Raw genomic sequence first — 134,413 nt, 5'->3', positions numbered from 1 at the left:
TCATCCCTGACCTTGTGCTTGACAAGATGGATGGAGTCAAGAATGGGGACCTTGGTGAAGAGGGAAACCACATCAAAACTAGCAAGGATATCGTTATGTTCCAACTTAGTGTCCCGAATGAATTGGACAAAATGGTTGGGATCTTTGATGAAAGATTTTGACTTTCCTAGCAAAGGCGAGATGATCTTTGCAAGGTTGGAGGCCAACAAGTAAGTGCGAGAGCCAATGGTGTCAACAATGGGTCTCAACGGGATACCACTTTTGTGAATTTGTGGAACCCCATAGATGCACAGGGTCACCTCTTTAGAAGGAAACAATTTCTTCTTGGTTGACTCATCAAACAAGGACTTGGCTAGACTGGACTTGACTCTCTTAAGGATCACTGGGCAAGGGTTGCAAGAGAGGATCTTGTAGCTACTTGAATTTGAGAGTAAGTCAAGAACTTTGGACACGTAGTCCTGCCTATTCATCATGACGGTGACATTACCTTTGACATCTTTGGTAATAACAATGTCATTATTACAAAGCAAGTGGCTAAAGGCACGCATCTCGGATTTAGGAATGTTGTGCTTGGGGGGCTTAGCATGCCTCAGGGCAACCGCACAATCTTGCCTAATTTCTTTAGCGACATCTGAGGCGAGGCCACTAATGGAATTCTCAATCTCAATCAAAAATTTAACATGTGGGATGGTGTTAGGGGTGCATGCAAAATTAAGACCACATTTTAGAAAATTAAAGGACAACGGGTCAATGCTAGCACAAGACAAGTTTACCACCAGTTTATTCTCCCAATCATGAACCGATGAGATGGAAGGAGGAATACCAAGGGGGATAGACGAAATGGGGGGTTTTGTCTCATCGGTTCATGATTGGGAGAATAAACTGGTGGTAAACTTGTGTTGTGCTAGCATTGAGCCATTGTGCTTTAATTTTCTAAAACGTGGTCTTAATTTTGCATGCACCCTTAACACCATCCCACATTTTAAATTTCTGATTGAGATTGAGAATGCCATTAGTGGCCTCACCTCAGATGTCACTAAAGAAATTAGGCAAGATTGTGTGGTTGCCCTGAGGCATGCTAAACCCCCCAAGTACAACATTCCTAAATCTAAGATGGGTGCCTTCAGCCACTTGATTCGTAATAATGACATTGTTATTACCAAAGCTGACAAGGCTAATGCCATTGTCATTATGAATAGGCAAGACTACATGTCCAAAGTTCTTGACTTACTCTCGGATTTGAGCAGCTACAAGATCCTCTCTCACAACCCTTGCCTGGTGATCCTTAAGAGAGTCAAGTCCAATCTAGCCAAGTCCTCATTTGACGAGTCAACCAAGAAGAAATTGTTTCCTTCTAAAGAGGTGACCCCGCGCATCTATGAGGTTCCAAAAATTCACAAAAGTGGCATCTCGTTGAGACCATTATTGAAACCATTGGCTTTCCCACTTACTTGTTGGCCTCCCACCTTGCAAAGATCATCTCACCTTTGCTAGGAAAGTCATACCCTTTCATCGAAGATTCCAACCATTCTGTCCAATTCATTCAGGAAACTAAGTTGGAACATAATGATATCCTAGTTAGTTTTGATGTGGTTTCCTTCTTCACCAAGGTCCCCATTCCTGACTCCATCCATCTTGTCAAGCACAAGGTTGAGGATGAGATCATGGAGTTAGTGGAGCTTTGTTTAAGGTCTACCTTCTTCTCTTTCCAAAATGTCTTCTATGAGCAAGTCGATGGCATAGCCATGGGTTTGCCCCTCTCCCTGTTCATTGCCAACCTCTTCATGGAGCATTTTGAGGAGATGGCCATCCATTCCTTCCCCCTCAAACCCAAATGGTGGAAACATTACATTGATGACACTAATTTTTGTTGGCCACATGGGCATGCGAACCTTGAAAAAATTCACTCTCACATCAACAGTTTGGTTTCCAACATCTCCTTTACCAAAGAGCTCGAGTCAGACCATCAGTTGCATTTCCTAGATGTCCTTCTTATATGAAAGATTGATGGCACTTTCGATTGTAAGGTTCATTATAAGGCCACCCACACTGACTTGTACCTCCACGCATCCTCCCACCATCACCCAAGCCAGAAGGTTGGCATCCTTAAGATCCTTGCCCTTAAAGCTTTTAGAATCTGTGATGACAAAAACTTGAATGAAGAGCTCACCCATCTTCATCATGTTTTTATGTTAAATGGATACTTGCACAAGCAGATCTCTAAGGTGACCAACCAAGCTAGGTCCTTCTTTCTTTCTGTGTGTAGCCCCATTCCGGCCCTCAGCCCGCCTCCCCAATTTGTCACCCTTCCTTTTGTTGATGGCATCTCTCAAAAGCTGGCCAAGATCTTATCTAAAAAAGGTCTTCACATTGCTTTCAAACGCCTTTTGCGGTTAAGTAATCAAGTCACTCCCCTTAAAGACTCCAAAGACTCTTTCCTTGGCTCGAGAGTCTACAAGATTGTCTGCTCTTGCGGGGCACTGTACATAGAGGAAACGAGTCGCTCTTTTCGCACCAGAATCCATGAGCATGGTGCCAACATTAGACATGATAGGGTCCACAAATCGGCCCTTGCAGAGCACTCATCTTCCACTAAGCATCACATTTGTCTGGAGAACACCCAAATTCTTTCCAAGGAGGATAACTTCTTCAAAAGAAAGCTTATGGAAGGTATTGAAATCTACCATCATCCCATCAACCTTAATCGGGATGATGAGTGGTCCATTAGCTTGTCGTGGCAACCTCTTATGGGCTCGCTTAATAACCATCATCGCCCTTGATGCTTCTTGTGTTTTTCTACTCCCTTGGTGCATTTCTGGGTCTGTCCTCATCCTTCCCCGTTTCTGGTTTCTTTGGTTTTTGGGGGGCCTTCCTTTGTCTCTTGTTTCTTGGCCCCGCCCTTAGTTTTCGTTCCAGTGCTCCTCTCTCCCCAGGTTCATTGAGTTCTTTCTTTGGTTTGGTTCTTGTTATTTCTCCTTTCTTTGTTTTTTGTTTCTTTTCAGCCCTCCAGGTTGCCCCGACCCTTCGCCTTTCTCCCTCTCTCTTTTAGTCCTTTTGTTGTATCCTTGGTCTCTTTCCTTTGGCATTGTTTTCAGCCTTTGGGGTTCTCCTCTTGACTGCATTTAGCTGAGTGCTTGTGGTGGTGCATTTTTTTCGTCTCCTTTTTCCTACGTATTTTCTTCAAGTTCTTGTCCTTTTCCATCTTAGCCCATCTTTTGATTCATCGATTTTCTTGTCTAGTCTTTTAGATTTTTCTCTTTTTCCTATTCATTGTTTTTGTTTTTTATTTTTGTTTATATATATATATATATATATATATATATATATATATAGGCCTGCTCATATGTACATGGCCTGGCATATTCTTATATGGTTCTTTGACATATATATATATATATATATATATATATATATATATATATATATATATATATATATATATATATATATATATGGTCGTGTATTTTTTAGGTTCTTTTACTTTTTGCAATGCTTTAGTTGGTTTTATGTGTGTGTGTGTGTGTGTGTGTGTGTGTGTGTGCGTGCGTGCGTGCGTGCGTGCGTGCATGTATGTATGTATGTATGTATGTATATATATATGTATATATATGTATATATATGTATATATATGTATATATACATATATATGTGTATATGTATATATATGTATATATACATATATATGTGTATATGTATATATATGTATATATATATATGTATATATGTATATATATATATGTATATATGTATATATATATATATACATATATACATATATATATATATATATGTGTGTGTGTGTGTGTGTGTGTGTGTGTGTGTGTATTCGTATAGTTATATATATATTAGTTGTATTGTAAATATAGATATATTATGTGTGTGTGTGTGTGTATATATATATATATATATATATTCACATATGTGTGTGTGTGTGTGTATTAGTTATACTGTAAATATAGATATATTATGTATATATATATATATATATATATATTCATATATTGTAAATATAGGTATAATATATCTATATTTACAATATATCTAATATATATATAAATATTTATTTAATTATTTATTTATTTATTCACACGGTTATTTTGTTCCTTGGATTATTTTTATTAGTTATTTATTCTTATTTTTAGTTTGTATTTGTAATTTTGTTTTCTCCCCTTTTTCCTTTTTTGTGTTTTTACATTGGTGACACATATATATATATATATATATATATATATATATATATATATAGATATATATATATATATATATATATATATATATATATATATATATATATATATATATATATATAGTTACCATCATATTCTGAATATTTATTTCCATCAATATCCCACTACCTTGTTTATTTAAATTTTATTTTGTTTATATAATTTTTATAATATAATTGATTTATCATTCACTTATGTTTTATTATTGCATATCTAATTTCTTATAAAATTACTTATATTTTATCTTCCTCTTTCTTAGTTTTTTTCTTTTTCTTCTCTTTCTCTCTTTTTAGTATTGTCTTTATTTTTGATCTTCTTAGTTTCTGACATTAATCATTATAATTGAAATCGATGTTTAAATTTCTTTATATCACACTTTATTCAAATCATTTTGTCATCACTTTCTCACTCACCTACTCCTCATTGTCTTTATTTTTGGTCTTCTTGTTTCTGGGCCCCCCCTCTCCCCTCCTTTTATGAGTGCTTGAGGGTTCTTGGTCTACATAATTTTCATTCTGGCATTCTCTCATCCTGATGATGGATCATGTAGTATGATTTGAAACGTTGATGCTCAAAAAACTCAAACAATCTAATCCAGAAACATTGCTCTCCACCAGATATTGTTTTGTGGGTAAAAAAAAATGAGCTAGGTCAATTACTTCCCACTGGAAGACCATGATCACAAATTTCTCTTCGTAGCCCTCTCTCTTGAATAGGGATTTCACTATTTCTCTATTTTTTCAAGCTCAATTGAACATTTTAACAAGTTTTCCCTAAAAATATCCATTAATGGAGGCTTTTTGAACCACATCAGAATAATGAGGACACTGCATTAATTCATGTGAACAGTAAAACCTCAAAATGCATAAAGAAAGTCTAGTACCTCAAAATGCATTTGATAGTCTGCCACTGACTTATGTGGATCATGAGAAAAGTAAGCACATAAAGGTCAACCATAAAAGAAATATTAGGACAAGTATGTGTTAGGTATAAAAGATTGCAAAATGAAATATCAACTAATAAAGAAGTGTTATTAGTATTCAAAACAATACCCAGTTGAAAGAGTGTGGCGGTAGGCTTGGAATCAAGTGTGTCAAACCTTTGAAAGCATGTCACCTTTGTTGATAAATGAAAATCACATGGAAATATTGAACGACCTCAATCCCAAGGAAATAGTGTAGACAGCCAAGATCTCTCATGTCAAAAATCTCCATCAATGTTCACTAAACACTTCGAATCATAGAGTGAGATCTATTTGTAAGGAACAAATCATCTACATATAATACCAAGATAAAATAATACCCCTCTTTTTGTTTCCCTCTTGCTATTGAGTGTAAACTATGGGATTGGAATGACAATAAGTGAAACTAGAAGAGAGAGAAAAAGAGTTCATCTTCTCCTACCAAGCCCCACGGACTTGTTTGAGGTCATATAATGAATGTTGGATACTACAAGAAACATAGAATTCCTTTAAAAATCCCTATAGTTGATCCATATAGATCTCCTCATGAATATTTCTATGCAACAATGCACTCTCTACATCTATTTGGAAAATTCACCATCCCTATGATGTTATTGTAGAATAAGTAAAATGATGTGGAGGCCAATGTTATGGAATATGTATGTAGCTGAATCATTTTTTATAAAGTTGGTTACTCATTTTATTGTAGCTAATCTGATGATAGTTTTACAAGAATTTGTAATCAACCCAACTAATCAGCAACTAGACCAATTTAACTAGGTTATGGCTTGTTTCTTTCTAAAAATATCTGTTATGATATGTTTATGTAAAATTTCTTGCGAACTCTACCCATTTCTTGTGGTCTGCATTTTTTTTGTGCAAGATCTTGAGGTAAGTCACTTAGCACAAGTTGAGTGAGTTTTGTTGTTTTATTATTTGGATTCTAGAATATGTGTGTGACTGGATCATTTTTTGCAAATCTGATTGTTCATCTTACTGTACCTAATCTAATGACAATTCTACATGAATTTGTAATCAACACTGCTAATTAGCAACTAGACCAATTTAACTAGGTTATGGCTTGTTTCTTTTTGAAAATATCTGCTATGATATGTTTTTGTAAAATTTCTTGCGAACTCTACCCATTTTTTGTGTTCTGCATTATATTTGTGCAGGATCTTGAGGTAAGTCACTTAGCACAAGTTGAGTGAGTTTTATTGATTTATTATTTAGATTCTAGAATATGTATGCAATTGGATCATTTTTTGTAAAGTTGATTGTTTGTTTTATTGTACCTAATCTGATGATAGTTCTACAGGAGTTTCTAATCAACCCAACTAATCAGCAACTAAACCAATTTAACTAGGTTAAGGATTGTTTCTTTGTAAAAATATTTGCTATGATATATTTTTGTAAAATTTCTTGTGAACTCTGCCCATTTTTCATGGTCTGCATTATTTTTGTGCAAGATCTTGAGGTAAGTCACTTAGCACGGGTTGAGTGAGTTTTATTGTTTTATTATTTGGATTCTAGAATATGTATGAAATTGGATCATATATGTAATAAGAACCTTGGAAAAGATCTCTCTGAATATATAAAGAGATACATTTTTAGAAGGAAATATAAAGACCTGCATGTTTACAAGGAAAAGAAAAAAAACATTTACATACATACCTCTTTTCGCCCTTGAAGAAAATCACAGAGCAAGGGCACGTAGATCACAAGGGCATAGCACAACAATGAAATCACAAAGCAAGGGCACGACATGACAATCAAATCGTAGGGCTAGGGGACAACAACAAAACGAAGAGATCACAAGGGCATAGCAACCAAATGCACCGATCACAAGGGCTACAACAACATTCACAGCTTTCCACCCTCATAATTTGGAGCTCTCCACCTCTTATACACACAGCTCTACAAAATTAAAACAAATGGAAAATGATTGTCGTGTTTTCTTTTTTTGGTTTTATGATTGGAGGGCACTGCAATTATGATGCCAACATCAGTATTACGACGATGTCGAAGACAATTGCAAAAAAAAATGAAAATGACCATAAATTACACTGTCATCACAATTTGACCCCCAATGTTGTGCCATTATCCAAAAATGTTCATTCTTTTTTATCTAGTGGTTCCTTGAGTAAGGTTTCACTCATTCATTTAGGTTTCAGGACTAAATATATATTTTGTCTCTTGATGTGTCATTCTCATTTATGTCATTTGTCTCTTCATGTGCCCTTCTCATCTATGTCTCTACAGTGATCTTTTTCAATTGAGATGGAAGAAAATGCAAATAAAAAAACTATGGCCGTGGGCCATCCAAACAATCCTTAATAGATCTTAAATCACACATTTTTCACTCTAAACCCTAGTTTTTTCATTCACTTACCTTCTATCATTACTACAAACACACATACAATAGGATTTGTAGCCAAAACGGCTTACTACAAACACTCTAAAATGACTTACTACTAACAAACCAACGTATGCAATTAAAGCCCAACCTCCCACCCGCAATCCACTCAAAATAGAATAAAGTGAGTCTCACTTTTTTTCTTTTTTTGTAATATCCTGACTTCATTGAAATTTCGACAAAAAACTTAGAGTGTCAAAATTTCAACAACAAACTTAAGTGGCATTGAAATTTTGACCTCTTCGAGACATAATTAAAAAAAAAATCACAAGCCAAAATAGCTAATGTTAGAAATGGACGTCAAAAATGAAGGCCAACTGTACTAGTGTTTATGTGCTCCCCTGAGCAAATATTGTGCTTATTTTGAAGAGAAACCCTCTCCACTAGATGATGGTGTATATCCTTCAAATGACTTGACATGTTCTTGTTTTTCTTCTTTCTTTACTCAAGCCTTTTTGGTCTCATTTCTGATATCATCAAGACTTGTAGGATTCTTCATTTTTCCTTACCTATGAACGGTTAGTTGACGATTTCCTGAATCTGCAATCTCTTGCAATGTGACCAACCTTGTTACACCGGAAACAAATCATTGGAAGATAATTTCCAGCATTACCTCTTTGTGCTCTAAATTTGCAATCCTCTATAAGATGTCCAAACATACAACACACCAAACATGTAGGATTGAATTGTCACTCTCTTCTATCAAAGTTCACTAGTTGAACAAGTGACCTAGGAGCTTTCACCTTATACATGCATTCCTCAACTTTGTGTCCATACTTGTTGCATGTGACATAGTATCCATTAAAACTACTATTAATGGATGTACTATTAGGTCTAGATCTATACTCATGTAGCATGACCATATTTATGACAATTATAGCAATGACCTTGAAATGTATATATATATATATATATATATATATGAATTAAACTTATTAATCTGCTTGCTTCACATTTGCAATATTACCAATCTTCCCACAATTAAAACAAGTAGGTTTATTAGACCTCTTACTTGCTTTCTTTGTGGCTCCCTTTTGTCTATGTTGTTGCTTCTTGGATTCACCTTTGGATGACTCACCAATCATTAATGTTCCTTAATTTGTGTAAACCAAGACCAGTTATTATCAAGAGGACCAAACCTCTAACACCAATCATTACGATTCTTAGGTATTGAGAGGGGGAGTGAATCAATACAAATAGGTAATTTAAATCTTCAATCATCAATCTACTAAATTGAAATATTAATCCCTAAGGAGTAAAGCATATAATTGCTAACAGTAAATAAAAGAAATAATATTAAACCAACTCACACTCATCACACATAACACAATGATTTTGGTATCGTGGGAAACCCTTGTTATAGGAGGAGAACCACAGTGGGGATGATACCCACAAGCTCACTACTAGAGTAAATGTGTTTCTTTGTTAGGAGTGCACAATTAGCCTTTTTTAGGTTCATACTATTAGGCATGATTTGTACTGTATTAGAAGTAAAGAAAATATGTCAAGATCTACCTTGTTTGAACATTCAAATTCTCTTTTAAGAGCTTACCTGTTTAAGATTTACAACCAAAATCTATCAGGGTTCACCGAATTCAAGGATTTGTTTATTGTAATTGTTAGAAAATAACTAAATCACCTATCTAGAAATGACACTCCTTGTTTGTCATATCCAATTAGTTCTCTGCTCTTCTACAACTGTTCTCTATTCTCCTCTACTATTTACCTTGATTGCAACCTTCATACATTGCATATTTTCCTTATTACAAACCTTATTTAAGAAATGTTTGTTTAGGCGCAACTTTTGCCTCTTAATCCTAACCATTCATTTAAACTTTAAGCTTCCCTCTCAATCTACTTATGCATTTCACATATCTCAATATGATTTACACTGACCGTGTTGACCTTCAACAAAATCTTTCTTGTCCATCAATTAAGATAGTCAAAATGTATTACCTTTCCCAATGTATCTCTTTAATATTACCTTATAATGATCCAACAATCCCATTGATGTCAACTCATAACCTTCACTCTTTATAATCACATTATCCAATAGAATCGTGTAGGATATACCTTTCAATGATCTTGAATCTTCTAATTGTCCTCAAGTGCTCTTCACTTGCTTGACATCTTGAATAATTCAAAATCCTTACATGTGTGTGTTATGCATTCACTTGTAATGAGCACGTGGGCATGCACGCACCTTTTAAAGATCTTGAATCTTCTAATTGTCCTCAAGTGTTATTCACTTGCTTGAGATTGTGTGTGTGTGTGTGTGTGTGTGTGTGTGTGTGTGTGTGTGTGTGTGAATATAAATAAAATCATGTCATAAAGATAATAACCACCTTTCAATGATCTTGAATCTTCTAATTGTCCTCAAGTGTTATTCAGTTGCTTGAGAGAGAGAGAGAGAGAGAGAGAGACAGAGAGAGAGAATATAAATATGATCATTGTGAAAATAACCATAATCATCAACTAAAAGCATATACTATCACAAACTAACCAATAGCCTATGATATATAAATCAAATCATAAATTAGTTTCATACAATCTTTATCCTCAACTACAAAAGAAATAACCAACATGCACATGAAAACTAACCTCAAGGAGTTTGGCAAAATGAATTGAAAACCAACATATGGGTGGGCACTACATCCACCACCATACAATTAGGCTTACTCTTGGAAGCATACAACAATGATATAAATCTCATAGTCCCCACGTGTCCTACTAAGTCATAGAAGGCTTAATGTGTTGGTCCCATTGGACCCTTTCCCACTCTATGTTGTGAACTTTGAGGGTCATTCCCTGGTGCAAGAGCATGAAATCTAGATGGAGGTCCCCTACTTGTAAACCCACTCATTTTGGCTTGGTACCCAATTGAACAATGATCAATGGTTGTAAATACCTTGTGGGATATGCCAACATCCCAATTGTAGGCTTTGAAGTTGTTGGCCTTTGTCTTGAGAATTGTGTTGCATGTTCAAGACAATTAGTTGCAATTTATCCACAAGAAAAACAACCTCCCTTACTAGCACAAAAAATATATTTTAAATAACTTTTTTAAAAATATATAAAATGTATTGTGGCAAGGAAAACCACCCCCTTGTCACGTCGCAAATACAACCTACAATGGTCACAAGTGTACCATGTGGTATCAGTGCAGGGCTCATGGCCTCAAAAATACATGAATTGCAACATCCTGTCCGTAGGGACCCCTATGGCAACATTGCATGGCCTACATGGTAGGAGGCGGGGGGGTTAGGATGCCCACTACCCATTAGAATGTGCTAGTAAAATATATATTTAGAGTTTAGAAATTACAATAAAACTCATTTTAATTTAAATTAATTTATTTTAAATTTATGTGTTGAATTTAATCTACTTAAAATTTAATTTAATTTAATTTAATTTTAAATTAGTTTATGTTAATAATTTTAAAATATAAAAAAAGTTAGTATTTCTAAATATTTTGTTAATTACTGTTAGTATTAATAAATATTAAATATTAATTTAAAATCATTATTGGAAAAGAAAAGAGTATTGTTTCAAAGTTAATTTTACTTTCTAATTGTAAGTATATTTTAAATGATTCGGATTTTATAAGAATGATGTTTGTAGTTGGAAATATAATATCATTATTAAACACTTAGCTTTTTGTTATGCATGTGATTTTTTCTATATGGACATTTTATAACTAAATTAGACTTTAGTGAAAACTTGAATTGTTGTATACATTTCAAATTGATTACGTGTTTTGTCAGTCAAGTGTGTTTATTGCTTTATATAGTGATGTTTATATGGGAATTGTGTTTGCTTTAGGACATCTGAATTAGAGTTGTCAGAGTTTTATTTCTATAGTGACGTCTGTATCAATGGATATATTTATGATGTGTACTTTTAAAAGTATTTGTAATATTTTAGTTTAAGGACCATTGTGTCTTCCTGCTATACTAAGGAATTGATTTGAGGATTACTGTTATAATTTTGATGTTGATTGTGTTATGAGCTTAGGGTAGATAATGAGTGTATAGATCAGGAGTGGCTTGCCATAGGCATTGGGGCTAGCAAAGGTTGCAAAGGATAAGTTATGCAAGTGACTTAATTAAGTGATAACACTAGATACTAAATGAGGGGGTTTAAAATGAATTAATAAGATAATTGTGTACCTCACCCATGCCTTGAGCGCTTATACAGGCTAGGATGGTATGGAAAGATGTTTGTTGTCCTACAAGTGTTGGATATAGCATAGTTGGTAACCTTGTCTATATTGGAAGTTTACTAAGCCACATATGGTCACTTGGACATCGAGGTCCGAAGAGACTACTAGAACAAATCAAGGGTTAGATGTATGTGACGACACTTCCCTATACGCATCTTGGGTTTCCTATGTGTCGGTTGCCTTTGGGATTAGTTGGCTCACCTTTCCACTCTATGTAGTACTAGTTGAGTTATAGAGCTTTTAGGATTCCCTTGCCTAGGCTTTGTGTTTTTTATTTTGTGGTTTGTTATCTATGTGGGACCTCATGATATCTCTTTAGCATAGTGGGAGTAGACCTTTGGTTCCACATGGTCAAGCACTAGTGATTCTATTACCATTTGAGAATTTGATGGACTTGTGCCAATGATGGATTATTCTATAGCAGTTGTACTTCTTTGTACATCATTGTTGGAGACTTGCTCTTATATTTCAAATGTTCTATTATGTATTATGTATCATTGTATCAGTGGAGATACTTGTGGGATTTGTATTGTGCTTTGTATATGGATTGTTACTACATACCTTGCAACTTGTGTAAAGGATGTTTGTTCATTGTGTATATTCCTTATGGCATCAGTTATATCTATGCATTCACTTATATGATGATAGACATTGATATTCAACTTGGGTTATGAAATTTTGCACTTATGAAATTAGTCTCAATGATAAATTAACATGTATGTGATTCTACATTAAAGAACCCTTTAAAAATGTAATATGTGTTTTGTATTGCTTTCATGTGCATATATTGTGTTTTCATTGCATTATTTATATACAATTATCATTGATGTTGCATAAACTTCTCAAGGAAAAAAAATAATGAACTTAATAACATATTTAGATTAATTTATTTTGGTTTCCCTAGTAGGATATTACACTTTGCAAAAGAATGTGTGTGTGTGTGTGCGCGCATGCACGCACGTGCACTTATATAATGATTATATTTTATTTTTAATATATGTAAAATATTTCATAAAATCTAAAAAATAATGAAATAATTGAAATGAAAAAAGTTGAGATCTTGTCATTAGTTGCTTTAAGTTGTTCTCTAATAAATTGTTAGTATTGGTTTGTAATGTTGACATCTTGTGATTAGTTGCTTTAAGGTGTTCTCTAATAAATTGTTGGTATTGATTTTTAATGTTACATTAAAATCATCTTGTCCTTTGTAGGTCAGCTGTATCATTTGAGAATACGACTTATCCATAATTCCATCTAGGGTTGCACTATAGTTGTTTTGGAAATGTTTTGCAGTAATCCTATTATATATAAAATAGTAAGAGAATCCATCATAAATGACTATAATTATCTGATTCTCTTACAATTCGTCATAACCCAAGATGCCTTCTAACACTTGTCCATCTTTGGGATTTGTCATAACCTATCATAAAAATCTGTCATACAAAAATGACTTACACATTTTTCTAAGATGCCAACAAGTGGCAAAATATCTCTACAAAAGTAGGATGCCTACTCACCTAATAAGGTAAAAAACAAAAACATGATTGTAATCTTCCATGTCACCTCCCAATGTGAAGACAACTCACCATACCATGTCACACTAAATGAAAAAACATGATCAGCAAGAAATTGCATTTAAGGCATTAAAATAAATAAATACAATGTCAGGAATAGCTAACACACCTTAATTCCCAACAATCACGTCGAAATGTCCCTAAGGCAAAATCATCCAACAGATCTAGCAAATATTAACAAAGATATATAGCTACAATGTAATGCATCCCACAGTCATGTCGTGCTAAACAGCGTGGAGATTCGGTTCAGGTTATAACCCATAAAACCTCTTTCAGTATCTGAAAAATCTATTTCTTATTGGTTCTTTTCAGTATGTGATTAAACTTATCTAACTGATAATAACTTAATAGTAAGTAAAAAGGCAATTTCTCATTTGCTGGACTAGAAAGCACACCAAAATGCCAATATAACAGTGTACTACGGAAAGCTTCTTGTAATAAGGATCCAAGTGTTGAAGATTGTAGCTGCGATAGAGATCTTTATCTCTGAAAATATGGACATTATTATTGTTAGTCACCTTCAACTGAAAAGGACACTTATGTTTAAATTGTAAATGTAATGACGTGTCATTCGACATGCATTGAGGCATAGAAATTCGAAGAGTTGTAATTGTAATTTGTAATAAAGAGTCACGTTTTGGGAATTTGGACAGACCTTTGGTTAGAATGTGAAAAGTCTCTCCTTAAGTTATATATATCGCATCAAGCGATAGGGATTGTACACTTGAACTTTTATGATCAATAAAATGATATTTTTTGTTGTGTGGCTGGGTTTTTCCCTTCATTCTAGAAGGGTTTTCCCAAGATATTTCTGGTGTTTATTGTATCAATTTTGGATCTTTCTTATTGCTGTTTATTTTCATTGATTTCTGGGCACTAGTTTTAACACCAAACACAATACTTTCAAGAATATCAGTATATAATTTGAGCATATATGAATTAACCTAATACCACTTGGAACAGCACCACTTTCTTCTTCAAACAAAAGTAACCACAGAATTCATATGATCATTAATGTAGATGTGTGTATGTTGCAAAGACCTGGAGTTCCTCACTGAGATCAGCATCTGAAGAGGATAATGTATGAAAAGGATATGAAGAATACAAGGTAGAAACATTTACAATTAGTAGACATAATAAATGAGCATTTATCATGAACTGTGCAACGTCAAAAAAGTAGCATATCCATTTCCACATTTACAATTATTGGACAACATAAACAAGCAGTAGCAAATATAATGAACTGAGCAACACTGGAGAAGCTGCATATCCCCCAAATCAGATAAATTGCAATCAAACACACCTCTTATGGTACTTACAATAAAAGGTGCAAATATCTTTCCACAATAATCAAAAGAAGAGCAATTACAAGTTATGTCCAGATAAAACACAAACTGCAGGCCCACAAATAAATTAACTGTGGCCCTAAGTGCAGGTCATGTTCAGCATCACCATCTAAATATATTGCAACTACAAGAGAGGTGGAATAGATCACCTCTATTGAGTCAACAAGACGAACAAGTGCCACAAAGCACAGCATGTAGCTCAAGTCTAAGCATTAATCTGATACCCAACCGAATCGGACACTTTGATTGCTTGGTATAACATGTTTGGAGATGCTAACAGAGGTTCAGTCAAGTATTTCAGATATATGGTTCTTAAAGCCATCTTCTTTTAATGCCTCCACCTTCTGTAGAAGATTGTTAATCCTTCTAGTGGGATAAAGCTTGGCTGCCAACATTCTTTCCTTGAAGCCATAAACAGGGATTTGTGCCTTTATGTAAGCTTGCAAAAGAAATTCGTATGATTGTAACTGGTCACTATATCCAATACTAGTCAATGCATCAAATATTTTCTCGGAATTTGCTATATCCCCTCTTTTGGCATACTTCTCTAACACCGTACTGAATGATCTATACCATGGCTTTACTTGTTTCCTTCGACAAACTTTAATCAAAAAAGCACCTGCCTTTTCTATATCACCTGATTTCACAAAGAGTTTAACAAGTGAATCACAAGTAGCGGGATCAACTGTAATTCCTTTGCTAAACATTCGTTTTACCAATTCCACTCCTTTGATTGACAAATTATGGTTGACATAAACATCAAGAAGAGCATTATAGACTCGGGGTGATCCTATCTTCTGCCCAGAATTTAATAATTTCTCAAAAACGGTTTCTGCTTTTTCAATGTTACCCAGCTTTCCCCAGGCCTGTATCCCAGCAATATAATCAGAGAAAAAAATTGTTTGTGAAGATTCAAAAATATTCCAAACTCTTTCTATTTCTTTATCCTTACCAACATCTGCATACAAAGGAAGAAGATTTCTCAGAACATGACGCTCATTCATATAATTATTTTCCAGTTCTTCAATTAGTAACTCCACTTTTTTCATATTTCCAATGTGGGCATAATGTTTTGCAAGTGTTGACAGTATTATATAGTCAGTTTCTATACCGTCTACTTTCATTTTATTGACAATCTGCTCCATTCCAACAATATCACCTGCTCGGCCTTTGCAATCTATAAGAATTTTGTATGTAAATGTATTAGGTTTCACATTTTCATGCTCCATCATATTTAATATACTAAACAACTTTTCCCTGTTTACTTGCTTGTAAAGTTGCAGTAAATTGTTATAGTCAATCACATTAGGGGAAAGCCCTGCATCTTTCATTTTTTTGAAAATCTCTTCAGTTTTTTTAATGTCACCTTTAAATGCACACTTTGATAAGAGAGTTCCGTAGACAATATTTCCTCTCATTTTTAGTGGTATTGACTCAAAATATTCCTGAGCTTTATCAATTCCATGTACCCTGGCAACCAAATCCAAGCAAATTGAATGCTCACTCTCAATTAATGGAAAAGAACCTTTTGCCAAAAACGACTGGCAAACCTGCAAAATAAAGAACACAAATCAATTTACTGAATGCATAAACCCAAACATAAAGTGAGGACATCTGTTTGTATGACATTCTAGATAGTAGAAATAGGATAAAATTTATTTTTTGGGTGACAACCTCGTTTAAGGAATCATGTAGCACATTCCTCAAAGAGACTCATCTTGACTTGTTTGTAATGGTTTTCCGATGACTGAAACATAAATAGAAGTTTGTTACCTACATCATGCACTGTTGCAACCGACTGCAAACGACACATTAGTACATTTGCTTCAAACAAGTATAATACTTACAATGTGATTGTTATCAAATGTACTCGTTAAAAATGGTTTAAATATATATCAGGTAATATTTAGAAGTATTATAAATTATGTAAACACACAGGCTAATCATGGTGAACTTCTGTGCATGGTTCTTTGATTGATTCACCACTGCCCAAGGTGCAAAACGATGCAAGGTTGTGCAGTTTCATTGGGAAGTGTACCAGAGCCAAAATTTAAGTCTATCCATCCAACCACAGCCGTGCATATTGCCTCAGTCTCATATTTTGTGCAGCCTATGCACTTACCTCCATTTAACATGCCCCACATAGTCCTAGCACAACTTCCTGCATCACGATTCAGCAAAATGCAACACTGCACACCAATACTTCGGGTGCAGTTGTGCAAATCTTTGTGGAACATTGTTTGCCTGCATAATGTGGTGCATAACATGAGTGGACTTACATTCACTCAGCTAACATCAATTCAGCTCCATACGCATCCAAAACGTGGCCACATCCATGCCATATGATCATGTGAAACAATCAGTGTAATAAAGGTCTCACAGATTGTACCGTATAGGTTCAACACATGGTACACTCCTATGCACATGGAAAGAGCACTATATGGACATGGAATCTATAACATATTGTTCAAGCCTCGCTGACAGCCACTTATACAAATACCTGTACTGTATGAGGAGCAGACAGGGAAGTTCCAACTAGCAACCTTGATGCACATATACCACTATATTGATCTTCTTTCATGCAATACATTTACATCATAAGATCTTTCACCTATGTTGAATGTCCATGTGCATCCAATCTAAAGTTCCATATGCATATTCTACATATTCTGTAGATTACACATTAATTTGCAATATTGTCCGCTGTCCACCTTGGAACACAGAACACTGGTATCACAGCTTGAAAAATATAGAAGCAAAACTAAAGATAACCAAATGGTGAACTAATACTAAAATGAACAATCAGACATACCCATTTGCTGGTTTTAAATTAAACAGGAATCTAGGCAAAACCCAGCAAACTAGTACACAGAAATCCTAGACGTCTCCATCCAAGCACTTCTCAATGTGGAATAATTTGATGTAGGTTTGATACCACAAGACCAGATGCCAGCAATCAGCAAATAAGATTCTCCCTTAAAATGAAGTCGCTTCACTCAATAAACCCTCATGTCCCTTTCAGCAATTGTACAACTAGCAAGGAATCAGTATGACCAGCTGAAGGAGGATTATTATTAATTAGCTCAAATAGCTACTAAAAACTTACCAATCTGCTCTAAGCAATCTCTCCTGAATTTTCCCTGAGTTCTTTCTGAATCAAAGTGAGAATATCAATTATTGCAAGTTGCAATTATAGTATTAATATAGTATGTTAATGTCAGATATTTTATATTTTTGGTGAACAAAAGTATTCTACTATTAACATGTAAAAGGTTTGAATACTAAAAAAATAGCCATCTCTAAGGATTTTCAATCAGCCATCTAAAGAATCAGTCCAAAATAATACACATCATCCCTACCCCCAAGTTCGACAAAAGAGACAAACCCTATAGTCAGATAGTGTCAATGCCCTTTACATTTTTGACACCCTGTCCTGTGTATCAATACAATATACCAAATTACCAAGTCACACATCTACAGAAATTACATAATAACCAAAAGGTCTTGAGCCAAAAGACAACACCATCGATGCGATGGAGACAGAAACACCAAGGAGAAAAGATATGGTAAAGACAACAAGCTCTTTCCGCAATGCTCTTTTCCTTCCGACCTGCCCACTTGCAGTGCTGGGTCTCTCTCTCTTCCTTCGCCTCGCCATGCTAATAATCTGCAAACTGAAAATTCAAGCGTCATTTCTGTAGCTTCTCCTTCCCTCAACATCAACTTCCCAGTCACAAGCATAGTCCTTGGTTAACCCCCACCCTTGGGCCACCTTAGCACAACAAAAATATTTGTCTGAGAAGACTTTCCATAGCAAGAAGGGCAGAGCAGTGGATGAAAAACTAGTACTTGCATCCAATCTCCACCACAAGGAATGAATATATGGCCTGGTTCACCCACAACCATAAAAGCATTGATGCTGTAGGAGCACCTCAAATATTTAAGCCACAGTTGAAGATTATAAAGATCGCAAAGATCCTCAAAACAAATCAGAAGTAAGGAATGTATAAACAAGGTCATCAAATCAATTGGGCAGTCTTGGAACCTATAATGATGCTAAAATAATATTAGGTCTTCAAGATAGGTTTAGGTATAGAAAAGAGTTTAATGTTTAATAAAACCATTGTATGGTTTTTCAAGTTCAAACATTAAATTAAAAAAAAGGTAACGGCTGGTTTAGAGGGAAGTTTAGTTTGTAATAATTTTAAAATACCCAACTCAACGATGATAGTTGGTTGAAATCAGTTATTTTAGGGTGTCTTATAAATTGGAAAGAGTCTCTGATGTAAAAGGGGAGAGGAAATATTGCAAGACTGGTATGTACGGACTGGTGAACAACAATATTAAAACTTAGATATTCTGCAATTCAAATTCCATATTGTGGTCCGCAAACTGATTGGTTGGCTCTACAAATGCATTAATAAGGTTTCCTTCATCATTCCAAGTACTTTGTTGATAAGTTTCATGATAGGTTTGTTGTTACGCCTGTTGCAAAACTAGTAGATTTCTTTTAATTATTTATTTGTTGTAGTAGGTTTTAAAGAAATTAAGATCTTCCCATGAGGATGAAGGCCTAATACTCATGGAAAGAGTTATTCTAACATGTATGATATATTACTAACCAAGCACGTGCAGAATTAAACAAGATAGAGATTCTACCCAAACAAGGGGTTTATTTGCTGATTGGAGACATTAAACAATGTACATGTGAAGGTGAATTCATTGTTAGTTGGGATTGGACGTGTGTGTAATCAAGTGATTGAGAAAGCCCTAGTTCAAGAGTAAGAAGTGCTAGGAGGAGTCTGCCATAAAGTTCCCTTGTAAATTGTGTCATTTATTATTTTATTTTCATTATTGTGAACTCTCTCCACATCAATTGAGCCCTAGACACCATTCTTCACGAACACAAATTTTCATGACCTTTCAAACTTCATCTCATTGTCCTAGCTCCAAGCACCATGCAAGGAACATGGATGCAACATCTATGTTGGTATGTTGTATGTTGCCATCATATAGTTGTCCCCAGTAAAGCACAAACCAACATAAGAAAAAACAGGTCGCTATGGTGAATATATGCTTCCACTCCTCCATCACCTTGCTCCAAAAAGACATTTGTGGTTTCTTTGTTCATAAACTAAAATTAGGAGATTCCCAGATTGCAGTCAATGTCATTGCCAGTGGCAAGGAACTTGCTTGGAAAATTGATAAGATATTGCAAACTCGCCCCTACACACTGCCCACCAAATGTGCAGATGTATTGTAAACAACCAAAATGATGATGAAATGAATTGGTATCTTGCTCAAATGGAATTTCACACAGATCACCACTCAGAGTTGTACTCAGCAACGAATGCAAAGGTACTTCAAATGCACCAACTGACCACTCCAGCAAACTAGTTTGACAAAGTCAATCCCCTAATGAAATCATATATCCTACCACTAAATTTAGCTTGAAAAGACACTGCCAATTTAGAGACAGTATCCTCAATTTGGTTGCCCTCTCTTAAGATATGTGTGTTTTTTAAATCTTTATATTTCTAAAAGCTTTTCCAAACAATATGCACTATTTTATCAATTTTCCATGCACGTGACTTGCCATTGGCAATGGCATTGACTATGATCTAGGAATCTCCTTCAAGATGTAATTGATCAACATCAATCTTCTCTACCAACACCGTAGCATGAATAGTTGCCTTTACTTTTGCATCATTATTGGTGCCATCCTCTATGAGCTTCCATGGCTAAAATGTTACCATCTTCATCTCATGCCACAAAGCCCATACAAAAAGGGCCAAGATTCTCCTTAGACACCCCATCAAAATTTATTTTAATCCAAACACACTCTGGATTCTACCACTTAACCTTAGTTCTAACATTGGAAGAAGGATGAATCCAAGAAGCCCCATAAACAAGGAGGAATATAATAAACAATATCATTTTACAATTATATTATGCTAATATAGTATAATATTATATTTAAAATATTATACATTATTATATTATTATATTATTATTATTATAGTAAACTATAATTAGAATACAAATTTAAAAAATGATGAAATCTAAACATTGAAAAAATGGAAACTGAAAAAAGTTGGGAGCAGGGTCAATGCCTTATCATATATGCCTATTTGGCAGCTGGTTGTATGAACCTGTGGAAACCAATCCGTTAACTGTTTACAGCTAGTTCATTTGTCTATCGTTGAACTTCAAAATCCACTTCTCAAAGATTTTTGTACTAATTTCTTTATAATCCTATTTACATGAGGAACATCGTTGACCACCAAATGATCAATGATACCTTGAAGATCCACAATTATACACGACTAATCAAAATTTCTCATAGGCTATTACTTATTTGCTTCAAACATAACAATTGAGTTTACATGAGAGTCAAACAATCAATAATTAATTGTTTCCACAGTTCATGTCAACTTGCATATGATATCAAATTGAAAAAGAATAATTACTGCATACATAAAAATGCCCAAAGGCTTCGAGTTTGCACTACAAAGTCACAAATGTCAAAAACTGTAAAACATAGTGATGGAAAGTATGATGGCTGCCTCCAATCAACATCTCTAAATACTACACCAAAATCAGAGTATCACTCTAGGTTATTGCCACTATAAGTATGAAAAGTTGGCTTATCTAATGGAACTCCGAAAATCCCCCCATATCCATTTGTCATGTAGATGTTTTGTAGCTTTACTCAAATAAATGACATCAATATATATATATATATATATATATGAGACATTATATAATTATAAGAGTTTAATTATGATAATGAATAGACATGCCCCATGAGAGGACATGTCTATTCTCTCACTCTCTTATAAATATAAGGGGAGGTTGCAATTTGAAAATACATACCAAATACAATGACAGTGTTAATAACTTGATACATTTGCAACAGATCCTCGGAAACTTAACATGGTATTAGAGCCAAACTACAAATGTATGAAGATAGTGTGTTACTGTGGGATAAGTGAAGAGCACCAAAAAGTAGACATAAGAAATTTGATACCTTGTGAAAGGTCCATTCACCATTCATCAAGCTTTCGAGAACAACTCATTTAAATTGGCGTATCCAGATGGTGAAGTGCTACCTTTCACAAGGTATCAAGCTTTCGAGAACAACTCATTTAAATTGGCGTATCCAGATGGCGAAGTGCTACCCCTGACATACAATGGTCAAGATTTGAAGCTCTACCAGATTTCAAATTGAAAACAAGTAACCCCTGTATTGTCCTATAGTTAGGTTTAGTTCCTTTTCGTGTTCTCCTAGTTAGGTTTCCCTTGCTTTCTTCTTTCCCTTGTTTTTCCTTGCTTTAGTTTTGGTGTGTAGCCACCTTTTAGTTTTGCGAAACCAGAGATTTTAGGTTCCTTGCTTGGGTATGGTTTACCCAAGTCCCCAGACAGAGCCAATTGTTGCCCCACTTTTCATCCTGCACCTGAGTAGTAAAAGTGAGTCCTTGTGTCTTAGTAATTCCTAGGCATGTTCAAGTTTAGGTCTAAGCCCCCTTAGGTGGAAGGAGTCTTCATTAAATTTTTCATTTTCTCCTTCTCTACATTTCATAGCCAGGTGGTTTTTTTTCCTTTTGTGGAGGGATTGTGTAGGTAGCTTAGTGCCTAATCCAATGGAGATTCGCACTGCTTGTGCAAGAATCATCTATAAAGATTCATCTACTTGCGGTCTGTCATTTTTTCATGAAAACTGAAGCCTGTGGAAATCTGGACTTTGTCTTCTCCTCAGCGGGTTTTCAACCCATGAAGACGATTTCCCACGAAGAGCACCAAATGATGCAGTTGGATAAAAATAAGAAGATAACAGGGTGCCCTATGGCAAATTAATGTTCCTCTTACAATTATCTACCTCAGGGAATGTTCAAGATTCGTCATAACTCTTATAATCATTCCAGGCGGAAAACTCAAAACTAACTTCTCCTCGGCGGGTTTTCAACCCATGAAGTCAATTTCCCGCAAAAGGCAATTCTGAAGGAAAGGAAACAAAAGGTGGGTCCCTAATGAATTTTCGCACTCCTTTTGGACATCTCCGAACCCAAAGAAACAATAGTCAAAAGGTAAAGTAAAAGGAAAGCTTGTGCAGAGAAATGGAAATTGTTTTCTCCTCGGCAGGTTTTCAACCCCTGAGGACAATTTTTCGGATTTTAAAGAAAATCAAGTTTGCAAGCAAATTGGACACACAATTTGTGCGTAAAACTTCTCAAGATGATGATAGGAAATATTCTAACTATTGCGAGAAAGGGTTATTAAGCAGAATTCAACTCAGCGGATATTTTCTCACGGAGTACTTTATTTGTAATTTCCCGAAACTTAAAGGGAAACGGGAAAGTATGGGAAGATAGAAGTTACCGTTCGGCCAATGGAACAGTGAAAAGACATCGAGATATCTATTAAAACCATGCATTTACTGTTCCAATGGATCTCTCCTTCAATTCATTCGTGTGGCGCGAATTCTAAAGATCAACAAATGAATTGCAAACTCCTATATAGATGGAAACATGAACAGTTACAAAAACTACTGCTCTTTCTTGAACTGTTACTCTGTTAAGTTGCACAACTTTTTCAAAAAGCCAATATCTGTGCATTTGCTATTTTTTTCCCTTTTCTAGATTCAAAATTCATTCTCAAACAGAAATGGCAACTAGATTTGTGGGTTTCAACGAGTTGAACGGAATTAAGTCTTCACTGCAGAATTTCATGGATACTTCTCTCTATTTCTATGATATGCATGATTTTCAGAAGAGACTGAGGTCGGAGCCAATCCATCCCATTATTGAGAAGCTTTGAGGATGAGGGCTAGTCGAGCCAGCTGGTTTTCCAGTCGCAATCCAAGCTCCAGAATTAATCTATGAATGCATAAACCATTACAACCTGTACACCAGACAAATTGTATTGCCGGATGATACAATGTTGATCTCCATTGATAGGCAAACTGTGGTGAATTGCCTCCGAGTTCCAGAGCGGGAAGAATTTTCAAATTTGACATTGGGAGGAGTCGTTTCCAAGTTCTCCGTGAAGAAGATGACTTGGAGAAAAGAGATTATGCAATCATGGTTCCAGAAACCACGAGACACCAAGAGTAAGGTTCCTAAAACTCTGTTTGGGACTAATCTCAACCCTGAGACTGCCGACATCATGGTCCTCTTACATAGATTGAAAGGTGAGGTTGAAGCTTTAAACTTTGTTGAGCAATATGTCTTTTTGGTGCAAGTCATCTGTTCTGATACCCAATATATTGATTGGGCTCACGAGGTAAGCGAGATTCTATCCAATGCTCTTAGTGCTGCAAAATTCTACAATGCATTCTACATGTCCTCCTTCCTCATTTACATGTTAGCTTCTTTACAATTATGGCCAAGCCTCCTAAGGGTGGAAAATTTTCCTGATGATGTGAAGTCTTATGAATTCTACCCACATTTACAATTGGAAAATAGTTATGCAAAGTATATAAGGGTTAATGATGCATTCACCATGAGAATCTGCAAGGAGCTCCAAGGATGTCCGGAGAGGAGATTCAGCCCTGAAGCCATGGCAGCCATTAGCCAATTTGGGAGTTATTTTATCCAATTCTCATCCTTTTCATATTTGCGTCTTGCAGCTTTTGATGGATTCCCCTTGAAGCTGCCAAGATATCCTAGTGATATGATCGTGTTGATCGAGATAGTGAAGCAAGCAATCCAAGTAAACGTGCTGTGAGGGAATTTGAAGAAGAAAGGGTACAAGTTTCCTATGAAGGTGGGAGCCTTCAATTGTGAGTCTCGTTCTGATGCAAAGAACATGCTAAAGGTGTTCGAATCGAAATATAAATTGGAGATGTATGAGGTCTTAAGACCTATGTTTGATCCAAATGGATATGCAAGGGAGGTGTTGCAGATTGGAAGTGTAATCAAACACATCACCACCATTGAAGACTACTGGGTTGATTGCAAGGATGAGTTTGAGAGCTGTGATCGTGCTTTTGCCAGACTTACAATAGATCAAGTGAGGATGTATAAAGTTGATATCAATATTGAGGGAGTAGAAGATGATGGACAGAATATGTACAGTAAAACCTATCTAACAAAGCTAAGAAATACTCCTATCAGCTCAGAACCTTATGAAGATACTAGAGAAGAGCTAGAGATCATGATGGCCCGAATTATTAAAAGGACAGGGAAGTGGGTTGAATGGACCACAGCCAAAAGGAGTCGAAGTAAAAGTACATCCGCTCAAGCTTCTCCAGTAGTTGCCACGGCCTCTTCTTCTCAAGGAGGCACATCAAGTGTGACCTTGGCTGTCACTCAAGGACTGACTCAAGCATCAGGTGGAGGTGATCAACCTCCCGACAAGAATATTCCTTTGGCTAAAACTTGCCATGATGGCTCCCTCCAATTGATTGGAACTCCAACAGAAGCCGAGAAGAAGAAAGCAAAAGAACCTAAAGATACTGTGGCTACTCCAGTCCCCCACCTCATAGTAGCCCAGTTTCATCTGCAAGTGTTGCACTTCTCCAACCGTGTAGTCCTCAAGTGCAAGTAGTAGATTTAGGAGATGGAGGAAGTAGTGATAGCAAATCCACTGAATCTGATGAGGCAACCAAGAAGACTTCAGAGGCGGAAAAAGGCCAAGATTCTTCGAAGCTTATTTCACAAGCCCAAAAGAATCCCTTCTCTTCGACCGCGAAAGCAATCACTCTGGTCAAAAGGAAAATGTTTAGCATAGATTCTCTTGGGACGGCCTCCAAAGTGATAAGCACAGATTCATGGTTGGAGGATACTCTAAACAGGAAGAGAAAGAGGAAAGATGAAGGTGCCCCCAACAAGGATATCTTATCTCTTGCAGTTCACTCTAGGTCAACATTGAGTAAGGTCAAGAAGTAGAAGACCTTCTCCATCCTCGGACAAGACCCTGAAACACGGCATCTAACAATGGAGATAGCAAAGCCTACCAAGAAGGGAAGGATTGAGGATATGTCTACTGATGATTTTACTCTGCATTCATTGGATCTTGGGGAGGCCATACATGATACCAAAGTTGGCTTATGGAAGTCAACAAATGAGGTGATTGAAGGACAGTTGGAGAGCCTTAAGTTGTCGAAGGTCTAGATGAAAGCGGAAATACAAGAATTGAATGGCTTCATCAGGCAATTGGTCACCCCATTGGCGAGCATATCTAGGATGCCTATTACCAATGAAGCTACTACTGCGAACATTCAAGCACTCATCTCTCAACTCCAAGAAGAAAAAAATTTTGGGCAGATTGGTAGAGAGTGGAGCGGGAAACTCAAGTTGGAGGGACTCTCCATTATAGAGAAAATTGGCAATGCTATATTGAGGCTGGAAACAAAGAAAGACAATATTTCATCAAATAGAGCCACTTTGGCTGTGGAGAGAACAAAGATTGAAGATTGTGTCTCTCTGCTGAAGATGATCATTCATATGAAGACTAAGGAGGTTGTAGAAGCAAAGATTCTGCCTAAAGGAGATGAGCCTTTATTTGAATGGCTTCAGAGCATGCAGTTCAAGTCCGAAATGATCTCAGCAGCAGAAGAAGGGCTCAAAGAAACTGAAGCTAAAGTGAAGAAAGATCAAGACAGAGATTATGAACTCTTGAGAGGCTTGCATACAGACTCACAAACTAGTGGTCAAGGAAAAGGAATAATTGGAATATCCGCCATGCAATCAAACTTCTCCAACTTCATAGAGAGCCTGACAGAAATATCTTCCGATCATCAGAACAGAGTTTCCACACTCTAGAGACTTGGTGGCTATGTACACGTGGCCATGGAGGAAATACAAGATCGTTTGAGTGTTGTCAAGGATTTGGCCAAAGAGCATTCTAAATGGCTCTTGAGATATACTAACGTACATGTCCATAAGCATGAAGAATTAATTCTAATCATTATAGCCACTAAGGCCTATAGGACAAAAGCAAAAAAGGGAAAAAAGGCGAAGTGATTCATATTTTGCCCCTTTCTATATTTTGATGTAATCATTGTAATCAACAAACTGGCTCCTTGTCATTAGTCATTCTTGAGAAGATGAACCGATTAAACTTGTTTTGTAATGGTCATCTTGAAGTCCTATACGTATTGGAATGAAAGATTAATAAAACGTCGGCGAATTTTGGTGTGAAATACTTGATGTTGTAGAGTCAATTGAATGGTATTTTGTGTCAATTATTTTCTGTTCCATTCTGTTAGTTGTTAATTGTTTGTTTCTTCTTCTTTTTTCTCTTTTATTTGAATTAAAACAAGGAACGAATAGAGCTTCATTCCCCTGTTTTGAGGCAGCGAATGGAATATGATAAGTATTGTCATCATAGGTTCAGGAGAGATCCTTTAGATGTTTCCTTCTAGTTAATCTTTCTTCCTCTGTATTTAGTTTCTTGCTGAATTAGTTAGCATTAGTTGTTATGCAATATTGAATCTTTAAGTCTTATGAGTTCATAAGATGTGTGAGTTCATAAACTTAATTTATCTTCTGAAATCTTTTCCTGCCTGAGTTAGATCCTGTATAGGTTCGGCTCGGTTTACCCCTCCTATTCTCGGGTTAAGAACATACCCCTTTTTAGATTTAGACATAATTCATTGCAAATCTGCAATAGGGAGCTGTACCTAATAATTCAGAGGAAAGTTAATCTTCTTAGAAACAACTTTCTAACTGTTGTAACTAGAAATTGTTCATAAAATTTGGGCCCCCAAGGGTTAAATAAAAAAGAACAATTTGTTTAGCAACACCATATTCAGAAGGCTTTTGGAAGAAGAACATTCAATGCAACTATTGTCATAAGTTTGGTCACATGAAGGTTGAATGTTGGAAACGCTTAGCTGCCCAATCTAATCAATCAGGTTTGCAGCTCAAAGCGAATAGTGCAAAGCACACTAAGTAGGCGGAATCTGCCTTTTATGCCTTAATGGCTAAAAGACCTGCAAATCATGTGAAGTCATCTACCTGGTACATTGATTCAGGTGCCTCTCATCATTTCACCCATCACAAAGATTGGTTCATTGACTACCAACCTTATTCAGAGTCTATTATTTTTGGTGGCAAAGAAGAGTACACTATTGTCAGCAAAGGCAACATTCAAATTCAGTCTGTTGGGAGGAATCTCATTTTTCTCAATGTGTACTATGTTCTAGGGATGGAACTAAATCTACTCTTAGTTAGTCAGTTGTTGCGACATTCTCCATAGTTGGATATCACCTTCAGCTTACATCAATGTATCATCACTGATGGGGCGACTCAGTCTATTGTTGCAGTGGGTCTTGAGGATCATGGTCTTTAACGAATTACTGATTCTAGTGATTATTGGGACTTAGCTATGGCTGCTCGGCGGTCTTCTATTAGTTCTAGCCATGGCAGCATACTTTGGCTAGAAGGCCCATCAGATGGATGTCAAGAGTGCTTTCTTGAATGGTGACCTACAAGAAGAGGTCTACATGACGCAACCTCTCGGTTTCAAGGTTATTGATAAATAACATGAAGTTCTTAGATTAGTCAAAGCTCTTTGTAGCTTGAAGCAGGCCCCTAGGGCACGGTACATGAAAATTGATAAATACCTTAATGATCAAGGCTTCCAAAGGCATTCTTCAGACTCAGATTTGTACATCAAGAGTACTGATAGTGACATCATCCTTTTGATTATTTATGTAGATGATTTGATCATCACTGGCAGTTCGCCATCTTTGATGCAAGGAATCAACAGAATTTATGTCAATCTTTTGATATGACTAACCTTGGCCTCATGCACTATTGTTTAGGTGTTAAGATTTGGTAACAATCTTTTGGTATATTTATCTCTTAGTCCAAATATGCCAAGGCTCTATTAGACAAATTCCTATGAAGGATTGCAAGACTGCATCTATACCCATGAGAAAGGTCTCAAGTTATCAGCCAAGTCGGATTCTCCTCCCGTCAATGATACTACGTACAGGCAACTAGTAGGTAGTCTCATCTACCTCTCTGATACTAGGCTTGATAACAGCTACGCAACCAACTACATCTCAAATTTTATAATAGCTCCTAAGGCTGATCATTGGATGGCAGCAAAACGTGTGCTTCATTACGTGAAGGGCACTTCAGATTATGGACTTCTTCACTCTCAGAGTTTTAATCCTAGACTCGGTGGGTTCAGAGATTCATATTGGGCAGGCTCTGTTGACGATAAAAAGTCAACTTCTAGATGTGTTCAGTATGGGATCCGGTGTCGTCAAATGGACCAATAAGAAGCAACAGGTAGTTTCTCTCTCCTCCACGGAGGCTGAATATAGAGGGACAGTTAGGGCAGGTTGTGAAGCTATTTGGCTTTATCGGATGCTTGGGGATATGCAAATGTCACCAACAGGACCAACCACTTTGTTTGTTGTAACGAAAGCATTATCAAATTAGCACGAAATCCAGTCTTCCATGAAAGAACCAAGCATGTGGATGTTCATTGTCACTACATATGACAGCTAGTTGAACACAAGACAATAGGCTTGCAATATGTTCTTACAACGGATCAAATTGCAAACATTCTCACTAAGCCTCTTGGTCATGATAAGTTTGTCAAATTTAGAGGACAGGTTGGTGTTGTAGATAGATTAACCATTAAGGGACGGGATAACAATAATAGATAAGCTTCTATTATTAGTTAATGGTTATCTATTTGTAATATATTATATAATTTAGAATGTTTCTAATATTAGTTACTGCGTAGTTATCCGTTAGCTTTCTTTAGCTTTCTTTTAGTTAAAATAGAATGTTTCTATTCATTACAATCATTTCCTAAGGAAGCGTTGTTTCATTCTTTTGTATATATAGACCTTTCAGTCTCTATTAATAACAAGCAAATATTTACCAATTACTTCGTAATATAATGCACCTTGTATGATCTCCCACATCCTTCATAAAGAGTGTGTTCTTGGAAAAAGCCTCAATGAAATCTCATGTACATAAAGAGTATTATACTAATGACTATAATTCTCTTTGGAACATTGCTGAATTATATGTTTATTTATCTATTGATAACTAACTTGGTTGCAGGCTCTAAATCAAGGTATAATGCAAACCACATTCACAAATTCTAGGGCAAATTAAGTTCTAATAGGGAATATTACTGTTCAGTATGAAGTATAGTTTAGTCAGATAATATATTGGAAATACTTCGATGGAAAATATTTTCAATTATTACTTTTTATTATACTTTGACTTAATATAAGTTAGGTTGACCGACTATATACTTAATCCCACCGTCAGTTGTTTTAGATTCACAAGGATATAACTTCAGTCATACACCAACAAACATGACTCCTCCAAATGCATCATGTCTGTCCAATGTATCATGACTTTTTGGTCATGTATTTAATATTTGTTTGTACCTGCAGTTAAGAGCAATTGAAGAAACACATTATCTTATAAAGTCTTCCGACTTCTACTTAGCACTTGCTTCTTCATTGGTTGAGAGCATATCAATCTGACCTGCCAGATCCAGCACAGCGGCAGAATTTGTGGAATTTGTATTTGGCAGCAAATAAACAGAAAGTTTGGCAATAAATACAAACAGCGTGCACTTCCAAATCAATGTTTGTATACATATCATACTTACTGAAAAGACTATATATCAGATCATATATATACAGAGACTGATCTTAGAACTAGAAATTGGGATCGATTACAGTTTATATTCAACAAATATATATATATATATATATATATATATATATATATATATACAGTGATAAAACTAAGATAAATATCTTGTCAGATTGTAATCTGACATTAAACATTATTATTTTTAGAGATTCAATTGATTGGTTATCCACCTTCAAGAGTATCAAATTTTAGGGCATCTTGGTGTATCTGTATTTGTGCAAATTAGTTAAATCTGATTGAGAAAATCAACATGGTATTAGAGCAGGTCTAAGAAACGATCCTAATCAGATTTATCTATCAAAGTGCACTTAAATATTCTTAAACCCTACATCTGCCAAAATGGTGAATGGTATTATACTAGAAGACAGACTAGAAGGTGACTCAAATTTTGCAGCTTGGGCATTGCGAATAATGTTGATCTTGAAGAAGCATGATTTAAAACAGTTTATAGAAAAATCAGACCCACCACCCAAAGGGAGTGATGAATTGAATAGATGGGAAAAGGACAATACCAGAGCTATGAAATTACTAGTGAATGGGGTGAAGGATCATCTACTTCTCGTCATTACAGAACTAGACACAAACCATGAAATGTTCAAAGCACTTAGAGAAATGTTTGAGGTAAACAATACACCAGAATACTCACATTGAAAGACAAACTCTCCAATATTAAGATGAATCAAGGAGAATCCATTGCTTCATATTTTATGAGGATAACTGAACTAAGGAATCAATTCTCTACAACTGGTCACATCTATGATGAAAAAGAATTGGCCATGATAGCACTGAAAGAACTGCCACCATCATGGAAAACTTTTAGACAAGGAGTATGTTCTCGATCCAAACTTCCTAAACTTGTTCGACTAAAGGCTGACTACATCCAAGAGGAGTGCATGTTAATGTCTCAAGATGATCCTTTACTGGAGGTGATATTGAGGTTCTCACAACCGAAGTCGATAAAAGGAAGAAACTTAAATTCAAAGGGAAAAGGAAACAGAAAGATTACTCTAAAATGCAGTGATTTAGATGTGACAACTATGGTCACTCAGCTTTTCAATGTCTTGATAAATTGAAACATCAAGCATCATTTGCCAAAGTCAGCAATATAAATTCAAAAAGATGTCCATTCTAAAGAACTTCAAATATCCATAACATGTGTGAAATATTGGATTAAGAGGGAGCTCTTTATTTTTCCTATCATCTTCATGGAATTGCAAAATAAATGTAAAATACTTTTAAAGTGAATTTGGCTTGGTAACAATTCTGAATTTGGATTCAAAATACCAACTTATTGTAATATATTTTTTATATAAATCTAACCTTAAAATCAGATTTATTTGTTTGTACATACTATTCAAGAGTTATGTACCTTGATCTTTTCCTCTGAGAATGTTATTGCAGGAAGAGGGAGACTGAGACTCAGAGGGAGCCTGGCATTTCAGTAGAGGCACACTTGAAAGAGAGGGAGCAAATAGAGGATATGATTCAATCAACCTTCGGTGATCTCAATCATATTGATTCAGAGGGAGTAAACCATGTTGAGATGGGTTCTCTAGTGATCAATAAATTGTAGCAGTCAAGAGGACTATAATTCATGAATATATCTCATGACTGTGATTTTAATGGACCTACCCCCTGTGTACATCATGAAGAAGTGACAATTTCCAAATGATCATTACTTGTATTTGCAAAAGTTATTGATGTAAAGTTCCTATTATAAAATAAATCATTAATCAAAATATTGTTAATGGGCTGATGATTTATTATATCTTCGACTCATTTTTATTTTTGTTTCTATAGTTTGTGTCGCCATCGGCTATCTTTGTACACCCTCGAAAAGTTTCCCGATGGGTATTTAAGCAGGGCTTGTCGGTGGTTTTTAGGCATGCATTCTGGATTTTTCTTTGTACTGTGAATTCCAACTGGGATTCTCTGTTGTTTGCCACTTCGGAAGTGAAAAAACTTCCCTACTTGGCTCTTCCGGTTTCGGTGGGATTCAACCCTCACCCTATTCCGTCGCCTATAGCACTTCACTCGGATTTGTCAAATCGGAGCACCATCTTTGTGGCATATATTGAAGGATCATTCGTATTCGAGTTTCTAATATTGTATCTAATCTACTTGTGTTTTGTACGAACGAATTTGCATTCATTGTTGTGGCTCAAACACCAATCGTGTGGCATCTGAACATCCTCGTACAGCCTCTTCATTTCCCATACGGCCTACCATCTTTCCACACCATCGTACTTCCCTCCCATCCTTTGTTTGTCAGTCGTACAGCACACCATACAACCACCTTGGCGCTCACCCTGTACACCAACACTCCACCACAATACGCCCTCATAGACCATCGTACGGCTCTCCTCAAGCCAGCGTACAGACCTCTTGTTTCACACCGTATGGCCTCCCTTTTTTACATCGTACGGCCTCCAAAGCTATTGTACCTTCACTCCCACCCTCAACCTCACTATACTGCATCCCTCCACCTGCTACTGTACAGTCCTCAATCCGTACGGACTCATTTGTCCTTCCATCTGCACATCCCTTCCTTCTCCACCATATGACCCACTTCCAAGGTAGCCTCCCACACCGTACGAACCCATTTTAGGATCACAGAAATTGTCATTTTTGCTAATCGTGTTTAATACACTCTATTGCTAGCACGGAACATTATAGTGGTATCAGAGTAAAAACCTTTCGGGAGCATCTCCGGAACTTTCGGGAACATTATTGAAACCGTTCGGGAGCATCTCCAAGACTTTTGGGAATATTACCGAAACATAACGGAACATTGCAGTGGTATCAAAGCGTTTCGATCCTGTCATCCTGTGAACAGTGAATGAGAGTTCATAGTCGAAAGAGACAAAGAACCCATTCCGTTGATAGAATGGTTGTCGAACCGGAACCAACAGCTGCCGAACTCGTGGCACTACTAAGAGAACTTGCAAAGAATCAGGCACAGATCACTGATACTCAACAACTCATGGAAGAAACTCTCAAGAAGTTAGCAGACAATAAAATATCCGGAGAACAAAATGGTCACAGCACGGACTCGGTATCGGGTAAATCAAACCCTCATTCAGCACGCTCTCAACCTTCTATGTCGTCTTTTCCCCCACGGACGGAGGCACTACACGAAGAGAAACAAGCAACCTTTGAAGGGATGCAAGAACAACTGAGAGAAGACTAGAAGAATGCGAATTTTGAGGAAGATATATCCTACAAAGATTACGCAGATTTGAGAATGAGATATTCGGGAGGCGGAAACCGAGGATACTTTAATGATGATCTCAGAAGAAAGTTGGGTAAAGTAAATCTGTCTCCATTTGACGGATCCGGATCCATCTCTTTGCAAAAGTGGTAATGAAGGTTGATACTTACTTCCAGCTTAATCCCATGCCATAAGAAGCAATTAAATTTGTGGCGCTGCACTCGGAGGGAGTTGCGCATGAATGGTGGCATCACGGCATCATCACATTGGGGCATGATCAAATAAATACTTATGCAAAATTCATTGAGAGATTGATAGATCCATTTGATGGTAAAGATCGGGAACTCAATTTCAAAAATTTGGCACAACTGAGACAAACTCGATCTATCGACCAGTACATTGCAGAATTTCAGAAACTCTTTGTTTTGGTCACAGACATTTTTGAAAGAAGACGAGTAGTGCTCTTCATGGATGGACTAACAGAACCACTGAAAGGTTGGATAAAAGAGTTTAATCCTACCACCCTAATGGAGACCATTAAGAAGGCACGATTCATGGCATCATCATCAACATCATTCTCGCGAAATTACTCACATTCCAAACCACTGATGTTTTCGAGGGACAGAGATAATAAACCTTCGCCCAAGAAGCCGTCATTGGACGAAGCTACTAGACAAGAGCTCTGAAGGAAGAAACTATGTTTCAATTGCAAGGGACCTTGGGAACCGGGCCATAGATGCCTCGGAAAAGGTAAGATCCATTACATTGAGGTCGTGTCCAACGATGAGGATGAACAGGAAGAAATAACCGCCGAAGACAACCAACATCACGACGACACCAACACGGTTAGTCTGAACCACATGGAAAGAATTGCAGCATTAGTACGTCGCGGCAAAACTATCGCTCTAGCTGGTAGCCCGAAGTGCACAATTTTTCGTGTACGGGGAACCCTTCAAGGACAAAGGGTTATGGTGATGCTCAACAATGGAGCAACCCTAAATTTCATAAACTCATCTCTAGTGAAATGAAGAGGTCTACCTACGGAGATGCACGCAAGATTTCAGGTCAAGGTTGTCGGAGGGGCTCTTCTGCCCTGTACACACCTTGTTCCTCAGCTAAGTATCACAATGGCGAATCACACGATAACCGAAGATTTCATCATAGTGGATCTTGATGATATGGAGGTTATCCTAGGCATACAGTGGATGGAGACACTTGATGAATACACTCAAAATTTCAAATGAATGGACTTCACTTTTGTTGTCGATGGAAAGAAGGTTGTTCTCCGCAGAATGGCAAATGAAGGTCTGAAGGAAGTTTCTGCACATTGAATGGAGGCAATTTTTGGCGTGATGACATTGCGTGGACTACACATTGTTTTGTCTCGGCGAAACCTATAAAAGGGCAACGGAAACCTCCCCAGGATGACGATCTCCATAAAATTTTGAGCAACCATGATAAAGTTTTTATAGACATTCCCCCAAGCATACCATCGCATCGAGGATTTGAACATACTATCGAATTGGAAGCAGGAGCCAAGCTGGTCATAAACACACCGTACCACCATCCCAAGAAATTCAAAGACAATCAAAAAGACGATTTTCTAACCCTTTCGCGTTGTCAGTGGTATTGGTCAAAAGAAGGACGAGACGATGCGCATGTGTGTTGACTACTATTCGTTGAACAAAAAGACAATAAAGAATAGATATCCCATTCCAAGGATAGATGAGCTACTGGCTGAAATGCATGGCGTGGTCTATTTTTCCAAAATAGATCTTCGTTCCGGATACCATCAGATCCGTATGAGGGAGAAAGACGTGGAAAAGACGACTTTTTGTTATCACTATGAGCATTATGAGTTCCTAGTCATGCCATTTGGATTAACAAATGCATCCACTACATACCAATCATGCATGAATCGCATCTTTAACAAACAATTGCGTAATTACTTATTAGTATTTTTTTATGATCTCCTTACTTATAGCAAGCCATGGGAGGAGCACCTGAAGCATTTGAATGAAATCCTAAGGATCATGAAGGAGCAGTCCTTGTTCACCAAGAAATCCAAGTGTGAATTCGATATGACAAAAATATTGTACCTAGGGCATGTCGTCAGTAAATATGGAGTTCAAGTTCATCAAGAGAAGATTCAGGCTATCCTTGATTGGCCTCCCCTAAAATCACTCACGGAATTGCGAGGGTTTTTCGGACTATGCAGTTATCACCGAAGGTTTGTTAAAGGATTCTCTCAGCTCAACGCACCCTTAACAGACTGGACAAGGAAAGGGTCTTTCCAGTGGAATGAAAAGGCACAACTGACTTTTGATAAGCTGAAAGAGGCAATGAGCACTTATCCCGTACTTGCGTTACCTGACTTCACTCGATCGTTCATTTTGGAGTGCGATGCATCCGAAGAGGGCATTGGCACAGTACTGATGCAGGATAGACGCCCCATAACTTATGAGAGTAGGCAGCTTACGCAAAAAGAACAACTCTATTCCATCTACGACAAAGAGATGTTAGCCATTGTACATGCAATAACCAAGTTTCGGCAGTATCTGGTGGTGCCAAGATTGTCGTCCGCACGGATCACAATAGTTTGAGATATTTTCTAGAGCAACGACATTTGAACGAGAGGCAACAGAAATGGGTAAGCAAGGTTTAGGCCTTTGATTTTGACATTGAATATGTAAAAGGAAAGAACAATATGGTTGCAGATGCCTTGTCCAAAAAACTCGCCATCTGCTTACTAACCTGGATTTCAGCCAACTGCAAAGCACATTTGTTGGTAGAATATTCCAAAAACACATTTGCGTGTGAGCTAATGGATGGCATCGCTAAGGATGATTGGTACAAAGTGGTAGATGACATCATTTACTATAAGAGTCGGATATTCCTAGTGCCTGAATCTAAATTGAAGCAGAAAATCCTGAAGGAGGTACATGACTCACCCTTGGTAGGACACCCAGGCTTCCTCATAACATACAGAAGTCTCTGGGAGAGGTTTCATGGAAAGGACTTAAAGGGGACGTGGTGCAGTATGTAAGAGAGTGTGCGGTCTGCCAGCAAAACAAATCCGAACATACTCTATTTGCCGAGTTACTGCAACCTCTACCAATTCCAAAACATAAGTGGGAAAGTATCTCAATGGATTTCATAACAAGGCTTCCCAAGGTGAATGGAAAGGATTGTATTTTCGTGGTGGTTGACAAGTTGACAAAGTACGCACATTTCTTCACCATCCCCTCAAATTTTCAGGCCGCACAAGTTGCCGAGCTGTTTTTTAGAGAAGTCTTTCATCTACACAGGTTACCTCGAAACATTGTCAATGATCGAGATGGGCAATTCATCAGTATCTTCTAGACAAAACTATCACGATTGTAGGGACAGAATTGTTACCAAGTACAAGTTACCACCCACAGACAGACAGACAAACAGAGATTGTGAATAAGTGGCTTGTTACCTTCAAAACTATGTTTCGGCACAACAATGGGCGTGGGTCAAATGGATACACCTAGGAGAGTATTGTTACAATACCACGTATCACATGTCCATCAAGATGGCACCATTCAAAGCTTTGTACGGGTACGAACCCCTCTCCTTCATCAACAAAATGTTGGGAGACAGTTGCGCACCAAGGGTGAAGGATTGGCTTCAGGAGGGACAGGACATCCTACGATACCTGAAAGAGAACTTGCAACGAGCATTGAATCAACAAAAGATGTACGCCAACAGATATCGAATGGAGAGGAGTTTCGAAGTAGGGTACTTGGTTTATCTCAAGCTCCAACAATATCAACAATCCTCATTGAAGGAAAAGGGAAAAGAAAAATTAAAGCCACGATTCTATGGCCCCTATTGCATAGTTCACCGCATTGGCGAAGTCGCTTACGAGCTAGAACTTCCAAAAGGAAGCCGTATTCATAACGTCTTTCACGTTTCATACTTGAAAAAGGTTGTGGGGCAGAACGTCACAATAGCCACAGACCTTCCGCTACTCAATCAAGAAGGAAAACTCATATTGGAACTAGCCGAGATCATCAAAGTACGTGAGAAGACCTTGCAGAACCGCACAGTGAAGGAATATTTGGTGCATTGGAAAAACCTGCCATTGGACGACGCGACGTGGGAGGGCAATCACATTCTCCAACACCCAGCATTGTATTTGCTTGAGGACAAGCAAAATTTGGGACGGGAGGACTATAATGTTCCTGTTATAAAATAAATCATTAATCAAACTATTGTTAATGGGCCGATTGATTTATTATATCTCGGACCCATTTTTATTTTTGTTTCCGTAGTTTGTGTCGCCGTCGACTATCTTTGTACACCCTCGAAAAGTTTCCCTACGGGTATTTAAGCATGGCTTGTAGGTAGTTTTGAGGCATGCATTCTGGATTTTTCTTTGTACTGCGAATTCCACTTGGGATTCTCCGTTGTTTGCCATTTCGGAAGTAAAAGATCTTCCCTACTTGGCTCTTCCAGTTTCGATGGGATTCAACCCTCACCCTATTCCGTCCTGTAGCACTTCGCTCGAATCTGGCAAATCGGAGCACCATCTTTGTGGCATATATTGAAGGATCATTCGTATTTGAGTTTCTAATATTGTATTTGATCTACTTGTGTTTTGTATGAAAAATTTTGCATTCATTGTTGTGGCTCAAACACCAATCGTGTGGCATCCGAACATCCCCGTACGGCCTCTTCATTTCTTGTATGGCCTCTTCATTTCCCGTACGGCCTACCATCTTTCCACACCACTGTACTTCCCTCCCATCCTTCGTCTATCAATCGTACAGCACACCGTACAGCCACCTTGTACACCAACACTCCACCATACACCCTCATAGACCACCATACGACTCTCCTCAAGCCACTGTACGGACCTCTTGTTTCATACTGTATGGCCTCCCTTTTTTACATCATACGGCCTCCAAAGCTACCGTACCTTCACTCCCACCCTCAACCTCACCATACTGCATCCCTCCACCTATCGTTGTACGGTCTTCAATCTGTACGAACTCATCCATCCTTCCATCTGCACATCCCTTCCTTCTCCACCGTACGACCCACTTCCAAGGTAGCCTCCCACACCATACGGACCCATTTCAAGATCACATAAACTCTCAGTTTTGCTAATCATGTTTAATACACTCTATTGCTAGCATGGAACATTACAGTGGTATCAAAGGAGAAACCTTTCGAGAGCATCTTCAAAACTTTTGGGAACATTACCGAAACCATTTAGAAGCATCTCTGAAACTTTCGGAAACATTAAGGAAACTAAACAAAACATTACAATTGAAAGGTAATGATCTTACAATAACATAATTTTCTATTATGATAGATATCTTACAATGTCTATGCAGATCATGATAGCTTATACTCTGCATAGTGGATGTTTATATGGTAAGCATTATGAGAATACATGTGCATATAACTTATAAACATTTTTTGAGTACATGGTGAATGTTATGCAAATTGATATTATGGAAGGCCATTACACAAAGTGCTTGGTGAATATCACGCAACTTGATGTTTTGGAAGGCCATTATTCATAGAGTACTTGGTGAATATCATGCGACTTGATGTTCTGGAAGGCCACAACTCACAGTACTTGGTGAACATCTTGTATCTCAACATTCTAAAAGGCACTAAAAGAGTATTTGATGAATATCATTGGAAAACCAATACTCATGATATCAGATGTGATACCAAACCTTTTGAGTACTTGGTCAATATCGAATCTCGATATTCTGGGAGACCAATACTCATGATATCAAATGTGATATCAAACCTTATTGAGTAATTGGTGAATGTCTAATATTGATATTCCGCAGGCAATGCTTGTGATATCAAAATGTTGAAAATCTTCTAATCAAAGATTTCCTTATGTGTCATTTCTAATGGTTCATGTGTTTATCCTACTTCACTAAGGAGTGTTAAAGTATAGTTCAGTCGGATAATAAATTCGAAATACTTTGATGGAAAATATTTTCAATTATTATTTATCAAGGTTGCATGGGTACTCGTACCTACGTACCCAAGTACCAGATACACGTACCCTAAGTATCGGGTACTCAGTGGAGAGCATCATAGCTAAGGACCTTGATAAAGATTTCTAAAGAAAAAATCGGTTTTGTGTTTGTGTATTAGCTTGTTGTTTATCAAGCTTAATTCAATACCTAATCAGTTTGAAACTTTGATACAATGTTGATTAACAATAAACTTTATCACTGTTCAAGTCAGAAGTTTATTATTTATAATGTCATTGTCATATGATTTATGATCTTCTTGTTCATGTTTAAAGTCTGCCTTCTCTGCTATGCATCTAATCATTTATCATATATTATTATTACAAACATCTAGCAAATCTGAAACTGAAAACAATACATTACATTTGCAAACTTTATCACAGTTCTTGTTTTGAAAAACCATTGTCAATACTGATAATTTCAGATTTTCTATAAATATAAAAGCATAATTGAAAATAAATTTTGACATACCCAAGTACCTCCATTCCCTGTTATGAAAAAAGGATGTACTTGTACCCGTACTGGTACCCTAAGTACCCCCATCCCCATGCAACCTTGTTATTTATTATTATACTTTGAAAACATATTGCACAATAAACTATTGAAGATCTATTGGTTGATATATATATATATATATATATAATGATTTTCAAAACCTTTTCATATCAAATTATTGTGCAATAAAATATAATAATAAAACTGACTTAGTATAAGTTAGGTTGACCGACTACATACTTAACCCCGCCATCAGCTGTTTCAGATTCACAAGGATATAACTTCAGTCACACACCAACAAGTGTGACTCCTCCAAATGCATCGTGACTTTTCAGTCACGTATTTAATATTCGTTTATACCTGCCGTTAACAGCAATCAAACAAACACATTACCCTACAATGTCTTCCAACTTCTACTGAGCATTTGCTTCTTCATTGGTTGAGAGTATATCAATCTGACCTGTCAGATCCCGCACAGCGGCAGAACCGTGGGTCCCTAGATTTGTGGAATTTGTATTCGGCAGCAAATAAACAGAATGTTTGGCAATAAATACAAATAGCATGCACTTCCAAATCAATATTCGTATACATATCATACATACTGAAAAGACTATACATCAGTTCATATATATAGAGAGAGACTGATCTTAGAACTACATATTGGGATCAATTACAGTTTATATTCAACAAATACACACACACACACACACACACACACACACACACACACACACAGATAAAATTAAGATCAAAATACATTGACCTTGTCAGATTGTAATCTGACATTAAACATTATTATTTTCAGAGATTCAATTGATCGGTTATTTACCTTCAAGAGTAAAGAATTTTAGAGCATCTTGGTGTATCTGTATTTGTGCAAATTAGCTAAATCTGATTGAGAAAATCAACAATGACAAAGTTGTCATGCAAATTATTGAACAATTATCATTTATTCATAATTTTGATTTAATTTTTAATTAATATGTTATTTATTAATTTAAAAACCTTTGCAAGTTAAAGGGGTGACTTGGCTCTAATCAAGAACATCATATTTCCATCAGTCCCACATGTTGCTGGTCCTCAAGCAACTTTAGATTTGGATCCATGCCTTCCACATTACATCATTTGTGCCCTCATCAAAAAATACCTCTATATAGTGCATTTGTCCCTTTCCAAAACACCTATGCCCTGGTTGGCCACAGTTCTCTGCATGTGAAGTGATAAGAGGCAATCTTGTTCCATTTTACGCCATATTCTAATCTATTTCACACACCTCTATATATTCACTCTTATATTCCATTTTCCAATTAAATCATAGCATTTATGTCATTTATGATTAAAATGCATAAAAGATAACTGATCTAGTTTTATGATAAAAATATGAACAATAATTACTAACTGTTTACTAATGAATGTTGCCTTGTAGCACGCAGACTTCCTCTCACCTGTTTGACATGAACCTTCCTGTCATTCTACCTCTTTCTTCCAACATCGCCATATGGACTTTTCCATGTCTGATTTCTGACACTTGTATTCTACAGGCATCCTTTCCATAATCATCTCACCCACATTCTTCTATATCAGCTTAAGTCTCTAATCACAATCTGGTTTGATGGCAGTTCTTACTGTCAGTACCTTTGGCAATTTTAACAACCTGTCACAGAGTTTGACCACCTCAGTATTACTGTCAAACTATAGATACATTTGTTGGCTATTGGAGGAAACCGAGATCTACCCATAATCTATTTTTAATTACTGTTACAACAGATCTGTTGCTTCCTGTTATGGAGAAAACTGAAATGTTCCCATTTCTATCCAAATAGCTTCTAATTTGGGGCTAGCAAACAAGAAGGTTTTACATAACCATTATATTATTTAGTTGGCAGCCCCAAAGTATATTCTTGTACGAATTTGTTATAGGCTGCATGTCTATATGAGCAGCGAAAGGAAATATTGAAGGGCATATATAAATCATCTCATTCAGAAATATAATATTGTTGTTCTGAGTTAAGCTTGTGAGTTTTCTGATCATTTTCTTCAACAGGCCAATTGGGAGTATGGGTGCCCACTGTCAAGCTATTCGATGAAGTGTAAATAATTATTTATGTTCTGCAGAGTGTGATTTCATGTTTTATAATTTCAAAGGATTATAGAACATTGTATTTGATATGTGTTACCTGTGTTTTATTTCCATGTAGAATTAATTGCTTTGTCTTTTATTCTGCTATTTATTAGTTAATTTGTTGTTTCAGAATTCACTCATAATTTATTCCAGAATAGAAGAGAAAAGCTTCTGTCACCAGTTAGTCATAGTTCCTGTTGACAGTTCTATTTCAATTTGCAATAGATTTTCTTCTCAAAGCTGCATTTTTCCCCGCTTATCTCACAACTTTCACCCCTTGATGGCATATTGCCCAGACACCTCTCACAAATTTACGCCACCAGATTGACATGTATAAACAAACTAAAATTCATTATTAAACATCAATTCTATTTGCACTATTTGCCCCAATGTTAGCCTATCACAAAGCATAGCTTTTTGCTTTGTAATTCAGTTTAAGAGACCTCTACTTGGTTTGTTTTAGGAGGTAGCATGTTTTTTTATAAAGATTTCTTTAGTAGCATAGTAGAGGCATGCTTGGAACTCCATATGTCCTTGGTCACTGAATATTCAAAAGTTAAAGCCATTTTGATGGCTTCTTGTAATGAGCTCAGATCACATGCACGTACCAAACCTTTAAGAGATTCAGTTAGGCCTTCCACAAGTAATACTCTAAGGCTTCTCTCTGACACATCGGAAATCATTACTGCAAACTTTTCAAATTCTGCAACACAGTCTTCCACCTTACCCTCTTACTTCAGCTGTGCTAACTATTAGTTGCTAGGGTTGTCGTTGCACCAAAAGATTGACCTGTCAATGCCTAATACAATCACTAGACTTATAGAAGACACAAGAGGCTGTCAAACCATTTTGCAGATCTAGTGAGGGATGCTGGACCACTTCCAACAATCCCCCAACCAGCATTACTCATTGTGGCATGCAGTGATTCAAACTTGTGACCAAGTTTTGATACCACTTGTTAGCTGCTAGGGTTTCCGTTACACCAAACGATTGACTTGTCAATGCCCAATACAACTACTAGACTTATAGAAGACATGGAAGGCTATTAAACAATGTCACAAATCCAGCCAGGAACGTTGGGCCACTGCCAACACTTTCTAAAATGATTTTTGGGATCCCTACTATCAAACATTTCTATCAGTCTTTGGCTCAAGTCTTCCAAGTTGGTAATTGAATCGTGCATTTGAGTTACCATGGCATGGTACCATAGTTCATGAGCCACTCCTTTGAGATGCATTGTGGCAAATTTGATAGCCTCTTCCTCAAACATTGAATTCAAGGAAAAATATATGTTTAATTTCTGAGGCCAAGCCTTTGTTGAAGATTTACCAATACCATCAAAAGTAGGAGTGGTGATTTTTCCCGAACGGTGTTCAATGTCTTTCCTATCTTCATACCTTCTCCTCCTACACCAAGTTCTTGTTTTCATCTCATAAAATTTGGTGAAGGTCATGTCCCTCCATATGGCAACACTCAAGGCATTGTCTTCATATGTAAGTTTTGTCATCTCATCTTCTGGATCAGGTTATTCTTCCTTTCTGTTCTCTGCCCCCTCTTTTACTAGAAATTTGGTCCTGAACATTTGCATGCTCGCAGAGGCCTTTGCAGAACCTGACCTGCTTTCTTCTTCTCCATTCTGTACTGCTCTTCCAGCACTTGGTTGCTGATTCACTCTTAAAAGCTGAACCATCTCCATCATGGTATCTCTCATGTTGGTATGGAACTCTCTAGTCTCACTAATGCATTCTTGAGAATTTGCCTCTTCCCTATCACCCATGACCTTATTTCTTACCGCTGGCTACATTGGTCCCTATCACTCATTAACTACCATCGGGCGGGCAGGATGCCAAGCTTTGGTACCGCTGAAATAATCCAGATAAGAAATATCAAGTTTTACTGTCACTAATATTAGCACTTGTACCTTTAAGGGTGCAGGGTTACGCCAATAGTAAAATATATATCAAATGATCACTATTGCGGCATATTTATGAATCTCTATCCCTCTCAATTCTCAGTTTCTCTTTGATCTACACTATCTTAGACCTGTATGCACAAATCTATGTGCATCTACATTTCTATTTAACACGATTAAATATATTGAAAAGTTCACTACACCCTAGTATTTTATAGGGCCCTGCAGAGTAAGTTTAATTATTACTCACAAAAAATAAAACATAGGAAGACAACTCAAATGTTGCAAATATGAACATAAAATAATTCTCTAAAATTACTACTACAAATATAAATATGTTGATATTGTTTCTTTTAGCTTACCAGTTTAATCATGTCAATCCTTGTATTTTATGTTACTAAAAGGCAATTTATTTATTTTTAATTTTACTGTAAGAACAAGTCAACTAGAGGGAAAATATTTTCTTATGTACATACTGTTAGGATTCGTTAGACAGAAATAACAATTGCATGCAAATATAACCACTATCACAAAGGAATAAAGCACACATAAACGAATATAAGACACAAAATTTAACATAGTTCACCCAATCCCTTGGCTACGTCCATCAAACAGTGAGTCCAATATTATTATCCAATAATTTTAATCTCATTACAATATGCAATCCCTTGCAAGTCAATACCGCCACAAGAAGCTACTAAATTATCATACATCATTAATCCCTAACCCTAAACTGTTTTATACAAGTCTTATGGTGGTTACAAAACTAGGGCTAGAATATGTCATCCAATAGAAAAAATAACTCTCAGCACCTTTTATAATAATAAAGTCATTTTTGGCCTCGAAGGCGCTGCCCCTTGACCCCGCCCTACATCACGATAGGGAGCATGCCTAGGGTAGAGCCTTGGACATTGTCTCTGGACCCTGCAAGGGGCATTGCCCTTTGCCCCTATCATGAGACATTGCCCCCAAACCCCCGTAGAAGAAATCTAGGGGGAAATTGTGCTGAAAAAAGTGGGAAAAAATTAACCTCTGAGTCTGATTAGGCTCCACATAACAACACGTATGACTAATTTTATTTGTTAAATGTACAAGTGATTTCCAAGTAATGTTTAGGATGGCTACTAATCATTTTTTTTATCAAAATATTCTATTTGACAGATTATTGTTGTTTAGCTGAGTCGTCATTATTCTCTTACTCGTAGTGTAATGACCCTTGCCAAAAAAACTTCTAAAACTCACCAATGCTGAAGTATGGGATTTTGTCAAACACTTGGCATGCAATCTGAACTGTGCTGCGGGAGAATATGTACTATGAAATTTCGTCAAACAGTTGGCAAACAAACAACTATACTGCTGGAAAGTAAGGACTGAATATGAACAAAGTGTTGAGCAACAAATCCACTCAACTTAATAATGCAAATTAGTACCGATATATTCACTCAACAAAGATATAGGTTCTTTTACAATCGGTCTGCAACTTCCAGACCAAACAATTTGGCACAAAAATTCTACTTTACCAATCACTTACACAGCTGGGTACAATTTCAACAACTTAATCTAGAAATCTTCATGATATATGGACAGCACATGAAATCTTAATGCCAATAACATGTACAGCTGTGACTGATTATTTCAAACCCTCATAGCAAATGCTAATACAACATGTACCTACAGCAGCAACTTAATGCAACCTTATGCAACAATGAATAACTGATTTTTCAATGCTTGGAAGACTAAACTTACATGCCTACGAATGCCTCAAATGCCTACAATGATTATAACAAACTTGCTGTGTGTAACAACCAGAAATGCAAACCCAGAATTAACAAGAAACCTGTTATATTGTTGGCAGCCACCAAGAACAAGTCCATCTTCTCATCTCCAACTGTGATTCTGATTTAATCCACTAGGACTGGAGAATAACACCCAGAACTCCAATGCAGGTTGGAAAAAAGAGTGAAACTCAAGCATCTTACTGTAGCGATTTTATTGTTCACAAGTTACTGTAGCGCGGCACTATTCCCGCGGGTACTGTTCATGCAAGTACTGTAGCACTGTCACTGTTCACCATTCACATTGCATATTAGTTTTTGATTTGCAGGCACCAAATAAATCCCCAAACTGTATGTTGCAACAGCGTGGAGATTGATAGCTGAGAGGGATTTCGTCCTCAAAGCCCCAGGAAGATTATCTCCAAACTAAACAAGTAATTTCTTCAATCAACCCAAGCATGCCTCAATGGAAGCTCTTCCTCCTCTTTTATTTTGTTCTCACAAAACCCATGCCTTCGTCTTGTCAATATGGGATAAAACATAACTCCCTTATGTAACTTATGTCTCCAATGTATTATAAAATAAAGGGGACTCTTTTATTTAAATATTTCCCACCAACTATAGTCTAAGCATTAACAAAGTTAAATGTTTGAATTTAACTTTATAAAATGACTTTATTAATGCAAAATAAATCATATCAATAATAAATGAATCTTTTTGTCGATTTTAAACATTTACCATCGATATGTTGCTGCCATAGGATGTCCAATCATATCCAGAATGACTTACTATACATAGTAAGTATGCCCAAAACTACCTCAAAACCCCACAGAGACACCTACAACTAAAACTGTCTAAGTCAAATGGCCTCTAAGTCCCTTTGATGTCCCGGTTAGCCTATGGGACCATGGGAACGACACATCATGCTATGAATGCTAGAAAGGGGACATTACACGTAGATTGTCTTTGCATACTAACAAAAAATATGAGACACCTTTTTAAATTTAACTATAATACAAAATACATAACATTGTTTTAAAATGCATGTCACGCAAAGCAAGTGACACTCTTTAAAAAGCACAATAAAACAACTCAATTATCCCCATGATTATGATGAATTTTTAGCTACTCGTTTTACTGCGGGCAATATCTCTTATGGCCCTTCAACTCATAGAAAATATATTCGTCTCCCTTAAGCACTATGATATGTCAATCTACAATTTTATTCAATTGCTATTTTTCTCAACATTGAATGAGATGCACACCTCATTATATGTATGAGAGAGGTCACTTTTCACCAATGGTTACCATTCTTCACATGTGACCCCATTAAATAACAATTGCATTATATTATTATTATTATATGAATATTATGATATAGTTATATTTAGTGGTGAAATGGAAGCTCACAATTAAGATCTGTAAATATTGGGCCTCCATTTTACACTAACATTCAACACGAGAAAGAGGAGATTCCAAACATAAGTCTTCATATAACTCAAGTTAGATTAGCAAAACCCAAAGGGATAAAGGGATGCCAATGCCAAACCCAAATTATATCAAGAAAGTATGCAAGCAAGTCCTCTTTCATGCAATGTAAAGTTTGATTAAGGATGTATACATGTAAATGTGAAATTGAACTAACTGCTTTAATGAGAAGAGTAAGATAGATCTAGGTGCTAAATATATACAATCGGCCCAATCAAGATACAGGTATAGGTCTAGACTAAAAAGTGAAATGAATGATAAAGTACTCACCTCGAAATATGCAAGAGAATATACCTTTTTTCTTTGAAAATCGCAGATCTAAACCTGTCACAGAACTTTCGACTACGGATTCATGATCACAACAAAAAATCCAAAAGATGTTATTTTTCTCAGGGCCACACAAAGTTTTTGACATGGTGGTAATGTGTCAGAACATTTTACAATGAAATCATTGTGTTCTCAAGACACAATAACAAAGTCGACCCAAATTCTTCGGAAATGTTATGGCCAATAGTTTCCAGATCTGTGGTCGCAATTTGGCTATCTTGTTTACACATAGTAAAACTTGATTTTTATTTCAGTTTGATGAAGGTTTGCCTTGGTCAGGCCCTAGATAAGGAATGAACCTTGAACTGAGATGTAAATCTACTAATAAAGGAAATGCTAACATGTAGTAGGATATATCAAGTGAAAGATACAATTCCCCACGTAGATGTAATTGAATTTAATATGTGATCAAGTGTAATAAATATAATAGCCTTGACTCAAAAAAGGAAATCAAGGAAGCCAAACCCTCATGAATAGAAATGTATGTGACATGTCCTAATCAAGGATGGAGGAACTTAAATGATTTGGAATGATAGATCTCCTCCTTAGAAGCCAAACTCCACTAACACCTTGAAGGAAGACGCTTGATGCAAGAAGGAAATACTTGATCTAGATGAATGCTTGAATAATGCCTTATGAATGTGTGTATGCTTGCTCTTGATGGATGATAATAGCTTGATTGATGCTTGATGGATGAAAATGAAATGCCCAAGCCTCCTTATATACTAGTTTTTAGGATTGTAATACAAAGCAAGTAGACCGGAGAACAAAAAGTAAACAATTGGCAAACTCAAGGCACTTCGGGCCTAGAAATAAAAATCTTGGGGGGGTTGATCTCTTTTGGAAAAGGTGAACCTATTCCAGAACAGGTCAAACTATTCTTGAGGGGGGTCCAAAGGCCTCAAAGGTGCAAAAAGAATCAGGAGATAATGAAGCAGTCGGAAGATATGGCCAAAAAGGTGATAAAATAGCACCTAAAGGACCATACGAAAACATAAGAGATGACCTAGAAACATAAGATAGATAAGAGAAAGAGAAAAGAGAACAAACCACATAAAGGAGGGCTAAAAGGTCTCAAAATGTACAAGTTATATATAATAATATAGCAATTATATTAACAATACAATTATTATATTATCAATATTATTATAACAATATAACAATTATGTTATCACGAGCTTTATGTTAATTATGTCATTTATACAATAGCTACAATAAAATAAACACTCCCTCTTAGCTAGGGAGGAATCCTACTCGACATCAAAGTCATGTACTAATAACCACCATAGCTACTCTCAGATGGTGGGCCTATCATGGCTAATCCCACGAATGAAGATGCAAATGAACACAAGTGCTTATCACAGGGTCACTCAATGTGATGTCATCTCATCATGACATTCACCATATCTACTCCCAGAGGTTGAATCAACACAAGTGTTTAGTCATTGAGTCACTCACAACCATGGTTGCTCCCAAAGGTTGACTCAACACAAATGTTTAGTTATGGAATCACTCACATCTATGGCTATTCCCACAGGGTGGGTCCATCATGGCTACTCCCATTAATGGAAATATAAATAAGCACAAGTATCCATCACGGAAATCAGTCAACATAATGTTGTCAACTCATAAGGGCATTCACCATAGCTAATCCTAGACGGTGAATAAGCACAGTGCTATATCATGGACTTTCTCACATGACATCCGTAATGGCTACTCCCAGAGGGTGGATCCACCATGGCTAGTCCCACAAGAATGCTACAAGGGTTGATGCCTAAAACTTCTCTCTCGCAAAGAAGAATGCTACAAGGGTTGATACCTCAAACTTCTCTCGTATAGAAGAATGCTACAAGGGTTGTAGTGGAGCCCTAAATTTTGCAAATTTAGAGTTCCAGATCCATGACCAAGAAGCGAGTCTCTTCATATAATCTAGATCAGGATATATCATTAACATAGAGGAGCACCAAAATGTTGACAGAAGATCACATTTAAAATTTGGATTCTAAACAACTCAATTATTATTTTAATTACCTATTTTATTGTAACAAAGTGAATTAGTTGCTATTTAGTTTTAAGTTAGGAAGAGACACGTTGGTCTAAAGCATGTTTGCATCCCTTCATATTCTATAAAAGGGATACCAAGACCATGTGAAGGGCATCATATGATAGAATACAAGACACAATATACAATACAATATAGATTTCAGAGACATGATCTTTTTAAGATGAATGTATAGGGCAAATGCAATTGATGTCCATCTCACGGAGTTGTATTTGAAGGCTTAATCAAGGAGTGACTCTATCAACCTAATTTTGGATAAAGGACTAGCTTGAAAATTGTTTCATAGTTCAAGGAATACAGATAGTTGCAAAGTTCATTTGTTCTATGAAGCATATTCATAATTCATAAACTTCACACCTATTTACTTAAAAAATTCACAAATAAGCAATTCAAACATTCAAAACACTCACTCAAGTTGTAATTTGGCCACTCTTGAGAATTACTTGCCATCTTAAGAAACCAACCAATTTGCATATACTGCCATCTGCTATAAAAATCATCCAACCAACAAATTAGGTTGAGGAATAGGTTCACCTGCCTAGGTTCTATAAAGACTAAAGTGTAGGGGAGTAGGATCTTAGTTTATTACTCATATTCGCCAGCCAAGTCTAATTGGAGATACCAAAATTGAGAGGGTGTTTACCGTATGGGGTAAATAGATTAATGCATACAAACAATAGACAAGAACAACAGTACTCCTTTTATTATTCGCATATATGCCGAAGAGATTACATAATGCTTACAATGATGATTATAATAATGATCCAAAGTTGTACATATACCATCCCGAAGGGGCCCGTCAGCTACATAACAATTATCGACTAAATGCTAATATACCAGTCGACTATTTTATAATTTTACCGACAACCCCACAAGGGCGCTACCTCTCGACCCCACTGGGGGCGATGCCCCCTAGACCCCCAATCGGTGCAGTTATCAGTTGTGGGAAGTGTGACTAGTTGATAAGACCTAGAGCTGCTGTAGGCATAGAGTGTCTGTGTACCAGAGGTAGAGAGAGCACCAGAGCAAGCCTTTCGAGAGGGGTGATACGTTTTGAGGCACTCGGAGTAGGTGTTGGACATGAAGCTATCTTGGTGGATACATAGAGAGCTCGGGAGAAGTTGATCATCCAATTGAAGGCAGTACAACGACACTTGGCTCAGGGTACCCAAGAGTTGGAAGCAGAGAAAGCAGCACAGGTGGCTACCAAGGTCAACTTGATTAAGGAGACAGTATTGTGTTAGCAGAGGCTACAGATGCAACGTATTTTGGGGACCAGTTTGATGCAGGCACAGAACAAATGTGAAAGTGGTGCGACGGAAACATATCTATCTTGTTATAGTTAGTCAGTTAATGTATCCCGTTTTGTTAATCTGTCTCGGATATTTTGTAATTGTCGTCCAGAGACGACTTTTCTTTTTGGGGGGGATGATGTTGTTGGTAAAATTATAAAATAGACAACGAGTAGATTAGCATGTAGTCGGTAACTATTATGTAGCTGACGGGGCCCTTCAAGATGGTTCGTTAGGATGGTATATGTACAACTTTGGATCATTATTGTAATCATCATTGTAAGCATTATGTAATCTCTTCACCATATATGCGAACAATAAAAGGAGTATTGTTGTTCTTGTTTATTGTCTGTATGCATTAATCTATTTACCCCATACGGTAGACAGAGGGCAAGCTCATAGGATGTCCAATCTGTTGATTTGGGCATCAACAGATTGACGACTCTGTCAAGGAGTTATTTATAAAATATTAATTCCAAAATCTTTATTGAAAAATGCTCTTTTGGAAGGAAGAATCCAAAAGACATAGATAATAACATTTTCCTCGAAAGAGGTGGCAACTCTATTCAGAAAATAATTAGTGACTCTACTAAGGGAGAAGACTCATAAAGAGATGATAGTTTTCCTCTTTGAAAAGAGAGAATTTTATTTCAAGATGTCTCAACCATTTCAAAGAAAAATATATATTCCAAATGGCATCAGGCCATTGGATCTCAAAAGATTGAATTGTAACCCTAATAAGTTGTTCCAAAAGTTTTCAAAGCTTGTACCTAAGTTTTGTGGTGAATATGACAAATCAGCACTTGAACATTTAGATGCATTTTATACATTCATAAATGATTATGAAATATGTGTAGAGGACTAGGTAATGAAGTTGTTTGTTAGAACATTGTGGGATAATCCAAGACAAGAATATGAAGCATTACTTACAAGGAGCATCTCATCTTGGAGGCAATATGAGCAATGGTTCCTTGATGTATTTCATGATCCAAGCAATGAAGAGGAAAATATGTGCTATAAACAGGATGAAAATCAGAATTACAATATGGAAGATGAACCACACATATCTCCTTTGGATGCATTTTTCAATTTGATAAACTATGAAGATGAATCTACAACTCACTTGTTCATAAAGGCTATTAAAAATTTATCACAAAATAACTTTAGATATGAGGCCCCCACATGAGGAATACTTGAATAGAATTCATGAATTGAAAATCTCTAAAACCCCTGATTGACTAATTTTTATTGATCATTTATAGAATACAATAATGCAGGAAGAGAATGAATGCATACAGAACCCAGAAATTCTAGCTGAAGAAGGAAGCTTGGATCAGATTGAAAGGCCAGTCCAAAATGAGACCTCTATGGAAATGGATGTCAATGAATATCATGATGAGGAAGATGATCTCCTTAGTGCAGAAGAAATTTCAGCTTTGTTAGATATAGATTACCAGAAAATTGTTGCAAAAAATGGTCCAAATTTTTTCAATCTGGGTAAACAGATTAATGGACCAATGCATATTTAGGAGGTTCAAAAGGATGAAAAATTTGGTTATGATTTTGAGAATTCTCCATATCACTTGAATAATGAAGCTCCTGAGGAATATTTGAATTTGCTTCCTGAATATGATGAATCTCAAGAGAATCCATTCAGTAAAAGCATGCACTATGATACACTTGGTGATCTCCTATATGATGAACCCAAGGAAAACTTTCATAAAGGTATGCATAACTTTTTTATGTTCTTGAATCCATTTTTTTAAGAGTAAGCAAAAGAAGGTATATTTGATAATGACCTAATTTTTTCAAAAATATTGTATGACAGAACCTTAGGAGAAAATGAAAAAACATATGAGGTGGATAAAATATATTTACAAAATACTTTAAAAGATAGCCTTGAGATGCATTCTAAGTTCTAACTTACTATATGGAGAAGATAAGATAAGATAAGATAAGATAATATTAATGTCCACAAAAAACCAACAAGGTTTATGGGACTGAGCATACAAACAGAAGAGCCGACCAAAGCAGAAGCACCAAACGGTGGCAAAGAAGGAACGAAAGCAATACACAAAACAAGAAAGAAGACAAGGTAAGGACTAATGGTCCTTCCTTGTCACAAAGAAATCAGTAATAGAGGGGTAAACCCGTGAACTATCCATAGTCTTAGAATGTCATGTAGAGCCACTGTAGAATTGTTGCTGCCTAAAGAGACTGGTGCAGTGTCTAACCGATCTGGAATGAGAAGTACTGGAAGGCCTTTTCAAACCCCATGGAGGAGACAAGGGAGAGAAACAGGTAGTAATGAGCTAGTTCGAAGTATGCCCCTAAGGTATAAAAGACTACAGGGTAATCTCTCGAAGATGGGTGGCCTCCTGAAGATAAAGTGCAAGACACCACTGATCAATATAGTTGACGAACATCGAAAGAGAAGAATAGTCTCTGAAAAGACAATAAAATCTCCCTCTGATCTTATAGTAAAGAGGAAATCGAAATAAGAAGTGGATCTCAGACTCAACCTCTACCAAAGTACACAACTGACAAACCCTATCAGCCCGATCCATACGGTGATCAATCCGAGCCTTGAGGCGGTGAGAACCAACTCTGAATGAGCCTAAAGAAAACCGTAAGGCATGATTCCAGTGCCGATAGAGATAAGCTGGGCGAACAATAATACCATCCTGAATCACAAGAAAATGCTCAGCATAGAAGGCCATCCTAGGTCACAAACCTCCCGGGGGATTACTCCAAGTAGTGGTAATGTACTATCTGTAAATATCCTGTCTGACATGCTCATTCAACTCCTAATGTGAGTGGAGAAGATGAGCAGGAGCATGAAGTGAAAACTGGTATGGAGGAAGACGATCTATTTCAATACCAATCAAACTCAACAAAGAGCTGGCCTGGGCATACCAACAACGAGACCTAGTAGAGGTGTCAGATCTCAAAATCTCAACAGAAGAATAGTATGTCAAACGAGAGTATCTGCGCCGGTCAATACCCAACTCCAAAAAACCACAAAGCCGATGAAAGAACCAAATCAAGTCAAAAATGGCAGCAAGTGTGAGAGGATGAGCTCCAAACTCAACTAAAACAATGTTGTGAGGGGTGAGTCTGTGGCCTCTTATGATATGCCGTAACATCAACATCTGAACCCTCTCTATAGAAGCCCAATCAGAAGCAATAAGAGGAGGCCCCCAAACCATTGAGCTATAGAGAACTGTCAGACGAACCAAGGAATCAAAAAGGGACAACTTGGACGAAATATCCTCAAAATGATGCTTGAAGCATTGTCTTTCCAGCAAAGCCAGAGAACCAATGCCCTTATTAACTTTGGACTGAATCGCTAGTCTCAAGCTAAAGCGCAGCCCTGAAAACTTCACACCGAGATACATATAAGAGGAAGTCATCTCAACCTCATGACCCTGAAAGAAGAAATGAAGATGAGAGGTCTTTAAACAGTTAAAAACCATAACCCGAGTCTTCGATAAATTGACCACAAGCTGTCATTGATCACAAAAAGAAGCCAGACCATCCAGAAGTCTTTGCAAGCTATCGGGAGAAGAGGCTAAGAGAACCACATCATCAACAAAAAGGAGAATGGAGCTCAAAATTTGATGCAAATGGCACCCATCCTCAGGTTGAGAGGAGTTCACAAGGAAATCCTCCAACTCATCAATATACAAGCCAAATAGAGAAGGAGAAAGAGGACAACCCTGCTTCAACTCAATGGTGCTATGAATCAAAACAGAAAAGCCCTCCGGAGTCATGAGCCTACCGGTTACCCTCTTATAAAGCCTCATAATAGCAGTTTGCAACATATTTGAGATCCCAACCTCCTAAAGTCTCTGAAATAAGGCCAACCTAGGGACAGAAACAAAAGCCTTACGAAAGTCCACAAAGCAACAATAGACCTTCTGAGAGCGGTGTCTAGCCTCCTCAATGACAGCCAGTAGCGTGAAAACATGATCCATAGTCTGATAGTTTGCCCGAAAACCAACCTGCCCTTTAGCTCTACAACCTCTTCTATCAAGCTCACTAGATAACATGGTGTTCAAAGTAGTGGCATAAAGTTTGGCAAAAGTATGTCCGATCATAATAGTTCTATAGTTACTCGGATCAGAAGCAGGCCCAGACTTGTGAATAGGGTAAACCACATGTCTAGACCAGGACTCAAGAAACCCAGTGCAAACTACTCTGTTAAAAAGTGTAGGAAGGTAAGATCCAAGAACCAGAACACCAAGTTTGAAAAGTTCAGCCTGGAAACCTTCTTCATCAGCTGCTCTGCTACATCTCAAAAATTTGATGGCCTCCATAATACTGGAGTAGGAGAATAAATGGCAACAAGGAGGTGGACTGGAGTGAAGAGGGGGCTGCCCAGGAATGTCATACAGCATAATGATATGGGAGGTCAGAGAGTGGTAGTCAAGCGTGGAGGACGAGGGGGAGCGACGAGGGAAAAGGGTACGCCAAAAGATCTGGGGATTCTGAATAAGCTTGGAGCAAAGGGTTCTGCACTAAAAGAGGCAAAAGAATGCTTCTTGTGGCAAAGAAAACGAAGGTACGAAAGGCGGAGATAGGTGAAGGCAGGAGACTGAGTCTCAAAGGCGACGTGAACAGAGCGGTGGAAAGCTTTGCAATCAGTATCAAACCATTTATTCGTAGGACAAGTATTTCGATGCTTAGCTTTGAGAGAGGTAGGGGAACAGTGAGGAATACAAAGGAGAGCAGAATCCAAGATAGCAAAGGCAAGTGAATCAAACATGTCAGAGGTAGCAAGCGACTCACTAAACCTAGCAGGTGTCATAAGTCTCCTAAGGTGGTAGATAAAAAGCTCACCATCACTCTCGGGGTAATGGAAGCGAGTAGGAAAGGACACGGTATCAACAAGGCAGTGAGAAGGCTGGAAGGAGTGCGACGGGTGGGATGAAATGCAAATAGAAATGCTAAGAAGAGTATGATCAGCCAAGGTAAGACGCAAAATGGTGAAACTGTAAATGGAAGGAATGAAGGAATGAGAGGGAATGACATAGTTAACAACACTCGCACCACCACAGTGCGGCCAGCAAGTAAAGAGGTCCGAACCAAGAAGGATAAGCCGTTTAGAATCAACTCAAAAGACTCACAAAGCTGGAGGAGTTGACGGCCATAACCTGAGAGCAGTACAAGAACATCCTCTAAGATGCACTGAAGTCCCATACTAGTCAGGTCTAACTCAAGAAGTACAGTGCAAATCAGAACCACAATCATGCAACGGAGTCTGAAGATCCCTGATTCAAGCGTTGAGGTCGCCAAGAATAACAATGTCACCCAAAGCCTCAAACTGTAAAATGCTCTCCTGAAGATCACAAAAAGGATCTCCATTCTCTAGGTCATGAATGTCATAAGGAAAGAAGGTCGGAGGAAAATAACAAACAGCAATAAAAATCTCTCTATTGATATTTCCGCCGACCAATCCAAACCCACATAAATCTAGCAAAGGTGTCAGACTGAAGTGAAACTGAAAATATCATCTCGAACCAGGCGAGCAACACCCCCAAACCCACGGACCCCACCAGAAGTCTGAACCTCATCTCTGCAAACTGACAACCACTAATAACCAGGATAACCTGGAAGAGGGCACATGGGGCTCTCGTAAGTCTCAATAACGGCCAAAATATTTGAGGACCCCACCACATCTTGAAAAAGACCTAATAATGACCATAAAGAGTCATTACCATTCCAACAGTTGACAAGAAGAGAAGGGGACTTCCTCTTGGCAAACTGCTATTGGGACCGTCATGCCGGTTTGGAAGTTGTACACTCTACCCAACCAGTAGGAGGAGAATCAGGAACCACTGCTTTAAGATTCCTAATAACAGCCCATTTCCCAACACGCCTAGCATCTGCCACAATTTCCCAAGCATGTTTGAGTTTTGTAACCTATGCCTTCATAAGATCTTCATCCAAATAAATTTTAGAGGGAAGAGGAAACAATGTTCTCTTAGCTCTAAGGGCACGAAACCTATCTAAAAAAGAGAAGAATCTGATAAAAAGGGTGTCCCCCGTACCAAACCAGCATCTATCCAAGGTAATGTCCGAGATGCCAAGTTTATCAGAGAGAAAGGAATGTCCAGTAGCAGCAAGATCGGAAGTGGGTGTAAGACCACAAACACACAAGTTGAGCTCTCGTGCACGCCGTACATGCTCATCATCAATCTTAACTTCAACGATCTTGTCTATACTCAGCCTGGGTGCAGCAGTATCTGTGTTAGTGAAAATCGAAGCCCATGATTTCACTTTTTGTTCGGTTTTCGCAATCAGAGAAGAGTGTATTGTAGCCATTTCGGTTTGTTGTTCTTTGATTTTATCCAGCCCATCAAGTTGTTCAATAACCGCCTCGAGATTGGATTTCAGCCCTGCTATTTCAAAGATGAAGGTGTCCGAGAAACGTTTGATGTTCGATTCAATTGACTGCTTGAGGTTTGAAAGTTCAGCTGTCTAAGTCCCAATCTGTTCTCTCAACATAGTGTTGTCGACCTCCAGTTTGACCACTGTCGCATAATCTCTGAAAGGTCAAAGTTTGAACTTAGGGACAGCAGATGTCTCCTGTAGTCATTGCAGCAGCTACAAAAGACGAAAAAGGAGTCCTACAATCTACTAGTAGTGGGCACTATGGTAGAGTTGCAGAAATCACAAGAAAGTGCAAGAGAAATTGCAGGTATGGTAGATAGAAAAGTTGCAAAAATCACAGGAAGCCGCAGGTGAAATCGCAGGTGTAAAGACCCACACAAATAGCAACGTCCAAGAAAACAACACCAATAGCATGGGAAAGAGAGAGAGACCAGGAACCCCCATGCTATCCAGTACCAAACTCAACATGCAATACTAGAAAATAATCCCGATGTAAACACTGGTCCAAAAACGTGACTTGAAACCCTCAGACGCCGTGGAAATAAGGGAAGAAAAATGCCACAAAAAATCCACCAGAAACCTTGTGAAAACTGTGGCCTGTAACCTTGAACAAATTCCGATGGGAACGGTGGAAGAAAACGATGATGACAGGGAGAAGCAAACATAATAACCTGTCTTCACGTGTTTAGAAGCCATTACTAGTCGAGCAAGAGGAAGTGAGGTTCAGCCGTGGACACGATACGACTGGAAGATGGACGACCACATCGCGGGAAGAGGTCGCTCGTATACATTGTTTTCTCTGAGCTTGACACAATGTTTAATGAGCTTGATAAAAATATTTAGAAAACAAAGGGAGAAAGAAAATAAGTTTGAAAAAAATGACAAGAAATTTTTGAATTCGCCTTGTGATAAAATAATGTGATGAGGATTCTCACATATTCCCTGAATTGTTATTTGAGAAAAATAAAATTTTCCTTGAACATCACAAGATCCTACAATTGGAGAAAACAGAATGTGGTATGAGTAATAATTATTTTCAACAATATGAATATGTGGAGCTTGCTTTGCATATTAAAATGCAGGACACAAATGTTTCAAAAGGAAAAGATTATAAGAAAAATTTACCAAAGATTTTTTCTCTAATTAATATAGCACAACGAAGAAATGGGGTACATGATGAAAGAAATGATCAAGTACATGACATTGAGAATTTTGACTGTTTTTGTAAAAATCTTGTTCAGATGAAATCTGCATTTGACAGTAAAGGTCATTGAAATGTTTTTCAAAAGAAAAGGAACATAATGAAGTTCTAGGATTTTGGAAAAATTATTGCAAAGGTAGTGATTTTGAATCCAAATATGAGGGAAGCCATAGACATTTGTTTACAATGAAATGGAAGGAAATTATACATATACATGTAAAGTATCATGATAAAGGAATAAGAAACAATATATCAAGTTATATAAGCAGGATGACATCTAGTGATTTTTTCAGAAGGTTCACATCATTACATGATCAAAACAAAAAAATTGATAGAGGGAAGAAATAATTTTCATTTTAGGGGGCCTAGGGCCACCCAATTACATTGTCACATCAGATTGACTATGAATACTCGGCCTGCTTCTCTAGCGATAATTAGAATCTTGCTATGCTCACAGGGAGCACACGTCCCCAAAAAGAGCCACTAGTGGAGCCCTAAATTTTGCAAATTTAGAGTTCCAAATCCATGACTAAGAAGTGAGTCTCTTTATACAATCTGGATCAGGATATGTTATTAACACAGAGGAGCGCCAAAATGTTGACAGCATATCACATTCAAAAATCTGAACAACTCATTTATTATTTCAAATTACCTATTTTATTGTAATATAGTGAATCAGTTGCATTTTAGTTTTTGTTAGGAAGAGACACATTGCCTAAGACTGTGTGAAAGGTGTCATATGATAGAATACAAGACACAATATACAATACAATATAGATTTCAGAGACATGATATTTTGAAGATGTTGTATGGGGAAAATGCAATTGATGCACAAATCAATTGTACCTATTTTTTTAATCAATACAAAGACTCTCTTTTCTTTCCAAGTTGAAGATTGTGAGTTCATTTACTTTTGATTAAGCTATTCCTCTGTGATTATTGATTCTCAATCAATTGCTACCATTTGAATAAAGACTGAGTTGCAGTATCAATCTTTGATTATCAGAAGTTATATACAAAGTATTGTCTATATAGCTCCTGTCTAGTTGGTTTTCTCTGTAAAATTAAATTCAATTAGACTAGGATTGGAACTTCAAAGATCTTTTTAATATATAAGGTACTGGATTGTATTATTTACCATCTGACAGAGTTGTATTTGAAGGCTTAATCAAGGAGTGACTCAATCTGCCCAATTTTGGATAAAGAACTGGTCTGAAAATTGTTTCATGATTCAGGGAATACTCATAGTTGCAGAGTTCATTTGTTCTATCACACATATTCATAATTCACAAACTTCACACCTTTTTATTTAGAAGCATACATAAATAAGCAATTCAAACGTTCAAAGCACTCATTCAAGTTGTAATTTGGTCACTCTTGAGATTTACTTGCCATCTTAAGAAACCAACCAATTTTAATATACTGCCATCTGCAATAAAAAGCCTTCAACAGACAGATTAGGTTGAGGAATAGGTTCATCTGCATAGGTTCTACAGAGCCTGAAGTGTAGGGGAGTAGGATGTTAATTGATTACTCTTGTTTGTTGGCCAAGTCTAATCAGAGATCCCAGAATTGAGAGGGCAAGCTCCTGGGATTTCTAATCTGTTGATTTGGGCACCAACAAGTTGACACCTCAAACTTTTCTCAAATTGAAGAATTATATAAGGGATATAAGGGTTAATACCTCAAACTTCTCTCACAGAGAAGAATGCTACAAGGGATGACACTTCAAACTTTACTCACAAAGAAGAATGCATATGTCTCAAGAAACCACTAATGTTGAGGCTTCCTCCCAGCAAGGGCTGCATTCTCCAAAACTGCAAGCTTGTCTCAAAAAATGCACAAACTTCACTTTGGCAACAGGCTTGGTGAGGATGTCGGTCGTCTATTCTTCAGCAATAATGTACCTCGACTAAATAGCATCCTTTTGCACCATATCTCTAATATAGTGATATTTGATCTCAACATGCTCTATTCTATCATCAAATAGAAGGTTGGAGTTTGCATCACTCTTGGTGAACCCCAAGCTCACCAAGTATCCACCTATCCAGGAATATCATGACCTAGGTGTTAGCATAAAGGCCCTCCAGCCTACATACATGGGACTCCATTCTATGAATCATAGTCCTTTGACTATTAATTAATAGAGAAACCATCTTGACATGGTCCACTCCCTCTGAACCAATATGACCAAGATCCTTCAAGATCACGTAAAGCAGATCCTCTAGCTGCGCCCTCTGAAGCTCCAAGTACTAACATCAACCTTGACCTTGTTGTCCAAGGTTGCTTATGTAGGCTTATCAGACTCCCTTTGAATGTTATTTCCTCTTCTTCGAACAAATATTTTCAGCAATCAACTCAGTCCCATGGGTGCAAGCATCAAGTTCTTCCTTCCTTGAATGTAACCTCTTATGCCTATTGATCCATCCTAAGATTCAGGAGAACTTAAATTGTCACTTCTGCTTCTGTAGAACTAATATCCTTGTTCTTGAATGTGTAACAGACTAAATAGGAAAGTGGTTTTCACAACCGTTTCAAACACCAACTCCATCATATGAGTAGTGAAATCTACACCTTCCTTAGTTACAACTCTCAGTTACAGTTATAAATCTGAGCAATCTAACAGATTTGAACATGCATGTGCCACTCTTGGAACAAATCTCAAAAGCTGGAAATATAATTGTCTCTTCAGAACAACTTCATTTGTCATTTCATGTGCTTGTCCTCTGATTTTGTCTTTTTGAACACCCTTGACATTGGAGTTTTTATATGATTCACATGTCATATCTCACAAGCATTGGCAGCCAGTATTTGCAGTCACTGTAATGTCCATTACTAGAACTGAGCCAAATTTAAATCACAGATCTCAAGTTCATAGCCAGTCATTATGTCAAACATTTGTACGAGCACAACATTATGAAATATTCACTTATCTTTCAAAATAATTTTACCAAACACTTTGCATTCTTTTCTAGGGTGACAAGAGAACCTCTGTTCTAAACTTGAATTTGAACAGTTTTCTGTTACAAAAACAGTAGAAACAAATAACAAGCACTACTTGCCTGCACAGTACATCCTCAGAAAACTTTTGTTTCTGAATTCTTATGGTTTATATGTTTAGATTCCCTTTCATAACACATCATGGTATATAGTGGACGACAGAAAATAGTAAATGTTGGCAGAAGATAGCTTTTTAGAATCTTTCAGAACAAGAAAGCAGATTAGAACATCAATATTCTCTGACCTTATACAAAGCAATATTATGCCTGGGCTGCTGTAATCTCTACCTGCATAGATTCTATTGTATGTGGACCTCAATCGAATACTCACTCTCTTGATTCAGAGCCAAAGAGGTTGCTCTAATGGATAAGTCATCGCTGGGTTCACATATTACTTTGTGGTTGTTCCATCATTGGATTGGATGTAATGTTCCTAGTGATACCGTTGATGGTCAACTCTCTTAGAACACTAGTTGACTATGTTGTTAGTATTTACCTTTTATGTTAATAATATTGACTTAAATGCAAAGACTATATCCACCACACTGGATATCACCAAGCTGCAGGAGAGACAAGATGATATCTACATTCTAGCATTAGTCACCAATCCCAGTCCCACTTGGATAATTGAATACGACATAGATGATATGTTGTTTGCATCCAATGAAATTACAAATACTATTCAGGCTATAGACTTTATTAACAATAGTTGATATTAGCTGCACCTGGTCTTCTTTCCAAAAAAAGCTGTTCACGAAAGCCAAAAGAATGTATGTGAGGAGATAATGTCCACTACAAGCACCTACAAGTTCACCAGTATTGAAACACAATCAATCAAACCTCTCCGTATGGCAGGAAACAAATACAATAACCCTTGTATTTACAGCAAACAGGAATAATCATCTTCAGCCACTTTCATTGTATTAATTATGACCATCCTCATTTACAACTCCTTCAAAGTCCCAATAACAATCTCCATGGAAGACAAAAAGCCCAAACTCCTCAGACACAGCAATATGAATTATTACTTCCAGTGATAATAATAACTGCTCATAATATGGTTCAACAATATAAAACCATAATGCTCCTTCCATGGTAATTAGAAATATATATTGACCAGTCTGACATTACTTCTCTATAAGTCCGAAAAAATATGCAAATGACTTATATAGATGTTCACTAAAATATATTCATCTTGAATATATAGGACCCACGCATTCAAAGTATTCAGAATAATGGTTTTTTAAAACATTGCATATAATCCTACAATGCCCAAATATTTCCATCTTAACTTCCACACATGGAAATATTGTTTCCCTTTCAAATAATTATTTTTGTGGAAGCTTTCTCTTAGACTGAACTCTTAAATATTAAACTTCAAAATATGAATGGGATCCACGTGACTTGCCGAATAAATAATCATTCATTCAAAGCATATACCAATACAGAAGAGTAGCGGCAAATACAGCAGTTGTTTTATGTCAGATTGTGTAGTTAATCATCCCAGCAAACAACCTGGCTCCAATACCATGTTGAGTTTTTAACTGCTCATTTCACCATGGGCAATAACTCTTATTGCCCTCCCAATCATAGACAATATATTCATCTCCCTCGAGCCCTATGATATGTCAATCTGCAATTCTATTAAATTGTTATTTTTATCAACATTGAATGAGATCATACAACTTTGTAATGTCCCCGATTTAGCAAGTCTCTGGGATGTGGGTTTGTCAGCTCATTATCGCGACCCTCGTGAGCTGATGTCTGGTTTTGGGGGTCTTTGTTGTGAGATTGCTATTTTTGGACTTACTATTTTTAGTAAGTCACTCTTGGTCAGTGGCTATTTTTTGGATTGAGCAGTTCAAGCAGGATGGCCCTCTGGTTCTGGATATTTGATCTCTCTCTGGGATTTCTTTATTAAAGTATTTTATCGATGAGCTTGTTGGCTTAATGATTATTTAATTCACATTTAATAAGCATAGTACTTTATGTTATAAAGCATAATAACTTTATATTATAAAATTGTCTTTTAAGCAGAAAGTGTGAGAATGAAGCTGGATGGCTCAATTAGTGTTATAAATGCAGCTTTTTGCTGAGGAGAGATCATCTTGAAAATATTTTAATTTGCTAATATCGACTGCCTGGGGGTTTGAAGGAGTTTTTTCTGATTTATTTTATTTGATAATTGTGCTGAGGTAAACAATTATCTAATTCTCCTGCTGTGATTAAACTGTGGCTTGGAGAATCCTATAATTTGATATATTCTGGAGGTGAGGAGGCTCACGTCTTTTATCTAAGATACTGGATTGGAATTCGAAATCAGTATTGTGAGTGTTGTTCATATTTGCCTGCGGCCAAGGTTATAACGCAGGCTGGTCATATTGGAAGGGCTAGGCATCCATGTTCTAGGAAGCCTAGACGTTATTACAGCTTGCACTAAGTAGGGACGGCAGACATAGAGCCATGGGGCATTGCTGAAGGCCGACATCAACACTCAGCAAATTGGAAAGGATTCGTGTCTTCCTATTGGTCTCCCTGCTAGCTGTAACACATACATCTGTCTACCATTGTCGTGAGACACTACAGGAATGGCTATCCTTTGCAAAGTCGGGCTTTGAGGAGTCACCGCAATCAATAAGTAGCAGCTATGAAATACAATTTGATTCAATAAATGCCACCCAGCTAGCTTAGAATATTTCAATCTCATTATATAAATGAGAGCAGTGACTATTCACCAAGGGTTGCCATTCTTCACATGTGGCCCCATTAAATAATAATTATATTATATTATTATTATAATATGAATATTATAATATAGTTGTATATAATAATAATCATATTAACAATATAAATATTACATTAACAATATAATTATGAAAAAAAATATTATATTATCATGACCTTTATGTTAATTATATTGTCCTGTGGATTTTGATCATGGCTACAATAAAATCAACAGGTTAAACATGGCAATTCCTTGGAGTTCTTTCATGATCCTGAGATTGAACAGAATGGAGATATTCCACCCCACTTCAACATTCTTCTCTACATCAATCTCAAAACTATTATTCCTATTCCACAGAGCTAGGCTAAGAAGCATCAATATCTACTACGTTGAAATCACAAATGTTTCTTCCTGCACATTATTTATTCCTCAGGACCCATGTAATACACCCTATTAGAGTTTTTCTTTGTTGGGGCCCATCCCTTCATTTCCAAAGTTGTCTTCTCCGCAAGTTTTAGCACAATCTCTACACTCTCTTTGATCCACAATGAACTTTACAGGCTCTTGGTTAGATGGGCTTGTGCTTTTATTGTCCTCCTCTGAAAGAATGGGTGTAACGATGACATTGCCATTGTCATTAATGGAGCACAAACTGTTGTAATGGTTTCCATCATGATATGAGAGATTAAGCGTAGTATTTGCATCATCCAAAATGTACATTTGTGATACTTGGCCCTTCAAGTGGTCCACATGAATGTTCCTGTGAGTGACCATGGAAACTGCATGAAGCTCCAATTGGTCTTCTCGTGTGTTTCATCTTCTGTAATTTTATTATAGTATTCTTCAAAAGTCATTTCATCTTCTTCAGAAAAAAAAGGCTCAAAGTCTAAATGGTGCTCCATAATGTATTCCACCACCATACCACAATACTTAGTGTTGCTCTCAGTCACCTTCAAGCTGATTTGCTAGGGCTCTAAAGAAACAATTTCCATCTAATAGCATTTGCACCATGCTCATTTGCAATTAAAAATTCTAAGCCTCAAATTATGCTTGGCTCTCCTTGTTTTCTTCTTCATCTAGTAAGACACTTAATTGAGATTGCTTGTCTTCTTCCTTGGTGGAGATTTCAAGCTAAGCAAGAGATCCCATGATCTTATAATTTCATTTCTATATCCTCTAAAAGGTCAGAAGAATTATGATTTCGCCCTCTGGTATCACATGGAATACCTCAAGTTCTCATTTGTGTATCGTTTCACGGTTCATCAGATAAATAATGAGATGTCAATCTTGCTCAATTAAAATAGAATAAATATTTACCATTTTTCAGAATGGACAAAATACTAAATTATGACTAACCCTTTATCATATTACTATGTTGTGCATATATTGGTAGAGAAGGTGATAAGAAAGCATAATAATTCAGAAAAAGATTAAGCCAATAATGTACTTAGCCGCAACGTAATTTTAAGTTTGATAGATCTCCATTTGAATTGTCATGTAGTATTGAGGTGGGATGAAGAACGAAAACATGCGGGTATGATTTCATTTTATTCAAACCTACATAATTTTTTGGAGGGATGGCATCGACGGGTGTTTTTGTAACGTGGGTTGGGGTCATCATGCCTAGCTCGGCTCCTTTCTTGCTTGCTCCTGAGATTGGGGACTTTCTTGGCTACTACGAGGTCAATCACTACAATGAAGGGGCTCCTTTTGCCCTGTGTGGGTCGTGGTGTTTGTCATTGTTGTGGGGGTTGGGTTCAAGTTCGATGGCTTCCCATTTTAGTGTTGACAGTCAGTTCAATGCTACGTGAGTGGAGAGTAGTTTTGGTTAAGTGAGGTGCTTTTTTTGGGCATGGGGTTGCAGATCGATGAGTTTTGTTTTCATTTTGGGTATTTTGTGTGGGCTCTCCTACACGCCTTGAATGGCTCTACATGTTGGATCCTCGAGGTTGGTGAGGCTTTTAATGAGCACTTGCTTGGAGGCTCCACCCCTCTTGATTTGCATGCTAACATGGGGATTGCAAGGGATACCAGAGGTGCAGGTGGAATCTCTTCTCATGGGGAGAGGCTTCAACCTCCAAAAGATTAATGGATTCTTAGTTCAAAGTAAGAAGAGGCCAGTTCTTGTAATTCAACCAAAGTTTGTGAAAGAAGATGTTAGCTACTTAACCTCCCACACCTTGATCTGCAAATTTATGGGAATCTGGGTTTCACTACCCCTTCTTGAAACATGAGCTCGACATTATAGAATCTAGAGGGAAAACTAGAGGTAATGTTGATTGCAATTGTTCTATTTTCTTGCTTTGTTGACAGAAATAAGGCTTTTGAGGGTGGCCCTTATTTCTATAATCAAGTGAAGTTGTTCATCAAATCATGGCATGTGACTTTAATCCTATAGAGGAGCATCCATCTAGGGTTTTTGTTTGGGTACATATCCCCCAATACCCTCTCGAGATCTGAAGGCATGATATCTTGCACTCAATGGCCCTTTTGCTAGGCAAACCGATTAGTCCCTCAACACACACAATGGATAAGAAGGTAATCACTTATGCTCACCTTTGCATTAAAATAGATTTAAATACGCCCTTACCAGATTCTATAGTATTAAAGATTCATTTCAGTTCCTCTTGGATACAATAGATAGACTATGAAACTTTGCCTTTTTGCTATTAGAATTGTCAAGAATATGGTCATTTGAAGAGAATGTGTCCTAAGATGAATTCCTCCGGTCCATCTAGAAATGAGCCACCTCATCCCTTCCTAAGAAAGATAAAGGGAAGGCTCCTTTGGTGGAGGAAAAGGAAGGGTTTGTTTCGGTTAAGGCTCGTGGTAAAGGGAGAGGACAAAAAAGAATGTTGAAGGATAGGTAGTTGGATGAGATTTTTAATAGCTTTGAGGCCCTAAAAGAACTGGATCAATTTAATGATGCTCTTGTTGGACTACCTACAAGTTAGAAACCCATGATTGCAGAACAAATTGTTGGAGAGAGAGAAGTTATTCCCCCTTTTGATTCTCTGGCTATAGGTATAGATACACATATGGATATTGATGCCACTATGATATTATCGAGTGCTTTGGAACCAATGGAAAGGATTTTGGTTAAGGAGGGCCCAAGTTTGGAGAGTTCTTTGGTTAGTACTGAAAAAGGAACTTCAAGATTTCAGGAAAAGTAAAGGCTCTTCTTTGGCTTTAGGGGTGCAACAAAAATACTCATGAAGGGTAGCCCTGATAGGCCTCCTAAGATGGGAAGAAAGAAATATCAAAAGAAAGTAAAAAAGATGGGTGAGAACCTAGTTGAATTAGGAGCGGTCAAGACTATAGACTCACACTTTTCTCAATACCAAAAATGATTGCACTCTCATGGAATGTAAGGGGGTTGAATAGCATCCCTAGACAAAAGGCTATTCAGAATTTGATTAGAAATCGGTCTCTTGATGTTGTTTTCATCCAGGAGACTAAGTTGTCAATGGACAGAATGCTGAATTTGCCTTCTAAGATCTAGAGTAGAGGTCAGTGTCAAGGCATTGAAGCTCAAGGCAATGCTGGTGGAGTGGCATGTTTTTGGGATGCTAGCAAAATTGCTCCTCGGTGATGGGAGTCTAGTAGTCATTCTATGTCTATGGTTACTACCAGTTTGGAATCTAGGAAAGTCATCCTTTTCTCTAATGTTTATGTTCCAACCGATTTCATGGCTAAGGTCAATCTTTGGCAACATACTAAAATGGTTAGGGCTATGGCTTCCTACCTCCCCTAAGGTCTAGGGGGAGACTTCAATGTTGTTGTTAGTTTAAGTGAGAAACAGGGAGGTGTTAGCAAGTTGGAATCTTCTTCTAGTCTTCTGAGGGATAATATAGATCTTCTAAACAAGATTGACATTAAACCCTCTAATGGTACTTTTACTTGGAATAATAGGTGGAGTGAAGATAACATCTTAGAAAGGCTTGACAGGTTCATCGTGTCCTACTTCTGGATGGGAAATAATTGGAACACCAACTCAAAGATTCTTGATTGGAGAGGTTCTAACCATTGGCTGATTAAGCTTTCAGCTACCTCTTTTAAAACCACAAAGAATCCATCTTTCAAATTTCAGCTTATGTGGCTTTATGACTCTTCTCAAATGCATATGGCTAAATGGGGGTTAAGAGGTAAACCAGCTTTTGGGAGAGCAATGTTTTCTTTCTTCAAGAGGATTAGATTCATGAAATAAAATCTGAAGAAGTGAAACAAGCAGAGTTTTGGAAATGTCTTCTTAGCCAAGGTTGCTGCTCAAGCTTGTTTAGATGACATTGCTCAGATGATCGGGGATCAAGGTCATACTAGAGAGTACTTTCAATTGGAGGCGGAAGTGGTTAAGGATCTTGAGGAATGGGCGCTTCGGGAGGAAATATTTTGGAAACAAAAATCAGACATCGAGTGGATTTAGGAAGGATATAACATTTCCTTTTTTCACAATTCAGTTAAGGTTTGGAGGCAAGGTAACTCTATCATGTCTCTTAAATCCTTTGATGGGCATACGTTGTCATCTTTCAGCTCGATCTCGAGGGAGGCTATGCAGTTTCATTCAGATCTCTTTAAGGAGGACAATCTTGCAGCTAGAGAGGATTTAATTTTGGAATGTATTCCTTCTATGGTTATAAATGAGATGAATGACTTCCTTATCAAGCCCATCACTTTAAAGGAGCTGGAGAGGATTGTTTTCCAAATGAAGAGAGGGAAAGCTCCTAGTCCTAATGGTTTTCCTGTAGAGTTTTATCATGAATTTTAGGACATAATTAAGCTGGACCTATTGGAGGTGGTTCAAGAGTCTCATAGAAATAAGCAAATGTTGAGAGCCATGAATGCCCCCTTCCTGGCTCTTATTCCAAAAAGTGTTGGAGTTGATTCATTAAATTTCTTTAGACCAATAGCTTTATGTAATGTGGTATTTTTATTACCAAATTGATTGCTGAGGGCTCAAGCCTTGGCTCAAATCTTTAATTTCAGAAGAACAAGGTGGCTTTGTGGCTGATAGACAGATTTTGCATGGTATTGTGGTTGCTACAGAAGTTTTTCACTCTATGGTCCTCTCTAGAGAGAAAACAATGTTTATCAAGCTAGATATTGTTGGAGATTGTAGCTACAATACAGATCTTTGTTGTCAGTAAAAACTATATTGTAGCCATCAGGTTGAGTTGGTATCCGAAAGGTTGCGTGACGGTTGAGTCACCCCTTCGAGAAGTATATGTACATCGTCCAAATGGATGTCTGGATCATCATTGTAATTGGACTTGCAAATGTGCTTATAGGAATTAAGTATCTATATGTGTTACATTCTAATCTATTAATGCGATATGTATCCGTTTCCCTATACGGTAAACATTTGGCACCGTTGCCAGTCAAACCTAGTACAAAAGAGGTGTTATGAAGATTAATGCCGAATTTGCTCAATAAGGATAGGAATTTTTTTTTAAACGATGAAATATGCACATGGGAAGCATTAATACTCACACAACAGGCGAAGCGCAAACAAAAGTTTCAGCAACTCACCAACGGGCACCTAAGTAGTGAAGGAGCACAGACTGAGGGAGTTCATTCACCTAGCAAACCGAGGAGTGTCCAGGACTTGCTTGAAGAAATGCGCTAAAGATTGAATTTTGTAGAAGAGACAAGGGAGGAGTTCCTAAACTTGTATACGCCAAGGGTAGAGAATCCGAACGGAAGGGAAGGAACCCGCACAGCTTGAGGTGCTAAAGTAGCACGAACATGGGGTGAACTCTTCATTCCCAATACACCTGACGAACGGGTACAAGTTGAAGAATACCTCTCCATAACATAGAGTAACGCGACTGTCTGAAGTAGCGTGGGTGGCGGCAAAATAGCGCAGGTGTGCAGAACAGTGTTGGTGTTCAAAACAACACAGGTACATAGCAAGTACCGCAGGTACAAAAGAAATTAACAATGGTAGGACCTAAGGAAAAGTTGTCGAAATTTAATGGCGATGGGACGATAGATCCAGTCAGACATTGTATAACATGTGAAACAATCTGGACTGCGAACGGTGTAATGGATCGGGATGACAGGGTCCGATAATTTCCGGCTACCCTACGGGGTGTAGCGATCGATTGGTTTCCAGACATTGATCCGAAGAAGTTGGCTACATAGCCAAATGTCAAGAAAGAATTCATAGCAGAGTTCTGACTACTCAGAGATGATAACAAGATAGTAGCAGAAATCTACAGTACCAAGCAGGGCAAGAATGAAATAGTCCACGTGTATGCTAGGAGGCTAAAGGAGCTCGTAGGAAAAATGGAAGCCAACGAGCAAACGGGTTGAAGAAAATGTGGTTCGTCAAAGGGTTACGACCATTACTACGGAAAAAGGTGAAAATTGTACCTCCAGCCTCATACGTGGATGCATATAACCACGCAATGGACTTGGAAAGTGAACAGAAAATGGGTAAAAAGAAGAAAGACAAATCGTCGAACTCAAAAGATTCATCCTCTAAAAGCAGCAAGGACGAGGAATCAAGTACAAAGGTTTGAACACTACAAAAGGACATGTTACATATGATGGAGTTCAAAAACATGAAAAAGAATCCTGGCCAAGCAAGAGAAGGAAAACTGTGGTATATGGATTATAAGGAAGAGGGCCACAGAAAGGGCTCCTACCCAAAAAAATAATTCTGCAATATCTACCAAATTGCGAGACATTCCACAAAGGAATGCCCGTTCAATATGAAAACGAAGGGACACCAACAGGTACTACTAACGCAAGAAGTATCCACCTCGAGAGTAGGAACGAGTACAAACAATGACACAACCTCAGGAGGGTACCATTACAACTGACACGGACGAGGCGATAACAACAATAATAATAATAATAACGAGGGCCGAAGTCGGACACCGTATGTTCCAAGCGGACAGCCAATGATACAATGTCGTGTGTGCAACCTTTGGGGACACTTCGCCAAAGACTACACTACAAAGGGAACACCACAGTTGTTGTGCAGATGGTGTGGCCCTGGAGACCATGAGGATTCAAAATACCCTAAGCTTGAGGTGAACCTGTTAAGTGTACAAACATGTGATAATGAGGAGACATTAGTCAACACTCGTGCGCAAGCGAAAGTGTATCCAAATCCGGAGGAGGAAAAGAAAAGATTGCACGCAGAAGCAGAATTAGTAAAAAAAATGGAAGCTGAAAAATTGCAACCGGAGGACACTGTCGGCACCTCAAGGAGGAACCTAGTAGAACAAAATATCATACGGCAGGTAATGCAGGTCGAGGTTCCCATGAAGTTATATGACCTTCTTCGTACAATGCCTTAGTTACAGACTACAATCTTGAACATGACACCATCCTCGAAGTCGATGTAAGAACCAGGAAAAGACACACAGGGTGGAAGCGGAACCACTACAACGGACCCAATGCTACTTGCGCTCACCATAGGAAGACACACTACAGTAGTAGAGATGGGTATTCTAAGAACCATCCTCACAGAAACAATCGTAGATGGAGGGTTAGGAGTGAATGTACTACCAAAAGATACATGGAAGAAGCTTGGGCAACCTACGCTATGGTCATCTACATTTCAACTACTCACTGTCGATCAACATGGGATTAAACCCTTAGGGACTCTGATGGCACAACTAGTAACAATTGGGACACAACCATTCTTACTGAACTTCATGGTTATACTGTTGAAAAGGAAAGGATATGATGCCATCCTTTGACGGGGTTGGCTCATACAGGCAAAAGTACAACACAACTGGAAAAAGAACATCTTGTCCATGGAAGGAGGAGGTCGTAGATTTATAATTGACCTACATACACAGATGTTAGGAGAGGAGGCAGCATTGTCGGATCTCGAAGGCAAAGGCGAAGAAGATGACGAAGAGAAGAAATGAATGGAGCCCAATGAAGAAGGAATCCTGAGATTGGAAGGAGGGTCCAACAATGATGACTTGGATTCAATGAACAGCTTACTCCATTGGCAAACGGAGGACTATGAGCTCTTCCTGAGCTGCCACATGTTAGGGGTTGAGGATGGAAATAAAGGAGAGGAAAATGAATTTCCAAAGGAATATAGAGAAGTTAAGGAAGGAGAGGCGTAGATAGATGAAACATCTGCGTATACATTTAGTGAAGATAAGCCTACTAAATACGAAGAACCCACAATTAAAACGATGAACTTGGGGGGCGAAGCTAACCCCAAAAATATATTTGTGGGAGATGATTGGAACCCAATCTTGAAAGTAGCAACGTTTAAAATATTTATGGAATATAAGGATGTTTTTGCGTGGACATATAAGGATCTGAAAGGAGTACCACCAGAATTATGTGTCCACCATATACCAAGTGGTCGTACTAGATGAACAAAAACTATGCCACACGGGTTACTAATGAGATCAACCGAATGCTTGAAGCAAGCATTATTTTTAGGGTACAGATGAGTGAGTAAGTATCACCGCTTGTGATATCTTCGAAGAAAGACACCACTCAGATAAGGATATGTGTAGATTTTCGATGCTTGAATGCAGTAACGATTAAGGATCTGTTCCTGATACCGTTTACCGAGAATATTTTGGAAGAAGTTGTAAGGCATGAAATCTATTCATGCATGGATGGATTTTCTGGATACAACCAGATATCCATTACAAAAGAAGATAGGCTCAAAAAAACTTTCATAGCAGAAGATGGGGTATATGCCTACAACAGAATGTCGTTCAACTTGTGCAATGTTCCGGCAATGTTTCAAAGAATTATCTTGCACATCTTTGATAAGATGTTAGTCGAAAACTTCAAAGCATTTTTGGATGATTGGTCAATTTTCAATGCGAAAGACAAGCATCTGACCGCACTCAAAGAATGCATGGAAAGATGTAGACGAACAAGACTGGCACTAAACCCGAAGAAGTGCAAATTCATGGTACCGCAAGGAAAACTATTGGGACACATCATGTGCAAAGCAGGATTAAACACGGATCCTAACAAAGTCTGGGTAATTTTAGAAATGCCACTTTCGACGGATGTGACGAAGGTATAATCATTTTTGGGACATTGGATACTACCGAAGGTTCATTAAGAGCTTTGCAAAAATATCCTACCCGCTTAACAAACTAACCCACAAGGGAGAAGATGGGACACAAAGAAAAATGAAGCCTTTGACTTAGCCACAACACCTATTCTGGCTTATCCAAACTGGGACAAGGAGTTCCATTTACATGTCGATGCATCGAACTACACAATTAGAGGAACGTTGGCACAAACAGGTGATCGCGTATTGGACCATTTGGTGTACTTTGCAAGTAGACTATTGTCCAAAGCAAAGAAGAATTATAGTACAATAGAGCGGGAGGCTCTCAGAATGGTGTACATTGTGCAAAAGTTTAGACATTATCTATTACATCCCAAATTTTTGATCTAATTTAAATTATTATAATCGTTGAGTGAATGCGTTTTTCTTTCCTATTCATGTGAAAAGGGTAGTTAAATATAACCGTTGTATCCTATGAAATTGTTTAACTTTTAATGATGATGATCATTATCCATTATTTGTCAAATGATGATGATAGTAGTTAACAATTACTTGGTTTCGGAATTATGGTTATTAACTATATTCCTTGTTAATTATAAATGTAAAATGTTATTATGGATTTATCATGGAACTTGGTAATATTGTGGAAAAACTATTGCATGAGTGATTGCAGGAGCAAACGAAGGGGAGAAGCATTGCTTAACGAGATCTACGGAATAGGGTACTACCTTAGTCCATTTATTTGATCAACAAGTATGACCTCTAACTATCTTGATAAGGACCTAGCAACTTGTATAATAGGATACAATCATTGGACACGCATAAGCTATTAGATAAACCTTTAAAAAAATATTAACCATTTTAACTTAATTAAAGTACATGCCTTAAATGGCTTATGGTTGATATCTTTCATCAATTCAATATAATACATATTTATGTACATGCACATAGATATAAATATAAGGTGACACCATAGTATTATTTTATACAAGATTATATCTATTTAAATACGTACATTTAATCGCATGCACAACATGAGTGGATAAGAACGTAAAATAATCTTTCAGGTGAAATATGTATTTAGATATACATACTTAATAGGTACAACCTTGGATAAACATTAAATATGATGCCATCTTAATAAAATATATATGTGCAAATAAATATGTACGTTAATAAATTATCCTTTTGATTAGTAACCTTCAAGTTCTTTTCCATATTTATTTATTTCCTTTTAAGAGGCCAAAATGTACACTTGGCATATGATATCGGTATTTCAAGAAGACAAATCTTTTAACTCTTTAAGAGTTACGGCTTCTTGGAAGCCTTTGATATATCGAATGCCTCTATATATTTTGGAAGCCGAGAGAAGCCAGGGATATGAATATTTTCTCCACACAATTTACCTCTGCATTTTTTCTATGTTACTTCTTTCATGTTCTACTCCCTTGCTGAAGGTCGTAATTCATATTTATTCTGAAAATTGCATATGGATTACTACTATTAAGGAACCGGCTATTTAGCATCAAGCCAATGCTCACATTTCCATTGAATCAGACTAGGTTATGTAGTCATCTTTTCCTTTTCGATTGATACATATTCTTCGTTTTTAATCCTACATTCGCAATTACAGTAGAAGGAAATACGTCCATGAAATTTTGTACTACATTATTAATGAATCTAATCTTTCCGTATTGAGTCAAGACCAATTGTACATGATAAGTTTATTCATCTTTGTTTTACTGTAGTATATCAAAATGTATATCCTTGTAAGCTCATTAAGATCATTTCTCTGATATTTGATAAACTGAAAATTGCAAAATTCCTATCCCTGTTGGGGCTTAGCAAAAGAGTTGGATAATCTAAGGTTTTAAACACTTGGGACTCACTCGACTATATGGCCAAGGAAGAGGGTGAAGAGGTGAGAGAGAAATCTGCACTAACATGAAAACATAAGCAAATATGATATAACATATTTATATAATTTTTAAAAAGGAATCATATGATAGCTCATGCATGTCCATTTATATTGTTTCCTGTTGTCAAGTCGAGCAGTGGTGATCGGGTAATAGAAACCCATCCCAAAACTTTGGCTAAGGTCGTTGAAGGCATGCTTGCCTTCTTAAGATCACATGATGTCGGTAGTGCCACTTATTCAGACATGTCCGTCTATAACTATGCAGACAATCTAAACACTGGTATTGCTCAAGTGGTTGGACTAGTAGTACACCAAGCCTGATCCCAGAGTAGGGAGGGTCTTTCTTTTCAAAAGATTGTGTAGGGATGGATATGTTAGCAATTGGGAGGTTAAGCCTAAGTCAATGCTTCTCCTTTTACCTAAAAGTCGAGGCTTGCAAAACCAGCTTAAGACTTACCAGCTATTTTTAATATGTTATTTCTATATCTCTACCATCCATTTATTTTCCTCTTACATCATAATAGAATGGTAGCAATATACTTGTATACAAAGAATGTTAGGAAATCGTTATGTCAGTTAAATGTTATTTCAATTAAACGTTATTTCAATTAATTGTTATTTCAGTTAAGCATTATTTCAGTTAATCATTATTTCAGTTAAACGTTATTTTAGTTAATCGTTATATCAGTTAATCATTATATTAGTTAATCATTATTTTAGTTAAACATTATTTCACTTAATTGTTATTTATGTTCATATCTCATGAAATGGATCTTATATTCAGAAGTTAGTTGAGTAATTAATTTCATTTCTACTTAAAATCAGATGTTAGTTCTTTCTTTTTTTTTGTTAAGAAAATTCGTTTGTTACATTATCTACTGGTGACTCCATTAGTATTTTATGTAGATCATCAAGCGTTGTTATATCTCGTGAACAAACCGATCTTCCAAGGATGGATAAGCAGATGGTTAATATTGTTGCAGGAGTTCACATTTAAAATTGTGGTATGGCGTGGGAAAAGCCATGTAAGCGCAAATCATTTATTGAGGATCAAATCGGGAGAAGGGAGTCAAAAATGATTTTCCCGATGCACAACTATTCTAGATTGTCATACGACCATTCCAGTACGCAAGTATCGGGGAATATCTTCCAACGAGGCAATTCCCTAGGGAAATGCCGCCGAGTGAAGAGGAAATTGGTGTTGAGAAGTCGAACGTTCAAATTGATTAATGGATTGCTGTATAAGATGGGACCTAACCAAATTCTATAATGATGCGTTCTAGAGGAAGAAATCCCAAAAGTATTGAAAGAAGCACACGAAGGACCCACAGGAGGACATATGGGGATAGATACAACTGCACAGAAGATACTTCTGGCAAGATTATGGTGGCCAACCGTGCACAACAACGCCAGGGAGTGGATCATTGCATGCGATACATATCAGAGGGTCGGGAAACCATTGAAGAGGGATTTCATGCCTTTGAACCCTTCACACGCATAAGAACTATTTAAATGTTGGGAATTGGACTTTGTCAAACCCCTCAAGATGAGCAAAACCCGAAGATGCAGGTACATTGTTGTACCAACAAAGTACCTTACCAAGTGGGTAGAGGCGAGGAACCTACCAGATAATTCTACAGTAAGCACGGCAAAATTCATCTACGAACAGATCATCACAATGTACGGAATCCCATTACAGTTGACAAGCGACCGTGGGGGACATTTTGTCAATCATGTCATCCAGCTACTGACCACACAATTCAAAATATACCATTCTCTATCGAGCCCATACTATCCTAGAGAAAATGGACAAGCGGAAGCCACAAACAAAATCTTGGTTGCAGTAATCTACAAGTCTTGTGTAGTTGAAGGTGAGGATTGGGACGAAGAGCTGCCATCGACATTGTGGGCATACCATACCTCGTACAAAGTCACCACAAGACACACTCTGTTCCAGCTGATGTATAGTCGGGAAGTCATTGTACCAACAAAATTCATGGTATCAAGTTTGCGAATAACAATCAAAAACAAGTTGGGAGCTATGGAAAGTCTCACGGAGAGATTGCACAACTTGAATAAACTTGACAAACAACGATTACAAGCACAGTGGGCTACCGAAGTTTCATAGTGCAAATGCAAGATGTGGCACAACGAGCATTTAAAACTAAACAAGATCCAGCCAAGTCAATTGGTATTAAAGTATAATAGGCGTAACGAGATCAAACCAAGCAAATTTAAGGTGAAGTGGGTCCGGCCATATAAATTTGTGAAGTAGGTAATAACGAAGCAATAAAGCTATGGACACTCGATGGAAAGGAGGTGACGGATGCAGTAAATGGGTCAAAATTAAAAATCTACCATGAAAGAAAGGTTTTAGGAGAAAAGGAAACTCCTCCGAATGAATAACTCAAAGGTAGTATAAAAATAAAATAAATAATAGTAAAATTATAAATATATAAGAATAATAAATAAATAAATTATTATTATTATAATAATCAGAGGAAGAAGAGAGCAAGAGAAAGAGATGAAATACGGAAAGGGGAAATCACTAAAGAAGCTTGAAGAGGCAATATTGGCACAGAAAGAGATAACGATGCATACCGTACAGCCCCAAAAGGAGATAAATATAATACATATACCGTACAACACCAGAGGAAACAATATCTAGCTACTTGTACGGCCGGTGAAGGAGCAATGAGTAAAGAGCACTTAACGTACAATACGGCCTCACAATGACAGAAAATATGCTAATTTTGTATGGTATAAACCAAATATAGATGTTGGTTAGCCAATAGAAATACCGTACGGTATGAGCCAAATAGCTAATAGTCACCGTACGACCAAGAGGTAGATACTGTAAGGTCACGAGATCAATAAAGGGAAATATACAGGTAACCGTACGGCCCATCTTTAGAAGAGAAAAATGTTCACCACACTATCGTACGACTACAGGACAAGTTTCGTAGCAGATTGGGGTGATCGTACGGTTGTACAACAATAATGAAAAAGTAGTGATACTATACGGTAAGAGTAAACATTAATAGGCAAACATTGAAAAAGTATCATACCGTATGGACATGTAAATTCTCTATAAAATAACCATACATATTGCACATCTAGGAAGGGAGGTATTAAGAGCATCATACAACAAACAACAGGCTAAAACAAAGTGCACACCATACGGATTGGAGGAATAGCATCAGGATACAAGATATCCTGTACCGCAGCAAGGAAAACGACCTGCAGTACATAAAGTTAGCCACAGAGGTCATACCACTACATACAGCACAAGTAAAAAACATCATGGCTAATTGAAAGAGCAAAAGAGAAAGCATACCATATGACTGGACTCACACAAAGGATTGGCAAATGGTAATTGTGAAACCGTTTCACCATCTACAGCCATTTCTGACAAGCAAAAGGACAAAAGAGGTGACAATTATGCATTCGGCCGAGAAGAGAGCATGGAAAAAGAAATTAGAAGAAGATTCAGCCAGTAGCACAATGAATAGGAATGTACAAGCTTTACCATCGGGAGTACATATTGTGAGAAGTACAGGCAAAAAGAAGACAAGGGCACAGTCAGCTAGAACTATGCACCTTACACCCTAGAATGTGACATTCAAGGGCTTGAACGGACTGGAGTGTAGGAAGTGGTGGCAGGAGACCTTGAACAACCATTTTGCAAAGGAAAGCATATAGAGGGCTCAGATGGAATGGGCACCATGGATGTTAGTATTATGCATTCGTGACTTCGAGAATTTTCTCTACACCATGCTAGAAGTCTATAGTGATGATCTCTATGCAGAACCATGCTTTGGATTTAGTGGTACTGGAGATGGAGCATGTCATATCCTTCATGAGAGTAAGGTGCTTAGCTACCTTTTCAGTCTACTTTGAGGAACACAGGTAGCCTAGAGTAAAGACTTCAGAGATGCACCTGGATTGGGCAACTACCAGAGAGCCGGTTGTGGAGAGCCGCATAGAGATTCTAACTTGTGAGGTAGTCCAAATATATCGTGATGCTTATTATACTCTTCAGAGGAGCCAGGCAGACCAGGTAGCGCTAGAGAGGACTCAGGAGGAGTCAGCTACCAAGTTAACAGTAGTGAAGGCGGACCTAATTGCAAAGAGAGCAGCTTGGGAGTCAGAAAGAGCAGCCTGGGAGTCTAAGAGGATAGCATTTATGGCTCAACTAGATGAGGCTAGACGAGAGAAGAGTCAGCTACAACAGGAGTCAGTAGAAAAGGAGGCAGACCTTGGAGAGATTGCCAAGATGATGCAATCAGCTTTGGAGATTCAGATGCAGGACGAAGCAAATTTGGAGATACGGACCAAGCAAGTACGAGAGCTACGAGCACAACTGAATGAGAGTAGAGCACAAGGGACGCCTACCACACCAAGGACGCATCCCTCTTCTTCTTTGTTGTTTGAATCTTAAATGTAATTAGTGGTTGAGTCATATTTTGAGTTTTGATGTATAAGTTGTCTCTATTTTGTTGTTTGGAGAGGACTTTACTTTTTGGGGGGATGATGTTGTCAGTAAAAACTATATTGTAGCCGACGGGTTGAGTTGGCATCCAAAAGATCATGTAACAGTTGAGGCACCCCTTCAGGAAATATATGTACATCATCGGATTGGATTTATGGATCATCATTGTAATTGGAGTTGCATATGTGCTTATAGGAATAAAGTATTTGTTTTGTGTTACATTCTAATCTATTAATGTGATAAGTATCCGTTTACCCTATACGGTAAACAATCTTTATCTCTGGGTAATACCATTATGGTCACCTTCAGCTGAAAAGGAAATTTATGATAAATTGCAATATTAAATATTATGACATGTGCCATACAGCATGCGTTGAGGCATGGAAATATGAAGAATAGTGTTTTGGGAATTTCAAGAGACCTTCAATTGTAATGTGAAGAGTCTCTCGTGTTATATATATCACTTCAAGCAAAAGGCATTGGACACTTGAATTTTATTATTAATAAAATGATCTTTTGTTGTGTGGATGGGTTTTTCCCTTAATTCTAGAAGGGTTTTCCCAAGATAATCTCTAGTGGTTTTTGTATCTATTTTAGCTATTTCTTATCATTGTTTATCATTGATTTCCGAGTTCAAATCTCAACATGGTATTAGAGCCAAGCTTGATTATAGCATATAAGGATCCCTCTCATTGCCTTTGTTATCTAAGGTTTTTTTGTTGGTTCTACAATTTTTTTTAAGGTTTCTATATAAAGTGTTGTATGAACATCTATATCTATTAACCTTCACTTGTATATCAGAACAGCAATGTTGTTTTTGTCAAAATCCCAATCTCTAGATGTTTTTTAAGGAGGCTCGTTATTCGCATGGATTGTTATTTGATAAAGGGGATAATCGTGGAGCTGGTCGAAATGCGCACAATCTCACAGTCGAAGTCCATGATAGTGTTGCAAGGTCTAGAGAAAATAACCCATAAAATTTACAGCCATGTATGAAGGAGTCTGTAATAGCTCATACAACTAGAGTCGGCAACTACTTTTGAGGAATATCAATCATTAGATTCTTGGCAGAAATGTCATCCCATCCCCATGCATAATTGAACCTAAGTGCTGATGTGCATATAGTTATCCTTGCTTGATCAATGTAGATTGATTATGCAAAAGAGGAACATGAACTCGAGCTCAAGTAGGAAATTTCATACAATATGATAGTGTTTTGGCACTGCTTACCGATTTCCTTCTAACTTAACAAATTTACATCATTCATCCCAATGAGAATTTCCTTACGCTTCCTTATTTTCTTTTCTTCGCGCATTATTTTGGCATATGTCGGTGTCTCCTTCTGTAACGACGGTCTTTTCATACTCTTCCTGCCATTTTTTCATCATCTGAAGACTAAAGTTTGTATGTTGAATGTGTTGGAGATATATTGTGATTCTTGCTATGATGAATGCGTTGGAAATATACCATATAGCTTCTCTTCGATATGTTTGGCATCACGTGTATCTTGATATTTCTTCTCATCTCTTGTGGACAATTCTTCTTTTATATTTCTCGTGGTTATCTCTTGAGAAAGTCTTCTAAAGGGTAAAGGAGACTGTATGTACTATGATTTTTTTCTGGGCACTGTTATTATCTGTTTTAGTATCATATTGGCTATAGTGTTATGATTTTACTAATAGCAAGATGTGAGTTGTGTGAGCTGCATATGCAAGAGACTCCCTATCACGTTAATGACATGGCTCACATTACACTCAATCATAACTGTCATTTTGCTATGTCCATGTGAAAGGTTGAAGCATTCAAAGGATTAATGGCAGGCTCCTTCTTTGTTGCCATTGTGTCACTTCAAAGTTCATTTACATGTGTTTCATTAAAGATTTTGATCTTGGCTCTTCTTGCCAACTCAATGCATATGCTTTGGACGAGATCTATTATGTGCGAGCATGTGTCAAATTATGAGAAGCTTCCACCGAAAAAATTTAGCACAAGGACATTACGACTGCTTGGTTTCTAGACATGGAAATCTAGAGTTAATTTTGTTTTGAAAGGATTGACGTCTTTGTATTGCAATGAATGTTTTCTGTTTTGTTTTGATACAAAGATATATTATAATTATATCTTATGATCTTTTTTTGGTCACTGCTTGTGGAAAAAGCAAGTCTATCAATCACAGTTATAGTTGTTGGATTCTTTATGTATTTCTAATTATTTGAGAATCTGGAAAACTTCATCTTGAAGTTGGCAACTAATTTGACTTGGATAAATTATCTGCTAGTGAAGCATGTTTTGAAGAAGCCCAATGGTGTAAATGTGGTATGGGCAAATTGGAAAAGCTCATGCATATGAGCTATAATCTGGTACGAAAATCATTTGGAGGAAGTGGCCAACCGAGCATAGCCACAAGGGAACACACACATTTTCAATTTTTCAATGAAGTTATGGCATCGATCTGCTGGAATTTGTGCTTGTTGTGATGACATTTAAAGCCAAGGCACTTTGTTGGGCCTATTGGGTTCATTTGGTTCATGTTATGCATGTTGCTATAAAAGAGCTATAATACCAATATAATATAGAGATTTGGGCTAGATCAGCTCCATCACCAAAATCAGGAATTTTGAGGATAAGTTTTTCTTATAATTTTTATATAGCTAGTAATAATGTTTTCTTTTTGGTATTCATCTCCATATATGATAGATTGATTTACTAATCTCTCTTTGCTGCAGGATGCAACAAGAAAAGAAATGAGAAGAGGATTTTTTTTAATCAAGAGGGGGATGTTTTAGCTTCGGAGGGAGACTTCATAGTCAAGAGAGAGTATTTATGGAATCTCTACTAATTTTATACGTATTCTGTATTGTAGATTTTGAGACTCTTGTTGGAAAAGAGTTTTCAGCTATGATTTTATGAATTATTATTCATGTGAAACTAATAATAAGTTGTAAGGACAACTTGATAAGTCTTTCACTTATGAGAGATTCATAGTGAACATCATGTAGAGAGAGTCCATGATGTCATCACGTTGAGAGATTTCGTGATGAAAACTGGAAGTCATGTTGAAAGACTCCATGACTGTATCACGTTAATAGAATCTGTGATAAAATGATGGTTGTTACTAACTTGTCATGTTGAGTGATTCCATGATTATGCATAATTGTTACAGGTCTATCATGTTGAGTGATTCCATGATTATTAACAATGAGTAAATTTAGTGTCATGTTGAGAGATTCAATGACAACATCACATTGAGAGAGTCTACAATAAAAGTTGGTTGTGTTTCCTGCAAGGTTTTCATGTTGAGTGATTCCATGAATTTTATAGGATCTATGTGATTAGATTTACCATTGACATTTTGGTTGCAGCTTTGTGTGATTGTTCAACTAAAGATCCCTCTCACTAAGAGGGAGTGTTGGATATTGTAGTTGCACTAGAGATCTTTATCTCTGGGCGTTAATATCGTTATGGTCACCTTCAGCTGAAAAGAAAATTTATGATAAATTGTAAAATATTATGATGTGTCATACAACATGCATTGAGGCATGGAAATACAAAGAGTCATGTTTTGAGAATTTCAAGAAACCTTCGATTGTAATGTGAATAGTCTCTCGTGTGTTATATATATCTCTTCAAGCAAAAGGCATTGGACACTTGAATTTTTTTAATTATTACTAAAATAAAATGATCTTTTGTTGTGTGGTTGGGTTTTTACCTTTATTCTATAAGGTTTTTCCAAAGATAATCTCTAGTGGTTTTTGTATTTGTCTTAGTTATTTCTTATTGTTGTTTATCATTGATCAAGTCAAATGGTCTTTTTTGGGGAAGATGTTGACAGCTTTTGGGTTAGGTAGTGAATGGATTGAGTGGATCATGAGTTGTATTACCTTCTTTTTCTGTCCTCATAAATAGTGAGCCTTCTAATCTTTTGGAGGCTTCTCATGGTCTCCGACAAGGAGATCCCCTCTCTCATTACCTCTTTATTATTATGGTTGAAGGTTTAGGGAATTTATCAAGGCTAGAATGCAGTAAGGGAAGATTCAGGGTTGGACTTGGAAAGATGGAGTTCCCCCCCACTCTCACCTGCAATTTGTTGATGACACTGCTTTGATGGGCTTAGCTAAAGTTAGTGAGACTAAGAATTTCAAAAGGGCTCTGGATATTTATAAGGCAGTTTCTAGGCAGTGAATTGCTGAAGATAAGTCCCTTATCTTTTTCTTTAATACACCAAAGCCTATTCAGAATAGAACTTAGAATTTTGTGCTTTCTAGTTGGGAACCTATCGTTTGTTTATCTTGGTATTCTCGTTACTGTTGATTCGTTGCCCAATAGGTTCTGGAAGGAAGTTCTAAATTAGTTCCGCAAAAAGGTCTCTCATTGGACCTACAAATAGTTATCTTTGGATAGAAGAGTGACCCTCCTAAAATCGGTTATTCAAGCCCTTCCTCTATACTGATGCTTTGTTCAAGGGGGCCTTCCAACTTCATTCAAGAATTTGATTCTATGTTCTAGACAATTTCTATGGGCTTGCAATTTATCCTTTAAGAAATGGAGTTTTGTTAAGTAGCTTTAAGTTTGTAGAACTAAGCAGAAAGGGGGTATTGGTCTTAGGAAAACTCGGTTTATTGGTCAAGCCTTGGCTGCTAAGCTATATTGGAGGTGGTATTGTCATCCGGATCATGACTAGGTCAGGATTATTACTGCTAAATACTTGGGTGAGGTTGAGCATTGGGATGTTTCCCATTATAAGCTAGAAGGTAAAATATCTATAATCTAGAATAGCCTCAAAAGAGGGGTTAAATTGATCAAACAGGAGCTATTTTGGATTTGTTATAAAGGCACTGAGGCTTTATTCTAGACAAATTCGCAGGATGGGTTTCTACCTCTCCTTTCTGAGTTTCCACATCTCCGGCCCCTAAGTAGTATTTTTCTTGAACTTGGATGGACTAAGGTGAAAGACTATAAAGCATCGAAATAGTGGGGACAAGAGGACGTTTTCAGTTGGAAAGAACCACATAAATGGCCTCTTGGATGCTATGTGGAGTAATGTCAGGAACTTGAGAGAATCTTTGCAGGCAGGGTTTGCAGTTCTTTAGAGGAGAGGGATGTGCTTGCTTGGGATCCCAACCCAAAAGGTAAATTTATTGTTGCCTTTAGACATCGGGAATAGATAAGGCAATTCTTTGGGAATGTTGAGGTGACCTAAGAGTAATTTCTTCATGTGGTTAGTGGTTCAAAATAGATGACACACTTGGGATAACTTATGCAAATGCGGATTTGAGGGTCCTTCCATGTGTGTTCTTTGTAGAGGTAGTGGTGAAACTCCTCCCATATCTTCTTTTATCGCCCATATTCAAGAGAACTCTAACATTGTTGGTGGGGGCTTTGAAATCAGCCTTACTTTAATGTTTCTAAATTGTTGGTGGGGGCTTTGGAATCAACCTTACATTCATGTTTCATGTTGGATTTCTAGGACCACTTGGGATACCCTCCTACTCACGCTGCATTTGTGCATACACCACAAAACATTGGCCCTTCTTTTATTTTATGGAAAATATGGTTGGAAAGGAATGGAAGGATATTTCATGGAAAGAGTATGATGAGTCACCAATTGTGGATGTGAATCCTTAGTGGTCTGCGAGAAACCCTCCTAGCCAAGTGTGATATTTCCAATGGGGTGAAGCCTAGTGACTTATCTATTATTCAAAGACTTGGTCTTGGGGGTTGTCAATCCCATTGTTCCTCAACAAGTATGGCTCGTCATGGGAGGAATATGATTTCACAAGAGGATTGTCAGAAACCCCCCTTACTGATATTTTGAAGAATGATATTGATGAATCTTCTAACGGATATCTGGGGCATGTTGGGATTGGAGATGTTGGTAGAGACTCTTCTAGAGTAGTTTGGTTCTTCTTTTCTACTTATAAGGGCTACCACACTAATAGTTTTTTGAAATCCTTGGTTATTCTTTATGCTTTGGAGAGTTGTTGTACTTTGGGTTGGAGGAGGGTCATATGTGAATCTAACTCACAGGTGGCCATTGACATGTTGAATAGTGGGGAAACAAATGATAGAACTGGCAATTGATTGGTCTGGTCAGACAAATTACCAAGTATGTTACCTTCCTTCATACTCCTCGAAAAAGGAATAAGGTAGTAGATTGTTTGGCCAGCTGGGCCTCTGAACACATGGGAATGTGGAGTGTTAAGGATTGGAGTCAATTGTCTTGTAAATATTCTAATTTGTTGGAGGACCTTGCTATGGAGGATATAAGGATGTATCTAAGAGAATTTGATGATCAATGATTAGTGGTTGGTTGTTGGCCAAGTGTATTAATATCCTGGCTTGTTTGTACTTTCTTTTGTGATTCAATAGATTTTTATGACTTTTCTTTAACAAAAAAAAAAATCAAACCTACATATAAACCATAAGAATTTCATTTCAAAAGAGAACAATGTTATGTTCAATTATTCTCCAATGATCTCGACTTCTGTACAAATCATAGAATTCATGCAAATGTAACCAAAGCATCAATAAGATCAATTGTAGAATTTATTCAAATTTAATCCTACATAATATAAATATGATCCATTGGAATTGCTCAACAAATAGACAACAAAATTACCTCCTGAAGTGCAAGAGACAAGTCGTTGCAGCTTGAAATGATGGGAGAACCAAAGTGGAGGCTCATGCGTCTTTGGTAAGTTGTGAGAAGCAAGTAATAATATGTCTACTTTGTATGGAAATGTTATTATACGTCTTTGGCAAGCTATAAGGAGCATGTAATTAGATGTCTCCAATATATAGACAATAATTTTACTTGACATACTACTTAATAAAAACTTCTTAAATCTACCATACTTGCGCACATGTTCAATTAGACTAGGGCATCACCACGTGAATTACCTTTGTGGCAAACTTTTACTATACAACGGTTGTATCAAATGATGCTATAGTTCATCAATTTTCTTATAAATTACTCATGTATGCATCATGGCTTAGTGCCTTGAATCTTTAGCACTCACAAAGCTAAGTTGTTGTCCTAGTTGAAGTGATTATCACACCTATGGTGGACTACATTAGGTGCAAGGAGGTCTTCAGCCTCAAGGTCTTGAACATTGAACCAATATAATTACCCAATCATCTAATCCTTCATAGTCATCAATTGGTTTGACTTTCTTAAGCACTTTCTTATCAATAGTATCTTCTTTAACTACTTTGCATAAACAGAATTTAAGATGAACAATTAGTGTTGTATTTAATGAGAAAACATGATCATCTCCAAAACTAAATAACACGCTATCATTATAATTTATATAAACTTTATAACAATATATATTAGAATTTTAAAATTAGTAGTTTGCCCTTAACTTGGACCCATCTCTATACCACTAAGCCATGAATAGAATTGGCAGCAATGTCACATATATTAGCACTGATATTATTAGAAAAAAATGAGATTCTAGTTGAGAGTTTGTAGGTTGGTTAGGGGTTTGTTTCCCCTTGTCTTTGGCCTTTTTTGCATCTGGGTAGTGAGACTCGAGGATGTGTACCTGGCCCAAAACCCAAGAGTAACTAGTGTGGGGACATCCCCGGGGCAGGTAGTTGGAGTACCTAAGTACCCCTACCACTGCTCAAGTGTTGCCGCATTGCTTGGGTGCTTGGGGACATCAAGGGTGCTCGGGTGCTTCATCACAAGACACGTGTGCAAAGAGAGCCTAGCATCATGATGGGATCTAGAACCAGAGGATCCATCTCATATTGATGAAGATGAGGTTGCAACAAAAGCAAATGTAGGGTTGGTTGGCATTCCTTTTGCAGAAATTGAGCGTGAGGAGTCCAGTAGTTCCAATCGTGAGGACTTTGGCTTGGGGGATGATTAGAGGCTTCCTATGACTACATTTTTCCATTTTGACATGATTTTGTACTCATTTTGATATTGATAATGATTCATATCATGCATGATACTCATTGTCATAGTAACGAGAATCGCCCAAAAATCGCCTGAATCAGCGATTCCGCGACCCGATTCATCCTGGGCGATTTTTTTTTAATCGTGAATCGGTATCGCCGATTTCTGGGCCATGAATCACCTGAATCGCCGATTCAGGCAATTCATGTAAAAATCGCCTTAAAAAATCAGCTGTGAATCGCCCGCAGCATATAAAAAGGGAAGTTGAAATTTTTAAAAAAATCAATTGTTTTTTTCACTTTGTTTTTGACCTATTCTCTTTGTTATAACCCTAAAGGGCCTTCTATTTGTGAAGCATGAGTAGAAGAGAGGAAAAGTGAGAGAAAAGAAGAGAAAAGAAAAGCCATAGGTTTCCAACCGGCAAGAAGGAGGAGCACCAAAGAGATCAGCAGGCCATTTGGGGAGCCTATCAATTGCTTTGGGAGCATTAAGGAGTCAATATCAACACTCCTCAACTCATTTGCAAGAGGTAAGCGCTTATTTTTTTTCTTGCATGTTAGTGTATTATGCATTTTTTGTTAAATTTTTAGTGTATTATGCATTTTTTGTTAAATTTCTATAGTTTTCAAAAATTTTAGTGTAAATCTTGAATGCTCTTTATTTTTACTAAGTTGCAAGCTAGGGTTTGTTGTTTTCTAATTTTTATTAGCTTCAAACTTTGATATTTTACATAAAAAAAATTATTGCAGCAGCCTTTGCTCTCATTTTTCGCAAATTCCAATGGGTAAAAAAGATGAATGTTGGAAATATAATGAAGAGTTTCCTGGAAGAACCAAATATCAAACAAAATGCATGTTTTGTAAAGAAAAAATAACTTCCGGGGGTATTTATAGATTGAAATTCCACATTGCTGCTATACCTGGACATGATGTTACAGTTTGCACTCACCAAACTCCTGAGGCAAAACGCACTTGCTTAATGGCATTAGAAAAAATTGAAAAAGAAAAAGCAAATAGGAAAATGCAAGCTGAAGGGTTAAGGGGTATTCGCTCCCATGTTCCCGCATCCGCAGCCGCATCCACATCTACATCTGCATCAGCTTCCGCATCCGTAGGTTGTGTTGGAGAGGGTTCTTCTAGGCCTCCTTTTTATCCTAGTTCTTCTGCTCGTGCTAGTGCTAGTGCTAGTCGGTCACATACTGAGACGGAGTCCCACACCAACCTATTGCAGCCTAGAATGCGGAAAAACAGAATGGATAGTTACTTTGTGCCCCGCACTACTCCTGGTTCCCAACCCACGCTTGAGGGCATGGGTTTGAACAAGGAGATTCACGATGCTGCCAGAAAGGAGATATGCAAATTTTGGTACTTTTGCAACATTCCATTTATTGCAGCCAGGTAATTGATTCTTTTTTCTTTGTTTTCTTTAAAGCTAAAATTAAAAGTAAAAGTAAAACTTTAATTATATCTACTTGTTTTATAATTTGAGTCTTTGACATCTAAACTTTTATTTGTGACAGGGCTCCTTATTGGCAGAATATGATAGATGCGGTTGCTATTTGTGGTCCGGGGTTTAAAGCCCCAACTGAGGCTGAGTTGAGCGGATACCTCTTGGATGAGATGGTAGAGGACATGAGGGTTGACCTCGAGGAGAACCGAAAAGAATGGATTGCAAAGGGTTGCACCATCATGACTGATGGTTGGACCGATAGGAGGAATAGAACACTCCTCAATTTTCTTGTATCCTGTGGAAGTGATTGATCATTCTACTTTCCTACATACATTGTAAATTTTGATTTGTTGAATGCTAATTCGTTAATGATCCATTTAATATTATAATTCGTTGTTTTGTTACTTGTAGGATATACCATGTTCATAAAATCCATTGATGCTTCCGCACATGTGAAAAATGCCACATATTTATGTGAGGCTATTGAGGAAGTTATAGCAGAGGTGGGAGAACAAAATGTGATCCAGGTGGTGACGGATAATGCAGCAAATTATGTTGCAGCAGGTAAACTTTTAACTTTGCAAGTTTTGAAAATAAATTTATTTGAATTTTGAAATTTGAGTTTCTAATTGACTTAAAATTGTTGTAGGTAAACTTTTGATGGAGAGGCACCCCACCATATTTTGGTCCCCTTGTGCGGCACATTGTATTGACCTCATGTTGGAGGAAATTGGCAAACTTGAGTTTGTCAAGTCATGTGTGGAAAGGGCAAAAAATATATGCAAATTCATTTATAATCATGCATTTGTCCTTACCACAATGAGGAAGTACACAAAAGGCAAGGAGTCAGCTCGCCCAGGTATCACGAGGTTTGCCTCGAATTTCATCACCTTGCAGTCCTTGTTGACATCAAGGGATGGATTGAGGAGCATGTTTGTTGGGCAGGAGTGGATTTGCTCTTCTTATGCTACGACCACTGTAGGGTTAGATGTGGCGGATTGCATATTTGATGAGGATGGTTTTTGGAAACCCGCTAGAGAAATCCTTAAGGTAAATTTATTGCAATTTAACATTTAGTATTTTGCTTTTACTTTAAGTAATATTATTTTATATTTAAGTTTTGACTCAAATTTTTTGTTTTACTTTATATGTAGGTCACTGAGCCCCTTGTAGCTTTGCTACGAACTGCTGATGGGGAGAAGCCCTCTATGGGCTACATTTATGAGAGCATGGATAGGGCCAAGGAGGCCATCAGAGCCCAATATGCAGGAGTGCAGGAGAGGTATGGCCCTATTTGGGACATCATCGATAGGAGATGGCAGAATCAGCTCCATCGACCCATCCACGCAGCAGCTTACTATATGAATCCGGCATTTCGTTTCCGTCCTGAGTTCAAGGCGGATGCGGAGGTTCTCACTAGCTTATACACAGTGATTCAGAGATTGAGTAGCGATGAAAATAGCGCTGCTGCGATTGTTGAGCTAGACCAGTTCAACAATAAGGAGGGGCCACTTTTCTCTGGCAGGATGGCCATAAATGCTCAGACAACACTACAGCCAGGTAAAAATTAAATAATATATTCAATGTTCATGAATATAGATTCTAAACTTAAAGTTGATTATATAATGCATTAATTTTAGAGTTGTAATTTGTAAATGAGACTAATTGTTTTTATTTTTTCCTTATTTCAGATAGATGGTGGCAAATGTTTGGGGCCACAACCCCAAACCTTCAAAAAATTGCCATCCGCATTCTGAGTCAGCCGAGCAGCGCTTCTGGATGTGAGCGCAGTTGGTCCATGTTCGAGCACATCCACTCGAAGAGGAGAAACAGGTTGACAGTGCAAAGGTTGAATGATCTTGTCTTTGTTCATTACAACCTTCGTCTTAGGATTAGACAGATTTTGGGCGCTGACTCCTCTCCGATCATTCTAGAGGAGATTGATCCAAAATCAGAGTGGATCACAGAGACCATGGACCCAGTCTTGACTGAGGAAGACCGCGCGTGGGTTGACCAGGTGGATGTAGAGGCTGAGGCTGTGGCTAGGGCAGAGGAGGCAGCTAGAGCACGTTCAGGCATTGGTAGACGCACACGCGCACGCACAGACGCAGGCCCTAGCGACATTATTCATGAGCCCATTGCCCATGCAGGGGACATGGCTCGGCAGTCCTCTAGGACCTACCTTACACACCTTTCTCATAGGCAAACTGGATACTCAAAGGCTGAGGTTGAGGCTGCAGCAAAGCTAGAGGATGATGAGGCTTGAGCTGGAGCCTTGTTTTTATATTTTGTTTACACTGTATAGATATTGATAGTGATACTGAATCACTGATAGACATATGTTTCAAACTTTCATGGATCTTCATCTTAGATTTATACATACATTTATGATTTGATGTCTTATAGATCTTCATGATTTCATCTTACTGATTCTATGATTTGAATCATTATGATCATTTGATTTTTATTTACTTCAGCTAGCATACAATTTACATTTTAGTACATAATGATAACATAGTTACGTATGTGATGGATTTTATGTTTCATGTCTATGTATGTTAGATTCTATTTGATGATGTTATAGTGTTTTTAAGTTATATTCAATAAAGGGTGCATGAAATAAGTCTTAAATTGTTAAAATCTTTACATTTAAAGAGTTTTTTCAAATTTGCCGATTCATCGCCGATTCACCGGCGATTCACCCCCGATTCACGATTCGATTCGGCCGTGCCAATTCCGATACGATTCCGATTCACGTTACTATGCTCATTGTAATTATCTTTACCATTATGATTAATTGATATTTGATAAAACTAATATGAATCCTATTTGTTGATGTTTGGATTTTTATTAATCTCTAAGTTACCGATTTGGATGCAGATTCCAAAGTGGATATGGGATGCGGGGATTTTTTTTTTTTTGGATGCGAATACGGGAGGAAACGTATATATATATAATACTATAATATTAACATATGCAAAGAAATGCAAGAAATATACAAAAACAAATCATTTGATAAAGCATAATATGACTATGAATCTATGATACTTAACAATTAACTGAACCCTTATACAAAATTCAAGATATTTCAAAATTCATATGATATTCATATATCAATATCAATATGTGCTTGTCCAACATTAGCGTTTAGTCTTGACTCTTAAACAATAAGTTCAAATAGGTCATGTTCAAGATTCCAACAAAATAAAATTTAAAAACATGGTAAATGATTGAAGTCTGAAGATTCAATCAATCAGAGTCTGACTCTAAATCATAGGGATTTGCAAGAAAATCCACATTCTCATTGTCATCTCCAATTTCTGAAAGATCATTTGAGCCAAGCATGGTTCCACTTATGCTAGATGCACCACGTGCCACACTAACATCATCACTGTCTCCAACTGTAACAAGATCATGAAGTGTTGCATCCAAATCTGCACACTCAGGGGCTACATCCCAAAGCTTTGTTGCCCCTTCCTTGTAATGATCATTCTTACATGACAAAAGACGCAAGTTCGTGTGGACAAAGACCAAGTCCTCAGCTTTCTTGGAGCCTAACCGGTTGCGCTTCACCGAATGGATAAAGGAGTATGTACTCCAATTCCTTTCAGCAACAAAAGAACTAGCAACCTATATAGTTGTCACAAAACATACAAATGAAAAGCAAATTAATTTTATAGAATGTGTGAAACACTAAATTCTACAATGCAAGTGTAAACATAAAATTTTAAAACAAATTTACAAAACAAAATAAAAAACTTACTTGTGATAGGACTCTGATTGCAAGAGGTTGAAGATGCTTGAAAGGTTGACCATACATGTACCACCATGTGATAGCTCCCATTCTATTTTGGTCCTTTAGTGCAAATGGAGAATGCTTTAACCCCAAAGCAAACAACCCAAATTCTTCCCTCACTTTTTCATGCATTTCTTCCAGCGGGAAGAGTCTTGAAAGGGCTTTGTGGCACCCCTCAGCAACCTCCTCATCCGCAAATGGTGCAACTCTACCCGGCATACCAGCTATCTCCTCACTATAGTACCTAGGAGATAAGGCATATGCAAGGAGGTGCAATGGGGTAGTCATCTTATTCCAGTGATGGTTGATAATTGCTTGCACTTGTTTGCATAAGGCTTCACATTGTGTGGGGTCACTCTCATGTGCTTGTATAGAATGTTTTACCTTCTCAACCATGGTGTCCATGCCATCATACACATCCCCTAAGCAAGGTGTATCTGTATCAGCAAAACGGAGCATAGTCATGATGGGCTCGGTGAAATCCAATACATATGCCACACGAACCCACCAACTCTCATTCAAGATCAAATTCCTGATCCTTTGTGCTCTTTCTGAATTTGAGATCTTCCATACACCCCATTGATGACCGATGACCATTTGACTTAATGCATCTTTTACCTTGAGGAGTCGTCTCGTAACGATTGTATGAGATGCAAAACGGGTCTTAGCAACCTAAGCAAGTTAACAATATGTCAATTGACAATATAATTATAAATTTTAATTTTTAACTAAATTACAAAACCTGAAACTTAGTAATTTAAAAAAATTAATTTACCTTCAGCAACTCCAGTTTGGAGTATGTTCTAACAATGGATTGTGACATGTGGTGGTTGGTCACAAACATCTGTATGTCCTCCCCCTCTTCATATATTTTCTTCACCCAATCTACTTCAGTGCCAATCCTCTGCATGATCAAGTTAAGGGAGTGAACAGTGCATGGAGTCCAAAAAATATGTTCATACCAACTCTCAACTAAAGCACCCGCACCCCTGCAATTTTTGGCATTGTCAGTGACCACCTGTACCACATTCTCACTACCCACCATCTCGATGGCCTCAATGAGAATTCTAGAAATGAATTCTGAATCCTTCACTTGCCCTTCACAATCAATGGCCTTCAAAAACATTGCCCCTTTGGGGGAAATTGCAATCACATTAATCAGTGGCCGGTTTCTTGTATCCTTCCAACCATCTGACACAATAGTTAGACCCGAAGTTTTCCAAGATTTTTTGATTGGTTGAAGGTCTCTCTCTATATGTGCCCTCTCTTGTTGCAATAAAGTTGTACGCACCTTTTCATAGCTCGGGCTTGTGTAGTCAGCTAGTGATTCTTTGATTGCTGCCACCATTTCCTTCCAATATGGTGATCTCACCAAGTTGAAAGAAAGCCCATTCGCATAGAGGCAACGTGCAATAGCTTCATCAACACGGTCTCTTGCCCCCATTTTAAATGCGGTGTCCAATGGGCCTCTTTTACGGTTTGAAATTTCCACTTCTTCCTCATTCTCTTCTGGCACAGGTACCTACAAGAATGGGTGTTGGGAGGATGCAATTGGTTCAGTGGGTGTCTTTGGCTTGCTCTTTGAGGAAGGACCTTGATAGTAGCTTTTTTTTGATCTATTGATCAATGCATCAGCAGCTTCTTGTTCTCTTACAAATGAAAGTATTTCTACGCTAGTCATCCCAATACCATTTTTGCCTTTGCACATTCCAAATCCTTTGCCAACAGGGCCCATAAAATGAAGCTTCACTCGAGAATATGAGCTATTGAAAGGTTTTCCTTTGTTACTTTGACAATAATGGCACTTCCAATAGTATGAGCCACCTCCTGAAACCTGTGATATCCGTGTTGTATGTCTCCACAAAGGAGAACCTACATCAATTTTGAAATTGAGTCCCTTCCCCTCCTTGGCCCCCCACTGAACTTTGACTAGCACTACCACCGGTATCCATTCTTGCCTAGTTTTTTGCAAACTATTTTATAAGAATATAAATAAATTTTAATTAGTTCCTAACAATGATGAACATCAATGATCATGCATACAAGTGGAAAGAAGTGAGAAAAACTACTAAAATAGATACCCAAAGTTGCTTCTACATATCTTTCAAAAAAAAAAAATTGATACAAAACTTTAAAAAAATCTTCAAGAACTTAAAAAAATCATCAAAAACTCAAAAAAAATCATCTAAATACTCAAGAAAAGGATTGATCACTTACCTTGAATGGTTTAAACTTCTTTGAGAAAGCTATCTCTCCCTCTTCAATCGATCCTCTTCGAAAATGCTGAACTTAGCTTCACAATGAAGAAGTAGCTGTAGGTGCAAACAAAATTCTAAAATGACTCTTGTGAATGCTTCTATGTTGTCTTCTAGGGTCGTTTTAGGGTTTTATTGTGAAAAAATGCTTTAAAAAATGCTTTTAGTCACATGTTGTTTCATAGTTTTAAGTTAAAATATACATTATTTTATTGGTTTTCTGCCTAACTCCTGCGGATGCGTCCGGATGCTCCCGGATTCCCTGTGGATGCTGCCCGGAAGCCACCCGCAGGCATCCGGAGGCTTCCTGCATCCGTTCGTATCGGATGCGGAAGCCAGGCACTAGGGCCACGCATCGGTATCTGAAAAATTTAATCTTTATTTATGAATGTTACTATTGGGTATGTACTATGTTACTATGTTGAATGTTCAATGGTTCTGGTTTGTGTTGCAATTTTACTAAGTGCAAGTATTTCAATTTGTTATTTTATTCTAAAATATCATTTCATAACTAGCATAAGTTAAACTATAAACATTAATCGTCCTATTCAAGGAATAATGACAACAAATTTTTGCCCCAGTATCATTCTTGATACTGTAAATCTCTCTTAATATTGTAAGACTAATTTAATTCACAATTAGAATATTAAATAATTATAATTGGATCAGAAAACCAGAATTCATTTTCTTGACTCACTCCCCTTTATGAGTATGATATTATTTCAGACTTTAATTTTACATATGAAAGGCCTTCTACCACTCCAAATTATTTATCAAATAGTAAACCACCTAATTAATTTTTTAAAAAGAAATAAAATTAAAAATTTGTGTAATTATATTATGAAAAAAATTGATGGATTATAATGTATAACTATTAACAAATAATTAGTTTCATTTTTTTTATAAAAATATATTTCCTTAGTTTTAATATAGTTAACCTATATATAAGTAGAAGTGATCTAAACTATGGAAGAATAGATACTTGACTGTAAACTGTAAAGATATTATGCACCTAAAAAGAGAAATGATTTGTTTTATTTCATTAATGAGGCGATACAAGGCACAAGAGAAGGTGATAAAATCACTTTGCAAATTAAACAGCATTTTCTTCCATAGTACAAATATTTTGAACAAATATAAATTAGAGGAAACAAATCTGCCACCTCAAAAATATACAGTAGAAACAATATTTGGTCTGGTTCACAAAATGAGAAGCATTAAAATATTCTCCAGATCCTTTTATTTTATGAGGCATGAGAGGTGGCAGAAATTAGCACAATTGCTGGAAATATCCAATTCCATATGTGCAGTCGTCGATGTGACACAATTGGCTCCAATGCTATGAGAGTAGGGAGTTGATTAAGTCATTAATACATGAATGAGGGCGAAGGTGTGGAAAGAGGTTACGAAAATATTATTATACAGCAGACAGACACTCCCTTTTTTGTTCAATTCTCTCGACCAATTCGATATACCATTTTCTTCAGTCAAAAACAGATTGTGTTTCTTTTGCTCACAAGTTGTCATGTACAAATCTAAGCTTCATTCTTATGCCCACTACTGTATACTTACGCAAAATTATTAGAATTTCAAGCAGTCTAAGCTTTCAAAACAAACCAAACATGACTGGAATTATTGAAAAAAACTGGAACTTTGTGTTTGCAGAGGATAACTTAGATTTCTTCATAGCTGTACAGTTTGCTATCTTTTTGTTATAACCAAATAAGCTCACTCCATTGTGTCTGTTTTCATCAATCAGAGAGCATCATTTTTTCTTCCTGCATATCTAATCTGGTGCACAGAATAAATTAATTGTCTTTTGAGCTATGAATGATTATTTTTTACCATATTTTTGCAAACTTATCTTCAGATGCTGGAGTCTTACGTAGCACAGTATGCAATCATTTCTTTCACTGAAATCGCCCACTATCATCACAGAATGCAGCCTGCACCAACATTTTGCATTGACTAACCAAACTCTATACAGAACTTGACTTTGTCTCAGCTCTGGGAAATAGTTCCTATACTCCCTAGTACCCTACTTTCCAGTGTGCCTCCCAGCGTGAGTTTCCTAAACTTGTCAGGAAACATAAGCTTTGACGTGGAAAATGGCAGTCATTCGATTGGGTTCTAAACATTTTAGGTGTAAGATTTCCCCAGCACCGTTTGGCTTTGCCTGGCATAAGACACCCATTGGCTTATTTTGGAGCAGACTCCCTTGGATTGTTCAGACTTTCTGGGGTGTCTTATGCCAAACTTTGTTTACAATCACTGAACTGATTTCCAGATTAACATATCAACTCAGTAAAACAAAATTCTCAAAAAGTTTGCACACAGAACTAAAATCAGATTCCCTTATTCATGAAACCATTCTGATACACACACTCTTGCAAATAATATAATCTGATTGTTTATAACAGAGTCATATACAGAATTGGAACTTCATAACCATTAATATTAGATGGGCCCCATGAATTCACAGCAGCATTCTCTCTATATTGTTCTTGTTCTTTGTTGAGTTGAAACGATCACCAATTGTAGACTTGCGTTTCAAGGCACACGAGATAGCAGCAACAACCTGGACATCCACCTCTTCTTTGATCCTGTGCTCGAATAGAAGAACATGAGATATTAATGCACCTCCAGCTCCTTCATAACCAATCTTCTGAACTCGACTTTGCCTCTAATTGCAGTGTTAGACCTCAGTTCTGCAACTGAGGAGACTTTGACGCTTATTGGCTTGTTGTCATCTGGGACACAGCAAGACTATGCTTGCCGTTGAGTGTCGCTTAATGCCACCTCAATCTGTAGCCTCCCTTGATGAATCAAACTTGTAAAGGATCAGGTCAAATCAAATTGGATAGAAAGGGAAATTACAGACCAAGGTAATTTTGTGCTTGATAATAAGTAGTCGAGGATTTTGCCTTACCAGAGATGGATGCTCACGTTTGTGCCTGAGGACCACTCTACATTTGTATAATGCATGGGAGTAGAAAATTCGTTTATGACTTAGCCTTCACTAGCACATGTATGTATACTAATCCATGGATAGAAAGGGAAGTTACTGAACCAAGGTAATTTTGTGCATAATAATAAGTAGTTGGGGATTTTGCCTTACTAGAGATGGATACTCACGTTTGTGCCTGAGGACCACTCTACATTTGTACAATGCATGGGAGTAGGAAATCGTTCTATGCCTTGGCCTTCACTAGCACATGTATATATACTAATCCGTCCCAAGGTTGACTAGGAGGAACTGTGACAAAGTCATCATAGGTTATTGTTTATTTAATACTCTATATATTTGTTGAAAAACATTAGCAAGTTAAAGGGCCTGTTGGCCTGGTTTTTTACATGTTAAAATTCTGCATATTTGTAGTAAAAAACCAGTTGAAATCAGGGATTGCGTATCTTCTAATTGATTATGCCCTAGAAAAATCCCTAATTTTTTAATTTTTTGTTGCCTTAATGTTTTGTGCCCTAGGTTCTTAGAAGTTGGTTCACATTGTTCATGTTTTCGAATATGCGTAGGAAGGTTTTTAAATGAAGCCCTAAAACATTTATAATCCTTTTATTGTATAATTGTCACCCAGTCTTTTAAATATTTTCGCGAGAATGTTTTACCCTAGCACTTGACTCCTTTTCAACCTTAGGTTTGTCTTGGGTTAGCTCGCCCATTGTCAAGGACTGCCTGGCATACAGTGACATCAGATCCGGTTACACAGAGACCCGGTTACATCAGATCATAGCATTGTTTTGTTGAAGTTCTTAACCCTTGGTGAGTTTGTTTTCGTGATCGTTGATCAAGTGAAGATCAACAGTCATCGCATTCCCACATTCCGAAGATGTGTGATGTTTAACCAAAGTGAAAATACAACATTTTGACATTTGTCCTTGCGGGCCCCCTTTCCTTTTGGTTTTAAAGCGGTGTAAGATCGTGCATGTTCCTAACCATTGATCAGATAGAGATCAACGCTTGTCCCATTCCCACATTTCACAAGTGTCCGAATTTTAACTAAAGCGGGGAAGCAACTTGTTGTGGGCTGCAAAAAGAAATATGTCAAAATGAGTTATCAGAATGGCAAGTTTTGGTTGGTCGAAGGTGTTGGTTTTGACAAAATATTTTCAGTTTTATAGAGACCGTTGATCGGATGCAAATAAGTGGTTGTCGCTTTCTCACTTTATAAAGATGCTCGAAGATTAGCTAAAGCAAGAAAGCGACATAATTACACGTGGAAATGGTAGGGCCGGCCCATGCTATGAGTTGCCAAAGGTTGTTGTCAGTACAAGGCAACATGTGGCAAGTTTTAATTTGCTACGGATGTAAAGCATAAGGAAAAGCATTTCTTGATCATAGCTGTCAGATCTTAGAAGATCGACATCTGTCGCATTCTCGCTTTTCAAAGTTGCGCAAAGAATAACCAAAGCGAGAATGCGACCATTCAACACGTGTCCTAGTGGGCCCCAATTCATAAGAAAATACAACTATAACCAAGATCTTTCAGGATAGTTGACCAAAAGTAGATCAACAATTGTCGCTTCCACGCATTTTGAAAATGCTGAACTTTAGCTAAAGCAGGAAAGCGACGTGATGACACGTGGATACAGTGGGGTCAGCTATTTTCATGTTAAGGTCTAAGTAGTCGCAACATCGCAAAGAGTTAAAATCAACCCCTGGTTTGAGTAGCGAAGTGGCGAACTGCTTTGATCGCACTTTAGCAAGGTTTCATTTGCAGTTAAGGTCTTTGGTTGCAAAGTTGCAAAGTAAAGTGGCGGTTAATATAAACAATGGTCATTGCATCGCACTACTAAAGCAAGCCTTGTGTTTGGCGGTTACGAAGGGGCGAGAAAGGTAAAGATAAAGTTATCGTTGTTTCGTAGGTAAAAGAAATGCTAAGCCCTAAACTGCGGAGATGTTGCGAAAAGGTCAGTTTGATGGTCATCACAAAATCGCATGGGTTAATAAATTGAAATGATGTGCAGTAGCGACGTTGCAATAAAGGCTTGAATCAAGAGATCGTTGCATTGCAAGTCACTATGGTCAACAAGGAAATATAGTTGGGAAGTCGGGAATAAAAGGAATCCCAGCATCGTAGGCATAACATCAAAGTTTGGTTTCAAGGCCTTGACGGTGCGAAATTGAGTTAATCGGTGGTTAAGACATGGATTAGCCGCTTCATTGCAGCAATTAGAGGATGGTTATGGGTTAAGGCTCCGACAATGCGAGGAGATGACGTGTTGAGGATCTGGTGATGCAGTGAGTGAGGTGGCAAGTCCGGCCAATCAGGTGATGCCACGTGGCACCCAAGTGGCAATGACAATTCAGAAATGAACAAATAAAATGGTGACACATATCACAGGGGGTTGACCAGGTTTGACCCGGATGCAAAAGTAGAGGGAAAAATCTTGTTCATGGTTACGGGCTTGGAATTTTCCAATGCACACCAGGGGCACCATTTTTATCCAAAATATGGAGTGCAATATACCGTTGGAAAGGGGAGAAGATGAACTTTCCAAGCTTGCAGTCAGAATGTGCACATGTATTCAATGGTAAAAGTTATAGGCAGTTTTGTAAAATCTGGAACATTCTCAGCAGAATGAGTGATTTCCATGATGAAGTATCAGAATCAATTAGAGAGTAGATAGGGGAGTTTGTTGGCTCTAGATTTGGGAAAAAATGTTTTTGAAGTGTTGTTTTGCCTCTAAAAACCAAATGGCATGAGTTTTTGCATGAATTTTACCGACTGTTTTGTTTCCCCTTGCAAATTAGTTATATGATTCTATCATTCTGGTAGCATTCTTGAGGATATTTTTCAAAGAGAATGATAGGATTTGATTTTCAGTTGCAGGAAAAGAGTAGAGAGAAGTTTTTCATCAACAGGTGGAAGTTATTCAAGTGAACAAATGGCATCATCATAGAAGATTTGGGAATTCTTCCATTCTTTATAGTCTCTTCTCTTCTCTTTCTTTAGTGGTTGATGGTTGGTTGTTTGTCCAGACTATTGAGCAGAGCTCTAGCTGTCATTCCACCATTCATGCCCAACGTTTTCTCTTGTATGAACAGCATTTAATGGAGTTTTATGTACAATTATGGTCTATTGAGTTGTTTCTCAATTATTTACATACATCTTGAATGTAGTGTTTCAAAGAAATGAATAAAATGAACATCAAACTTCTTAGTTTCATTCTGATTCTCGTCTCCTATCTCTATTGTCTACAATGTTTTGTGATTTAGGAACAAAGAACTTAAATCTGTTTACAGCGCTTTAAAGTTGTATGTCTCAATATGTTTTATTGTTGGAACAAAGAGCCAAGTAATTGCTTGATATATTTGACAGGGTTGCAGGTTTCATGAAAAGGATATTTCATTAGTGTGAGGGTTTTTATGAACACTGATGTTTGATTCACAAAGTGATAGGATAGATCTGATATCTTGATGTATGGGATATATCACTGATGTCATGGATGTATGTTTGTGATTTGTGGAACTGTCCAATAGATAAGGCACTGATCAGCTACAGGATCAACATGTTCTTGCTGTTGCATATTTGGATTTTGCTGATATCAAACTTTAATCAATTATCCATTTCCCTTTCCGTTTAAGAGTTGAAAGGATGCCCTCACTCAACTTGTGGATTTCATAGGTTTTGCAAATTGCTATTGCATACCTTTGTCATTGCATAAGTATAGGAGAAATAAGGGTTTTATCTGCTTTGTATAGATTCAGATTGTATGTTTTTGGAAACTAGTACCATATGAATGAATCTGAGGTCTACCCGCCTAGGTTTTGCAGAGCCTGAAGTAGAATGAGTATAGCCTTATAGTTGGCCCCAGTGTCTGAATGGGTATGTTGAAAATGGAAATTAGCTGCCCCTAGATGCATTTGTTCCTATCATTGGTTTATTGAAAAGTTGTTAATTCAGAAGCCAACAAGGTCAACTCAGTCCTTACCCAGACATCACATCTTCAACAACCTACTATACTAAATCTATTTTCACAACATCTTTCAACATGTTATTCAACACATGAACACAACAAAGGGTCCAAAAGACGTGCCTGCCAACACTCACCACCATCAGACAAATAATTTGCACACATGTGCTGAATCAATGACCACCTGCACAACACTTGAGGCCCCAACCTCCTCTATGGCATCTCTCAAAATATGAAATTGGAATTCTGCATTCTTAAACTTCCCATGAATAATCAATAGTTCTAAGAAAACATGAGCTAGCTAAATGTGTGGCTATGATGTTGATAAGTGGCCAAAGTTTAATACCGGTCCACCCATCCATGACAATGGAGCAGCTTGTCCTAACCCAACATTATGCCATGTCCTCCATCACCACACTCACATTGGAATATGTGTTGTCAAGAGGTGTAGCACATAGTTTATGTCCTCCACGGAGGTCACTAATAAACCAACAATAGCCACATCTTTGACCATTTGTTTGAAAGAGAATGTGCCACATGAAATGGGATGGCATGGGCATAGAAAATTTTGACAACAAAGGAGTCTGCCACATCTTGTGCATGCACATTGAACAAACTTACAACTGCATTTAGCTACTCACTAGAAATAGTCTTCCTCTTCCCTCTTGTGGAATCATGAGTATCACCATTAGCACTACCAAACATTGAGGGCTTATGCAAAGCTGCTTGTGCAGATTGTGTTGGCATTGGCAGCCTCATAGACTTCAATTTTGTCTCCATGTGCAAAATATAGCACTCTACCATCTCATTATCATTTATCTCTCTATAAACCTTCACCCCTTTGGCTGTAAAACCCAGTAGATGAGAAAAACACTCTTATGTGGTCCCATTAAAATGATCTTTACAAATGGTGATACAGCCACATTCCAGCACCCCCACAAAATTATATTTCTCCCTTTTTTACAGCTGTGACCAAATGAAGATGTTTTTAGAATTGAAAGGACCTATTGCATGTTCTTTGATTTTTTATTAAGTTTGTCCTCCTTCAGCCTTACCACTCCCACACCTTATGAACCCCCTTTCATCATGTCCACTACTCTTGCTATCACTGCTCATTTTGACATTTGGAAACCGAAAATTAAAAAACACAAAGCATCAAACGTTTCATTTTTTTAACTTTGAGCAAAATTGAATAAAAAAATCACAAATGGAAAGATTAACAGACCTCTTACACTTCACTTGCTCGTTGCTACCTCACTCTTTACCCCTTTTTGCTAAACGAATGTTGGTTTTTTCAACAGCACCCTCCAACCCTGCTGTTTTACCTTTCTAGCTCTGTCCCCAACCTATTCCCCCAATTTGGAGATGTCCCCTAAGTTTTGGAAAATTTTGGAAGTGGCTGGGAAACATCCTCAAGCTGTCCCCTGTGCCCAAGACATTCCTGGTGAGCAATATACCCCGATGCATCCCCGTGTACCCTTGTTGCAGAGAGATCAGGACTTGCTAGGCTCAAACTTAGATCAGCATAATGCGGGATGCTTTTAGAATGAAGAACATACCTTTCTTGTTATTAGATAAAGATTGCCATTATGCACCCACTCTTCCTGATTTTCAGATAATGACCTTTATGACATTATTGTTCTACAAAGAGTAAAACTACACAAAACAACTGGTAAATATTTAGATAGATGCGTTAAATTAATTATGTTTTCTGAAAATTACATACCCAAGAATGATTGACCCAATCAAGCAGGGAAATTTTCAAGGGATGGAAAATATTTTCCGAGTGATAAATGATTGTCAATCTTTAAATTATTGTAGAAAATCTAAGAAAAATACATGATGTACTGTTGATAACTATAGACTTAGACGATGCTAATAATTTGATGTGTGTTCTAAGGAAAAAACTGGTATTTTTGCTTTTTGAAATTTACGATGAATCCGATTCTTCAGAATTTGATGAAATAGAGCAGACCGATCAAAAAGTGCATTCAAAGCAAGAACATAACAAGTACACTTACCTGGAGGGCTCGTCCATACATTTGTCGCTTCCTAAGAAGCTTTATGATAATGTGAAGATCTTTTCTAGTCAAAGCATTACCCTCTTGAACCCACGTGTCAAGCCTAGCAGACACACAGCGGTGGTCACATCCCATGACAAGTTCAGCTAATTTCACGGTTTTTTCTTTATCTTCTGCTTCTGATAAATAAGGATCAGCCTGAGCTTCTTCCGCTTGTGAGACTTCACTCTCTGAAGCCGTCAACGCATCTGCATCTCGACTCTGAGAGGCCGAGATGTCTTCCTCTGGGGCAACATCTAACTCAGAAAACATCGAATCATCATCCTTCCCTTCAATTTTATTATCTTCTTTCTTCTCACCTGCATGTATAAAGAACCCGGAAATGTTGGGTTGTTTCTTCGACATTGATAATAATTGCTATCCAAAGGAGGCTTATAATACACTAGATGAAATTACTTCTTTGCCTATCAAAAGGCAAACTTTAGAATGCAAGTTACTACGTGCACTAAAATCCTGCTAGCATCCTTTTCTTGAGTACTGCCATCACTAAGAGTTGCTTGTATTCATTGTGCATCCCTTAATCTTTTTCAAAGTAAATGTTGTCATAGCTAACCAACCTGCCAGTGATGTGAAGTTGAATCCACAACCCACTTGAACAAGTGCGTGAGAGGCACCATAGAAGATTCTTCTAGCAATAATGTGGCCTTCTTGAGCAAAACTCTCACCGTTAACCCTGTTCGACTCCTCGACTGAATCGCATTTGGATCTCTCAAGTAAATGTGCAGAGGCTTTCGATGCGCCCTTGACATTGCCACGAGGAAATCTGCAATTTATGAATTATGTAAGTGTTTAGTTCTAGAGAAATTTAGCTAGGCATCCAACCAGTAGCAACAGTTACGAAATAAAATTCTCATCGGGACGATAGACACAGAGGACGATCTCAAAAAATTCACAAACATCTATTTCAGGTTTTTCAAGAAGCTTTTTACTGTTATATACGCAGTTTTATGAACGTAGAGAATGAAGCCTGAAAGACTTACGTGAGATGTCTGGCTGTTCTTCGTAGTGCCCACATGATTATTTTGAAATAAAAGGCTGTGCAAGACAAAAATTAACCAGTCCAGGTTCTAAAAACCCTTCATAATTCTTAGAGGGAAGCTTCATGTGCGCATAACCTTTCAACCATCTCTAGCCCAACTAAACTATATGAAATTTCTCTACAAGAAATCTGACGTACAGATTTTTGGTTTAGTGGATTTTCATTTCGACAGAGGACTTTTACAAGTTAGTATTTGTAGTTAATGGGGAACTCGTGGAGGTTTTTAATAATGATATAGAACCTTTCGATTTCTTATAAAAATAAAAATAAAATAAATGTAAAATATAGTTACATTTAAAAAAGGAAAAAAAATATGTAGATAAAAGAAGACAAAATGAGATTGGGAGATAAAAGTGGATATGAAGATAGAGTAAGGAAGGAAGAGGGAGGTAAATAAATGGAAATGTAAAGATAGAGAGATCGATAAAAGGACGAAGAGGGAGGGGGCGAGGGAGATAACAGTAGAAATAAAGAGAGGGTGAGAGTTAGGTAAATAAAATATGGAAGAAGGGGAAGAGGGGGACAAAGAAAGAGGAGGAAGAGGTAGATTATTTGGTGGCAAGTAGGCATGTTTTTGGCTATGTCATATCCTTTGTGATTGTAGTCCCCTTACCAATAGTAGTCAATGTTGTTGCAAACAAACTTAAACTAGCACTTGCACTAGAAGAAGATGCAAAGGGTAGATAGATAGGTCATAGATGTAAAAGAAACATTCCAAAAAATGTGACATTGAAGAAGGAAGGTTTATACTTAACAACATCCACTTTAGGTGAATTGAAGTTAAAGTTTAGATGAGGTGTATATTTTCAAGATATAACACAAAAAATAGTGTAGCATTTAAATTAATTTGAACACTTTATAAAACATTATATTTGTAAATATAATTTACTCTTGCTTTAATTTCATGTTCTAATTGGTGAGTTTAAGCACAGTTTGTTGTTTGTATGTTTTCTAGTGAAGATACATCACGAACATGGGAGCTTGAGTGGGTAAGATTTTAGTCTTTAGTATCATTTCCATTTGTCTACAAGTTAGCCTTTAAAATTGTTGTTTGCTGGTAAATCCTTAAAATCTCTACTCTTGGTCCCAAATTTTCAATTTTTCAATCCATTATGCCAACACACCAGTACTTAAAACATGAAAAATTAGATCACTTTGAGTGCCAAAAAAGTGATTGAAAAGACTTCCTTGCACAATAATTCTCAATAAGTGAAGTCATTATTCAATTAATAAGACTTTGTCACAGGGTTCTAGATGCTAATAAAAATTGTTCCCAAATTTGTGGAGAATCCCAGTTTTCATTTCATATCAACAATTGTAAGCATGGGATCCTACTTCAATTTTGAACAATCTAGTTTAGACCTTAATATGAAAAGAATTTTAAAAATGGATATCTGGGGTATCAATCCCCATAATTATTGCATGCTAAGCAAGCACCAACATATGTTAGTTTCTACAAGGAGTCAGAGAAGAAATGACCATCCAACCCTAGAAAACAAAAATTGTCCTCATATGTCTACCAATATCTACAAATCATGTTTCATCATATAATGTGTTCTCTGGAACAATAAATATGAGGGAAAAGCACGAAAATAGACAGAAAAATTAGCCTCTTATTACTCCCTTTTTAAAAAAACCTCAAATTATAGTGAAAAGAATAGATGTTTTCTCTCGCAGGACAAATTTGTAGAGGTTGGAATTGAGTGGTGGTGATGCAATCTTCAAAAATTGATCCACCATAGAATGCTTACATGGAACCCTATCTCTTCCATCAGCACAACAACAGTCATTGGAGGCCTCCACTGGTAGTCTATAGTCTATACAATGCCCTTCACAGTTATGTTCCTTTTACTCTGGTGCAACACAATCATAATGTTGAGAATGAAATTTGGCATGATTCTTCTTAGAATTTGTAGCAATTAATAGAGGTAAAAAACTCCCTTAACTACATAAGGACATGTAGCATGTTTTTGAGCATATGTTCATCTCCATTGTTTTCATCATTATTCTCATGTCCTCAAAATCTACTCCCAAAAGATGTTGGTGAATATAGTAATTTAATGATTTGTAACTATAATAACTATTTTCATTATGTTTTCTTTGTTTTAGTGCTCAAGAAAAGCTAACCAAACTACCATAATGGTCAATGCAAAGCATTTAAGTTTCTATGATTACAAATAACAAATAATAAATCTAAAAATTCTATGATTTTAGGAATGCAAACAAAATGAAATAAGTGTCTCACCTTGTATAAATTCTTAAAATAGAATTGCTAAAACCACACTAATTTTTACATTTGAAGTGCTCAATTATCAATTATTTTAATGAGAGAAAATGGGTGAAGTTCAGAGAACTTTTACTCAAAACCCAAAATAGTAGAAAAAAATATGCAAAGCTTGTAGTTAAAATCAATAAAACATGCCCACACATTCCACCAATGGTGCATATGAGAAAAAGACCAGAGTTTGCAAGGAAAAATTAGGCAAACCCAAAAATTAATGAGCCAACACAAGAGCTTCTAGTTGTATTGCATACAACTAATGATTCAACCCAAGAGATCTAAAAGTTAGGATTCAAGAGCTAACAAAATAATTTGAAGTAATGCAGAGATCCAATTATATTTATAAATCTCAATACTACATGCATAATCAATTCAATATTATGCAGAAGGCAAACCATGAAACCATTAATTTGATAGACATATTATTGTTGACTGATGGTGAAAAGAAAGAGAAAGACCCTAGACAAGAAACAATTGCAACACAATAAAGTTTATCCCAGTACAAACACACCCTTGCTCAAAATATTAATTAAAAGGCTTGCATTTCTTGGTATTGAAATTCACTCAAACGGATGGTGCACTCAGATCCCTTGGTTTGGTTATTTGCTTTGAGACCCTTTTCCAAACTATTGTTGAACACCCTCTCAATGATCGATCTTTTCGGTCCTCAAGGGGCTTTTACATTGTTAGTAGATAGAGGAAACCAAAATCTATTGAGAACACAATCAAATTTATCTACATGACCTATGATAACTTCCTTCCAAGACAGACCCAAATGCTTGTTGCCCACATTAAGACTACCAAAAAATAATTCCCATATCCTATTAGCAAAAGTACATTCAAAGGACACATGATTGGTTGTTTCAATATACTTACACATTAGATAGATGACAAGTGGAAACCCAACATCAGTAATCATAATCCAATAGCAAGTTTTTTCAAAGTAAAAATCCATCTAAAACTAAGTTTTTTTGGTTCAACACATGAATGTCAAAAGTTATCAAGGAATAATTGTCATACAATAGTTGGCTAGTTAAGGCCTCATATCTAGTTAATTGCTAAGATAATTCCATCTTCCTAATTTGTCAAATTGTAAATCTATTTGGTAGAGATCTCATTAAGTTTGAGACCATTGTTCCATTTTGAATTTTGAAGAAAAGATTGACTATCCATTACCTTGTTACGAAAGAATGTACTAATTGTTTTGGCAAGCAGTGTATATGGATTTTTTTTTTTTGAGAAACTAGAAAACCATACTGGAGACACAACTCCTCCTAAGATCCTAAATGGTTGTCAATCAAGAAATCCCTAACCAAAGAGAGTCCAACAACATTACATGCTCTAACAGGACAACATTTGGCAAGGGCAATAGGTTTAGAATTAAGTGAGACACCCCACCATAAGGATCTATCCAAGACAACATAAGAAAGGGAACTACTAATAGCCTCTTTACAAACAAAAAATTTCCTTACAGAGCACCATGTCATCCATAGCAACTTAAGAATAGAGGATCCACCAATTTTGATTTCAAAATCCCCTAGAACCAAGTCCAATAGAGGAACATCTTTCATAATTTAATTTTGTTGATAAAAGCTTACAAATTATTATGTCTGATTATAACTTTCCAAGGTTCATTTTCTTCCATGGGTTTGATGATCCACTTAGCTACCAATGCCAAGCCTTGAGTTTTAAGGTCCCTAATACCCAATCCCCCAAGATTCTTAGGAGTACAACTCCATTTCCAGTTGACACAATACCTACTTTTTGAATCCACACAATTAGACCATAGAAATTCCCTCAAAATCCTTTCCAATACATCAAATTGACAATTAGGAAAGAGCCATGTTGAGGAGAAGTAAATGGCATGAGATGAAAAAACCTTTTCAACCACTTGCACTATGCCCGTTAAAGATAACATGTTCATTTTTGCTAAATAACCAATCAATATTTCTTTGATTGAGGGTTTCAATGAAAAGGGGTTTCCTAAATATCTAACTATTGCTTGGGGCCCAAACTAGCCCCATCCCTTTGAATTCAGCCATTGAGGAGCATGATCTTCCCAGCCAAGAATAGTAGATTTATGAAGGGTCACTTTGGCACCTGAGACTAAATAAAAGAATTACAATTTGTCCATCATGTTGTCAATTTTAGACTCAACCAATCTAAGAAATAGAGAAGTGACATCTACAAATTGCTCATTAATTAGTTCTTCATTGTTTGGGAAGGTGATTCCTTTAATAAGGGGGCCTAGTTCAAAATCTCTCAAAATGTAGAATAATGCATCTACGACTATGAAAAATAAAGAAGGGACAATAGGGAAGTCTTGTATGATAGATCTGCCTAGATAAATTTGATGTGAATGATTACCATTTACATATATAATAGTAGAAGCATCTTTGAATAAAATTTTAGCTCATTTGCAAAAATAAACAGAAAAGCCAAAATCCTTAAGCATTCCAAGGACAAATGACCACTCAATTGTGTCATATGTCTTTTTAAAATCCAACAATACCATATCCACATGATGATTATTGCTCTTAGCTTGGCCAGTACATACCCTCCCAACTAGTGATAAGATTTTCTAAAATGTATATACCTTTTATGAATCTTGTTTGTGTTACAGAAATGATTTTATTCATTACTAGTGTAATTTTGTTAGTTGGTGCCTTTGCAATGATTTTATATGTTGTATTGAGTAAATCGACAGGCCTCCAATTTTTCACAAGAGATTTATCTCCACTTTTGGGTGATAATCTAATTAGCCTTCTAATAATTTGCACCCCTAGAGACCCACTAGTGAAGGCATCTTGATATAACTCAAATAGTATTTCACAAATCCAGTCGATATTAACCTTGTAGAATTCAATTGGGATGCCATCGATGCTTGGGGATTTCCCATTAGCCATATCACCAATTGCCTTAAACTTTGGCATTGATTGGATCAACTTTCTTTGGTATCAATTTTAAACATGTTTTCAAGGTTGACTTCTTGCTTCCCTCAAATTCTAAGGTGGATGGGTTGTGATAGAAATTAAAGAAATCTTGTTGGATAAATAAACTTTCATTAGTCTTACCATTATCAATTTGGATTTCCTCAATGAGCTCCCTCTTTTATTTGGCTTAGATGATATTAAGAAATATTTTGAACCCCTTGTCCCCTTCTTTAATCCAATTCAATTTGCCTCTAATCTTTTTCTCTTTAATATAATAGTTTTGAATTTTCCTTACATTATTTTTGGTGGTGGACAATATTTTCTCCAACACATCTGAGGTACCTTTCCTTTGAAGACTAATTTCAATGTTAGTAAGTTTGTTTTGCATAAATATTTCATCTAAATGTCTAGATTTGGCCTTATTTCTCCTTCTGTTTGGAATACTTTTCTCTAAACATTTGTGTAGTGTTGTCATATTTCAACAAGCCTAACATTATTATTCCTTAATTGGGTCAATAGAGTGACAACTTTAATAGCCCCTAAGTTATCATTTTCCTTGAGCAACAAAACATTGATTTTGAACCTGTGCATCTTTGTCTACTTAGAGAAATCGATGAATTAACATCAAACTTAGAAAGGAGAGTAAAGATTGGCTAATGATCAGACATGTACCATCATTAAATTGAATAGAATTCAAACTTCATATTGATGAGAAGGGGAAAATGAGTCATCTACATAAATTTTGTCAAGTCTGCAACAAACACAATTCTTCACTGATTGATTATTGTTCCATGTGAACCAAATGCAATTAAAGTCATCTTTTCTCATTGCTAGAGGATCAAACAACTTAAAGTTTCTCTTAAAACTAGTCCAAAAGAAGAGTTCGTTGCCTTTCCATTTATGTGTCGACCCATCACATTTGCCTTCAATGTATTCAATCATGTTAAAATCTCCAACAAATATCCATTTAGCTTTAGGTAAATTTTCAAAGATCCATGCCCATAACTAAGCTCGTTCCCTATAATCATTTAAGACATATAAATTGCAAATGCCAATAATAGAATCACTAGAGTAAAGAGTAACAAAGCCTAGCTACAAGGAGATAGTCCATTAGCTGTAATCTTGCTAGCCCATTTGGGATGAATCAAAATTGCTACCCCCCTTACCTTTGTCATGATCTGAGAAGAAATTATTAGTAGAGTCCCATATAAACTTCAAGGTATTGGATGCATGATAACATGTAACTTTGATTTCTTGAAGATAGATAAAATCTTTATTCTTTAAACCATTTTACCATTTTATAACTATATAATTTCCATCTGGAATTTCTAACCCTCTAACATTCAATCTATGTACGTCCAACATAATCAGTAGATTTTTTGAGAGGTGATTTATAATTCTTGTAAAGTCTATTGAAACAATCAATTATATCATTACTCTTCTTGGGAACACTAGTAGCATTTATAGCTTGAGATTTCTTATCCATTATTTTCCTTTTTTTAATCTATTTTTTATTAATGACTTTGATGAAAGGTTCCTCATTTCCATCTTGATTCTCCATGGAGTGGTCCATTATAGAGAATGAGTCATTACCCTTAAGCACTATTGAAGAAAAAGCACCTTGAGATGGTCTTGCATGTGTATCATCTTAAAATGGAAACACTTCTGTGTTAAGAGTGTTTAGCCCTCTAAGTAAGTGGTCTAGGGTCATGTCAAGCACCTTGAATGGGTCTTTGCATGGATATGGTTATTTTCCCCTTGTTTTGCTTCCCTCTCTATTTTCAACCTATTTCTGACAACTTTCTTTGTGAAACTGAGAACTTTGACTTCTTGGTCAAGGATAACCTTTTAGGTCAACCTAACCTATGTCACAGATGACCTTGACCCTGACCTAGGGAAGGGTCAACCTCATTCCTGACCCCAGGTTCATTTTTTAATTTCTAGAAGTTTTGGGATCTCAAGGTTTGGAAAGTTTCTTTTCCCACTTCTAGGTCGGTTGTTTTGAATTTCATAATGGTAGACTCTTAAATTACATTTAATCTAGGTCTATTCCTAGGGGTTAAGGTTAAATGGGATTTAATTCTCCTATATCAGCCTTCTCTAGGAGTTAGTGACGTAGTTCTCTATATAAGGAAGCCTTCTTCTCTTATTTTGACATCCACTATCTATGAGCAAAGTTATTATCTACTTTCTATGAACTAGTAGCTACCCTTTATGAAGAGCATCCACCTACATAAAGTGAAGATCTACTACCTATCAAGAATTCAAGCATTTAAGTGTTCAAGCATCCAATTCATCAAGGAGATCGATTATTAGATATTGAAGGATTCAATCTCTATGAAGCTCTCTTGTTGAAGATGTCTCCATCCATATACATCCAATCCTTTTCCTATGTAAAGATACATTCAAGATTGGTGTTGAAGATCTAATGCCATTGATTTGAGACATCTTACATGTGTTTCTACATTCATTTGGAGTGTACATACTTGAACATTCAAGGATTTGAATCCTCCACAAGGATTTCAATATAAGCACAGTGATAGTTCCATTTACTTTTTTATACATATTGCAATTTCAATTGAATTTCAAGGTTAATTCCAAACTGGGGTTTGACCAAGGCAAACCCCCCATCCAAACAAACAAACCATTTTTCTCGTAGGTATAGTTTTAGAATAGCGAATTAAAGAGCATATTTGGATACCCTTTTCATTGAACTTGCAAGATCCACAAATAAAAATTTTGTCGGAGCAATGTAGGTCAAGGTTGACTTTTCAAGGTACAATTGTGCCCGAGGCAGGATTGTGTACCACTATTAGGGTCAAGGTCGATCTCCCTTCAAAAGGACAAAATTTTTATGGGTTTTCTCCATCTTGACATTTCTTTTCCAAAACAAGTTGTAGAGATCTTTGAAACTATATACAGACACCATAAATCAACATTTTCCATAATTATTCTACTTCAAGGTTAGTATTTGTCTTTTATCTATTTTAATATTTAAGCACATACCCCTCAAAATAGAAAGACCATTGAACCCCCTTTCTCCATGTTCTCCATCACATGATCCATTTCTACATTGATCACTTTCTTGTGCTTAATCAATTTGGATCATTTCTTTTGGAAATTAGGGTTAAGAAAGGAAAAAATTTATTTTCCATTTTCTTTTTTATTAATTTTGGTGAACCCAACACGCTTACCCTCTTTTTTTTGTGGAATTAGATGTCGTGTTGTGTTTTGCACGGTTATATTTCATTTCATATTTGTTAGGTCTTTTCTTGTATTACAATTAGATTTAGTTTATGCTCTTGCATTTTAATTCAAAAATACAATTCTATTTTGCAAAATCTCTTTCAAAATACAAAAATATTCATGCTTTATTTTTTCTTAGTTTAGTTCATTGCATTGGTTTATGAGCTTTATTACTTATAGTCCTACTTCTAATCTTAGGGTTAGATGCAATAGTATACTTATGGGTACCTTTGAGCCCAAGTCTTCTTCTCCTTTCCTTAGGATTTCAGATGAGCCTTTTCTTCTTCCCGATTCTAATCCTCTTGTGGAGAAAAACTCTTCTCACTCAACTCATGATGAGGATGATGCTTTAAGAGTTCCTTTTGAACAAGTCCAAAAACTTTCAAATGAACTTGATAAAATGGGTAGTTAACTTATTCAAGAAAACCATAATCAAGATTCTATTCAAGTTATCGAGGGTCTTAAGAAAGTTCTTTATGATAGTGACCAGGGTAGTAATCTCTTGCATGATATTACTAACCTTGTGCATGCCAATGTTAAACCTTTAGCTCAAGAAGCTCAAGATTTAGGGTTGTTTCCTCCTATCACTAGTGTAGAACCTTCTTTTGCTCATCTTCCTAGTGTTCCTATTTATACTCCTTTGGTGATTGTGATGGTTCGCTCTATCCCTGTGAGTGTTCCTCTTATGTCCCTTCCTACATCACAACCTTCTTATGACACTATTCCTTTTACTTATTCTACTCCTTTGCCAATTGTAGTTCCTAGTGTTCCTCAAGTCGTGTCTTCCATTCCTGCAACTTCTTGCACTTTACCTAGTGTATCTAATGTTGCCATTCCTCCTATTTCTTATCATTTTTCTACAATTATCAGTTTGGCTCAAATTGTGTCATCTTTACTACAACAACTTGCATCCTTGATTCAAAACAAGTTTAGTATTCCTACTTGTGACATGGGAAGTCCTTTGTCTCAAGATATTATTTGTACTCCAATTCCTCAACAAGCCGATATGCCTCATCTTGAGAATTATAATGGTAAGGGAGATCATGCTCATCATGTTAAAACATTTCAAATCCTTTGTAGTGATTATGCTCATGATCATAGGATTTTTGCTAAGTTGTTTGCTAGAACTTTTTGTGACAAGGCATTACAATGGCTTTGTTCTTTAACTCCTTATTCTATCCATTTGTTTCCTTAACTTTCTAATATTTTTATTCAAAAATCTCAAAACAGCATTGACCCGCAAGCATCTTTGACTAATTTGATGCATTGTAAACAAAATTCTAAAGAAAATTTGACTGAATTTATTGGTAGATTTAAGAATTTGTATGCTCAAATTTCCTATCTTGTTCCTGATATTGATATTCAATGTATGTTTATTTCAAATTTTCAAAAGGATATTAGAGATAAGATTATTCTTACTAAATTTACTTCTTTTCAAGAAATTTGTGCAATGCTTCACCATTATCAATTACAAGTGAGTCAATTTGAGAGAACCACTCCAATGACTCATGTTCCTATTGATAAAAGTGATCTACTCCTAATCCAAATAAAGTTCAAAAATTCAACAGCTATGTCAAGATAAATAAACAAGCAAATGCAGTTGCTGATCAAGATGTTGTTCCATCTCATAATGTCACTTCTGCATCTACTACTTTTTGATTGAATCATATGTTTACTCCTCTCTCTCTAAATCTTTACATTCTATTATGAATAGGTTGTTAACTACTAATATGATTACTTTACCTCCTATTCGATCTCTTTTACCTGCTACAATGGTGGCTAAATCTTTTTATCTAAATTTTTTTTGTCAATATCATCGCTAGAATGGTCATGATACTAAGAAATGTTATTCTTTAAAACACAAGGTTCAAGACTTAATTGATTCTAATGCTTTATCTATTGATAATTTTGATGGTAGTGGGAATTAAAAAAATTCTCCTCCTAATCAAAATTTTCAAATCTATATGAATACTTTACCGACACATGATACTAATACTATTGCTCAGCGATCTTCTATGGATATTGTGTATGATTCGAAGATGGATGATCTTAATCATGTTGTTAATCAAGTGGAGAATGTGGTTCAATCTGTATCTCCACCTCCACCTCAACCTCAACCTCAACCTCCACTTCAATCTCAAGTTTCAACTTCACCTCAATTGAATCCTAAGCCTAAATTGAAGCCTCAACCGAAACCTCAACAACAACCTAAGAAAAAATGACCTCAAGAACTTTTGATTACCTTTGATAATTCTGAGACTATTAAAGCTCTTGATGGTCCCCTTTATATTTATGCTAAGATTGTTGAGATACCCACTTGTGGTTGTCTTGTTGATCCTATCTCCTTAGTTAATGTTATTATAGACAAAAATATTTTTATGAAAAGTTTGCAATGTGATTTTTATGATACATCGGATGTGTGGATTCGAACTTGTAATGATTTTCTTTATCCATCATTTAGTACTATTGATTTATCTGTTGAACTTTGTCGTAAGATTGTTAACACCACCTTTGTTGTTGTTCCTGCTTCTAATCATTTCAAGTTAATCTTGGTTTACCATGGTTAAATTCCATGCATGTTTTTGCTTCACCTATTCATAAATATCTTAAGTTTGTTTATGATGATGAAGTGAAGACGATTAATCATAGTTTATATCATACCTCTAGGCCTAGGGATTCTACTACCATTGACTTATTTTAGCCTTCATTTCCTAATTCATGTCCTTTTCAACCTGATCATCTTTTTTGCTCATATCAAGTCTATAAGCATCGTAAGATTCTTGAGTTAAGTTTACCTCAAAAGGATCTTAACCATGGTCTTTTGCCTACACCTTCCATACCTCCTTTATCCATAGCTTCTACATCTGTTAATCAAGCTCCTTTTATTGCTTATCAGTCTATTGATAATCCTCCTATTGAACCTATGAAGGATCCTATAATTGTTCTTCCTAGTTGTCAACAAATTTTAAGTAAGGCAAAATGTAATCGATCTGCTAATGAATGTCGTAAAAAGTGTTGTGCTCAAGCTAAATCTTGTAATTCTATTCTTCAAAAATTTGTACCTTCTTTGGATACAACTATGCATGATGTGTTAGAAGAAGTTACTACTAATAATGATGTTAAATTGCATGATTCTAATGTGTTGGTAAATAGATTGTTCTTTTGATTTAACTCTTAAAGGCCCAAATTTGTGAACAACATCTGGTTACAAAAGTTGGAAATTTGTTTTGAGATGACTAACTTTCCTTTGAATTCTTAGGTATAGCTCCCTATTGCATTTTGATTTGCAATGAATTATGTTTGTTTCTAAATCTAAGATGGGGTGTGCTCTTAACCTGAGAACAGGAGAGGTAAACCAAGCTAGGCCTAAATGGGAACTAACTTAGGCAAGAGTTAGTACTTTAAGATTGGTTAAGTCTATAAATTCACACATCTTATGAATCTGCAAGGCTTAATGGTACAATAATGCTTACTAACAAAAACGAAACTGATATCAACAAGAAACTAACTATAGGAACTTGAAAGACTAACTTGAAAGAAAACAAAAAAGTGATTTCTCTTGAACTTATGACAACAATACTATCATCTTCGGTTTGCTGCTTCGAAATAGGGGAGTGAAGCTCTGATTATTCCTTGATTTTATTCAAACAAAAGAAAAAATGTACAATTAACATAAAACATAATGGAATAGAAAATAATTGACACAAAATACCATTCAATTGTCTCTACAACATCCAATATTTCAAACCAAAAATTTGCCCATCTTTTATTAATCTTTTAATCTAGTACATATAGGATTCTGAGATGACCATTACAAAGGAATTTAAACTGGTTCATCTCTTCAGAAATGATAAATGGAAAGGAGCCAATTTGTTCATTACAATAATTACATCAAAATATGAAAGGGGCAAAATATGAATCACTTTGCCTTCTTTCCCTTTTTTGATTTCTCCTATAGGCCTTGGCAACAACAATCTTTGGAATCAATTCCTTGTGCCTATGAACATGTACATTAGTGTATCTTAAGAGCCATTTAGAATGCTCTCTAGCTAAATTTTTGACAACATTTTAAAAATCTTGTATTTCCTCTATGGCCACATGTACACACCCACCAAGTTTTTGGAGCTCAAAAACTCTGTTTTGGTGACTAGAAGATATCCCCGTCAAACTATCTATGTAATTGGAGAATTTCATTTGCATGATGGCTACTCTAATGATTCCCCTCCCTTTTCCACTAGTCTGTAAGTCCACATGTAGACCTCTTCAGAGCTCATAGTCTCTGTCTTCATCCTTTTTCACTTTAGCTTCTATTTACTTAAGTCCTTCCTCTGTCGCCATGATCATCTAAGACTTGAATTACATGCTCTAGAGCCACTCAAATAAAGGATCATCTCCTTTAGGAAAGATCGTTGCTTCCATAACCTCCTTAGCCTTCATATGGATAATCATCTTCAATAAAGAGACACAATCTTCACTCTTAGCTTTCTCTGCTGCCATGGTGGCTCTATTTGCCGAAATGTTGTCCTTTTCTACTTTGAGCCTCAGTATCGCATTATCAATTTGCTCTATGATAGAAAGTCCTTCTAACTTGAGTTTCCTGCTCCAATCTCTACCTATTTTCCCAAAGAGTTTATCTTCTTGGAGCTGAGAGATGAGTGCTTGGATATTTGTAGTAGTGGGATCACTAGTGATTGACATTCTAGAGATGCTTGCCAACGGGGTAACCAATTGCTTGATGAAGCCATTGAGTTCATGGATTCCCCCCTTCATTTTGACTTTTGATAATTTAAGGCTTTCAAGTTGTCCTTTTATCACCTCATTTGTTGATTTCCATAAGCCAATCTTGGTGTCATGTCTACCTTCTCTAAGATCTACAGAATGTAGGGCAAAATCATCCACAGACATATCTTCTATTCTTCCCTCTTTGGTGGGCTTTGAAATTTCTATTGTCAAGTGCCCTATTTTAGGATCTTGTCTAAGAATGGACAAGATCTTCTATTTTTTGACTTTGCTTAGTGCTGATCTAGAGTGGATAGCTAGAGACAAGGTCTCTTTGTTAGGAGCTCCTTCATCTCTCCTCTTTCTTTTTCTATCCAAAGTGTCCTCCAGCCATGAATCTGTGTCGATCACCTTGGAAGTAGTCCCAAGAGTGTCTATACTAAACAACTTTCTTTTGACTAGAGTAAGTGTTTTTGAGGCCAAAGGGAAAGGATTCTTTGGGGCTTGCGAGATGAGATTTGAAGAATCTAGGCCCTTCTCTACTTCTGAAGCTTTCTTTGTCACCTCATCAAATTTAATTGATTCACTTTCATTGCTTTTCGCATCTCCTAGATCCACTACTTTCACTTGGGGACTACTCAGAAGGAGAAGTGCAACACTTAAAGATGGGATTGGACTGCTGTGAGGTAAGAGGGCAAGCATGACTACACTATTTTTTAATTCCTCCACCTTCTTCTTCTTAGCCTCTACTAGAGTTTTGATCACTGGAAGGGAGTCATCTTGACAATTTTAGTTGGGGGAATACTTTTTTCAGGAGGTTGATCACCTTTGTATAATGGTTGAGCTAGACCTTGGGTAATGGCTAAGGTTGCACCTAATATGCCACCTTGGGAAGAAGAAGCCACTACAACTTTTGGAGAGGCCTTAATGGATGTAATTTTTCTTTGACTCCTTCTAGTTGTGGTCCAATAACCCATTTCTCAGTCCTTTTATAGATTCGAGCCATCATTATATCTAGCTCTTCCTCAAAATCTTCATAAGGCTCTGAGCTTATTGGAGTGCCTCTTAGCTTGGTTAGGTAAGATATTTTTGTACATGTTCGGGCCATCATCCTCTACTCCTTCCACATCAATATTGACTTTATACATTTTCACCTAATTGACTCTTAATCGGTGAAGGTATGATCACAGCTCTCAAACTCGTCCTTGCAATTGGCCTAGTAGTCTTCAATGGTGGTAAGGTGCTTGATTACACTTTTGATTTGCAAAACATATCTTTCATACCCATTTAGATAGAACATGGGCCTCAAGACTTCATACATCTCCAATTTATACTTCATTTCAAACACCCTCAACATGTTTTTGGCATCCGAACAGGTGTCACAGTTGAAAACTCCTACCTTAATGTGAAACTCGTACCCTTTCTTCTTTAGACTCCCACTCAACATGTTCACATGAGTAGCTTTTCGCATGATCTCGATCAACACAATCATATCACTTGGATATCTTGGCAGCTTCAAGGGGAAACCATCAAAAGCTGCAAGACACAAATAAGAAAATGATGAGAATTGGATGAAATAAATCCCAAATTGGCTTATGGTTTCCATGGATTTAGGACTGAATCTCCTTTTTGGACATCCCTGTAGCTCCCTTCAAATCTTTATAGTGAATGCATCATTAACTTTTACATATTCTACATAGCTATTTTCTAAATGTAAGCATGGATAAAACTCATAAGATTTCACATCATCAGGAAAATCTTCCACTCTTGGGGGGCCTGGCCATAGTTGTACAGAAGATAATATATAAATGAGGGCACAGAGAGCATTGGATAAAATTTTGCTTACCTCATGAGCCCAATCAATATATTGGGTGTCAGAGCAGATGACTTGCACTAAAAAAAAAATAGTGCTCAACAAAATTCAAAGCTTGTACCTCACCTTTCAATCTATGTAGGAGTACCAAGATATCAATGATCTTTGGTTTGAGATTTGTCCCAAACAATGTCTTAAGAACCTTACTGTTGGCACTCCATGTTTTTTGGAACCATGTTTGCATGATTTCTTTCTTTTAGCTCATCTTCTTTGTAGAGAACTCAGAAATGGTATCTCCAAAGGTCAAGTCTGAGAATTCCTCTTGTTCTAGTACTCGCAGGAAATTCACCATAGTTTTCCTGTTAATGGAAATCAACATTGTACTATTTGGTAGTACAATCTGCCTTGCCTCTAAGTTGTAATGGTGTATACATTCATACATCAACTTTGAGGCCTAAACTGCAACTAAAAAACCAGCTGCCTCGACCAACCCACATCCTTGGAGCTTCTCAATGATACGATGAATCCGCTCAGACTCCACTCCCTTTTGAAAATCCTCCATGTTGTAGAAATGAAGAGAGGTATCTGTGAAATTCTACAATTGGGATTTGATTTTGTTCAACTCGTCGAAACTCGTGAATTTGGTTGCCATTGTGTTGATAACGAGATTTGAATTAACAAAGTGAAAGGAATGGCTCATATAGTAGATATTGGCCTTTTAGAAAAGCTATGCTCATTAATAGAATAACAATTCAAAGAAAAAGTGGCAGTTATTCAACTATTTATGTTCCCATATATATAGGAGCCTTGATTCATCCATTGATCTTCAGAATTTGTGCCACATGAATGAATTGAAGGAGAGGCCCATTGAAATAGTAAATGTGAGGGTTTAACAAATATCTAGGGGTCTTTTCACTATTTTTTTGGTTCAACGGTAACTTTCTATCTCCCCATAACTTACTTTCCCATTTTCCTTTAAGTTTTGGGAAGTTACCAATAAAGTACTCTGTGGGAAAATATCCAATGGGTTGAATTTTGATCATTAACTCTTTTCCTGTAATGGTTAGATTCTTTCTATTATCATTCTCAGATGTTTTATGCAAATTGTAGATCCAATCTAATTACTAGCTTGATTTTCTTTATAATTTGGGAAATTGTCTTCATGGGTTGAAAACCCACCGAGGAGAAGACAAATTGTGTTTTTCCACCAATGCTTCCTTTTCAATTGACCTTTAGATCGTTGTCCTTTTTGGGTTAGAAAATGTCTATCTGAGGTGTGAAATTTTTTTAGGGGCCCACTTATTGTTTCTTTTCACTCTAAACTACCTTTTTGGAAAACCAACTTCATAAGTTAAAAACCTGCCCAAGAGAAGTTCACTTTGAGTTTTCTACCATAGATGATTATGAGAGCGATGATGAATTTTAACATTTTTTGAAGTCATAATCACAAAGTGAGTGTCGATTCACCATAAGATATCTTTCTATTTTTGTGTTTTTGATCCATGTGAGTCATTTGGTGCCTTTTGCAGGAAATCATCTTCATGGATTGGAAACCTACCGAGGAGAAGATAATTTTTAAATTTCCACAAACTTCTGGTTATTTTGAAAAAAGTAATAGGCTGAAAGTGAATGTAACTTGTAATTGATCACTGCATGAGTAACATGAATCTCCATTAAACCATGTACTAACCTACTTGCAAGGCAACTTTGACAAAATGAAGAACCACCTGGCTATGAAATCGGGAGAAGGGGAAAAGGAGAAATCTGATGGAGACTTGTTCAACCTAAGAGGGATTAGACCTAGACTCAACGATAACTAAGAACTCACACATCTCACTATAACACAAGTATTCACTTTTGCTAATTAGTTAGAGGATGAAAAGTGGGGCAACATAATGATTCTATTTGTATCTTAGATCCTATTTTGATTAATCTAGATGAAGAAGATACTCTTAATGATGTTGATGATGTTAATGATGAATATGAAATTATTGACATTGACATTGATTTACCTAATATGCTTTCCTCATAATTGATACCTACACCTAGTATTGAACATTGTGATTCTCAAGAGGATTCTTGTTTGGAATTGGCTATCATTCCTACTATGTTGGATATAGTCCCTCTTGTGAGTTTTCCACCTTCCCTGAGTGATATAAAATGAGATGGGGAGAGTAGGCGAGACACTTGATTGGCTTGTTCTTCATGGTAGCCTTTGCTATGTGTTTGTCTGTTGTATTGTATTTCTCCCATGATGTGTTTGCTAAATGTTGTTAGATTCTTTTATGCGATCCTTGTTGCTTCGTTTGTGCAAGGTGATGAAGGAATCAAACCTATTGTACTATTCATCTATATGTGATTCTATTCTTCCATATGTTGTACTTGTGTTGTTGTTCATACATGTTTCCTTGTGTAATCTGCTTGGATCTGCGACTTGGTAGCACTGATTCATTTTGGTCTCTAGGTCATGGTTTGAAAAGATTCTCCTTTGTATCTCTTATGTGACGTTTCCTCCTTTGCGATTGTACTTCTAATTTCTTTGGGGAATGATGCCAATTCATTTGCAATAGTATCACACACACACACACACACACACACACACACACACACACACACACACACACACACACACACACACACACACTATTATGATCATACTAACCCCATAGTAGGTAGATCCCTTTTGTGTTCTCTATATATTTATGTGGTATTTCCCTTGAGTTGTCTTTGTCTATGGGCATCTCATAGTGGAAATGTAATCAGTGGAGTTGTTTATGTTTCTGTCAAAGCCATTGCTCCTGGGGTAAGGCCATGGTAATGATTCCCACTTTTTGGCCAAGTTTGACACTAAATTAGATATTTTGAACAAAAACTTGATTTTCAAATGCATATTGTTACAAAACCATAAAGAAGGTTCCCACTTTTTGGCCAAGTTTGACACTAAAGTAGATATTTTTAACAAAAACTTGATTTTCAAATGCATAGTGCTACAAAATCGTAAAGAATTTGGTATGATGTAAACTAGTGATTTTTAGAAATTTGTATCTAGTTTCTGAAAGTGTTTTAAAAAAAATATATATATATCAGTTGAAGTCCATTTTTCCATCTCCTTTAAGAAGTGGTTTATATGAAAATCAACATTCCAAAGAGTGACGATTCGTTTAATCAAGATAACTTTTTTTTTAAATGATAATGACAAAATTCTTTCAAGGATAGAATAGTAACATCAATATCTAGCAAGTTTAGTTGGTTCCATTTAATTTCATTAAAAAATATAGATTTAATTTAGTGACAAAGTGACACTAATGATAACTTAGACATAGCTTGTTTTTTATCAATATAATTTGAGTTGTACTTATCGAAATGAATTTTTTCTCAATTTTATAGAAAGATAATACACATACCTTTGATGGACATATTTTTGAAATTTTTTATTTTCTCATTATCTATTTTTCTTGAAGCTTCAAATCTAGATTTGTGAAATGGTCAAACAACCTATATTTAATAAAACTAAAAATTAAACATCATGATAAAAATAATATATACTAAAAATATAGTCATTGGAAATCTTATTCAAAGTACAAAAAATTTCTATATTTAGTTTTAGAATATGACCTATTTAGCCCTTGTTTAAGCCCTCAAAAGGGGAAAATTTGATAGAAAACTGAGTAAGTTTGTAAAATTTCCAATTTTGGGACCTTCAAATGAAGCCCTTGGAGAGGCTTTGAACAAAGGGTCTTCATTCGAAACCCCCTATGGGGTTATTTGGGCAGCCTTAGGGAGGTTCAAATGAAGCCCCTTGACCCACTTTTCAGCCACCTAGTGGCCCCAGTGGTGTTTGAAAGAACCCCCCTAGCCCACTTTTTGGCCACCTATTGGCCCCAGGGGGGTTCGAACAAAGCCCCCTAGCCCATTTTTCGGCCACCTATTTTCCCTAGGGGCTTCACTTGAAGCCCTAAGGCTTTGTTCAAAGCCCCTATGGCAGTTGGCACAAGGGGCTTCAAATAAAGCCTTAGGCAGGCTTCATTCAAAGCTCCTAGAAGATAATTTTCCCACTTTTCATTTGATTTCTTCATGATGAAAAGTGGGAACCATTATTGTGGCCTAACCCCTCATTAAAGTGTTAGCAATGACTTTAATGTGGGGACGTACACTCTATTGACTTATTGCACACACACTTTTTAAAACACATAAATTATTTTTCAAGATACTTTTTCTCCCTTTTTGGATTAGTGACTAATTCTTAAAGCATGGATCTATATTTTAGGATCTCTTAATCCCTCCACTTCCAAATATTTTTGATCCCTTAAGGTTGAAGGTGTCCTTAAGTTTGGATCTCTTTTTTGGTTTTACTTTTATTGAATAGAATATTCTTAAGAGTGAATCATTGATCGGTTGACTAGTGAGTAGCCACATTCACTAGGCGGTTCAATTCCATCTTTCCAATTGCACAATTTCCTTGTGTGGTTCACAAAGGGACATAAGTTTTCATTGGATGAGATAATCACACTCTTTTTATTTTTTCTAGAGATGTCTCTCTTATTGTGATCTTATAGTTGATGAAGACTTGAGTCTCTACAGGCTTCAGGATCTCTTTGTCCCTTTGATTTTAAAAAGATTATATTTTCATTATGATCAACTTTACCAAGAGTTTGCATTGAGTCCATACTCTTGCTAAAGTGGGGGTTAAATGTATCATCTTAAAATGGAAGCATTTCCATGTTAAGAGTGTTTAGCACCCTGAGTAAGTGGTTTCGGGTCATGTCAAGCACCTTGAATGGGTTTTTGCATGGATTTGGTTATTCTCCCCCTATTTTGCTTCTCTCTCTCTCTCTCTAGCCTATTTTTGACAACTTTCTCTGTGAAATTGAGAACTTTGACTTCTAGGTTAAGGATGACCTTTTAGTTCAAGGTCTATCGTGACCCTGACCTTGGTCATAGATGACCTCGACCCTAACCTAGGGTAGGGTCGACCTTGTCCCAAACCCTAGGTTCATTTTTTAATTTCTAGAAGTTTTGGGATCTTGGGCTTTGGAAAGTTTCTTTTCCTACTTTTGGGTTTGCTATTTTGGGTTTCAGAATGGTAGACTCTTAAATTACATTTAATCTAGGTCTATTCCTAGGGGTTAAGGTCAAATTGGATTTAATGCTTCTATGTTGGCCTTCTCTAGGAGTTAGTGTCCAAGATCTCTATATAAGGAAGCCTTCTCTCATTTTGACATCCACTATTTATGAGCGAAGTTATTATGTACTTTCTATGAACTATATGAAGAGAATTCACCTACATGAAGTGAAGATCTACTAGCTATCAAACATCCAATTCATCAAGGAGATCCATTGTTAGCTATTGAAGGACTCAATCCCTATGGAACCCCCTTGTTGAAGATTTCTCCATCCATATTCATCCAAGCCTTTTCCTATGCAAAGATACATTTAATATTGGTGTTGAAGATCTAATTTCATTGATTTGAGACATCTTAAATGCATTTCTACATTCATTTGGAGCATTCGTACTTGTGGATTCAAGGATTCAAATCCTCTACAAGGATTTCAATATAAGCAAGGTGAATAGTTCCATTTACTTTGTTTATAGATATTGCAATTTCAATTCAATTTCAAGGTTAATTCCAAATTGGGGTTTGACTAGGGCAAACTCCCCATCCAAACAAATAAATTAATTTTCTTGCAAATATAGATGTGGAATAGCGAATTGAAGAGAAGATTTGGATACCCCTTTCGTCAAACTTGCGAGATCCACAAACATAAATTTCGTCAGAGTAGTGTAGGTTAAGGTCAACTTTTTAGGGTAGAATTGTGCCCCAAGGACCTCACTTCAAAAGGATAAAAGTTTTTTTGGGTTTCTTTGTCTCGACATTTCCAATCTAGAACAAGTTGTAGAGATCCCTGGAACTATATAGCGATACCAAAAATTAGCATTTTCTAGAATTATTCTACTTCAAGGTTAGTATTTGTCTTTTCTCTATTTTAAGATTTAAGCACATACCTCTCAAAATAGAAAGACCATTGAATCCCCTTTCTCCTTATTCTCCATCACATGATCCATTTCTACATGATCACTTTCTTGTGCTCAATCAATTTGGATCATTCCTTTTGGAAATTAGGGTGAAGAAACAAAAAACCTTATTCTCTATTTTCTTTCTATCCAACATGTAAATAGGATTTGGTATCCTTAGATTTTTTGAGCAATTGAGCCCTTTCTTTTATGGTTTTGAGGGCAATTTGTTCAACATTTTTCTTAGTAGGGGTTGAACTATTGGACTTTCTATGGATAGGGCTTCCTAGAATGGGTAACCCTTAGAATTTCAAGAGGACATTTCTCCACTTCCTAGATTAAAAATCACATCAATATCCAAGCCAAACAGGGGATTGATTGACATATTAAAAATTTCAATAGGATCAAATTCCTGTTTGTTAGAAATGTTATTTAGAACCTCAATATGGGTAGGAGCAACACTAAGGTTCTCTTCACCATCCCCCTTGTCTACTCCATTTGAAATTTGAAGGTTATCCCTTGAAAAGGTGTTAGTCTAAGTAAAGTTTTCTTTCTTTATGTTCTTACTTAATTCAAGGCAATATTTCTTGGTATGCCTATATTTTTGCAGTGGAAACATTATTCAAATTTCCTAATAGTAAAATTTCTAGGTTTTATTTCTTTGTTTCAATGTCAATCAAAATTCTATCTCGGAATTCAATTTCTAGTTACAACAAAATTAAGATCCTTGCATTAAAGTAAGGTAATATCACCCTAGAGTTTTCAACTTGTAGAACATTCCCAGGGGGCTTGCAAATATGGGGGATAAACATAAAAATTCTCATGAAAGGCCTTTAACTTTAGTCCAATTAGGTGAGGCTCTTGTAATAATAGTTTCTACGTCACCCTTGGATGATCAAGGAAAAGCTTTAAATAGAGATTGGCCTACATTTTAGTGTTCATTTTAAATACCTGATCTTGCATGGAATATTATTTAAACAAAACTATAAATAAACCCCTTTGAATCATTCAAAAAAAAGAAACTTGAGTACCTAACTTATCCCCAAACATTTGTAACCCAGTCATAAAAAATAAATCTAGATGGTAACTAGTTAGTGTCCATGCAAATAAATAAAACTACCTCATTCCTAAGTCTAGATTGCTCACTCTTAATTTCTTTGATCATTTTTTTATTGGGAGAAAATACAAGAGAGTCTTCAAACTAGAAGAGGGAGACTTACCATCTTTTCCTCCTCTAGGGTTATTAGTTTGGATGATGCTTTTGCTTCCCAATCTATATCTGAGTGTTCATGGCTCCAAAATCTCTTGTGTTTCCCACTCTAGATACTTTGTGGAACTCACCATTGAACCTAGCAAAAGGTGGACAATCAACAATTGAATCCTCTGTAAGAACTACCTTGTAGGAAGGTTTGTCATCAACCTAGGTATCTTGCATTTTTTTCAACCTAGGTATCTTGCATTTTGTTATGTTTGACTCATTTAGATTGTTTTATTTTGTAAATATCCATGGCCCTATTATTACCTTCATTTAATTAATCTCCCATCAGATAATAAAACTAGAGATGAGGACCTTAGAAAGCCAAGCAACGATACAAGAATTAAATCCAGGCAAGGGTTGAAATAAGAGAAAGTATAAAAATCACAAAGAAGACAACATAAAATAAATAAAGGGAAATAAGTATGCAAACCAAACCAAGTCACAAAAATGCCCTATAATAACATAAAGCAAGAGAGACACGAGATTGCCACCTACCAACTCCAACAAGCCTGCATGAAAATCAAGAAGCCAAATGATTGCTAGTTTGTATGGCTTGTAGAGATCTTTTTGCCATGAGAATCAACCAAGGCATCAAACCATTAAAGAACTCAAAGTGCACATCATGAGCTCCTCAAAAGAAACCAAATAACCATGATCCTCAACCAAGAATATATACCACCATAACCAAATCAGGAATCCAAGCCAATAAACATCAAGGATGTACCTATATATCCAATCATGTAATGCCAAAATTCATGGCACCATGATCACATCCATGAATCGAGCAACTAACTCTCAAAGTGTCCAACCTGTCAGCATAAAATAGTCAACCACAATCCTCCACCATGATTGTACCTAGTAGCAACATCTCATCCCTTCTACATGAAAAAAAAATAGCAAATCATGTGACTCAAGGTATAGACAACCCAAATCCAAGCCACCAATCTAAATATGCATCAATAATAAAATATCAATGGGAAAAGATAACCCATAACCAAGCTATAAATGCAACCTGTAAGTATAGACCACTTACAATACTACACAACTTGTAGACCCAACAAGTCATCATACATATCCAAACCAAATACTGATAACCATATCATCATGAGACCAATCTAAAATATGAACTAAGTATACAATGACATCAAATCTTAAATCTCCAAAATATACAATGCCATAAACTCACAATGTTACCATAGTCAACATATATCATAAACTATTTGAATTAATTTATCACCAAATAAACCATGCCAAACCTACACTAAATATGAACCAATGTATAGAGCTCTCCTAGAGCTTTCTGTTGACTACTCGAAGTCCAAAATTTGACTATGTATGACCAAGTTATGCCCTAATCTATGCTCAAAACAAATAACATCTGACTTGCAGCCTCTTAAAACTTGATAAAATTTTCTCTAAATTAGCTTTCCAACACTTGTAAGAAGTCTAAAATCTGATATCCTGAAAGAAAGTTATGGTCATTTTACTAAGATAGTCTTTTTACCATTTTCACTACGATTTTTTTTTGTGATTAAATTTGATGGCCATTACGAGTTGAAACTAAAAAACTCTTTCATTTCCTTTGAACATGGCCAAACTAGGGCAAATTATATATCAAAATTCATGGAAACGTTGATCCGGATCCAATGGTGAAGTATATTTTTACTCAGGAGGTCATTTCTGCAAGCTAACCCTTAAAACCCTCATTTAAATGAAACATCTAAAAAAACTCTTTTGTTCAACAATTTCACTTACCCAAAATCTATCAACATCCCATCATAATAGAAAACCAAAAACCCTCAGATCTACAATAAATAACTAATATATCTTTTCCTTTCTTTTATCCTCTCATGCATTTCCATGGATTCAATCTAGGGTTACAACAACAAAACCATAACTCTAATACCACTTGAAAGGAAACTTGAAAGAAAGAATATAACTGTTTCCACATAAACCATAATAGATCTAAAATAAATATACAATTAAAATCCACATGCAAGAGAATAGAAAACATACCCATAAATATTGTGACACAAGATATACCTTGGGAAACTCTCATTGAGGGAAAAAATCCAGCCTCGAAAAGCATTCATCACCATGTATTATTTAGGAAAAAACCATTGCAATACAACCATGGAAGCCTTCAAAGCCATAGACACAACCAAGCAATCTATGTGAACAAGTATGAAGCCACACATCCCATGCCATGCTTCCAACCTTCACAAATGCTCCCTTGGCTAACCTGTTAAGCCTTGTCTCGTTCAACTCTTTCCTTTTGCCCTTCTATCTTCTCACTCCAACAACTACCCTTGTGACTGCTTATATAGTAGCAAGTCCTACCAAACTACCAAGTAGTATTACATAAACCATGTGTTACCTAACCCATTTACCCCACATTTAATATTTAAAATGTAAATCTTTTCCCCAATATTAAATAATTACATGAAATATTACCACAATGTTACAATACAACTCATCAAGTATATCTCATGGGAATCTTTCCATGTTGCACATCCACCCAGGTGAAACATTACATAATAAAATATAATAATATTATGCAATGTGTGTAACATCCATTATCTCAACAATAATTACTAGGCCGAGCATCAGGCCACAGTTATTGAGGCCACAAGTATAATACAAGGTAGTATGGTTGCTATTTTATTTGATTCTGGAGCTACTAAATCCTTCATATCTCCATCTATAGTGGAGTGTTGTGGGCTAGTGGAAGTTATAAAAGATGCCAATTGGGAGGTGGAGTTAGCCTCAAGAGCTAGAATGTTAGTTAGTCCCATGATTCAGAATTGTTAGATCCAGATTCGAGACATGACCACAATGTCTGATCTACACATTACCCCTCTAGGTTCATATGATATTGTTCTTGGCATGCACTAGTTGTATGCCCATGGCACCAAGATGAATTTTTGACAAAAGAGGGTAGAGTGTGTGGATGAATATGAGATTTCTAGAGTGATCTTTGGAGTGAAGAGACCCACATCTCTTCATATGATTTTTGCTATGCAACTTATACAATGTATGCAAAAGGGATGTCAATTATTTGCTATCATCATTGATGACAGAGAGGAGGATTTAGAGAGAGCCATCCCTCAATAATTTTTCTATTCTATAGAAGTTAGTAGATGTATTTTCTTCAGAGCTCCTTGGTATGCCTCCACCTAAGTGGATTTTCACATAGATCTTGTGTCAGGAGCTGAGTCAGTATCGAAGCACCTTATAGGATGACTACTCATGAGCTTGGCGATCTAAAGACTTATTTGGAGGAACTTTTAGAGAAAGGGTATGTTTGACCTAGTGTGTCACCTTGGGGTGCACTAGTGATCTTTGTGAAGAAGAATGATGAATCACATAGGTTGTGCATTGATTATCGACAGGTGAACAAAGTAACCATTAAGAACCGAAACCCACTTCCTAGGATTGATGATCTCTTCAATTAGTTATAGGTTGCCTGAGTATTCTCAAAGATAGATATGAAGTTAGGTTATCATCATTCAAGGATTTTGGAGATTGATATCCACAAGACTACATTCTATAAAAGGTATGGTCACTACGAGTTCACCATGGTACCCTTTGGTCTCACAAATGCTCTAGCTGTATTCATGAGCCTCATCAATGGAGTATTTTGTACCTTTTTGGATAAGTTTGTAGTCATATTCATAGATGATATTTTGATATATTCTCGTAATGAGAAGGACCATGAAGAGCACTTAAGACAAGTGTTATAGAAGTTGAGAGAAAACTAGTTGTATGACAGATTTTTGAAGTGTGCATTCTATAGACCTGAGATACATTATTTGGGTCATGTTATATTAGGAAATGAAGTCTTAGTAGATCCATCAAAGATTAGGCCATTATGGATTGGCCAGCACCCACTAGTGTCACATAGGTGAGGAGTTTTATGGGACTAACAGGATATTGCCAATGCTTTATTACGAGATTCTCTAGATTGGTACACCCGATCACATCTCTTCAAAGAAAGGGAAAGAAATATGAGTGAATAGAGAAGTGTGAGAGAGCTTTCCAAGAGCTCAAGAAAGCCCTCACAAGTGCACCGATCCTTGCAGTGCCATATCCTTCTAAAATTTTGTGGTGTGGACAGATGCATCTTTGGATGGTATAGGGGCAAGCCTTATGTAGGATGGATGACCTATTTTCTATGAGTCTAAAAAGTTGAAGACTCATGAAATCAATTACCCTACTTATGACCTAGAGTGTGTAGCAATTTTTCATGGTTTAGTGAGGTGGCAACACTTCCTTTCAGGTCATAGATTTGAGATTCATTCTGACCATCAGAGCTTATAGTACATATTTACACAGTCAAATCTTAATTCTAGGTAAAGAAAGTGGATGGAGTTCCTTTGTGATTATGATTTTGATATTCATAACATCAAAGAAAATGAGAATGTGGTTGCAGATGCCTTAAGTAGAAGGCATCATGATCTTTCATTTGTGACTACTTGCACCGATTTGAGAGAGCATATCCTACATCATTTGCCAGAAGATGAGCTTTATGCAGAAGTTAGTTAGTTGGTGCATTCTTAGAGACCCTTAAAAGGGATGTACTCAAAGTATTCATTACAGTCCAATGGACTTTTGCATCATAGAAGATGTATTTATGTACCTTCCATTGGGGGTTTGTGTGAGCTCATTGTACTTGAGGCTCATAGAGCACCTTATGCAGTGCACCCCAATGTTAAGAAGCTACATGTAGAATGGAGGCAATTATATCATTGGCCAGGCATGAGAGTATAGATTGCTAACATTGTCACAAGATGCCTTGAGTGTCAGAGGATGAAGATAGAGCACTGTCATCCCAGTGGGCTTCTTCAGTCTCTTGAGATTCTAGAGTGAAGTGAGATAGTATATCTATGGACTTTATTGTTGGACTTCCCATGTCTTCTCATCGCCATGATGCCATTTTATTAATGGTAGACACATTCACCATGGTTTCCCAGTTCTCACCCATACATACTACTCTCACAACACAAGACATAGCTCAAGTATTCTATAGGATATTATCAGACTTCATGACATTCCCTGTAAGATCATCTCAAACAGAGGCTCACTATTCATGTCATATTTTTTGAAAGAATTATAGGAAACATTGGGCACTAGGCCCAATTTTAGTACAATGTGCCATCCTTCAGTGGAAGGCTAGACTGAGAGAATGAATTAGGTGTTGGAGGATATATTGTGCATGTACATGATGGACCATCAGGTCAAATAGGAGGAATACTTGTACCTTGTCAAGTTTTCCTATAATAATGGGCACCATTCCTCTATAGTTATGCCACCTTATTAGACCTTGTATGGAAGACCTTGTAGAACACCCTTGAATTTGGATAGGATCAAGGATAGTTTATCTATTGGTTCTCTGTTAGTCCGAGAGAGGGGGTAGCATGGGGCTTTGATTAGACAATGTCTTAGAGAGGCACATGATAGATATAAGAAGTATGTTGATGCGAAGAGGATTGCTTGAGAGTAGAACATTAGAGATAGAGTCTTCTTGAGAGTGCGACCACACAAGAGTCTGATTTGACTTAAAAGAGCTCTAAGTTGGCACCTTGGTTCATTGGACCATTTGAAATCCTACAAAGGATAGGACCAATTGCTTACTGTCTAGCCTTGCCACCTAGTCTATCATGCATCCATGATGTGTTCCATGTTTATGTACTTAGAGGATATATATATATATATATATATGATGAGTCTCACGTTATAGATTGGGATGCCTTGCAGGTGGAGTTAAATGGGCAGCTAGTATTGGAGCCTATATGTATTATTACCTGACAGACCCTAGCTCTTCGTGGTCAAGAATTGAACCAAGTTAGGTTCTAGTGAGATTGTTATGATGAGGTCACAACTTTATGGGAGAATGCAATGCAAATGAGATCTCAGTACCCATGCCTTTTTGATGAACTCTAGGAGGAAGTTCATGCCTAGTGGGCAAGGATGTGAGACCTCACCTCGATCCATCATAACACATCTAATACATGTCATTTTAACACATGATAACTCAATATGTTGAGATATTATTTGAATGACTAGAAATTATCTATATTATTTATGTCATGTGATGTTTTACTTTAATAATTCTTAATCATGTTATTTGATGTTTAATGTGTAAGCCTGCATTATGATGGTTTATTTCAGTAAATGATTCAAAATTATGAATATGTTAAATTATGTAATTAGTGATGATTAAATATGTGTGTAGAAATGAGAAAGGTTATTTAAATGAAATGTTTTTCTCAATGTTATTATGCAATTTGATTTAAATATATGAATGTGATGTTATCCAACTACTAATATTTAAATTGAGTGTGCCTGATAATTAACCATGAAATTTATCAGAGAATTGGTAATTGACCCTATGTGCAAATTGTAAGACTAAGGTTGAATCCAATAAAGTGATTCAAACCTCTTTGTCTATATTTAATTTGTGTTGTAATTTGAATGTGTGCGTATCATTTTGTATTTTGCATGGTGTCAAATGTTATGCAACAATGAATCTTATGGTGCCACTTAAAACTCATAATATGTATATGTGTATCAACATGTTAATTATGATTGATGATATAAACCATTAATTGAAGATTGATTAAGTTAGTAACCTAAGTTAATTACCCTAATTAGAGTTTATTGGAAAGGTTACATCCTCAGGGATTTAAATATCACATACTTCAAAAAATGATCCTAGAGGCCAAATTTAATGTAATCCAAATGCCCAAGTGGTATGCTTATGGGTTCAAGACCTTTTCGACCCTTATAGAACTCCCTAATAACATTTATGACCCTAAAATATCTCAATTTTCCAT

At 36.8% G+C, this 134,413-nt stretch overlaps 1 protein-coding gene and 1 pseudogene across 2 annotated transcripts; one reads left to right on the top strand and one right to left on the bottom strand.

The window, feature by feature from the left end:
* Nucleotides 1-14,638: 14,638 nt before the first annotated feature.
* Nucleotides 14,639-105,490, bottom strand: LOC149580099 (pentatricopeptide repeat-containing protein At1g80270, mitochondrial-like; annotated as a pseudogene). Its single transcript, XR_016353164.1, has 4 exons — nt 105,256-105,490; nt 104,833-105,038; nt 104,216-104,574; nt 14,639-16,295 (listed from the first exon to the last, which is right to left on the bottom strand). The product of XR_016353164.1 is annotated as a pentatricopeptide repeat-containing protein At1g80270, mitochondrial-like (transcript).
* LOC149580100 (uncharacterized) lies at nt 89,556-94,604 on the top strand. The gene is made up of 5 exons (XM_089815610.1): nt 89,556-89,774; nt 89,860-90,260; nt 90,365-90,770; nt 90,902-91,227; nt 94,407-94,604. The coding sequence occupies exons 1-5, from the start codon at nt 89,630-89,632 to the stop codon at nt 94,602-94,604; spliced, it is 1,476 nt and encodes a 491-aa protein (XP_089671736.1). The 5' UTR covers nt 89,556-89,629.
* Nucleotides 105,491-134,413: the final 28,923 nt, after the last annotated feature.

This window comes from Cupressus sempervirens, chromosome 1 (assembly GCF_028749045.1).
Source record: "Cupressus sempervirens isolate cs-2001-9-10 chromosome 1, ASM2874904v1, whole genome shotgun sequence".
NCBI classification, from domain to species: domain Eukaryota; kingdom Viridiplantae; phylum Streptophyta; class Pinopsida; order Cupressales; family Cupressaceae; genus Cupressus; species Cupressus sempervirens.
This window is presented reverse-complemented; position numbering and strand designations above follow the sequence as displayed.

Excerpts from the sequence above, each read along its gene's own strand:
- LOC149580100 (XM_089815610.1), top strand. The coding sequence starts at position 89,630 with ATGTTCATAAAATCCATTGATGCTTCCGCACATGTGAAAAATGCCACA. Across the intron at positions 89,775-89,859 it reads AGCAAATTATGTTGCAGCAG|GTAAACTTTTGATGGAGAGG; the intron begins GTAAACTTTTAA and ends AAATTGTTGTAG. Across the intron at positions 90,261-90,364 it reads CCGCTAGAGAAATCCTTAAG|GTCACTGAGCCCCTTGTAGC; the intron begins GTAAATTTATTG and ends CTTTATATGTAG.